At 41.8% G+C, this 132,780-nt stretch overlaps 4 protein-coding genes and 1 non-coding gene across 9 annotated transcripts; 1 reads left to right on the top strand and 4 right to left on the bottom strand.

Annotated features, from left to right (window-relative positions):
• Positions 1-20,221: 20,221 nt before the first annotated feature.
• LOC131226273 (S-adenosylmethionine synthase 5) lies at positions 20,222-23,073 on the top strand. The gene is made up of 2 exons (XM_058222072.1): positions 20,222-20,377; positions 21,649-23,073. The coding sequence occupies exon 2, from the start codon at positions 21,661-21,663 to the stop codon at positions 22,840-22,842; it is 1,182 nt and encodes a 393-aa protein (XP_058078055.1). The 5' UTR covers positions 20,222-20,377; positions 21,649-21,660; the 3' UTR covers positions 22,843-23,073.
• Positions 23,074-27,945: 4,872 nt separating this feature from the next.
• LOC131225957 (uncharacterized) lies at positions 27,946-28,464 on the bottom strand. Its single transcript, XM_058221582.1, has one exon. The coding sequence runs from the start codon at positions 28,462-28,464 to the stop codon at positions 27,946-27,948; it is 519 nt and encodes a 172-aa protein (XP_058077565.1).
• Positions 28,465-33,149: 4,685 nt separating this feature from the next.
• Positions 33,150-38,287, bottom strand: LOC131225303 (major pollen allergen Ole e 10-like). Of its 2 annotated transcripts, XM_058220816.1 has the most exons (4): positions 38,103-38,287; positions 35,489-35,517; positions 33,908-34,157; positions 33,150-33,309 (listed from the first exon to the last, which is right to left on the bottom strand). In XM_058220816.1, the coding sequence occupies exons 1-4, from the start codon at positions 38,176-38,178 to the stop codon at positions 33,284-33,286; spliced, it is 381 nt and encodes a 126-aa protein (XP_058076799.1). In that variant the 5' UTR covers positions 38,179-38,287; the 3' UTR covers positions 33,150-33,283. The 2 variants fall into 2 exon arrangements, with proteins under 2 accessions (XP_058076799.1, XP_058076798.1); XM_058220815.1 differs by lacking the exons at positions 35,489-35,517; positions 38,103-38,287 and adding an exon at positions 34,645-35,475.
• A 2,111-nt stretch (positions 38,288-40,398) lies between these two features.
• LOC131225302 (pleiotropic drug resistance protein 3-like) lies at positions 40,399-88,955 on the bottom strand. Of its 4 annotated transcripts, XM_058220810.1 has the most exons (24): positions 88,580-88,955; positions 53,961-54,084; positions 52,952-53,037; positions 52,566-52,650; positions 51,033-51,192; positions 50,857-50,933; positions 50,360-50,413; positions 49,910-50,000; positions 49,453-49,754; positions 48,875-49,156; positions 48,135-48,448; positions 47,868-48,028; positions 47,434-47,537; positions 46,691-46,844; positions 46,438-46,581; positions 45,910-45,983; positions 45,440-45,772; positions 44,805-45,095; positions 44,417-44,500; positions 43,726-43,859; positions 43,206-43,433; positions 42,454-42,625; positions 41,962-42,216; positions 40,399-40,793 (listed from the first exon to the last, which is right to left on the bottom strand). In XM_058220810.1, exons 1-24 carry the CDS (start codon positions 88,897-88,899, stop codon positions 40,527-40,529), a joined length of 4,296 nt encoding a protein of 1,431 aa, XP_058076793.1. In that variant the 5' UTR covers positions 88,900-88,955; the 3' UTR covers positions 40,399-40,526. The 4 variants fall into 4 exon arrangements, with proteins under 4 accessions (XP_058076793.1, XP_058076795.1, XP_058076797.1 ...); XM_058220812.1 differs by lacking the exons at positions 52,566-52,650; positions 52,952-53,037; XM_058220814.1 differs by lacking the exons at positions 52,952-53,037; positions 88,580-88,955 and having other exon boundaries at positions 53,961-54,082.
• On the bottom strand, positions 62,750-62,856 carry LOC131226367 (small nucleolar RNA R71). Its single transcript, XR_009161757.1, has one exon. It is a non-coding gene; the product is annotated as a small nucleolar RNA R71 (small nucleolar RNA).
• Positions 88,956-132,780: the final 43,825 nt, after the last annotated feature.

Raw genomic sequence — 132,780 nt, 5'->3', positions numbered from 1 at the left:
AATGGATCGGTGACACTTAAAACATTTCCCAGAATGTATGATTTTAGTTATTGGATTGGTGGATTATGAATGAGCGGCCTTGATGGCAATCCAACATGCTTAGCTACAAACTCTCTGCTCTTCCCTTGCTGGCAATCGTCCGTTATAGTCAGTAACTTTGTAATGTATTTTGGGCCGTCGATAGGCTGGTCTAGCCCATTGGGCTTTCTGGCATTGTTTCCTAAGGGCCGGGCTTGGACTGATTACATGCCTCAAGGCAGCACCTCAGCCTAAAATTGGTTGGGCTCGGGCTGCATTAAGAGCCTACAGCCCTGCCCGGTTTAAGGTTTCAAGAGCATTTTTGTTAATATCCCAGATCTTGCAGTAGAATGTAACTGGGCTTGGGCTCTCGTATGGGCCATGGTAATCATCATGTGTTGGGCTTGGTGCTGTTTGTTTTGGCCCATCACTAGCATGGGTTACTTTACGGGCCGTGGTTGGATGGACCTCACCACAGCCCGAGTCCGGCCCATTGACAACCCTACATGTACACGTGTGATACTGGAGCTACATGATTGTAGGGTCCGCTGACTTGATTACCACCATTGCTTGTGGAGTACGTGCGAGTGATCACGGCCTTTGGTCCAGTGAGCTGTCATAGTAATGGGCATGGATTAGGTGAGTCTGGGGTAACAACTTAGTGGGTGAGTCCCTGACTGTGGGCCCAACTCGATTTATGTGTTGTATATCCATGCCGTCCATATGTTTTGCCAGCTCATTTTAGGGAATGGGCTCAAAAATGAAGCAGATACAAATCTCAGGTAGACCACACTACAAGAAAAGATGGTGATCGATCATCACCCACTAAGCTGTTACCCTGGACTCACCTTAATGAGCCATGGTCCAAGAGTCATGCAACTAGGACTACAGCAGTGCAATGTGAATTGCAAAGGGAGGTTCTACGCAAGTGGGCTCAAAGGACAGGAGGATGGTTCCTTACAAGTCCCATTAAAATCAGCTTATTCCATAAGGGTTGTGAGTGGGGCCCACTGTGGCATGTGTATGGCATCCAATCTGTCCAGCAGGATTGCCCCATCAGAAAATGAATGCCCAAAAAAAATCAGGCCGATCAAACGATCATGTGAGCTACCATCTGAATTTGGTAGCTTTTAGGTGGTTGTCAATTATTTTCTATTGTGTGGTCCACTTAATGATTGGACAGCCGCTGTTTTTTAGGGCGTCTCATATTCACGATGGGGCTCACTTAATGCACGGATTAGATGGCATACACACAACATGTTGGTCCCACACAGGCACTTGTGTATTAGCAGGTGAATAACTTGGATATCCTTATTATGCAAGGACTGGTAGAGGAACCGGCCTCAAAGTGCCATGTTCCAATCGGCAAAAATCTCATGAATGGATGATTAAGGTTGTCTGATCGCTGCAATTTTCAAGCTATGGCCAGGGAACAAGCAGATGAACGGTCCTGATCAACCTTACACAGGCCACGTGCATGGTTGGAACAGTAACTTAAGTAAAATAGTATGTTTCCAATAAAATAATTAGAAATTTTGGTTGTCCAACACAGAACATCGTTATATATTTTGAAATCCAGTGCACACTCATATGTTTGTTCTGCAGAATTTAAAGAATGGTAGTTACACGTCCTCCCCACATCTAGCAGTGATGTACCGCTATCCAGGCCATCCAAATTGTGGATGTAGCATATCTGTAACATTACACTGATCAATAAATCTTAACCATCCAATTAATGAGTATCAAATGATGGTTGAAAGTGAAACGATGAGCGGTCCAAATTGAATGGAAAAAATCAGAAAGTTAATATTATTTGCAATTAGTCGGTTATGCTCCATTCAGAGTTGGATCGGTTGTTTCGGCAGTCTGGATTACCGTACAGCTATTGCATGTGTACGGTTTAAGATATGCACCATTTGTTTTTTGTTCCTTAAATTGTGGAAAACTAACATGCGAGTCTCGCGCTGCAATCCATCACACGAGGTTCATGCACTTCCATGCCTGCTGTATTTTTTGGACCCGGGTTCCGTGGATCCTGGAAACCACTGAGGCCGGTGGATCCGTGACTTTTCGGGCCACCATGATGTATCTGTTACATATCTACGCCGTCCATCAGTTTTTTGAGATCTTTTTAGACTATGAGACGAAAAATAAATTAGACACAAGTCTCAGGTGGACCACACCACAAGAAACAGTGAAGATTGAACGCCTACCACTAAAAACCTCTTGGGAGCCACGAAGATTTTAGATCAAGCCGATATTTATGTTTTCCCTTCATGCAGGTCCACGTGACCTTATTAATTGGATGGAAAATAAACATCATGGTGGGCCCTTGGAATGTTTCAATGGTGAGGGTCAATGCAACCATTACCACTGCCTGTGGTGTGTTCCACACCAGCCTTTGATCTGCCTTCATTTATGGCTCATGCCCTCTAGTAATATGTCAAAATGGATAGACGGCATGGATAAAACACTATACAACGGTGGGCCCCGCAGACACTAATAGAACTGTCCATCTCTATTTAGGACTTGGTGGGATTTTTAGAACAGGCTTTGTGTGGTCGGAAACGGATCGGCTAGTGACCCTGCCAGGCTAGTGATCGGTGCTCCGTGGGCCTCGCCATGATGTATGTGTTTCATCTCAACCATTTTTTCAGATTATTTGATAGTATAAATCTAAAAATGAGGTAGATGAAAATCTCAAGTGAACTACACACTATTGATTGAACTCCCACCATTAAAAACTTCCCGGAGGCCACGAAAGTTTTGAATATAGTTGATATTTATTTTTTCCCTTCATCCAGGTCTGTATGACCTAACCAACAGGTTGGATGTCAAATAAACACTACAATCGGCCCTAGGAGTTTTTAAATGGTGAACATTCAATCGATACTATTTTCCCATGGTGTGATCCACATGAGTTTAATATATGGCTCATTTTTGGGTTTAAGTCCTAAAATGATCTTTAGGAATGGATGGACGGTGTGGATAAAAAAACATAACTCACATCTGGGTCTACAGATCACCGACCATTAGCCGCTGGCTAGTGGCAGCGTCACTAGCCAAACCGCATCCCGTATGGTCTCCGTATCTCAGAGTCGTCTCTAGTCCAATCACAGTCCGTCATGTCTGACTACAGAGGAATCACGTGACTCGGTCACTAGGTGCGTTGGCCTTATCATTTTTTGTGGGCCTCGCCAGTATGTATTTGTTATATCCACACCATCCATCCATTTTATGGGATCGTTTTAAGATATGACGCAAAAAAATGAGGCATATCCAAAGTTCAAGTGACCACATCATAGAAAGTAGTTGGAATTGAACCTCTACCATTGAAAACTTCTTAGGGCTACAGGAATTTTTGATCAATCTGATATTTCTTTTCCCTTCATCCAGGTCCCTGTGACCTTATGAACAAGTTGGATTACAAGTAAATATGGTGGGCCCTAGGAAATCTTCAAGTAAATTGTAGGAATCTTTAGCCTACTGCTTTCTGTGGTGTGGTCCACTTGAAATTCAAATCTTCTTCATGTTTTAGCACATAACCTAAAATGCTCTCGAAAAATGAATGGACGGTGTGGATATAACACATGCATCAAAGTAGGGCCCAGAGAATTTAGTAACGAGCAAGTTCCCATTTCGACAGTTGCCTAGTCATAGCATTAAAATAATTACCGAACAAAATGGCTAGCTGTATCTTGAACGGTACAGATCATGAACATGTCAGTACATAGCACAAAGCAAGGAAGCTGACCTATTTCTTCATTATATCCGTACCTTTTTTAAATAAAGCTTTTGTCACTTGCATGGGCGGCTGAGATCTCACGTTAGGTCAGATGGACACGTGCAACGGCGCGTGGGAAAACATATGACTCGTTTCCCCACGTGAAATGTGTCCCTCCAACACGTGAACTGTTGTTGAATCCCACGAGACGCGTGTCATACTATTCTAATATATATTCTCATCTTTTTCTGACCATTGATTCCATGACGTAGTTATCATAATAACCGTTATTGTGGTGGGCCGCTACCACCATGACTTTATCATTGGGCCTGTAGATCAACGGTTATAAATTTAGCATTCCTAAAGCTAAATGATAGCTTGAATTAGTACAAAAAATAGAAATTCGTTTTGTTAGTTATACTGTACACATGCATATGAGGCTAGATAAACTACAAAGCTTTGTATGCAATGTGTAGGGCCATAGTGATATGTGCATGACATCCAATCCGTCCATCACGTTGGCCCCTTCATGTGCTCCAATTGATTCCTGAGATCACGTTGAGGGAAGGATTAGGTGGGCCACAGCATAGGGAACAATTGGAATAGGATGCTAGCATTAAAAACATTCAAGATTGTGTGTGGGGTGCATTGCACTTCATATATGCCATCCAATCCATTCAGAAGATGTGCCCCACCAAGATGAGTCAACCCAATAAAGATAATCCCATTCTGAAACTTATATGGGGCACAATGTAATTTTAGAGTTATTAGGCATGTTTTTACATGGTGTGGACCACCAAGTTTTGGATCATTGCGATTTTTGTGAACCAAGGAGATTATTAGGGTAATCATGTGATGGATGGATTGGATGTCAAGCACACATCAAAGCGGGCCCCACACATCACATTGTAGCTTAAGCTTAACCAACAAGCTGGTTTTGTAGTGGATCTGGCCCCATATTGCCCCTGTTCTTCTGTTATTTTTAGATAGACCGATGAAAATATCCGAACAGGAAATATTAGGATCATTTTCATTTGAACAGGGACCATTGGAATATATTCTCATCTTAATCTGACGGGTAAGATGGTCCGATCAAGGAGATTGGGGCTGAATCGGGTGAGTCGGCTGTTACCATGGTATCAAACCTCATTAAATCTAATTGAGTCTGAATCGACTAGGACAAGTTGCATCAGACACGTCCTAGTCTCAAAACCATGTTGAGATATTGTACATCCATATAAGGTGACATATCAACGGTCCTGATTTAAAGTGGGTCCACTTTTCACAGTATGGGCTATGCAAAGATGCATGCCATGTATAACATCAATTCCATGTGGAATGCAAGCGTGTGTGGACTTTTGTACTCCGTAATTAGTTTCCGTTGGGCGGAAAACGTCTTTTAAAAGAGTTTAAGAATATTTTGAAAAGTGAAAAATGTTGCTATTGTCCAAAGTGGTATAGAACTCACCTGTAATATCAAACAAACCACTTTGGATCTTTCCAAAGCAGAATTTGCTAAGGTATGGTGGTGCCTTTTTGGTGGCTGGTTTAGGGAGGCAGATTGCCTACAGACACTACCAATAGTGACAAAGGGAGTACGTGTTGAGGTTGAGCACCGTCTTCCGAATACACAAAACTCCTCATACGGATAGAAGATTGAAAAAAAATAGAATAATTTTTAGAAATTTATAATAAATTGATTGATAATTAAAAATGATCTTACAATCTCTTAAATAGTAGTATAAGCGAAGAAGTTTCATAATTATATTATAACTAAAACTCTTAGAAATCATTACTTTGGTGATTCCTACTACTCTTTGGCCAAAAATAGTAAGTATCCTATTTCGCCCAATCATGTGATTCTCCTAATTATTCTAAGCACTTTTCATGTTGGACGTAACTTCTAAAGCCCAACTAGTGACAATTGGTGAAGAATTATAATTTAAAAAAAATAGAATAACTTTTAGAAATTTATAATAAATTGATTGATAATTAAAAATGATCTTACAATCTCTTAAATAGTAGTATAAGCGAAGAAGTTTCATAATTATATTATAACTAAAACTCTTAGAAATCATTACTTTGGACGTAACTTCTAAAGCCCAACTGGTGAAGAATTATAATTAAAACTCTTTGGCCAAAAATAGTAAGTATCCTATTTCGCCCAATCATGTGATTCTCCTAATTATTCTAAGCACTTTTCATGTTGGACGTAACTTCTAAAGCCCAACTGGTGAAGAATTATAATTAAACTAAAACTTACTTTAAATGGTAAAAATAAAATTAAAACAAAAATTCAACCGTGGATCTAATGGCATTTCACAAAATCGGCAAGCGTAACCCAATATAGCAGGTTGGGTGGCTAAAGTAGCTCGTCCTCCCCCAAAATCATATATGGCATATCGGATAAATCATTTCAATTTGCAAGATATGTCCGTTTTAAGGTCCTAACAGTCTAAATCACTTTCAATTCTAATCAGGCCTTTTTTATCTATCTTGGCTATGAAACTGTCCATGACCCACTCTACATCAAATAGCAAGGTGGCTATAGACACAAATTGGCTACTGACACAGCCAATGGCAAGGTGGCCACTGAACAATGCTTTGTACGCCCCATCATAATGTGTGTTTTATCCACACAATTCATCTAATTTTCTTATCATTGAGATGGATCCAAATTTCTAGCAGGCTATTAATCTACAAAAAAATTAATGATGATTGAATGTTCACCACTAAAAACTTCCTATAATCAATTGTAATGTCCATTTGCCATTTAAATTGTTTATTAGGTTACAAGAGTTTGGATGAAGAGAAAATACAAATACCATCTTCATCTGGAACTTTTGTGGCTTTAAAAAAAATAATGGTGAGCATTCAATCACCATTTTTTTCCTATGGTGTGGTTTATAAGAGTTTTGGATCCGCCTCAATTTTGGGTCATAAAATGAAATGAAAAAAAAAATATGAATAGTATGAATTAAACACATACATCTGATTGGTCCACGGGGCATCATCCAACAGCTACTCGCAACCCACATTCCTAGTTTGTACCCTCATGTTGTTTTTCTTATACACACACACACACACTTTACTGAGTATCTTGACCATTCAATTTTGAATTTGAACATGAGCCATTGAATAGTCATTTTCATACACAATTACCTATGCACACATGGTTCTTACGTTTAACTTTGTATAGTAGAACGGTTCAGATCATCATTTAAAATGCAGTCTGGGGTTAAAATAAGCTACTCTGGTAGAGCCTATCCGACCGTTGCAAAACCCACCTGAAATCTCACACGTTGGAATAAAATAGCAAAGTGATCCAAAATATGCCAATTGTATGGTAATCTTGCCATAGACAGTAGAATTCAGATACGTTGTCATCTCCATCTCCTTCTGGACCGTCCATTAGGTCCAGCACACTATTCATAGGCTACTTTAAAGAAAATATTACTGTGCATCTGATTCAAACTGTCCAGTTAGTGTCACGCAAAAATATATTGTCCGTAGATGATAGATCTGGTAACAAATGTTTCAGACCATACAATGGCTACGATTTTTCCTTATTAAAGAAGAAGAGCAAGTAAAACTAATGGATGGTCCAGATAAGTGATATAAATGGCATAATATCCACAATCAAGTATGTGCTTGTAACACCTTCCGTGCGCTGAGTCCGCTGGATAATCTCATCGCTCCATGCATTGTCTCAAGTCACCAACCCACCTAAGATGCGCCTTTTCACCTAAGATGCTCCTTTTCAACGCTATTAGAAGGGATTAGGTGGGATGGAATTGCATTTTGTCCCTGTTAATTTCACTCAATGTTTGGGAAGAATGGAATTAGATTAGATGGAATTGCATAGGGTCTCGTGTCAATTCCACTCTTGTGTAGGTCCCACCATGATGTGTGGGCTATATCTACACCGTCCACCTATTTTTCGAGATCATTTTAGAGCATGGGCCAAAAAATTAGGTAGATCTAAAGCTCAAGTGGACCCCACTATAGAAAGCAGAGGGGATTAAATACCTACCATTGAAAACTTCTTTGGGGCCACATACGTTTTGGATATATCTTATTTTTAGGCCCATGCCATAAAATGATGTTACAAAACAGATGAACAGTTTGGATATAACATATATGTGTTATTCTCAATAGTTTCAAATGATGATGGGTATATCCATTCAATGTACTACTGTATTACAAACATATCATGGAATTAAGCTTATCCCATGGTAAAAGGGGACAATCCCTACCATATGTAATAATTACATTTTTTTTAATTTCATCTCACCTAATCCTTCCCAACACTGTGCGTTAAAAAAAATGTAATGATGGGCCTTGTCAGAAAATTGTCTTACAATACCATGGGTTTTGTAAGTCCATGGAATCATGTGCCATGGTATTAGGATAGCATGGGATGGAAAAGTTTCAACTACTCCTAGTCGGTGCTATGTGGGCCCCACCATGATGTATGTGTTTCATCCATGCCATCCACCCATTCTTCCATGTCATTTTATGGTATGAGCCCAAAAATGAGTTTGATCCAAATCTCAAGTGGATCGCACAATTGGCCTTAGGAGGTTTTTAATGGTGTAATTCAATCACTACTGTTTTCCCATGGTTTGGTCCACCTGAGATTTGTATTTACCTCATTTTTTGGATTAAGCCCTATAATTATATTTCAAAATGGATGGACGACATAGATAAAACACATATATTATAGTGGGGTTCACCTAGCATCGACCACTAGTCACAGGAAACCCAAAGTAGGCCGGCGCTGCTTCCAAGAAAACTCTGCAAACCCACTTCCTACATCAGTCCCAAACAGGCCCAATCTAAAATCCATGGGTTTCACAAAGCCACTCCTGCCTACTCTCATTTATTCTCACCGTCCAAACACCCCCCAAGGGAGCGGGATTAGGCGAGATTGGGTTTTAAGATCCAATGGAACATTGTAATGTCTTGTTGGGAACTCACATAAAGTATGAGTTGTGAAGCCCTTTTTTGGAATCAGTGGGAAAGGGTCTTTGCAATTCTACTTTGAGTTTTGGCTAGTGGTCGGTGTTATGTGGACCCCACCATGATGAACGTGTTTTATCCATGCCGTCTATCCATTTTGAAATATAATTTTAGGGCTTGATCCCAAAAATGAAGTAGATATAAATCTCAAGTGGACCACACTATGGGAAAACAGTAGTAATTGAATTACACCATTAAAAACCTCTTAAGGTCAACTGTGCAGTCCACTTGAGATTTGGTTGAAACTCATTTTTGGACTCATACCATAAAATGACATGGAAGAATGGGTGGACGGCATGGATGAAACACATACATCATGGTGGGGCCCACAGAGCACTGACTGTTAGTGGCAAGATGAGTAGCCAATCCGTTTCCCAAACATGAGTGGGATGGCCTCTAAGCCATGGGATTAGACGACAATCCCTGACACAGTGTAATCATTACATTTTGATATTTCCATCCTGCTTAAAACCATCTAATACCATGCTCCAAACACCCCCTAAGTGAGGTCCACCGAGATTTTGTGAGAAGTCCACCCCGTCCATCTTTTTTGCAGCTTCTAACAGGATTGACATATTAGAAAAAAATTAAGGCAGATTGAAGAATCAAGTGGGTCATACGGCAGGAAAGAGTGAGGATTGAATGCCCTCCATTAAAACATTCGTGGAGCCAAATTAATTTGAAGGCATATTGTGTCCTGCTGGCATATGTTAGAAGGGCCCACCATTATCTATCTGTTTATCCACGTCGTCAATCCCTTTTCTGGGATCATTTTAAGGTATGAGTCTTAGGATGAGATAGATCCAACGCTCAAGTGAGACAGATCCAATGCTCAAGTGTCCTATCTCATTTTAGGACTCATACCTTAAAATGATCCCAGAAAAGGTGTCCACTTGAGCGTTGGATCTGTCTCATTCTGGGACTAATACCTTAAAATGATCCAAAAAAAAAAGGGATGGATAGGGTGGATAAACAAATACATTACAGTGGGCCACTCTATAAATCTGCTCCATCCAAGTGAGGGCGGGATGCAATCGGCGTTCAAATAGTTTTGGATTAGGACGGTTTCAACGGTAAGATTTTTCTTTCTCACTTGTACACACCCCACTTTAAATGGGAATAGATTCCGCCGGTAAACTTTAGCTGGACTCCTAGCAATATATATGCATAGCTAAAATTGTAACTTAAAGATAGCTATCGAGACAACTTAACTATTACTGAGGAATAAGAGTGGTAGAATGGCAAGAGATCATGAATTTAAAATGATCAAGCATAAGGCACTTGAATTATACAGAAGTTGGCCATGTCTATTTATGGTTTAGGCAAATCCGTAATCTTAGAAACGGATTTCCTAAGACCTTATTTGCACACGGTCCTTGCAACATCGTATTTGTGCATAGACACCCTACGTGCCAATCAGGAGGGGAGAGAGAGAGACAGAGAGAGAGAGAGAGAGTCGTTGGAGGGTTCAACCGAATGGAGTTGGCTCTGTCTGAATCTACTCGAATGGAAATTAAATTTCATTACTTGGGAAATAGCATGTGCTTAACCCTCCTTCATTTTTAAACCATTTTTCTCTCTATGTTCCCCTGTTGACGTCAAAACCAAAGTTGTCATAGAAGTCAACGAATAAAGTTGAAATTTAGGACATCCAATTATCCATTTAATTTAACTAAAAATGGTATCTAATTTATTATTCCTCTCACATCTCACATCTCGATCTCAGAAATGAAGTATATCCAAAGCTTAAATGAACCACCCCACGGGAAACAATATGAATTAAACATCCACCATTGAAAATTTCTTAAGGCCACTCAAGTTTTACATCAAACTTATATTTGTATTTTTCCTTCATCCATGTTAACTTTTTTATCTCATGAACAGGTTGGATGACAAATAAACATAACGGTTGGGCCTAACGATCATTATTCCCACTGTTTCCTAAGGTATGGTCCACTTAAGTTTTGTATTTGCTTCAATTTTAGTCTAAACCTCTTAAATGAGCTGTAAAATTGAATAAACCATGTGGAAATACCACATGCATTCATGACTAATGAGAAGAGCCTACTGAGCAACCCAATTTCATGGATAATAAACATACGTCCCGCTGGGCCCCATGGAGAGGCAATTCATGTCCACGCAGAAATTACATACGCCCACCAAATCGTTTAAGTCCCACGTTTTCAAAATAAGTGGCATACTTAAACTACACCCACCAAATCGTCTGTCTCACTTTCTTGAATGGTTGACCAACACCAACCCACCGCATGTACTTTTTTTTTTTTAATTCGAAAAATGACCGTTCGATGTTCTGCCTTTTTTAATCAATTTAATAATACTCTGGCAGAGCGTGATGTTTGATACTCAGGCACTGGAAGGGGTAACGCGGCAGACCCATAACAAAAAATCTAGCTTTGTGGATCTCAAGCATCAATATACGGTTTCACTGATTCGATTTCAGAAATGCCGATTAAAGCATAGATAGAGGATGTTTGAAAAGAAAATATCAAACGGTCTACATTCAACGGACAAATGTCCACTGATCATTGGTTTAAGTTCAATCATTTTGATTTTTGTATGATGACCTAAAAGTAGTGGGCCCGGTATGATGACACAATGCTTGAAGGCTACAGTGTATTGACCGTCATCCTCTGTCTGTTATTGGATTATTCTCCATTGGCTAGTGTACCACACACCAGCTATATAGCTGCTGTAGGTACGTGTCGTGCGAAGACAAGCGCTGACGTTCCTCGAACTCCGAGTTGTACGAACGGTTCAAAGGAGATCAAAGTCATATGGGCCCCACAATGATGTATTTATTATATCCGCAACGTTCATCTATTTTTCTATATCATTTTAGAGTATTAACCAAAAATTGAATCATATCCAAAGCTCAACTGGACCACACCACAAATAGCATCGGAGATCATGATTTTCACCATTAAAAAAATTTGTAGGGCCCACGATAAAGTTTATTTTCCATCCAATCTATTCATAAGGTCACAAAGACCTGGGTGAAGAGGAAAAACAAATTTCATTTTGATCCAAAACTTCTGTGAACCCCGAGAGGTTCTCAATGGTAGAAGTTCAATCCCCTACTGCCTTTTGTAGTGTGGTCCATTTGATCGTTAGATTTGTCTTATTTTTAGTCTCAAGCCTTATGACGATCTCAAAAAATGGATGGACGGTTTGGATATAACACATATCTCATGATGGGACCCACAGAACTTGCTGACGTCAATATATCAGCTAAATAGCCGGTGTGTGGTACACCAGCCAATCCGCTTCCGTGGTGTCAGGACTGTGGAGCCCATCGTGATGTATGTGTTTCATGCACGCCGTTCATACGTTTCTGCGGGATCACTTTAAGGCATGACTATAAAATTGAAGCATATCCAAATCTCAATTGGACTACATCACAGGGAAAAGTTGGAGTTGAATGGTTACCGTTGAAAACTTCTTGGTGGCCACGGAACTTTTGGATGATACTGATATTTATGTTTTCCCTTCATCTAGATCTTTGTGACGTTATGAACAGGTTGGATGATAAATAAACATCGTTGCGGGCCCTAGGAAGGTTTCAACGGTGGATGTGACTGCCTTTTTTTTCTTCCTGTGGTGGGGTGCACTTGGGTTTTGGACATGCTTCGATTTTAGGATCTTGGCATAAAGTGAATTAGCGAAACGATTAGACGGAGTGGATGAAGCACATACATCACGGTGGGTCCCGCAAGAGTCCTGACACTGCGTAGAACGTGGTGTTGGGTCAACATTCAATCTGCGTCCTATTATACCACGTGCTCCACGTGAAAAGTAATCGCGTACGAAGAAGCGAAGGCGCGGCTTCGAATATATGGAGGTGGGTGGATCCCAGCTTGTGGGTCCATATTGATGTACGTGTATTACATCCACGCCTTCCATCCGTTTCTGCAGATTATTTTATAACATCAACCCAAAAATAAAGAAGATCCAATATCAGGTGGACCACGCCACAAGAAACAGTGGTTATTGAATGCTCACCATTAAAAACTAGCTGGGTTCACCAAAATGTTTATTTACCATCCAACCTGTTGAAGAGGTTTCAAAGACCTCGATGAAGGGACCACAAAATTATCAACTAGATCCAAAAATTATGTCACCCACAATAAGTTTTTAATAGCATTCACCACGGTTTCATGTGGTATGGTCCACCTAATATTTAGATCCATCTTCTTCATTTTAGGTCATACAACTAAAATGATCTGGTGAAACGGATGGACGGTGTGGATTTAATACACATACATCGAGATGGCCCCACATTCAGGGATCCACCCTCCTGTGTGGATTCTGGGATCCACCGAAGCCGCGCCCGCCAACAACTGCACCATTTCGCCGGACTGGAATCCCCTGCATCACCTATTCTACAACAGCCCGTGAAACGCTCTAGCCTTTTAGGACTCAAAATATTGTATATGTTAAATCCATTCCGTCCAAAATGTTTTCACATCGTTTCTAGAGTAAAGAGTAAAATTTATCCGGATCAAAAAACTCAGGTGGACCACACACAAAGAACAATGGGGTGGGACACCAACTGTAAATTTCTGTGTGTGTTCACCATGGTACATATCTTTAATCAAACCCGTTCATAAGGCATGAATCCTCTATATTAAGGGAATACATAAAAATAATCCTAATCCAAAAATCAATAAGGCTAAAACACGCAAGCTTAGACATTTCCCCCGTAATTTTATGTTGTATTGTGGCCCATATGAGTATATTATTGGAATTATATTGTATACCAACGTAGAATATAATGTTTATCACATGATGGACGGATTTGATTTCACAAATACAACATGTTGGACACCAAAGAGCTTGGTGTTTCACACGCGGTGTACAATGGTTGTTGTATACGATTCCGTTCCTACTTCCACTGCCAAGGAATAGAGCAGTAGTCCACATTCAATTAAATATTTTTAGGGCATGGTCCATAGGTGACTAGGCCCAACAAACTAACGGTCTGGATTACTAACTGCATCTGTACACGCTAAAAAACAGAGCATGTGATGCATGTACTCGGCTTGAGTATTGCATTTACCGGTGGGCCTTGCATCACGGCTTGAGCCGCAGCTATGTTAGTTGGCTTGAAGCTTCGGTTAGGATGCAGATTTCCCAAAATACCCCTTCCTACGAGACGCTTATTCAGGAGTCATAAATGAACTCAATTAATTAAGCCCACTAAATAATAGAAATGATTATATAGCTAACTAAAGGTCCCAAAATCAGACTTTTGGAACAATCCTAACCTTTAATTCGTGGACAGTTGTTTGTTGAAATATGACCGTTGGATATCTTAAGGTCCAATAAACGTCCATCAGTTCAGTAGTTAGCTGCTTAGTAATTTTTGTCTGATGATACATCTAAGCTGGAGCCCATAGAAATATTGGAATCTGAAGCACTTATTTTTGAGTAATTTATAAATGGGGAGGTCTCAAGTCCAACTAGTTGGACCACAAGTAACAATCCATCCATTGAATAACATCCAACTTTTCATATGCATGCAAAATCCAATCCGTTAAATAAATTTTCCACATCATGAGAATCAACCCTTGTAAAAATCACTTTTATCCACTTATCAAGTGAACCACATTTGTATTTTGTTATTTATCAATGGGTATAAATTGTTTTCGATATAACGGCCCACCTGATGAGTGGATGGGGTTGAATTTTGCATAAATTGGTTTCCATTGTGGGATCAACTCATTGAAATGGTTGGATATCACATGCATGTGATATATTGAAAGTTATCCCCTGTGTGGACTATAAATTGTGGTCCAATTGATTAGACTTGAGACCTTTTTATTAATACTCTGCCATATATATTATTAAAATTTTAAAATTGCATCGTAAATCTCACCTGGTATAAATAAATAAATAAACTCTTATTTCATCAATCAATTGACCAAATTCCAACGCATGTTTTTGACCGAGTTTGGACTTACCCATTTAGCCAGTGAAATTTGCTTGTACCTCAAATGCAGGGCCTCCTTAATTTTCGTGCAGATAAAATGGCTTCACATATGTCTTATATCCTACAAAAATATTATTTTAATTTTTAATTTATTTAGAATAAATTATTTTTTACTTATTAAATTATAATATTTTTTAATATTTATTTACATTGAAAATTTTCCATTGTTATCACAAGAAAATCATCCAAAGTTTTTAAAATCTCTTCGGGAAGTCCTGGGCGAGGAGATATTTAATTTTGAGGTTTTCTCATAATATTATCAGGAAAAACTTGCTAAAAGATTAAAAATATTTATTATAAATTAATGATTAAGTGTGAAATTTTAATATACATTTATACAATTATACAATTAAATAGTTAAATTTTAAGAACTTTTTAAAAAAAAAAAAAAAATTTGATAGTTGGGAGAACTACACCAAAACAATCACGAATATATAAAAATAATGTATTTCGAAAATCTCATATTATTGTCATAGTATCGTTAAGTGTATTTCTCATGAAAATACCAAGAAAATTTTTTAAATGTGGACCATTTTTCTCATATTAGTTATGACAACAAGCGCACATGACCATGTCGAATCATTTCCTATTCCTTCTGTGAAGAATGAAAAAGAATAGAAGAGAAGGAAAAATATCATTATCTTTCACAGAGAAGGGGCCTATTTTAGTAAGGACGAGATATAGATCCAATTTCACTGGCTTACGTCTCTACATGCCCCTGAGGTGCATCACCCACCAAAGAGACACACTCACGATTTTTGTTTCTTTTGTTTTGTTTTATTCATTTGATTGTGTTATTTTTCTTTTCTTTTTGTTAGTTTTTCGTTTTAACATGAATAACATTGAGACATTGCATGATGGGTGTTTATACCTATTTTTGGCATACTAACACAGGCAAAGGAAATATTGTCACATGTCGACATCGTGCGCTAAATGATGGACAAAACTCTACTTGTGGCCTTTATCATTATTTACATATGTTCTGGCGTACCTATATCAAACAATTCAGAAGACACCACGTGACAGTCGTGTTATGTGCAGTGTAGATCAATTTCAAGAAGATCTAGAGTCGTGCACATGAGAGAGAGTCTTAAATGTTAAATTCTATCAAAACGTATTTTTATATATATATATAAAAAATAGTCTTGTTAAAGCAATACTCCCTCCCTAAGCATGAAATACTAAAATTCCATTAAAATATATTTTTATCTAACATTAAATGTTAGAGCTTTTCCAAAAGCAACTCTCTATTAATGCCAAAGACAAGTAATATAAGGACTACAACAACTTTTTAATAGAGGAGTCTAGAGACGTAAAGACTCCGGCTAATACATGCGAGGGTATTTCTCTATAGTATTTGTGGCCACATGTAATAGGCCACATTAATGTGAAAGAATAAAAAAGATTTACATAGTCGAGTGTCTAGATCCTTTCCGATCCCAAAAGATGATGCAATGCGACCACCTCTCAGAAGTTTATAAAAGGAGCACATGATGAAGAGCTCCGGGCCTAATGCCATTACAACTAAGCCCAACTTTAATTTCTCATCTACCATGGATATCTACATTTTTTTATGTATTTTAATTTAACCTCATTACCGCTTATAAGATGGGGCCTGTAGTTAGTTTTAGTCCTTAGCTTATCCCTCCACACTTATTCATTCACAACATCTCGATGGATTGCAAGGAAGATTGCTCAGCTTTGAATGGAAGACTATAGGGCTTTCTTGTTTCGTGTTAAGTGATTATGTTGGCCATCTCGCCATGAAAGTTTGTTCCACACCAAATGATGAACGGATAGTCTAATTACAACCATCTCACGATGTGCTTGGTTTCGACCAAGATCACAAACAGGCTGTCACCTCATCAGCCATCCTGCCATAAAGTCGGGTTTTGATCGATATAACATTTCAACAATGCAATCTGTTTAGTTCGAACTTCTTATGCGATGGGTGCCATTTCTAAGTGCCTTCGTATCTAGGATCTTGAGCTACCAGAGTGTAGAGAACACCCTCTCTTCCCTATCCAACAAGTTGATACACGTGCCACATGTTCGTACACGCTCAAAAGTTGGATGCAAATTGCCATTTGGGATGTCCCTAGTGAGTCGATGTGGTGGGATTTGATTGGACCATGCATCATTAGAAATGGGTTCACGTGAAGCATGTTTGAAAGTTGTTTAGCCTATCTCCCACACGACTTATGACCAATCAAATCCCACCCAGGTTAGAGGGGATACCTTAGCGACACCACTTTCTTTGGCACACCGATATGTGTTTCATCTATGTTATTCATTTGTTTTGTTGGCTCATCTTGGGGCATGAGCCCACAAATAATGGAGATCTGAAGGTCAAGTGGACCACTCTTAGAGGAAATAGTATGGATAATGATTCCCACTGTTTAAACTTTTCGAGAGATCACCATGATGTTTATTTGCCATCCACGGACATGGATGAAGCGAAACACGAGTTTTAGCTTCATCTAAATCGTCTGTGGCCCACAATAGCGTTTATCTTTCATCAACTATTTTAATCAAGGGTAAATCATGAGGAGAAAGAAAAAAAAAAAAAAACCCTTGACCTATCCAAATGTCCAGGCAACCACACCTGTGAACTTAGGCCTATTCGGAACATTAGATTAGGTGGTATGGAATTGTATTTGGTCACATGCAAAATTCTTTTGTTGTTTGGAAACTGCATGAAGGATTGGATTAATTGAGGTATTATATCATCTAGTCCCAATGGTAGATGCCGATAGGATTTATGGTTGATTCCGAAATCCACTACATATGTGGGGTCCCACATTAATGCATGTGTTTTATTCATGCCATCCATCTATATATTTGCATGTGTACAGGCGGCTAATATCAATTGTGGATTGAAACTGTTGATTACAATTTCATGGTCCGCCAAACACAAAATTCCTTTGAAGTATAAAAGGTTTTGATCCCAAGCATGACATTGGACAACTAAAATATCATGATATTTCCAAACATGCAATTAGAGCTAGGCAAAATCTGACCCGATCTAGCGGATCCGACCTAATTCGAACTGAACCAAAGGCCTGGATTGGTGCGATTCGAGTAAGACCACTTAGATCCGATCGTACATTGGATCAAATTCGGATCGTGGTCAATTCGACCAATCCGATCTGAATAGATCCAATTCAATTCGGTCGAGTACTATATAAGTAATACTTTTTATTTTCATTTTTTTTATTACCCACCTCACCTGAATGAAGCCCTAATCCCTCCCTTCTCTTTCGCTACCCGAACGGCGCCGCACCCACCCATTTTTCCACCTTTCTCTCCCTCTGTCTCTCCCCTCCTTCTTTCCCACCTATCCTTCTTTCTCTCCCTCTTTCTCCCGATCTTGATTCATCTCGGTCCGAATCAACTGGACAGATTCAACTCGATCTGACTCGGTTTGGTTTCCCTGGTCGAATCGAACTCGATTCAGGTCAGGCCAGCAAGGATTCAGATCGGATCGAGTCAGCCCTATTGGACTCGGTCCCGGATCGAATCGAGTTCAGGTCAAATTATTGAAAAAATCAAATAAAGTTGAGTTGGACCCAATCCGGTCCAACTCGATACCCACCTCTACATGCAATCATTGGGTACTGATGGTGTTAATTTCGCCTCATACAATTCCATACCATTTAACATTGCTAGCCAACTAGGCTTTCATGAGACATTTTACATTTTCCTCGTGTACATGGCCTATAAAAACATTTTATTATCCTAATGCATTTACAGCTGAAAATAAGGTTTTCAAGTCATGTACATGGCCTATAAAAACATTTTATTATCTTAGTGCATTTACAGCTGAAAATAAGGTTTTCCACCCGAAATGGATTGGCTACTCCCCTGCCATCAGCACAGTGGCTTGTGGTCAGTGCTCTATGGGCCCACCATGATGTATGTGTTTCATCCATTTTTACAAATCATTTTGGGGCTTGATCCCAAAAAGGAGAGGATATTAATCTAAGTTGGACCACACCACAGGAAAACAATAGTGATTGGATATCCACCATTAAAATCCTCCTAAGGCCCACTGTACTGTTTATTTGACATCCAATCTGTTGATTAGGTCAATCAGATCCCATGAAGGGAAAAAACAAATATCAGCTTGATCCAAAACTTTTATGGCCCCAAAATATTTTTAATAGTCAAGTTCTTTCAACATTGTTTCCTGCAATGTGGTCCACTTGAGATTGGTATATACCTCATTTTTTGGTCTTAAATAAAATGATCTAGAAAAATAGATGGACGGAATGGATGAAACACGAACATCATTGTGGCGCCCACGTAGCACCGACCACCAGCCAACGAGTAGTCAATCCGTTTCCACCTGATGGAATGGCACATGGCGGGCCCCACAGAGCTCGGCTGTTGTACTGGCTGCTTGGAGAGGATTACGGGTCAAGATGGCTGCTGCGGGTAAGAACAATTCCGGGAACAAGGCCAAATTCATTCCCCTTCGTCAAACTAACCCTACGCGGCCACTCCAGCTGTGACATTTTCCTCGGGAAATCCATTGATCCTCTGGCAGAGTCCGACGCGTGATACGCGTCCACTCTGAAATTCGGTCTATTTACTCAAGACCGTTGATTTATGATAGCTACCCAAACGAAAATAACATAGGGCCCGTTTGGCCGGTCGGATTAGAAGGGATTGGATGGTATTGGAAGGGATTGGAAGGGATTGGAAGTTAAATCCCGGGATTGGCTGGACGTGCTAAACAGAGTCGGTGATCTGATCCCAATCCCACGGATCTTAAGACAATCCACTGACAATACCATCATTACCTTTAAATCCCATCTAAGCCACCCTAATCCGTTCAAATTTGCTTGGGACGTGTTAATCCCGGGATTGTTCAGGCGTGCCAAACGGACTGGATATAGCAATCCAGGGACAGAGCAATCTCATGGATCTCAAGACAAACCACTGACAACACCATCATTACCTAGAAATCCATGCCATCCACCCTAGTAACATTCAATCCCTTCCAATCTACCCGGCCAAACGGGCCCTTACGGACGCAGCGGGCTGTTCGTGGGGTGAACTGTTTGGATTGCATTGAAGGACGGCTTGGATTTTAGTCACACGAGACATATAGCACACGTGCCAGGGCACCGTGAGATCGGCGAAACATTAACCAAGATTACCAAATTGCCCTTGATTTTACTCGCGCGGTGGTGCATCCTACGCATCTGGTCAAATGAAACGAGTCCAGCTGATTACCGGCTGAGGGTTGGTGGATAACCGGCTCCTGCCAGCAAACTCTAGACCCAAACCCCGACCCGACTCCGCGGCTGTTCGGTGTCGCGTCTGCGTCGCTCTCGTCCATCGACTCCGAGAAATCCTGGCCGCAGGATATGCGGAATCCAACGGCTAATATCTGTCGGTGGATTAAACGCCAGCCGTCGGATCTGGATTTTTTAGCTGGGAATGATGAGTTCCCGTTCTGAGTACAATTAAGGCCGTCGTTCGTCTATAAATAGAGGAATTGAATGACAGGCGATAGTCGTAGAGTTTCGCCAAAGGAGAGGAGCTTGTAAGCTTCAATACCAGATCCACGGCAGCAAGCCTTTCTACTCTTCCAGGTCCCTCTCTCTCTCTCTCTCTCTCTCTCTCTCTGTTTTTCTTCTGTAGCTGGTCGGATTTTTTGTTGTTTTTCCGGCTTACTGATAGGGTTTTTTCCGCTGAATCCGGCTAGACAGGTCGGATTTCCCCCTCTTTTCGGGCCAGTTGGTAGAGTTTTTCTGCTTTAGATGGTCAGATCTGGTTTGTTGTTCACCAGGTAGCGTTATTTCTGCTCTAGCTGGCTGGATCTGGTCTGGTTTTCTGCTTTTTCCGGCCATTTGGAAATGATTTTCTGCTGGAGATGGCCGGATCTAGTTGAAGTTAGTGTTTCAGCTTGGTAGGATTGACTTTGGTTAAAATGGGGTTGAGATCTGTTTCATCTCTGGGAGGATGAGAGAAATGCTTCGAAGTGATTACAGATCTGGTTGATTTTCTGTTTTCTTTTTTTTCGTCATTATCTTTTTTGTCTTGATTCGAATTAGCTGTGTTTTCTATCGATTTTATAGCAGATCAGAAACTCGGTGTGTTGACGAAATCGAACTCTAGATCTGTTGAATGGAAGCTAATGCTTTGGAAATTTGAAAATTGGCTTTTCTAGGCTTTTCTTTTCCTAGACTCGGTCGAATATTTCAAAGTTGAAGTATAATGCTTTAGAAGCTCTAAGATCTACTTGTTTTGGTATTTTACTAATCTGTTGCTTGATTTGATTTGGAAGTTCTCTGTAAAAGATGATATCTAACTTTCTAGATCTGCTTCCTTTACTTCTCAGATCTATTCCCGTTTGTGTTTTTGTTAGAAATTAAATATATTGCAATAGATTTTGAAGCACTTGTTCTAGATCTGCTTTCAGAAATGTTTCATTGGAGAATTTCTGTTGTGAGGATTCAGATCTGATTTTCTGCCGGATTTTTCAATTAGCTTGGTTTGCCAAGGGGATTTTTCCGGTTTTAGCTAACATGCGCCATTGGTGATGGATAAGGGTCTTTATCCTAATGAAAAAAAGATAGATGACGTCTGCCCCACCACCTGATTTTCCGGATCGTTTATCTATATTTCACATGTTATGGGCTACATGGTTGAAAACCACCGATCAGAGGTCTTTATCCTATTGAAAAAAAGATAGATGGCGTCTGCCATACCACCTGATTTTCCGGATTGTTTGATTCTTTTTTTCTTTTGGGGGCTAGGTTTGTTATTGAATGACTAGAACTAGGCAGAGTCCTATCCAAACAGGAGCAGCTCCCCATTGTTGTGTGCTGACGGTGGTATCTTTTCCATTTGTTCTATGCAGCTCCCACTGAAAATGGAGACCTTCCTATTCACCTCCGAGTCAGTGAACGAAGGCCACCCCGACAAGCTCTGCGACCAGATCTCCGATGCAGTGCTCGACGCCTGCCTTGCCCAGGACTCCGACAGCAAGGTCGCTTGCGAGACCTGCACCAAGACCAACATGGTCATGGTCTTTGGTGAGATCACCACCAAGGCCAACGTAGACTATGAGAAGATAGTCCGCGACACCTGCCGTGCCATTGGTTTCGTCTCCGACGACGTTGGCCTCGATGCTGATAATTGCAAGGTCCTTGTCAACATTGAGCAGCAGAGCCCTGACATTGCCCAGGGTGTCCATGGTCATCTCACCAAGCGCCCTGAGGAGATTGGTGCTGGTGATCAGGGCCACATGTTCGGCTATGCCACCGATGAGACCCCTGAGCTGATGCCTCTCAGCCACGTCCTTGCCACCAAGCTCGGCGCCCGTCTCACTGAAGTCCGCAAGAACGGCACCTGCGCATGGCTGCGGCCCGATGGGAAGACCCAAGTCACTGTCGAGTACCACAACGAAAATGGTGCCATGATCCCCATCCGTGTCCACACCATCCTCATCTCCACCCAGCACGACGAGACTGTCACCAACGACGAGATTGCCGCTGACCTCAAGGAGCATGTCATCAAGCCCGTCGTCCCGGAGAAGTACCTTGATGAGAAGACCATCTTCCATCTCAACCCCTCAGGCCGGTTTGTCATTGGTGGCCCACACGGCGATGCTGGCCTCACTGGCCGCAAGATCATCATTGACACTTATGGTGGGTGGGGCGCACACGGAGGTGGTGCCTTCTCAGGCAAGGACCCCACCAAGGTGGACAGGAGCGGTGCCTACATTGTAAGGCAGGCGGCCAAGAGCATTGTAGCCAGTGGGCTTGCCCGCAGGTGCATTGTGCAGGTGTCCTATGCCATCGGAGTTCCGGAGCCATTGTCAGTGTTCGTGGACAGCTACGGCACTGGCAAGATCCCAGACAAGGAGATTTTGAAGATTGTGAAGGAGAACTTCGATTTCAGGCCTGGCATGATCGCCATCAACCTGGATCTGAAGAGGGGTAGCAATGGGAGGTTTCAGAAGACGGCTGCCTATGGCCACTTTGGAAGGGACGATGCAGATTTCACCTGGGAGGTTGTAAAGCCATTGAAGTGGGACAAGGCCACTGCTTAAATATGCTCTAATTCACAAGAATTCCAGCCCCCATAATAAGAGCCTGCTGCTGCTGCTGCTGCTCTCTCTCTCTAACCGGTCTGCAATCTGCAATACCATCTTCATATTGTGTCTCTTGTTTTGTTTTTCTTTTTAATTTTGTTATTGTGATGATGTCGTGTTAGTTGCGGCAAATGGAGAAGTTAATTTTTGTTGGAGTCTGGAAAAAGAGAAGAAAAAGTTCAAATTTGAGTTGAGTCCTCTGTTTGCGTGAATCTCTCTGCAGTGGTTATCTAATTGGAGTTGGAACATTTGTCTTTTTGTGCAGCGCTTTTACCGTTTATGTAGGGTGGAGAAAGCTCTCAAGTCCAACAGGTTAGACTAAAAATAACTGCCAAGCTTTTACGTGCGTGTGACACGCAATCCGTCCAATAGGTTAGCCCAGTTGTGTGGACCGACTTGTGCAAGAATCAGCCAGGTTCACTTACTTAGTGGACCACACTTGTATTTTGCTATGGGTCTGATGGTTAGACTAGGTGTTGGGAGAAACTCATGGGAAGGATTGGATGCGGCATGGCTCTTTTATGGGTTCCCAAGTTATCCCCAGGTGGGTGAGTGGACTGTGACATGTGGTACAAGTAGCTAGACTCAAGACCTTTTTCTGCCTGTTTGGATGTGGCCAGAGGTTGCGGAGACTTGCAATCCATAGCCAGTGTGGGTCATGGTTATGCTGTTGATGGCTAGTTATTCACTTCTTGTCTGTGAAACTCCTATGCACTGAGACGACTGACAGGCTATGGCACATGTGGTGGAATTTGATTGGGCTGCTGTTAGAAAAGCAAAGTAATTTGGTCTTTTGGTCTCGTACATATTTGGCTCACACGGGATTGGACCAATCAAATCATGCATGTTAGGGCTTCTGGATGATGTATGTGTTATATCCGCTCCATATATTTTTTCAATCATTTTAGGCATGAGCTTATAAATGAGGCAGGCACAAATTCCAAGTGTACCTAAGTAAAATGGCGGTGATTAAACGCCCACTATAAAAAAGTTACTAGGGCCCTCATTTTTTTAGCCCATGACCTAACATGCTCTGGAAAAAAAAATGAATGGATGGTGTGGATGATACATACAGATCATGGTGTCCTGGCAGCCTCATCCTCTAACGTCTTATCTGAATATCCTACTTAACCTGGCCAACAACTATGCCTATTGAATATTTAACCAGTTTTATTAATGAGGAAATATGAGGTTGGGAATTGGACGTCACCCATTTGTTGTCAGTTGATAAGAAAGTGGGGCCATGGTATTTTTATAGAAACTGTGGATATTATCGGACCGTTGGATGATTCTGGAGATTACAGGTGTACAGAAAATGACAAAGAAGGCTAAGATATATTGAGATGTAATCCGATGCATCTCATGGAGGTGCACGGTTTCTATTAATAACTTGAGAGGAGAACAATCAGCCACTGATTTGGAGGGCTGTTACAGGATATACATGGTAGCTGAATATTGTGAGGCTAATTATAACTATGTACAATTAGAGCAATATTATCTAAGGACACTAGGATATCTCATGGATCACGAGTTGCCTTACGGGGTGGATCCATGAGATATTTTCCAGACACCAGGATATCTCATGGATCACGAGTTGCCTTACAGGGTGGATCCATGAGATATTTTCCAGGCATGCCATCTACTCTAACACCCCCACCCCAAAGTGTAATGGTTCTGAAAGAATCGAGAGCTTCGACTTAAGAAGAGAGAAACAGGCGGAACTTAACGGTTTAGTGAGTACATCAACAAGTTGGTCTTCAGCGGAGATGAACTGGACATTAAAGGCTCCATTGGCCACATGATCACGGACAAAATGAACGTCGATCTCAACATGTTTCGACCGAGTGTGACATACCGGATTGACCGATAGATAAGTTGCTCCAAGGTTATCACAAAGCACTGTAGGAGTGGATAGGGGGAGTCCTAACTCACGAAGGAGAGACTGAAGCCACAGAACTTCGGCGGCTACGTTGGCAACTCCCCGGTATTCGGCCTCAGTGCTGGATCGTGCCACTATAGATTGTTTCTTTGAACTCCAGGAGATAAGATTTTTGCCAAGAAAAACACAATACTCATTAGTGGATTTTTATCATCAATAGATCCGACCCAATCTGCATCAGTATAGGCTGTAAGACCTAATGTGGACTGAGTGGAGAAATAGAGACCATGTGTAATAGTAGATTTGATATAACGGAGAATCCTCTTGACCGAGCACCAATGATCCTCTGTAGGAGATTTCATGAATTGGGCGACCTTATTGACGGAGAAGGCAATGTCTGGTCGAGTGAAACTGAGGTATTGGAGGGCCCCAACACTACTTTGAAGGAGGAAAGGATCGGACAAGGGAGTACCTCCAAACTTTGATAACTTGCAGGATGTGGCCATGGGAGAGTTGACAGGCTTCACACCATCCATCTTGAGTTTGAGTAAGAGATCGCGAATATACTTTTGCTGAGATAAGAACATACCATCCGGAGTACGGTGATACTTGACTCTTAAGAAATAGTGAAGTGGGCCCAAGTCTTTTAGGAAAAACTCCAGGCCAAGATCCCTAATAAGATGATCGACCAGGTCAGAGTTATCCCCTGTGATAATGATGTCGTCCACATAGATGAGAACCAGTTGGAGATTGGACCCAGACCGTCGGATAAATAGAGAAGTATCGGACTTGGATCCTACGAAGCCCATGCGAACCAAGTAACTACTGAGATGAGAGAACCAGGCCCGTGGGACCCATTTGAGGCCATAGATGCTGCGATGGAGTCGACAGACATGGTTGGGCCAAGCCGGGTCAATAAATCCTGAAGATTGTGCCATATAGACGGTCTCTGCAAGAAAGCCCTGTAGAAAAGCATTATTAATATCGAGTTGGCGCTATGTCCATCCTTTGGACACGGCAAGGCTGCAGATAGTTCGGATGGTGGTTGGTTTGATGACAAGGTTAAACGTTTCTCGATAGTCAAGTCTCGGTTTTTGGTGAAACCCCTTGGCCACAAGACGCGCCTTGTACCTGTCCACCGAACCATATTGTGTTTCAACTTGAAGACCCACTTGCAACCAACGAGGTTCATATAATGATAGTAGGGAACAAGAGACCAGGTACCATTCTGGAGTAGAGTATTAATCTCGGAGTCCATGGCCTGATGCCACCGAGGATCACAGTTTGCTTGTGTAAAACAGGTGGGTTCGACGGGCGAGGTGTGCAGATCAGTCATGAGACAAGTGGGCAGTGGGTACCGGGTGGTAAGCCAGACTTTAGGTTTTCTTGTGTTATCCTGAGTCCTGGTGACCATTGAATGATTTCGGATGAGAGGTGAATTAGTAGGAACCACAGGGGAGGGAGATACCGAGGAGGGAGTAGTATCGGAAGGGGGATCAGGAGATGAAGTGGATGAACTAGTGATAGAAGGATTAGGGAGGGACTGGTGTGAAGGTGGAGGAGAGACACAGGGATTTACTAGACCAATAGAGGTCGCCAGTGTAGCAGACAGAAAGGAGTCTGGGACAGGCAGGGGACCAATGGAAATTGGAATTGGTGATTGGGACGGGGACAGTGGAGAAGAGAGGTTAGGCGTGAGGCCAAGGAATGAGAATGTGCGTTCATCAAAGACAACATTCCGGGAGATGTACACACGCCCAGTGGGGATATGTAAGCACTGGTAACCTTTGTGGGATGCGGAGTACCCTAAGAAGACACATTGCACAGAGCGAAAGTCAAATTTATGTGGATTGTAGGGGCGAAGATGAGGGTAGTAAGCATAGCCAAACACCCTCAAGGAGAGGTAATCAAGTGATTTCTGAAATAATTTTTGGAAAGAGGAAAGGTTATGTAGGACCATGGTTGACATTTGGTTGATAAGGAAAGATGCAGTCTGAAAAGCATATGGCCAATAAGAGAAAGGTACATAGGACCGAGCGAGGAGGGTCAAGCCAGTCTCAACGAGATGGCGATGCCTCCTTCCTACAGTTCCATTTTGGGCATTAGTGTGTGGGCAAGAAACACGATAAACAATACCATGAGAAGAAAGAAATGATTTAAATTTTAGGAATTCACCACCACTATCGGTCTGCAGGACTTTTATTGAATGACCTAAGAATTTTTCAATATAATTTTTGAAAGTGACAAAAACTGAAAAAGTCTCGCTTTTATTCATTAATGAGTAAAGCCAAACATATTTGCTGTAGTGATCAACAAAGCTAACGTATTAGCGATGACCACTTACAGAAGGTATATGAGATGGACCCCAGAGATCTGAATGAATAAGTTTTAGAGGAGCAGCAGTAACCGAAGATGAAGAGGAAAAAGGTAAACGATGACTCTTCCCTTGCTGATAGACAGCACAAACCGAAGGACCCCCACGATCAGGAAGAGAGGGAAGCTTATGTTGAGAGAGTAGACTGGAGACAATGCGACTGGTGGGATGACCAAGGCGCTCGTGCCACACCGAGGAAGAGACACGTTCACCAAAAAGAGCCTAAGGAGAAGCAGCAAGACTCTTGTCCCCCAGAGAGAAGGCACACAGACCCGTTCTTAAGGTGTCCTCGCAGCAGAGTTTTCCGGGTAGAGAGATCCTTGAAAAGACAAAAGTCGGGATGACATTCAAGTGAGACTTTATTATCAGCAGCGAAACGACTAACAGAGAGAAGATTCTTAGTGATAGTGGGAACGAACAAGAGGTTATGTAACGCAAAAGAGGAAGATGGAGAACTCAGAATAGAATAACCAGTAGAATGGATAGGCAGACCTGTCCCGTTACTCATGCGAATCTTGTCAGGGCCATAATACTCAATCGGAATTGTCAGGTTCGCCATATCAGCAGCCAGGTGATGTGTAGCACAAGAGTCAACATACCAGTTAGGATCGGAGGAGCTACTGCTACCGACTGAGTGCATGAGAGCAGTCGGGTTAGAAGGCGGGGTGGCTTCATCATAGCGGTTGTAGCAGTGGTTGGCGTAATGGCCGAACCGGTTGCCAGCGGCTGTCTTATGTTGGGGGCCACCCGAGGTCGGATGTAGAGAGTAGTACCGACCACACACACGACCGTGTTCTCGACCCCGTCCTCAACCATGCCCACGGAAGGAAGACGAAGGCGGAGCGGAGAAGAACCTCGAAGTCCGTGAAGCATTGTGAACTGCAGGTGCAGGAGAGATGAGGTTGGTGGACTCAGGGTTGGGGAGGGTGCGCCCACGATGTATCTCCTGACTGAGCATGAGGCCGATCAGTTCTTCAGAGGAAATAGGGTCGACTTGTGTGTTGACAGAGGTGACGAACGAGTTATATTCAGGAGACAGGCCACTGAGGAGGGTGGACACGAGGTCGGAGTCGGTGACGGGATTTGCCACGGCAGCTAGGTTGTCCACAATAGACTTGACAGACTGGATGTATTCAGACATAGGTGTAGCACTTATTTTGACAGTGTGCAACTGATACTTGAGTTGCTGTACGTGAGCTTGGGAGGACGATTCAAAAATCCTCTCCAGAGCACACCACACATCACGAGATGTGGTGAAGTCGACAACATGGGCCATGACCGGTTCAGTGAGGGAGGAGATGAGCCAGCAGAGGAGTATTCGGTCCATTTTGATCCATCTGGTGTAGTTAGGATTGAGGATAGGCAAGGTATCCTTCTCTGTTGGAGCGAGGAAATGGTCTGGACATGGAGAGGTGCCATCGATAAGGCCTTCGAGATCATGGAGTTTTAGTATGGGAGGGAACTAGGAACGCCATACCAAAAAATTGCCTTTGTCAAGTTTGATGTTGAGGAAGTGAGTGATGTTAGAAATAAATGGCGACAAGGAGGAAGAAGAAGTGCTTGACATGGTGGATGCACTTGTAATAGCTCTGATACCAAGATAGATTGAGATGTAATCCGATGCATCTCATGGAGGTGCACGGTTTCTATTAATAACTTGAGAGGAGAACAATTAGCCACTGATTTGGAGGGCTGTTACAAGATATACATGGTAGCTAAATATTGTGAGGCTAATTATAACTATGTACAATTGGAGCAAGATTATCTAAGGACACCAGGATATCTCATGAATCACGAGTTGCCTTACGGGGAAGATCCATGAGATATTTTCCAGGCATGCCATCTACTCTAACAGGCTAAATATTCTATTGGGACATTACGATACAAGGATTTCGAAGAGAAAAAGGAGGTCAAAATATCCTATGGCATCTCACTCACAATTTATAGAAGTAACTGAATATATGGCCCTGTTCTTATCCATCTTACAACAGAAAATAGCTTCATTGATCTTCATGCATACCTTCTCGTGTGATTTAAGACTCCCATCCAATAAATGTCTTGAGTAACATTTCTTTCTCAAAAGGTTGGTAAGGCTGATCTGATCATCAGGTGTCCAGGTGTGAATATTGACCATTGTTCAGAATCACCTCTATACTGTCCCTTAAGGTTTTAAATGACAAATGGGATGGCCTATTGACGATTTGACCATTCATTCGATCATGTAATTTAGGAGTGAGCCATTGTAAAAATAACACCAATCGAATGATCTTAAAGGGTAGTGATCGATGGTAATTGGTGCATTTGGTACGAGGGTATTTGATGTGTCTTGGAATCCAATTCATATCAAATGCACAAAAGTCACCTTTTAGGCCCGTTTGTTTAAATAGGAATTATGATCGTAGATCCAGAGCCAAATACACCGGTGAAGGTAATAGTTAAAGTAAATTGTAATCATTACATTTTCAAGTTATGAAATGATGCTTTTCGGCTGGTGATCCCATACCTCTGTGGGTCCCACCATGATGTATGTGTTTTATCTACACAGTCCATCCATTTAGCCAGCTCATTTTAAGGCATGGCCCAAAAATAAGGCAGGCCCAAAGCTCAAGTGGACCACATTATAGGAAAAAGTGGGGATTGAAGGGAAGAAGGTTTCAACAGTGGATATCCTACTCCAAATGGTCCCTGTGGTGCAGTCTACTTGAGCTTGAGATCTACCTCATTTTTAGGTTCATGCCTTGAAATAAGCGGGCAAAATAGTTATACTTATGAAATGCACTAACTTCACCGATTCACACCAATTATCATGGAATACATGCTCCCAAACGACCATTGAAGGCACATGGTTTCTATCGCAGGAGTGCTCTCTCTCTCTCTCTCTCTCTCTCTCTCTCCGTGAAACACCCTTTTGATTAGTCCACCGGATTCCAGTTGGCTGAAGAGGTGGGAACCACGTGATGTGCCTGCCGACAGCCGTCCTTTTCCCCCCTCTTTAAGGAGGATCTCTTCCACTCATTTATGTTGTACTTAACACAACCAACAGCCAACCAGATGGGTCCTTGCTTTTACTCCGGTGGTAAACTCTGAGGAGTTTCAACACCTAGTTGAGGGTTCGAGTACCCATAGGTGGTGATATTCCACTACGGCGTGAGTGTGGTGGTGGTGTTTGTGCGTGTGTTAAAAAAAAAAAAACAGCTAACCACAAGCGGATTGGCTGGTGTACCACACACCACCATATAGCTGATGTATTGACATCAGCAAGTTCTGTAGGTCCCATCATGAGGTATATGTTATATCCAAACGGTCCATCCATTTGGCGATTTCTTCTTTAAGGCTTGAGATGAAAAATAAGACAGATCTAAATATCAAGTTGACCACACTGCAAAAAGAAGTGGGGGATTGAACGTCTACAATTGAAACCTTTTTGGGGTCACGCAAATTTTGGAATATGATATTTTTTTTTACTTTTCATACATGTATTTGTAACCTTATTAACAGATTGGATGGAAAATAAACGTTATGATGGGCCCTACAAATGTTTTAACAGTGAAAATCATTATCCCTACAGTTATTTGTGGTGTGGTCCAACTCAGCTTTGTATATGATTCATTTTTTGGTTCATGCTCTAAAATGATCTCGAAAAATGGATGAACGGTTTAGATATGATAAATACATCATTGTGGGGCTCATTTAACTTTGATGTCCTTTGAGCGGTTCGCACTATCCACACTAGCTATATAGCTGTGTGCGCTCCACCAGCCAACCATACTGTGGACAGGAATTATAGGTCTGCACTGTTTTCCTGGGTTTTCAGTTCCAACATGTGGAGCCCACGGTTCAGTGATTTGAGCCGGCTTGTCTGGCTCACACTATTGATACCAAAATTCCCGATGAGGAAAATCCAAGCGTCAATCTATGGCCTACAAATAAATAGTTTAAAGATGATGAATGATCAATGGTCCACATTCATCATAAATGGAGTACCCACTAATAATTTGATAGATAAGTATAATACCTTGGCTTTAAGTGAGGAGCATTTTTTTTACATGTCAGCCATATTTTGGAGAATGGATGAATAGATTAAAAATGAACGCTTGGTGCTCTATTGCCCACAAGACCAGATTAACCTGACTTATCCACTTAGTTCCATTTAATGAATTTATAAATCTAATGAATAGCATTTTGGAGCCTATTACAATGAGAAATCATTATTTTTGATTCAAAGATGTTGTATTGAATGTGTTACTTAAAACATTTGTTATAATAATTTGATTTATAAATTGTCGCAGTGAGTATTACCTTGGTTTTAAATGAAAAACATGGTTTAAGAGTAAAATTCTTCTTCCAAACTTAAAAGATTGTTTGGACGCAACTTTCATAAAAGGAGATTTATTTTTTGAAAAAGTGACTAAGAAAAGATTCCCTGATTACTTACCCAATGCACAAATCAGAGAGGAATACAAGCAAAAGAGAAGCAAGGCCATTGGAAGAAGGAGAAAAATCACCAACTTCCTTTTGCGTAAAAAGAGATTTAGTGCAACGAGTGGGTCTTTAGTCTCTATTTTGATGAGCTGTTGTTGAAAAGAGGTTCTTGATGTAGAGTTGGTTGCAGACACTTTTATAGCAAAGATGGATGAGAGAAGGCTTGATCGAAGGCGGAAATGATCAAGTGTCAAATCCTTAAAACAGATGTATCTTGCAAATTGAGATGAGCTTTTTGACATATCATATGTGATTTTGGGGTAGGAGAAGCTACTAAACCAACGAACTGGCTACATTAGGTTGATCATGCTGGATTTGCAAGATTCCATGAGATCGATAGTCAAAAGTCTCATTTAATTTTGTTTTTACTATAAATAAAAAATTTTAGTTGGAGTTTGACTTTTGATCCTTTGCGCCATAGAAGTCGTGCCCAACATGAAAAAGGCTTAGAAAAGTTAGTAGAATAACGTGGTTGGGCCAAATTGAACTCTTACTATTTTTGGTCAAAAAAATCAAAGTCTAATAGGAATGGAGGCGATCTTTTTTGGGTGTTTGAGTCTAAAACTCTATCCTAAGTTTGAGGTCATTATTTAAAGGGTTGTAATTTCTTTTTTTTTTTTTTTTTATAATTAATTAAGTTATTTTGAATTTATTAAAATTATTTGTACTTTTATTCCTTGTGGATTCGAGGAAGCTCTGTGAGGAGTCTAGAGAGCTCCATGGATTCGGAGTAAATATCCCCTAAGGAAGACGCTGATTGACCTTATCACGTCCTTCCCTGTGTCAGTTCTTTAACACCCATTTTAATGATTCGTGGACAAAACTAAGATTGTGAAATGGCACCTAAACCTGCAGACACAAAAAGGAATTTGGCTCATAACAGGGTTCTAACTTCTATGGGTGCATGCATGCCGGCCCTAAGGTATCTTAATACTTGGGAATGATAATTTTTATCTGCTTGTGAAGAGAAAATGTTAGATGATCTTAACTCCATCTTCCCAAAAAGTCAATACAAAGGGAATCTTTGAAGGGTCCGTTTTAAATTTCGTGCCCCTATGGTGGATAGACCTACCATTTTTGTGATGTAGTTATAAGAAGACAAACACATGAGTATTGTCTCTTTCTCTACTCATCTTTTTCATCTATATCCAAATCTATATTGAATAATGTTTCACATTTATCTTAATGGAATGAAATTTCACACATGGTTGATGCAATTCCATGAGTGGAGGAAGGTAGTCTTCTGTATTATGTGATGTGATCATACTCTCAATCAAAACATGACCACATCAATGGATCGATCTGGACTATGATAAATTAATGGGCAAATTGACACATTCCATCTATACTCCATCCACCATCGAGAAACACGTGTTTGATAGTTCTAAAGTTAGGATTGACCCGGTTTTCTGGGTCATGGGCCATCCAAAAGGTGCCCCATTGATTAGATGGTCCAGATCCAACAGCATGTGTCCAGTGATTTCTCTAACAAGGATTAAATACTCCATTTTTGGTTGTCACACAAGGATGGAGAGGAAAACATAACATTTTAGTACTTAGAAAACACTCAAAATCTTACAAAGATAAAGAAAGGAACATTACATGAGAACAAAGGCCAAAGAAAATGAAGAAAATGAGAAAAAAAACATACCATTGCAATGCTCTCATGTATACCTACATTTTCCAATGGCTGCACAACACAACAATGACATTAGAAACAATTCAGATGATTTTATAGGAGTGTTTTTTCAAATGAGTATTATACCTCCAAAAGTTCTCAAGACCAAAATATTCTAGCCATCCATCTTGGGCCATTTTTTAGTAAGATGGGAACCATTTTATTTTGGTGTATTTCTTAACTGTATGTTTATAAAGGGAAATGTCAGGAATGGGCCCACCTACAGTGGGGCCCACAGAAGATTATACTAGATCAATAAACCATGGGCCCCCTTACTTGGGTTTTGTGATCATGACCCTTGGATTGTTGGGCCTCTATGTAGCAACCATACCTCCAAAAGTTCTCAAGACTAGAATATTCTAGCCATTGATCTTGGGCCATTTTTAAGTAAGATGGGAACCATTTTATTTTGGTGCATATCTTAACTGTATGTTTATAGAGTGAACTGTCAGGAATGGGCCCACCCACAGTGGTGCCCGCAGAAGATTGTGCTATATCAATAAACCATTGCCCCGCTTGTACAAATTGAAAGCCCAATTCAAGCTAAGATTTCAAACCACTTAAACCAGTGATGATAGCTAATCTCTTAATGGGCCCAGGGCCCACTTACATGGGTCATCTCGCACAATCAGTGCCGTGCCGTTGAAGTAGCAATCCCATTCATGCATCCCGACCGCCTTGTAGTAGAGATTCATGGCCACTGATGCATGAGACACGACATTGTTTGGCATGAAACATGCACCCCCGCTCCCGATGCCGCGGCAGTCGACCCGTGGTTGCTTGCAACTGTACTCGATGTTGTCTTGCAGCTTCGTTTCGTCGGCCGACGGTTTCGCAATGCACCAGGTGCCATTGCCGGCCTGTGAACTCGTTAATCACATGTTTTAGAGTAATTACAGTCATTTAGTGGTGAAAATAACAAAACCCATAAGTAATTCACTTAATGGGCAGTACCTCATTGGTATGGGCTTTTCCAGGCCCAAGCCCATGTTGGATTTTATACATGGGTCGATGCACAGACGACCGTCTGATGCGTTTTCATTTTCTGCTGACATAGCATTTTTGTATAAAATCTTAGCCGTGGAAAATGTGTTCTGTATTATGAAGATCAGTTGGGCTGAAAACCAGAGTGGTAGATTAATAAAGCAACCTACGCTGTCGAAATATATGGACAACCAATGGTCTGATTCAATGAATGTGGCCCACATGATGAAGGGATTGTCTCGATTTTTGCATCAGGTTATCTTCTTGGTGTGGTCCAGCCTTTTCACGGTTGGGATTTTCCATTGACATGACACAGGCGGAAAATAGGGAGGTGGATTTTAAAGTTAATCTACAACATTGTACCCGAACGTTTCTCTTGCTTCCACCCCGAGCATTTACATACAACGCTGTCGTTTTAACTAAACATACGACATTTTTATTTTCAGCTGATATACTATCTGTGTATGAAATCTGAGCCGTGCAAAAGGTGGGCCGCATCTTAGAGATCAACATGGCCTAAAACCAGAATGGACCATTTATCAAGCGAGCTACGCAGTTGAAACATATGAACAGCTATCTGACTTAATCTTTTGCGTGTGGCCCACCTGATGAGTGGATATTTTCGATTTTCTCTCCAGCTTACTTCATGGTATGATCCATCATTTTCACGAGTGGGATGTTCCATCGTCATGATAGATCAGCGGAAAATAAAACGATTGAACAGAGGTCAATCTGGGCCATTCATCAGGTGTGATCCATGTCCAGATCTCGAACGCGCTCCAATGGGCAATGACTAGCCGAATTCCACCAGAGACCTTGCAGGGTATACTCCGGTTTTCAGATCAGACAAGTGGGGGCCATTTTTTTCTAATCCAGACCGTTGGTATATTTAGACCACTGTAATTGACCATGTGAAATAATCTCTCAGATTTCATCCTGGCCATTAATCTTAGGACCTTTCCAGTTGAACGTGCACCGGTGCTGTATTCCTCTCATTAACCGTATTCTTTTAGGCCACCAAAAAAAAAAAGAAAAGAAGAGAGGATCGTTCCATCTAGGGAATTTTGGAACATGGTCTATCTACTACAGGATGCAACAGATGAACGGCCAGGATTACTGAAATGTGAGCTCCACTACCCTAAAGTGAAACCAGAGTATAATATGCAAATATCTGGTCGAGGATCAGAGGATAAAACTGAAAAATTACCCGCTTCTGCACTCCAATCGCCCTTGACTCTGCATCAAAATAACCCAAGTTGAGAGCTCTGCAATGTTAAACTAGACTGGTAAGATTGCTAAATCCACACGCGGGCACACGTGAAAATATGATACATGTGTAAGATCTGAGCTTTCCATACGGTTGGAAATAATGAGCAGATCTTCCTTCTAAAAAATCGGATAATTTTACTCCCTAGGTGGGACACAACGACAAGTTAAACTGACGGTTAGATTTTTTTTTTCTAGACGTTCACTTTGTTTTTATATGATGTGGCCCACCTGGGTTGTGAATTAACTTGATTTTTATGGAAGAGACTCTAAACAGTATATATCACCTGATGGAAAGCTCAGATCTCATACTTGTCAGATTATGACACATGCACCCGCGTGTGGATTTTATGGTTCCACACGCGTGTGGAATTAGTAAAGCTCGTTGAAGAAATATGTATCATGCATATATGACAAATCCACCGTACACGTGGCATGCATGCATGATATCAGGTGTCCCACCGTTGATGGATCAGATTGACGTGAGCGCGTGTGGATGTGTTAGAAAATCAAGATATGGATCGTGTACATACCCACCATACACGTGGCATACATTCAAGACATTAAAATCAAGGGTCCCACTATTGATGAATCAGATGACGTGCCCGCGTGTGGAATTAGCAAAGCTCCTGGAAGGTAATCATGCATGTATCCACAAGACACGTGGCATGCACGCATGCAATCACGACCATTAAAATCAGGGACCCAGCAGTGATGGATCAGGTTGACGTGCCGAGTGTGGATGTGTACGGATCCCACAGAGCGTGAAGTGGCATGCATCATGCAATCAAGACCATTAAAATCAAGAGTCCCACTGTTGACAGATCCGATGGTTAGGATTATTCAGAAATGCCTTTATCATCATCATCGTCGTCGTCGTCGTCATCTAAGCCCCATCCAACCCCACAAATCAAACGGTCTAAATTGACCGTGCATTCATGTCGCGTGTGGATTTACATGTCTGCTTATGGTACATTTTCTCTGAAACATATCTCACGATATTTTCATGAACTTAACTTGAGATGAGAATAAACCTGATAAATTAACGAGAAACCGAGATAGTCTAAAAATAGGAGATTCACACCGAACTATTAGAAACGTAGAGTTACAGGAAAAGAGATTTCTCGCTTGCTGACACGCACCCTCACACTAGCAGTGGGTGTAAGACCCATGCCTCGCATTTTAGCGTAGACCCACATACATCAACGGTCGAGATCTCATCAAAATCCACCTCATACGTCCAAGGTGGACAAAACCCACAGCGAGATATGGAAAATCAAATAGCTCAAGAAGAGAATCCACCTCAAGGGTCCTAGTAAAAGCCATTGGAAATGTTATCAAAATATAAACAAAGACAACTAACATGCACCATGGGGGGGGGCATGAAACTTATCATGTGCACCTTCAATATATATATATATATATATATATATATATATATATATATATATATATATATATATATATCCATGAGGTTGAGCTGTGTGGGCCCACCGTTATGTGTGTTGAAAATCAACACCGTGCATTTGATGGGTCCCTTTAAGTTATGGGATATATCCCAAAAATCAGCCATATACGAGAACTCAGGTGGGCCATGCCATCTAAAACCATGTAAAGACATGCCTAAAATATATAAAATCACTTGGTGGGGGCCCACCTGAGTTTTGGATGCAGCTGAAACTTGGTCTGACCCCTCATCCAAGTGGGACACATGCAATGGATGAGCTGGATTTGTGAACCACATCTAGGTGAGCCCAGTAAATGATTATGAATGTTTTAATGGGAGGGTAACCCGTATCAATGTTGTATGTGGTGTGGCCTACCCAAGTTATAGATTGACTTGATTTTTAAGCCCGTGGCCCACCATGGAATAGTGCATCTGACTGATGGGGTAGATGTTCGACACACATTATGGTGGGTCCCACACAACTGACCTCATAGTACCATTTCCCACACGCACATGTACGTGTGTGTGTGTATATATATAGGCGTCCATTATACACACACACACACACAAACATGTACCTTTAAAAGTCGTTGGAAATGTTATCAAATATGATGAAGAAGAGTAACATGCGCCGTGGGGGCAACATGAAACTTATCATGTGCACCTCCATTTGAGAGAAAAAACAAAAAAAACAAAAGCACCCCGAAAGTCATTAGAAATAGCATCGAGTTTGATGAAGAAAACTAACATGCGCCATGGGGCACATGAAACTTATCATCTTTAGGAGATAAAAAATCATGCACGCCTAAAATCAGTGGAAATATTATCAACTATAATTCAGAGAACTAACACGTGCCATGGGGGCATGTGAAACGTATCATGCGCACATCTATTTGGGAGAAAGGAAAAAAAAATACCTCGAAAGTCATTGGAAATATTACCAAATATAAAGAAGAAGACTAACATGAGCCATAGGGGGCACATGAAATTTATCCTGTGCACCTCCATTTGGGAGAAAAATGAAAACATGTACCCATACCGCGCACGTTAGCAGGGTGCTTGATTAAAGGGCAAAAATGGGAAGAGTGCGAAGGTTAAGAGAGCGAACCTGTGCAAGCAGCGAAGCACAAGAGAAATGCGAAGGCAAGAGGGATGAAGGAAAATGACCGTTTTACCCTCGCCATTTCCTCAGTCCTCTCTGCTAAGATGCTTTTGGGGTTACGGACACTTCTCGAGTATATGAAGGGCAGCTCTCCCAACGGTCAGATGCATGAATGGGCGCGCAAAGGCAAACCCTAAGACGGTTTTCGTGTATTGTACCCAGATGTACTTTTCTAAGGACGATAATACCCTCGGCAGTAGGGCCTGTTTAGGAAGCGTGGAGGGCATATACACCATACGTGTACCAGAGGATTGTACACGTGGCATGTAATTACTCAAATCTAACCGATGAAATAGTGGGTCCCTCTGTAGATGGGCCATATCCCAAAAACCACATTGATTGATCACTATATCTATCCGACTGGTATCCAACAGATATATGCTAAAAATGTAAAAATGCCAACGGTCCACTTTCTAAAAACGAATATTCATTAGTAATCCTGTGTAATTTCCCACCTAAAAGTGGGTCCGACGAATTGGACGGTTTCGATTGTGGTACATGCATGCCACGTGTACATAAGCAGCGTGCAAGTGTATAAAAATGGCCAGAATCTGCGAGCGCACCGAATGGTCGATGCAGGGGCATTTTCGTCAAGTTGTCTTATCGGGAGGTATACGTAGGTAGGGTGGTTTTACAGAGATTCTCGTAACTGAGAGCGTCGAAAAGCGTACGGAATAATTTCTGAGCCGGGCTGACAGTTTCAAGGGTCCCGATGCTCATAGGTTGGCCTTTGCGCCTGTTGGTTTTCTTTCTTGCCGTGGCAACGAGTGGGGCCCACCACCTGGTTAACCAAACCCATCTTGGGTTAAGCTTATCTGGTCAGGTTGAGTTCAGGCTCATGGTCCATCTCAAGCCCAAATTCGACCAAGAGCCTTGAAAGCTTGGCCTGAGTCCGGGTTGGGTCAGGCATGGGACAGTGATGAATGGGTTACAGAAGTTTTGAATCAATATGATATTTGTTTTTACTATTCATCCAGCCTTATGAACAGATTGGATGGAAAATAAACATTATGGTGGGTCTTATGAGTGTTTAACGGTGAGAATCCTTGTCTCCGCTGTTATTTGTGGTGTGGTCCAGTTGAGATTTGGATATTATTCATTTTTAGGATAATGGTCTAAAATGATATGGCTAAATGGATGAACGGTGTGGATATAATAAATACATCATTGTAGGGGTCATGCAACTTTGATCTCCTGTGAACCGTTCGTACAACTCGGAGCGCTGACACTCCACTGTTTTCTACCATCGCTTTGAAGGCCACAGATCAGATGTCTTGGATTATCCGATCAATATGTATTTTGAACTATTTGCCCTCTACAGAACCGGTATCTAGATGAACGGTCTCAAATCATAATCAACCTGCCACGTGTGCTGTGGAAAGATGGCTGTACCATATCTCTATCTTGCGGCCTCCACCGTATGTCCTTTAAAAATTCACAATGTTACGGGATATGATGCAAGCACTGGCTATAAAAGTAGAAACAGAAATGGACCCCACTATCCTGTGACCCTCCGTGGGGCCCATCACAAGGTCTGTGTGACATCCGCTCCGTCCATCGGTTTCACTAACTCATTTTAGGACATGAACCCAAAATTGAGGCAGATCCAAAACTCAAGTGGGCCACACTACAAGAAACAGTGAGGGCCGAAATGCCCACCCTTGAAACTTTCCTGGGTCCATCACGATGTTAATGTGCCATCCAAACCATTGATAAGGTTATTCCCACTAGGATGAACGGAAAGCACAGATATTAGCCTGATCCAATACTTCTGTGACCACCACGAAGGTTTCAGCATTGGGCGTTCAATCCTCATTGTTTCCATTGTGCAGCTGGTGGGCCACCATCCCAAGATGGACTTGTAGCCATCCAGCCATTGACCACCATCAATCAGCAAAACTGACAGCAATTGGATGGTCAGATTCTTCCAGTCACAGGGAGAAAGATGGATGGCTAGGAAAAGTAGTCATCCATGGTCCATATCCAAATTACGCTTGTGGTAGCGCTATCCTGACTTCTGGGCCAGGCAATGTTCATAGCGTCCCCTCTTGATGAATGGCCCAGATCTCACATAGCCATACGACATTACACACGCAGCATGAAGAAAAGGCCTAAAGAAATAACAGAAAACTAACTCTTTCTTAACTACTCAAATCTTCAAAGGTCGCAATTGGATGCACCATCCAATTGGATTGCAAATTAAATCACAAGTGTAATACTTTCAATTTGGAGTTGAAAGAAATACTATCAGACAACACTAACATTTGCCATTTTCTCTTGATTGAGCTGAATGTTTTCGCAATTCAATTCACTTTTGCATCCAAACACAGCCTAAAATATAGAAACTAGAAGAACATTCATTCAACATTCTCACCTCCTTTGGAAATTCAATTTTGCTATACGATGAGCGAAAAGAAAAGCGAAGGCGACAGGCAAAGCAGCAAGAACAATGGCCATGATGCCTAAACTATCGTGGTAAAAACCCAAGTAACTTTCTAAGAAGGAATCAACAGCTTTGATTTCGTCGAATGCTGTGATCTCCTTGCTTATGTCGCCGTATTGTGAAGTGAAGAGGCATTTTAAGCTCCATGATGTGGGACTAATCCAATAGCACCAATACCACCACTTTGGAAATTGCTGCAAGGAATCACATAGCTATCAGTTTCATCTCAAGCCGTCTATTGTGTTTGATTATTATCTACGATATTCAGTACTTGCCCTTGCTATAATTCCATGATTCTGGACGTATTAGATAGGAGGAATGCTAATTCTAGACGCTCCATCTTCAAGCGCTAAACACGAATGCATCACAAGTGCGAGCATGGCACATGGATGTGGGATCTAGAGCGTTCATAGGATAGACCATGCGGTAAATGTTCCTAAGCCCAAAAATCTGATCGATCGATTTATATGGTTGGGGCCAACAGTCCACATTCAATGTGCATATGTCACTCGCTGGATGAGTGGGCCAGATTGATTTTTGGTATAGGACAGGTGCATTGAGATGACCATCTGATTGGTTATCTTGCATACAACACACTTGAAACTGTGGCACGTGTGGGGCGAATGTGATGGGCAGTTGAAGATATACAAGTCCAATCATAATGCTCTTATACGATCAAACACAGACGGTAATCAGGATGCGCTTTCATTATCTTGATGGATTTTGAAATCTTGATGTATTTGAAACAATCGTTATAAGCTGTTAGAACAGTCAGTGTTTGGCTCAACACACCTAAGATATGGTTTTTTTCCCCTTCCTATACTTGTTTTCCCATCTACAACTTTGCTATAGATTGTTGGTACTATGATCTAGTCCACTCCATTTATCCAATCTTGATGTGTCGAGCGGGGCCCATTTGGAATCTTCACTGGATGGACCACATCCCAAAATCTCCTTAACAGGACAATTCCAACACTGCATTTGTGATCTGCAACTAGACAGTCAAGGAGTGGGGCACGATCCATCCACGGTGGGACCCAACAGACTAATGCTCTAGATCATTGAAACACGGGTCCCACTTGTTCAAACTGAAAACCCATGTCAAAATCTCATAATTCCTCCCCATGGGATAGCCAAAACAGTATCCTGTAACCGTTTTTTAAAATACATCTTATAGGGCCTGTTTGGGTGCCATTTCAAAATGAGTTCATCTCATTTTAGTTAGTAGAAATTATGCATTGGACATCAATTTTCAGTAATGGTTAGAAACTGATAACTGATATTAACCAAAATGAGATGAACTTGTTTTTAATGGCACCTAAACATGCTCCAATTACTGAGGAAGTGAAAAGATTAGCTAACCGGTCCGGGTATCAGAAAGCCCGAGAACAGATTCAGCATGGTGTAGCCGGAAGACGCCAATATGGAAGCCACCTGAACGTTCGGGCTCAGTGCCATAATCAACATTCCGAGGTAGCTGAAGTAGAGAAGCGTGCAGAAGATGGCGTAGAAGTACCAAAGGATCTTAGAAGCTGACCAATAGTACCCAATCGCCGGGTAGGTGATGGACACCAACACAAGTGCTTGGACGAACACGTAAGGAATTTCAATGGCCACCTACAAAACCATAGACAACAGCCAAGACCCATGGAAGTTAATCTTCAAATGATTGGGAACATCAAGGCCGTGTTTGGATGCACTATTTAATTGAATTGCAATAGTTGATTCCATGAAGTGGAAATGACCCAATTGCAGTTACCTTCCCCAGTTTTGTCAATTGAACTAGTTATTGAAATTCAATCCAATAGTGCATCTAAAAACAGCCCAATACGTTCTCTATAAAGATGTCCAGACCTGCGCAAATGAATAGGCCCATGAAGAGTACATCCCGGCAAACCTTTCTCGGTATAAAACTGTTCGCTCGGTGCCAATGAATGGTAGAACTAACGAGCAGTTGCTTAACCCGACGAAGAACATGGCAGAGAACATTGCTCCAAGCATGTTGAGTAAGTCCTGCTGGTCATCTCTACAAGGCGGAAAACTAAAGTAAATTTCGTGAATTTGGAAAGTATATCCGTTTCATGAAGAACAGGAAAAAAATAAAAAAGAAAAAGAAGTCCAAGTCTCAAATTAAAAACCCAAAATCTTTGAGCTGCATTAATAAATAAATAAAAATAATCAACCCATTTATGTTCCGTTTGGGTGCCACTTAAAAATGAGTTCCTCTCATTTTATTTAATCGTAATACATAATCATGATTAATTAAAATGAGAGGAACTCATTTTTAAGTGGCACCTAAACCCTCCCTTTCCTTTTCTACTGATACTAACTTCATACCTTTGCTCTAGCACTCATGTTTACACTTAAGGCTGTGTTTGGACGTACTATCGAATCGAATTGCAATGAATAGTTCAGAAATAGGGAACTAACCAAATTTTAATTACTTTGGAAAGATATTGAGGATAAGGCTCCAAAATGCAATTAGCTACTTTAAAAATAACTATCATGTCTATCTCCAAAATAATAATAAATCATTTGTAGTTTTCGGCAACTGATTTCAGATCCCATGCTTGTGATGTAAGAATCCAATGAGTTAAATGACTCACATTTTCTTCCCATGCTGCCAAAACAGCAGTCCGAACAATGTAGATGCGCTGATTGTGAACATTAAGCGTATTAGGTTGTATGCAGGACTTCTCCAATAAGACAAGCTTTGTTTCCATAGGCAAGCTTTGAACTGTCCCCAACTGTTCTCCGAATAACGAGTAGGAAAATGCAAATCTGTTGAACCTGAAGGTGGTGAACTCAACTGCATAACCAGCTCTTTGTTGTCTCTATGATCAAATAAAATCAGTAACAGTAATCAGGTACCCAAATCACTGTATGGTCCAACTGATACTCAAATCCCTTTGACACCCTTCTATATTTCTACCATTATATTACCAAAAGTAGAAAATAGGTGTATCTGTTTAAAAGAGTGGGTAAAAAGATAATTTCTATAAAATTATAATTGAATTAATATCTGAAGCATTTTGATCTTATCGCAGTGTATCGGTGAAAATGACAACAATCAATAGTCTCATATCAGAGTAAGAGAAACAAATACCATCTAATAACTGCACTCACTTATACAGAGATGATGCTCTATAAATATGAGCAAAATCTACACCAAGTTGTGTTTCTATGGCTGTAGCGGTAACTTCTAACATCCATGTTGCCGGGTTGTAATTGTCTTTGATTTTTCGTACACCAGAAATTCCCTGCCAAAATGGAAGATGCAAGCAAAATCAAGATCTACTGTCCAATTAGTCAAAATCGTTATCGAGAAAAATGATGTGAAATCTAGCTGATGTTTGAATCCTGGTTAGCCGAAGGATTCTCTTGACATGACACAGTTGCTTGCTTAAGCTACATCCGTGCCGTGGACTATAAACTGGGACAAAGGCACACAAGCTATGGTGTGCTAATCATGGGGTATGAACTGTATTTGATGATGGTAGCATATGATGGAAATGGACATCTATAACCATGGAAACTAAGTCCAACCGTTATGATCATCGGATGGATGAGATTCTAGGGTTATCTCTCATCCACTATCGAGATTGTCACATGAACGATTCGGATCACATTAAGGTGGTCTCCGTATAGTTGCTCTTCTTAATAAGGTATCCTTCCCAAATTCAATTTGCCAAACGCATTTAAAGGATATTCTATATGAAAAAAAAATTGATAACCACACTATAAAAATAGCTTCAGCAGATGTCATGTGGATCAAATAACAAACATTGATTATAATGTTAGTACTGCACACACCCACCTCAAAATATTCAATAACTGTACTTGAATGCGGACCCAATGGTCCGGCATAGGTTATTTCCCCTCCCCTTTTCATTAGAATCAACTGCAACAAGACCAAAATGCACATCAAAATATCAAATCATGAACATTCGCATCTTTAAATTTTCTATGAGGTGTATCTATCTCAATCATTTTTAAAATGGTAGCTGAATTTGTGGGTGCCCGGTTGATAGGCACACCCTTTTGTTTCTACTTCTGGTAATACAGCAGTACCGCTTTGTACTGTTGTGTTACCACTTACCAGAAAAGAAAGGGCGTGTCCATCACTACGATATGTTTTGAAGAAGAAGTTCTTCACTTCTCTTTATTTCTGAAAAGTTCATTGCATATGCACATTTCTATTTTACCTCATCAAATGACTCAAATATATCTATACTAGGCTGGTGAATGGTGCAAACCACTGTCCTCCCTGTATCACCGATGTTCTTCACCGCACGCATGACTATTGCTGCTGCTCTTGCATCTAGACCTGATGTGGGTTCATCCATGAATATAATAGATGGGTTTGAAACAAGCTCCACTGCGATCGTCAGCCGTTTACGCTGCTCGGTGGATAGACCGCTTACTCCAGGAATTCCTACTAAGTTATCTTTTATTCCATCAAGCTCAATCATTTCAAGGACTTGAGCAACAAACTCCTGCCAAGCACATGTTACAGTGATATTAATACCAAATTATCCAACCAATGAAAGTGGGGCCCACTATGGATGAAGGGTCCCCCTTAATTTCTCTTAGAATGGAAGTTCCATTGGCCATTTTTTCTGGATTGTTGTTGAATTTTTTCTGAGCCGTCTATTTACAGCCCATTCACCAATGGTTTAGGATCTTCCAATCTGATGAGGTGTGAATGGTTGGACCATCAATTCAATATTTTAGATCACTAAGAAATGGCTCCAGCTTGTACTGAATGGGAGCATCAGAATGCCATTCACATCCCGGTGCATCAGGACCTGATAATTCCACGTATGTCTTGATATCTTACAGCTTTAGTGCTTGAGTCGATCTGACATGGTAGTCGCAGCCAAGCTGAGTAAATCACCGATTCTTTGATGGTGATTTGTGGGGAGTGTATGTCTGTCTGCTCACAATAACCTGATATCCTAGCAAATGTTTCTTGGACTTTAGGATACCCTCCAATTCTTATGTCCCCTTTGATCGTACCAGCTGTTTTTCTTCCAGAAAGAACATCCATCAGAGTTGTTTTCCCTGCTCCACTAACACCCATTAGTGCTGTAAGAACACCAGGCCTGAATGCACCCGTAATATCATGAAGAAGCCGGAGTTTCCTGTGCGGAAAGCCTCGTTCTCTCATTTCCTGTGACAGAGGGAATGAACTAAAAGTTTATTGCAATCTGATTTACATCCATCATGATAGTTGGTGCAACCAAATGCTCTCTTTGGTCAACAACTATATTGAGATTACAGTATCAATTACAATTTTAACATAATTACCAGAGGCGTATCAATACAATACCAGACATCTTGAAATGCCATCGTTAGGGGCACAAAGGGTAAGACCATCCTCCCTACAAAATCAACCACGACACTCGTTAGAACTGCAGTAGAATTCAATTCGGTTGTTTGTAACTTATATGCTCTTTATCTTCTTCTTTCTTTCTTTATTTTCTTTTCTTTTCTTCTTTTACTTATTTATTTATTTATTTATTTTATAGCTCTTCAAAAATATTTGTACATGCATACATATACATGTACATATGTAGTATTAGAGTACACAGCTCTACCCATACGTGTAGAGCACCATACTGATTGTGTACACAGACTTGTGTGTTCTTGACGAACACTTAGTTATCTTTTAAATATCTTTTAGTTATTTGATTTTTTGGGGTAATTCTCTCTTTGTAAAGAGAAGATTATCTTTATAATCAAGAGATTACAAATAAAGGATTCTAGAGGAGGAGAAAATATATATACTTTCTCTTCTCTTCTTTTCCTTATTTCTACATATAACTATTGACTTACCAACTCTTTTTGGCGCTTTAACAGTTTCTGGAGGAAGAGAAGAAGTGGAACTTCTTCCTAAATGGGTACTGCTCCTATGGTCTTCTCTTTCATGTAGTTGAGAGAGCTTTTCATGAGAAATAATTGCACGAGATATCCCAGGAGCTGAGTTTATATCATTTTTTTTAGTTGGCACAGATAAATGGGCAATATATTTTTACCAACTGAAAATATTCATCAAAACAGGCTTGTAAACAACTAAAAATGACCTTACATTGTAAGAAAGTCAAGGCCAAGGTAAATCCAATGTTGAAAAGTATGCTAAATCCAACCAACGCGCCAAGTGATATCCAATAAAAGTAGCCCCCAAAGTTCAGTCCACGGCTTATCAATACTTGATTCCCTATAGTTGTGTTTGCAAATGAATCCTGTATTTTAGAATGGCGAGCAAATACTTAATAGTGTATATTAGTGTGGTAAAAAAAAAATGGAATAGGGAGAAGAGATTTGGGGGGAAATGTTGTCTTAGGGAGCAAATGACTCCCTAAGCTATTTTACTAAGGGTCTGTTTGTTTCGCCAATTACCCTTGCAATGTAAATTAAATGCATCATCATTACGATTTTACCATAGCCAAACCAAACACCAGATTTTTTGGTCAGATGTACATGCATTTAGGAGACAGGAGACATGTAAAGGAATTTGTAATCATTACACTTTTTAATGGCATTATATAAAAAATCTCGATTCCAAACAGCGACATTAGTGTATTTTGGTGATGATTTGACATTCATGTAATGTAAAAATGCCATTATTATAATTTTACTACCGATAAACCAAACACGGGAATCGGCGGTCAAATGCAGATGTTGTCAGGAGATGGATAAAGTAATTTGTAATCATTATACATTTCCTTTACATTACCGTGGTAATTGGTTGTATGGCATCCGGAGGAAGCACCAAAGTGAACATACATATCAAACAGGAGAAACCAAAAATTTGGATGATTTCGAGCTCACCTTTTGCCATCTAGGGGCAAGGAACTCATTTACGGACATGCCTATCTCACCGTACGTCAATGGAGAAAGCCAGAATCCCCAATGCAACCAACTCGGTATAGAGGCTGTATCAGCCAAACCGCTTAGTGCATCTCTGTGAACAGTTTTAAGTCGCATTTGGATGCACTTTTGAATTTAATAGCAATAGTTAGTTCCATAGAGAGAATGATAAAACTGTAACTAAGCTTCATAAGTATTCACAATGAGGATGTAATCCTCAAAATGATGCCTCTCTTCTTTCCAAGTCCCTCAAAATGGATACTAAGGTAAGTGTAATTTGGTCATTCCATTCTATCGAGCTAATTCCGGCAAGTCAATTCAATATACATCCAAACACGCTCTTAATTGAAATTTGACAAAGAAATGAAAGAAAGAGAAGTTGAGGCCAGCCTTACATCGTGGAAGAATGTAGCCTCCGAATAATAGGAAAAATAACAAGAATAAATTTCCACCCATCAAAGCAGCGGACATAGTTTGGAAAATAGATGCAGTAAAGCGGAACATGGACATTGACATTTGATGCAGAGCGAAAAGTAGAAGGAAATGGCAGAAAAACCTAAGAAACATAGTTATTGGGACTTCAGATGGATTATGAAAAGAAAAAAGTCCAATGTTGTCCATTTAGTATATTTGAACCATTGGATTTTTCTGATTGAACTCACCTTCCGGCCTCAGGACTGTACCCAATAACATAGTAAGTAAGAACTGTCCAAACCAAGGATTGCACCAATGAAACTGGAATCTTTAGAATAGAAGCTGGGATAGCATATGCCCAGGCCGGATAGAAGTAAAAGTCTCTTTGTTTGTAGAAGACAGCGAGTCTGGAAACTGTCATGGACAGCTCTGGGATTCCATCAAGCATAAGTATCATAAGTGCGTAAAACAGAGAACCCATTCTGTAATTCGCATGGACCAGATCTATGTGCATCTGGGTACGCAGGAAAACCGTCATTGTGACTAATGCAATGATCAGAAGCTGCAAAAAGAACAAAGTCATGCTTTCGCATGGGCTGCATATAACCTTAAATCATTGGATAATAATAGCAAGAGGAATGCTTCATGCGACGTCTGAGATCCATGTCGTTCAAGAGGTGGGCCGCAAAGTGAATGTGACATAGCCGAAAAATCAGGTCAGGTCTTCTATTCGAGCAGGCAATTTATGTATGGAACAACCAAAAATTACAAAATGATAACCAATGGTCCTCAATTTACATTTGTGTCCCTCCTGATAATTGAGCTAGCCTGGTTTGTGGGCCAGGGCACACTCAATGTGCATCCCGCCGAATGAACAGCCTGGATCACAAGTGAACAGTGCTTGCAAATGGCCAGATGCAGGTATCTTTAGGAATATTAACAATTCTAAAAGTAACGTAAATGAACTAATTCTAAAAGTAGTAGCTACCCGAGTTGAGTTGAATATGTAAACAAATGCGTTCCGCTTCATGAGTAGCAGTTCTCTCGTCATGCAAGCTTTAAATAGTTCCCATTTAGGCAGTGAATAGACGCTGAAGGACAAAGCGCTTTTGTGATACTGGGTCATATCATATGGCTTCGAAAGCTCCTCATCTAGCTTCTGTCCGATACAAGATTCCCTGAATTTCTCAGAGAATTGATCGACAGAAATGAAACCATAAGGTTTGTCAATATGGTACCAGTACTGTGCTTGATCCTTCTTGGATATAACCTGGACAATTAAAACAGTTAGAGCGTGTTTGGATGCTCAATTGAACTGAATTGCAATTCACTCAATTTGGTACAGAGGAAATGAGCAAAGTGGAGGTTGTAACACTCAACAGCCAATCCTTAATTGCAATTCTGTGTGTTAATGATAGACTTGAAACAGTCGTGCTTGCAGTTTTGGGTCTGCCATTTTGCTGAATTGGGTTATTGTGATTCAACTTGATTGAACACCCAAACACAGATTTAAGCAATATGCTAGTTCGGAGTCCAAATGAATCAGAGAAGAGGGTCTATGCTTGCCTCCTGAAGAAAGTCAGCTACCCCTTTTCTCTCTGGGCACCGGAACCCGCAATCTTCAAAATACTTAAGAACATCACTTCGGGGACCATGGTATACGATCTTTCCATCTGCAATCAAGATGATATCATCGAACAGATCATATGTCTCAGGTGCAGGCTGAAGAAGTGAAATCAGTGCAGTTGCTTCTGTTATATGCACAAGTTGCTGAAGACAGGAAATGATCTGAAAGGTAGTGGAACTATCCAAGCCATTCGATATTCCATCCATGAAAAGAGCCCTCATTGGTCCGACAATCATCTCACCTGCACGATAAAGCACGAAAGAAAGCTTCACATAAAGGAAGAGAAATTGATTGGAGATAATACATCTAGCGTCGTATGCCTTCCCTTTCAATTAAAGCTATAAGCAATCTAAGAAATCAGATAAACACTCTAACAAAGGAATTTTCTCACATTACCAGTAGTGAGTCTTTTCTTCTGACCACCCGAAATGCCTCTTCTCATGGCATCACCAACCATTGTGTCGGCGCAGATATCCAATCCAAGGATCTGAGCATCCATGAGCACAATGAGTGAATCATCATCAAAAAAAGGGTGTGTTTGGATACATTCTCAGATTGAATTATAATAATTAGTATAATGAAGTTGAAATGTCCAAAATGCAATTACCTCCCTTAGATAATAAACACTCTAAAGTGGAAATACCGTTTAAGGGTTCATAATATTTGGTGCAACCAAACACATCCTAAACTAATGGAATTCAATTCACTTGTTCATCCAAACACAACCCAAATAATAAAATACTGTTATTCTTTACAGTCAGCGACTGCCGGGAACATACAAATTGTCCTACTAAAAACCTCTGATGCAGAAGCAACATGGATTTCGGTTATGCTAAAGAGAATTACCTTCAAAATGTAGTCTGTTTGAAGGGTTTTTTCCAATCCTTCTATAGAAGTGGCCTGTTAAAATAGAGGTCGCGTTCCTTAGAGAATGGCAAACATGTGAATGCACAAAACAACTACAAGAAACACAAGAGGTGAAACAACATTTCAACCCTTGGCTAACAGACATACATACATCCTCAAATTCTCAATTTGTACAAGCGGGGCCCATGGTTCAGTGATTCAGAATGTTGATTTGATGGGTCCCAACATGAATGGACAATGACCCAAGTATCACCCACAATGACGGATCTTATTCAATTAATAGATGGCCTTTTTCAATTGAATGAACACCATTGTCTTTTTTTTTTCCCCTCAACATCTATTCACAGACCACCAATCGAAGCGTTAGGATTATCAGATCAGAGAGATATCTGGGCCAGGGTCCACTTAGTATGTGACCATGTAAGCATTCCCTTAGCGCACCCTCTAGCATAACAAAGCCAAAATGATATGGTTACCTTCATGTATGTGTCAATGTCTGGTTCAGGGACAATTGCTTCTTGCTTCTCTCGTCTAATGACATCCATCATAATTTCTTCATAGACAGTTAAAACCACAGCAATGTAAATCAATTCCATTGGGTGTAGATTTCAATCACACTCACCTGGAAAGAAAGCAATGAACATAAACATACCTGCTCTGCTTCCAACACCCTGACAACGTGCCGAGAAGTCGAGCGTTTCCCTCACAGTCATCTCAGGAATGTGGAGATCATGTTGGCTTATGTAAGCTGATGTTTTCTGTGGAACAAATTCGCCAAGTTCATAATCGTTGTACGTGATTTCTCCTGTGGCCTATAATGAATTAAAACTTGTGATCAGGAGTGTAAAATGTATTATACAACACGAAAAACTGTCAAGTAAAACTCGATACAACTCAAAATTTCATAGCGCGTGTGATTAACTCGACTGTATTGATATATCATGGTGTTTTAGTCGTACATTTCAGACCCATTTTCAGGTGCATTGGGCTGCACTCTATAATTGCATTGCAACTGTTAGCCTAATGAAATAGAAATAACTTTCTGTATGTCTGTCTATATACATCTGTACATATAACATGATGAACATTTGGCCAATTTTACCCCTTCAGTTAGTCGTGGGAAGGATGTGAAAGAGTAGCTTTTGAGATGTGGCTGGCACTTCAGCTGAGGGCAGTTTTATCATTTCAATCTATTCATGGAAGTAGCCCACTCCCACCTTCTTCCTCTTTGCTTGTAGCCCGCACAGATGATGTCCTTTAAGGGAGTCTAGGCAACAAAGGCTCTATAGGCCAGACACAGATTGCTTGCCACCCCCAGCTAGAAGCTAGGTGGGGCCTGTCGTGATGTTTGTGAGAAATCCACCCCATTCATCCATTTTTGCCAACTTGCGTAGGACATGAGCCCAAAAATGAGGCAGATCCAAAATTCAAGTGGGCCACATGATATGAGATAGTGGGATTGAATGTCCACCGTTGAAACATTCATGGGGCCACAGAAGTTTTGGATTAGGCTAATATTTTTGTGTTTTCAGTTCATCCCAGTGGGAATGACCTTATGAATAGTTTGGATGGCATATAAACATCACGTGGACCCAGGGAAGGTTTCAATGGTAGGCATTTTCCTCCCCAACTTTTGTTGTCCTATGGCCCACTTGAGTTTTGGATCTGCCTCATTTGGGGCTCAGGCCCTAACATGAGCTAGAAAAATGGATGGATGGGGTGGATTTTTCACAAACATCATGGTAAGCCCTACCTAGCTTCCAACCATAGGAACTTCTTACGGTTGTGGGTCACAGGCAATCCATATCTTGGTGGGCACACCATGATGACTTTATGACATCCACTCTGTACATTTGTCATGCTAGCTTATGTTAGGACATCAGCCCAATAACAAAGCAAATCTAAAGCTAGAGTGGCCACAACACCGGAGAAAGTGGAGATGGGTCACCAACCGTTTAAACCATTTTGGACACACTCTCTCTCTCTCTCTCTCTCTCTCTCTGTGTGTGTGTGTGTGTGTGTGTGTGTGTGTGTGTGTAGCCACACCCTTTCCCTCCTCTCTCCCATACTCTCTTCATTCCCGTTTCGCATGCCATACCCCCTAGTACAATATAATATAACATATATCACAAAGTTCTATATTTTTTCTCCCTCCAGATTTTGATGAAAGAAGCTAAAACCCAACCTTGAGAGACTGGTTCAGTTTCCCGGCAAGTGCCAATAATAATGTGGTTTTCCCACACCCTGGTGTGCCAAGCAATAGAATCATCCTGCAATCAAAACAAACATACCATCACCCTAAATTCTTCTATCTACTTGTCATTTCTGAATACTAGAAGTTAGATATTAAGTAAAAATCCTTTCATGTGTCACACATTTGTGTGAGATCCAAGCCTTTCATCCATAAAGATGCACCGGTCCAGAAATCAGATGATCTAATCAGCAGGTGGGCCAGATGTATACATTGGATGTAGACTATTGGCATTTTTTTAACACACATGTGCGGCCAACCTGGTAAGTGGACTGCCCATAATTTTGGGCTTGTGCATCTTCACGGTGGGTCCACCCTACCTTGACGGCTTGATAATGCCACTGACATCCTTGATGATGCTTATCTTGGCTTCTTGAGACTTTGTACATGAGAGCCTTCCAAAAACCTATCCAGTAAAAGATCCAATGCTGAAAGAAATGTTAAGAGTCTTGAAATAAAAGAGAAGGATGAAAACTCCAACATGTAAAATGCCCAAGAAGCAAATGAAATTCCACTGACTGTTGGGATTCCAAAATTGGATTTATTTACAAGTTTCAATTGGGGTTTTTGGGTTTATTTGTGTTGGAGTTCTTTGTACTTTTTCTTGGATTTCTTTAGGCTGCATTTGGATGCTCAAGTGAAATGAATTGCAAAAAATTACTGATGTTTAGTACTACTCACAACATGAAGTAGACTTCAAATTTTCAAGTGCAGCTTGAGAACAGCGTAATTGCAATTTGGAGGAAAACCCACTCAATACAAATGCTAAGGAAATAACAAATTGTGGATTTCAGCTTTTTCCGGACTAGATATTGTAATTTAAATCAATAGTGCATCCAAACTCATCCTCATGAAACAAAATCTGATGCAATCAACCAAGGCAATGTTTGGATGCTCAAGTGAATCAAATCACGAACATTCAATTCAATTGAGAGGATATGAAAAGGATTAATGATGGTTCCTAGTATCAATGACCAAGAAGTAGCCCTCAAATTTCAGTAGCATTTCTTTCAAGCAACCAACCCAATTGCAATTTGCACCTTAGACCCTCAATATGAATTCTAAGGAACAAAACCAGGGGCCTGTTTGGCATTTAAAAAAGCAAATTTGGGTGTTTGGGCCATTCTAATTCACTTTATTACGCTAATAATTGTGATTTCAGTTTGATGGTGCATCCAAACGTGGCCAAGTAGAAAATTCATAAATACTAATAATGGGAACCCAGATCGATTGCCATGATTAAGGAGGCTTCGAAAAGAGCAAATGTAACATTTCATACATGGCTGAGTAGAAAGAATGTGATATGTACAAACAAAGAAGGCCACTTACAGAGAAGGTGCTCTTGGCAGAGTTCCATAGAGTAGGGAGGGGCTTCCCTTCAACAACTTCACACTCTGCTTCCACACATAGGTTCTTGCATCTCACCTCCACAGTAGGCACTCTCACATTAACTCTACAAAAGCCGGTAACATATCACATTCATGCATGCAAGCATACATACATACATACGTACATATGTACATATATACATATACATATACTATTAAACCCTTTTAAGAAATGGTTGGGGTCATCAACTAAATAATACAAATAATAATAATAATAATAAATAAATAAATAATGATAGAAACCATGATCATACATCTGTTGGTCGAGTACTTCATATTGAGTTTAAACTCAATCTATGTAGTCATGTGGAGTAGGATAGACATAGTAAAACTTAGGGTTATTAAGTGATAGTTAGGTAGTTAATTAGAACCTGTTAGGATCTCACGATTAAATGATATAGAATTGACATTAGATGGTATGAACACCATTATTGCACAATGATAACATGTCTTGGAAATACCATGGTATTTTGACCTTCAAATCCCACATTTGGATTGTTGTAAAACAGATGTCTTAAATCTTGGTTCATCGCGCTGCTCGACCAGTCGAGGGACTGGCTCGACTAGTTGAAGGTCCCTTCAACTGGTCGAAGCCTATTCAACTCGAAGTTCAGTGCTGATGTATTTGAGATTTCTGGGTCCTTCGACCAGTCAAGGGATAGGCTCAACCAATCAAAGTCTAGGCTCGACCAGTCGAAGGTTACGTAGATGGTGTGCGGGTTCTGCGCGGACTACGTAAATTTGAGGCAGTTTCAGAGAGGTGCGTAAGTGGAGTTTCTTAAACTATAAATAGGGGTCCCTAGGGTCTGTCTAAGTAATGTTAAGGCTTCCTAAAGGTATTTCAAGGGTTCCTAAAAGGGTTTTAGGGTTTCTAAAGGGTGTAGCAAGGGTGAGATTCGAGGTTGCTCGAATCAGGTAAGTCATTTCTCTTTGTAATATCTATTTTCATAGTGGATTTCTGTCGCTTTGTGCTGTGGTTTTTTCCCGAAAGGGTTTTCCATGTTAAATCTTTGTGTTCTCTTGTGATTGCTTGGTGCTATTGGATTGATATCCTAGATCCATATCTGTGTGATTCCGCAGCACAAATCCCCAACAAGTGGTATCAGAGCAATCGTTGGGGCACAGATCTGAATCTAAGGGATAAACAATAATGGTAAGCACTAAGTATGATATTGAGAAGTACTCAGGGAAAAATAACTTTGAGTTATGGAAGATCAAGGAGATTAGTTCCTTAATCAAGCAAGGCGAATATGGTACTTTTGAGGAGCGAAAGTCTACTATGACTGATGATGATTGGAATACTCTTGATAAGAAGGCTTTATCATCGATCCGTTTATGTCTCACGGATGAGGTTCTCTATAATGTCATAAGGAAAAAAACTGCGGCTAAGTTATGGGCGAAGTTAGAGGATGTCTATGCAAAAAATCCCTTTAAAAATCGCCTACACTTGAAGCGACAGAGGTATAACTTCAAGATGGCAGAGGGTGGAGATCTGGAGGCTCACATCAGCAACTTTAATAAATTGGTTTGCAAATTGTTGGATATGGAGGAAGTAATGAAAGATGAAGAACAAGCATGTATGTTGCTGAATTCTCTTCCGGCGTCATATGAGTCATTCAAGGACACAATGTGCACCATCAATAAAATCCTGAGTGTGGATACCGTTATCTCAGCCCTTCAAGGGAAGGCCATGAGAAAGCTTAATGGTGACATGGGGATATCTTCTGATACACTATTTACAAGAGGTAGGAATTCTGAACAAGGTACTGGATCGAACAAGGTACTGGATCTTCAAGTTCTAGATCCAAATCCAAGGGCAAGGGCAAAGGTAAGTTAAAGTGCTGGAACTGTGGGATGGAAGGACACATGAAGAAGGATTGTAGAAATCCTAAATCTAAGAGAGAAGAATCTAAGGCTTTGTACAGGGAGGCCAATGCTGTCACGTCAGATGGATCGAGTGGATGTGATGGTAATGTTTTGTCTGTGTCTACGATCAGACGGCCATAAAGGACGAGTGGATGCTAGACACAGGGGCATCTTTTTACATGACTCCTCATTGGAGTTGGTTCACTAGTTACAGGGAGTGCGATAGTGGACAGGTGTTTATGGACAATGACATTGCCTGTAATGTTGTGGCTATTGGTACGGTGCGTATCAAGATGTTTGATGGGGCGGTGTGTACCTTGACAATGTCTGGCACGCTCCTGATTTGAAGAAGAATCTGATTTCTCTTGGTGTACTTAAAGAATTGGGCTGCAAGTTCACAGGTATTGGTGGTGCTCTTAAGGTATCTAAGGGGGCACAGGTAATCATGAAAGCGCAATGACTCGGTTGATGGGATTTCCTCCCAGGCTCGACCGGTCGTGAGCCTCACTCGATCGGTCGAGAGTGGTGCTCAACCAATCGAGCTTTAGCTCGACTCAAAGTCCAACGACTTTGGGTTTATTTTTTCCATGGTACTCAACCAGTCGAGGGAGGTGTTCGACCGGTCGAGTGGGCCACTCGACCGGTCAAGGGCACTGCTCGACTAGTCGAGTTTACACAAATTTGAGTCTGGATCTTATGCGAACTGCGGAAATTTGAGGCAATTTCGTAAGAGGTGTAAAAGGGAGTTGCTTAAACTATAAACAGGGGTTCCTAGGGCTTTTCTAGGTAATGTAAAAGGGTTTCCTAAAAATTTTCAAGGGTTTGCCAAAGGGTTTAGGGCTATCAAAGGCGAGAGAGAGAGAGAGAAAAGAGAGAGGAAGCTCGTGGAAGGGAGTCGACGTCTCAACGCTTCTACGTCCTCGTGATCAGTGAGATCTCTCCATTTTCTTTTTATTCTCTTATTGTTTATCCACTCCTGCATGAGTGAAGAAGGTTTGATCCAAGCGGTGTATGCTTGTGATCGGTTGTAACGTTCTACTTCATAGTGGATTGTTGATCTAGACGAGGTCCTGTGGTTTTTACAACTTTGAGGGTTTCCACGTAAAAATCTCTTGTGTTGTGTGGTTTGTGCTTTGATTTATTTCATTACTTTTATTATCCCATAATTCTGGTGTTTTGGAGAGGCTAGATCCTAAGGTTTTGTGCAACGACCCCCAACAAAGTGGTATTAGAGCAAAGTTCATTGAACGGAGTGGGATTAGTTCTGAATTATGGAAGACTTGCTTTATTACAAGGACTTGTATTCTCCAATTCAAGGCATATCAGCAAAGTCAAAGGATATGATAGATGATGATTGGAAGAAATTGGACCGGAAGGCAGTGGGGTTTATTAGACAATGGTTGGACGATTCTATATTCCATCATGTGTCTACGGAGACCTCAGCCGCTAGCATATGGCTGAAACTGCAAAGGCTATATGAGAGGAAGACAGCGGCAATAAGATTTTCCTGATACGATGACTTGTGAATCTCAAGTTCAAAGATGGTGGTTCTGTGGCTGAGCACATGAATGAGGTCAACAATATTTTGAACCAACTCTCCACTATGAAGATGGTCCTGGATGATGAATTACAGGCTTTACTATTGCTTAGCTCATTGCCTGATAGTTGGGAGACATTGGTGGTGTCTTTAAGTAACTCCACGTCAGACGGAAAGGTATCCATGGAACAGGTAACTAGCTGTCTCTTCAATGAGGAGACAAGGAGGAAGTCTCAGGAGTCCACACAGCAAGAGGCCCTTGTGACACAAGAACGGGAGAGAGGAAAGAACAGAAAAGGTGGGAAGGCCCGAGATAAATCAAGAGGCAAGTCAAGTACCAGGAAGGATGTTAAATGCTGGAATTGTGGCAAGAAAGGCCACTATAAGCATGAATGTCGTAAGGATAAGAACGATAAGAAAGGAAAAGGAAAGGATAAGGAAGATGAATCAGACCCCATTGCGGTCGCTTCAGATGGCGACGATGTAGTTATTCTTTCAGCAGATCACGATGTATGTCTCACGGCTACGAGTCAGGACACCAACTAGGTAATAGACTCAGGAGCCTCGTTTCATGCTACTCCACGCAGGGACTTCTTCACAAGCTATAAGTCAAGTGACTTTGGGACCGTGAAAATAGGAAATTCTGGCGTATTAAAGATCATAGGGGTCGGTGATATTTATGTGAAGACCGATGTGGGCTGCACATTGGTTCTTAAGGATGTGAGGTACATTCCAGACCTTTGCCTCAACTTAATGTCGACAGGAAGGTTGGATGATGATGGCTATGAAAGCCGATTTGTTGGTGGGCACCGGAAGCTCATCAAGGGTTCGTTGATCACGGCCAGAGAAAAGAAGTGTTGCACCCTTTACAAGGTAAGTGTCAGTATGTGCAAGGGTAGGTTGAACGCAGTAGAAGATTCAACTATTGGCATGTGGCACAGGCGTCTAGGCCACACGAGTGAAAAGGGGCTTCAGGTACTAGCGAGGAAGCAGCTCCTTCCAAACGTGACAGGTATACTTCTCAAAACCTATATTGGTTGTTTATTAGGGAAACAACATAGAGTTTCATTTGTTAAATCTGCTTCTCATGTTAATAAAGTGCATGCATTAGATTTGGTTTATTCTGATGTTTGTGGTCCTATGAGGACAAAATCCTTGGGTGGGGCATTGTATTTTGTCACTTTTATATATGATGCATCTAGGAGGGTTTGGGTTTATTCTTTGAAATACAAGGATGAGGTCTTTGGTGTGTTTAAATTGTTTCATGCTATGGTCGAGAGAGAGACAGGTAGATTATTGAAGTGCATCTGCACTAACAATGGTGGTGAATACATCGGTGACTTTCATGAGTATTGTAAGTCCCTGGGTATATGGTATGAACAGACGGTTCCCAAGGCCCCCCAGCATAATGGTGTGGCTGAGCGAATGAATCGCACCATTGTTGAGAGAATCAGATGCATGTTATCCCATGCGAAGTTGCCCAAGACGTTTCAGGGAGAAGCAATGCACACGGTAGTGTATTTGATAAACAAGTCTCCATCAGCCCCGTTAAATGGAGAAGTACCTGAGAAGGTGTGGACTGGACAAGATCCATCATACAGTCACCTCAGAGTGTTTAGATGCAGGGCATCCGTTCACGTACCAAAGGACGAGAGGTCCAAGCTTGATATGAAGATCAGGCAGTGTGTGTTCTTAGGGTGTAGTGATGAAAAGTTCGGTTACAGATTGTGAGATCCGACCGAGAAGAAGCTCGTTAGGAGCAGAGATGTGGTATTTGTTAAGGGTCAAATACTGCATATTAGACCCCAATTATTTCCTGGATTTACAAGCATAATGCCGGTTAATGACCTGATTTAATCGTATTTGTGATGCAGAGTATGTTTACGAGCATGGGCTGGAAAAGATGTTAAAAGCATGGATTTAAAGCTCAGGCATTACCGAGGGCAAGGGACGGACCCCAGGAGACCAAGATCGACGGATGTGCATGCCAGGGATTCAAGAAAATCAAGAAATTGGAGCTTAAGTGGCCCAAAAGACGTCCAAAATGCAAGATCACAGGGTTCTCGCCATCCGATCAGCTCAAAACTTTATACATGGCCTGAGGGTCATAAATTAACCGTACACGTAAATTTTCATCCATTGGATCGCTGTGGAAGGGGCCCAACGGACAGATCAGCCCATAAATCAGTGATTTGGGGCCCGCCTGGTGTCTGAAAATGCTTCAATCTTGGGCTCAACTCATTAAATGATCTGACAAAACAAATGGACGGAGCGGATTTATTATATACAGCAAGGTGGGACCCAGTTGTGTAAGAGAGAGTACACACCGGATGTGCACTCGGGCCACACACGCGGTTTGACTGCGTTTGACCCACATCCATTCGAGTCCTAAACAGAGACGGAACGTCTCTGTTTTCGTTCACGCATAGCCGACCACGTGATGGAGCAGTGGGCCACCATCATCACGGATAATTTCGATCCGGACCGTCCATTCATTCTAAAAGGCTAAACCGACCGTACAGAAGGAGTTTCTCCAAATCCATGCACGTATATATGCGTAGGACTCGGGTTAAATACAGGATGGACGGCTGAGTTAAAATCCAATGGACCACGCCTAACTTGATCCAAAATCATCCATCTCTGATTGATTTTTTCTTGTGATTCTAATGGACGACGTGGATTCATCGAACAAGCAGTGAAGTGGGCCCCACCATCAGTACAGCGTTCGAACCGCGCAAGCCCTGTTGCGCGCAACCGGGACTTCTGGGCGGTTCCTTGATTAAGACGGTGGTCGGATCAGCAATCCAAATCGTTCATTTTCATCAGCAGGGAGCCGTGACCACCTCCAAGAAGTCTGATTCTGATTTTGGACAATCAGCCGTCCAAAATCTCGATCCAAACACAAGATGTCTGCGTTCCACTGCACATACGAACGCGTTTTGCGTTCCTAGCTGCATAAGGATTGTCTCCGCAACCTATTTCTGGTAGGACTCTGCAGCAGCTCTCGAGGACAGCTCTATAAAGAGAGGAGGCTGGAACGTGGGGAGGGGTATTCAATTGGGAAGGCCGAGACGTGAAGTTTTAGGAGAAAAAACGTAAAGAAAGGAGGGGAGTTTGGCTGCTACTGCACGTCAGGGAGTAAGCACTGGAGCAGGGCTTTTTGCTGAGATCGTGTGGAGTTTGGCTCGTTTTCTTCAGGCGTGAGCTGAGCTTGGTGATAGGGAGCTCAGTTAAGGCACGGCTGGAACGTGAAAGAGAGGGAAAAGACTAAGTTCTCTTCTTTTCTTTTCTTTTTCATGTTCTTTTCCTTTGTATTTGCTTTGAGTTCAGGCTAATAATGTTGGGCTAAACCTCTTAACCGGGGCTAAGAGGTGAAGCTTGTAGCCTGATGGGAGAGATGTTGCTTGTGCCTTTTGATTAGATTGAAGAGATTTTTTATTTAATTTTATGGGAATATTTTTAGTTTTAATGGCATGTTGTGACTGAAATTACAATGGGCTTGCAATGGTTTTGAGTATTCCTCTTCTCTTATTTTGATTATAATGTCAGGAAGCCCTGATGTTCGCCATCGTCTCCTGGGCATGGTTGGATGTCGGTACCCTTCCTAACCTTCATAATCATCTAATTGGTTGGTAATTAGTTTAATTCTGTTATTTACTTTGTCTCCTGAGCATGGTTTGATGATGGAATCCATTCTGATTCAAATACCTTTCATCCCTTTAAAGTTATATCAGAGGAAATTCAATTTAATTTCCATGATTTTTGAAGCAGGCATAAAGATCTCCCTGATCCCTACAAGTGGATCCTCTGAATCCCTAGTTTCCTTCCTCAGAATTCCTTAAAAGTTTTAGATAATTTTTCTACAATTGTTTCTTAAATTACATTTGATTTTGATTACATCTTAGGCTAGTTCTATTTCTACCTAGTTTCAGATAACGTACAGGTATCAGTCCCTGTGGATTCGACCTCGGTCTTACCGAGTTTATTACTACATCACAACCCTATACTTGGGGAGTGAACAAGTTTTTGGCGCCGTTGCCGGGGACTGACGGTTACGATTCTCTGAAATTAATTAGTTTTAGAATTAGTTTAATATTAGGATTTAACTAACTTTAGTTTTAGGTTTTTAATTGATTTTTAGAACTAACTTGTTTCTGTGTTTTGTAGGTTACTGACATAAGTCCATAAATTGGTAATTCCTTCCTAATTTCTCTATTTCTTTTTCCTATTTTTAGAATTAGGGTTTAAATTTTAGAAATTTTCTAATTCTAGTATCCTCCCTTCTGTAGGAAATAGTTTATTTTTAGAAATTAGATTATTTCTTTCCCTTTTTAGAAATTAACTTTCTATTTCTATTTTAGTAACTTTCTAACTCTTTTAAAATCTAATTTGTTTTCTAATTTATTTTTAGAATTTTTTTTAGAAACTAACCTTTCTATTTTGTAGGCCTTTAAGATAGAAATTTCTGATTCGGTAAGCTCCTTCCCTACTTTCTATTTTTCAATTCTCTTTTAGTAATTTACTTTCTAGTTTAGGACTTTCCTAATTTATTTTAGAAGTTTCCACTTTCTTTTAGAAATTAGTTTACTGCTACCTTTATTTTAAAGGATTGTTCCTCTTGTTTTATAATCTAACTTATTCTTGTTTTATTTTGCAGGTTTTAACTCAGGACTCCAATTTGGTAATTTCTTTCCAACTCTCTCTTTCTCTCTAGATTTTCTTTTCCTTTCTTAGGATTAGGTTTTTAATTGAGGGCTGCGAGTGTTTTCATGCCCAAGTGGGCCCATGACAACACTCGACGTCTCTTGACTGAAGGAGGATTGGTTGAGGGGTTGATTATCCATCGCAGGACTAAACACTACTCGAAATCCCCTGAGTTAAGTGAAGTTATGGCTGAAGACCAACCTCCTCTACTTCCACCTAGGGTGGAGGATACCCAAGATGAGAATGAGGTGCAACAAGCACCCCCGCCTCGTACTTTACGAGATTTTCTACAACCGGCGGGAGTGAGTACGCCCTCATACATGATTTTTCCTGAAAACACAGGACAAATGGATATCAAGCCAGGAGTTATCCAGCTCCTTCCCAAATTCCATGGACTTGAATCAGAGAGTCCATATTTACATTTGAAAGAGTTCGATGAGATTATAGCTACATTATGTTTTCCTAATGTATCTGAGGATACAATTAGGCTGAAACTCTTTCCTTTTTCCTTAAAAGAAAAAGCTAAGATGTGGTTACATTCACTGCGTCCTAGATCCATTGGCACGTGGAACGACATGCAGAGGGAATTCATAAAAAAATTCTTCCCACATCATAAAACGATTACCCTCAGAAAAGCGATCATGAACTTTGCCCAAAAGGAAGATGAAACATTCTTCCAATGTTGGGAAAGGTTCAAAGATTTGGTCAGTTCATGCCCATAACACGGATTTGAAACGTGGCGCATTACAAATTTTTTCTATGATGGACTGACATTTTCCATGCGCCAAATGGTCCATACAATGTGTAATGGAGAGTTCATTAATAAAGATGTTGACGAGGTATGAGATTACCTCGATAGTCTCGCTGAAAAAACACAATCATGGGACTATTACCCAATGGCGAACACCACGTCTAGGCCGACTCAATTAAAGGAGAAAGGTAGATTATATCTCTTGAAAGAAGAGGATGATCTCAATTGTAAAGTGACTACGCTCATAAGGAAAGTTGAGGCCATGGAAGGAAAGAAGGATAAGGTCAATGAAATTGTTTGCGGCATCTGTGATTGCAACATTCACACAACTAAAAACTGTCCTACAATACCCGCCTTTCGAGGAGTGTTGAATGAACAAGCCAATACCGTAAACAACTATCAAAGACCTTTTACTGGACCTAACTCCAACACATACAATCCTGGCTGGAAAAATCATCCAAACTTTAGTTGGAGGAATGGACAAACGGCGACTCCTCCAGGTTTCTTCAATCAAAATCCAAATCAAGTGAAACCTCAAGAGGAACCGGTTCAAAATCCCATACAAGAGCTGGCTCAAGCAATGCGGGGAATTACAGATTTTATGCAAAAGATAGATTCTCGTATGACGGTTATAGAAAAGGGAATGCTTCCTCCACAACCTCTCCCCAATCCTAAACCGCAGTACGAGATCAATGATCCCAGCTCTTCAAATCAAATGGGGCATGCTAAATCCATCACCACTCTTAGGAATGGGAAGATCATTGATAAAACTCTTCCGGTTAGGCCCGCAAAGCCTCAAGAACCAGAAGAGGACAACAATGATGGATCCAGTGATGCCCCACAAAAAGTAGAACCGGAACTTCTAGAAAAGCCAGTTGCTCCATTCCCCCAATGGTTGGTTTCACCAAAACCTCTCTCTAACTCTCAGGATATCCTAGAGGTATTGAAACAGGTGAAAGTCAACATTCCTCTACTTGATGTCGTTAAACAGATACCTTCATATGCCAAATTCCTGAAAGACTTATGCACGACCAAAAGACGAAAAATTATTCAAAAGAAAATCTTCTTGACTAAGAAAGTGAGTGCGATCCTGAAGCAAGACGTGCCGCAGAAATTCAAGGATCCCGGTAGCCCAACCATATCATGTGCAATCGGGAACCATCGAATTGATTACGCACTTCTTGACTTAGGAGCGAGCGTCAATCTGATTCCCTACTCGGTATACAAACAATTAGGTTTGGGTGAATTAAAACCCACCCTAACCACACTACAACTTGCTGATCGCTCTGTTCGTGTACCAAGAGGGATAATTGAGGATGTGTTAGTCCAGGTCGATAGATTTTACTACCCTGTAGATTTTATCATCCTGGACACCAAACCCATCAATAACATGAGCACTCAGATTCCGGTCATTCTTGGTCGCCCATTCCTTGGCACGTGAAATGCAATTATCAATTGCAGGAATGGTATCATGACTATGTCTTTTGGAAATTTGACATTGGAGTCAAACATTTTTTTCAATAACGGCAGCAACTTAGAGGATGATGACGATTTCCACGACATTAACATGATTGACTCTTTCGTGGAAGATACGACACCGCTGACCTTATCCTCCGACCATCTGGAGACGTGCCTGGCCCACTCCCATGATTTTGATGATGACATGATTAGGGAGACGTGTGCCTTGCTTGATACTGCACCGGTACTTGAAGTTAACTGGTGGAGGCCACAATTTGAAGAATTGCCACAAACCGATGTAGTGCATCTACCATCTAACCTCAAGCCGCCGAAGCTTGACCTAAAACCTTTGCCCTCTGATTTGAAATATGCCTATTTAGGTCAAGATGAGACATACCCGGTGGTGATCTCTGCCCACCTGGAGAAAGAACAGGAGAGTATGCTCATATCTACTCTCATTGAGCATAAAGGAGCCCTGGGATGGATGATAGCGGACCTCAAGGGAATCGATCCCTCGATTTGTACTCACCACATATATCTTGAGGATAATGCAAAAATCGCTCGGCAACCACAACGTAGACTAAATCCAAACATGAAGGAAGTAGTTAAGGCCGAGGTTCTTAAACTATTGGATGTGGGTATTATATACCCTATATCTGATAGTCAATGGGTGAGTCCAACTCAAGTGGTCCCTAAGAAGTCCGGAATCACCATCGTAGCCAATGCTAATAATGAACTCGTGCCAACTAGAGTCACTACTGGTTGGAGAATGTGCATTAACTACAGGAAGTTGAATACCGTCACGAGGAAAGACCACTTTCCTTTACCATTCATTGATCAGATCCTGGAAAGGTTAGCTGGTCATTCCTATTACAATTTCCTTGACGGGTATTCGGGCTACAACCAGATAGAGATAGCCCCTGAAGACCAAGAAAAGACCACATTTACATGTCTCTACGGCACCTCTGCCTATCGAAGGATGCCATTCGGACTATGTAATGCCCCTGCCACCTTTCAGCGATGTATGCTTAGTATCTTTTCTGATATGGTAGGGCAATATCTGGAGGTCTTCATGGACGATTTCTCTGTTTACGGTCCATCTTTCAGCAAGTGCTTGAAAAGTCTTAAATGTGTGCTAAAAAGATGTGAAGAAAAGAACTTGGTACTTAATTGGGAGAAGTGTCATTTCATGGTTCAGAAGGGAATTGTCCTTAGGCATATCATCTCGTCCAAAGGAATCGAGGTAGATAAGGCAAAAATCGATCTTATCTCTAACCTACCGCCACCCAAGAACATCAGAGACGTGCGATCCTTCTTAGGACACGCAGGATTTTACAGGCGATTCATAAAGGACTTTAGTCTCCTCTCTCGTCCTTTATGTAATCTTCTTCAAAAGGATGCTCCGTACGAGTGGACTGAGCAATGCCAGGAAGCTTTCACCAAGCTTAAGGGCATGTTAACCACTGCACCTATCATGCAGCCACCTGACTGGAGCCTTCCTTTTGAGCTTATGTGCGACGCTTCTGATTATGCTCTTGGAGCGGTCTTAGGCCAGAGAAAAGATAAGCGGCCCTACGTCATTCATTACACAAGTAGAACTTTAAATTCTGCCCAGGTAAACTACTCGACTACGGAAAAGGAACTCTTAGCTGTAGTGTTTGCCTTGGACAAATTTAGGTCCTACCTGATCGAATCCAAGATCATTATCTATACAGATCATGCGGCACTGAAGTATATTCTTTTTAAGAATGATTCTAAGCCCCGCTTGATACGATGGATCCTTCTACTCCAAGAATTCGATTTGGAAATTAAAGATAAAAAGGGAGTAGAAAACGTTGTGGCCGATCACCTTTCTCGCCTTAATACCTCTGATTCCCTTGAGACGCCCCATATCAACGACATGTTCCCTGATGAACAACTGTTCAGAGTCTCCCATTCACCTTGGTTTGCTGATATTGCTAATTATCTTGCTACAGGTGCCATACCGACACAGTGGACTGCGCAAGATAAGAAGAAATTTTTCACCGAGGTCCTCAACTTTTTCTGGGATGATCCTTATTTATTTAAATATTGCCCAGACCAAATCCTAAGGAGATGTGTACCAGACGATGAGCATCAGAGTGTCATCTCCTTCTGTCACTCACAGGCCTGTGGTGGTCACTTTTCTGCTAAAAAGACCACGGCCAAGATTCTGCAGTGTGGCTTTTACTGGCCCACTATGTTTAGGGACACTCATGAGTTTTGCAAAGCTTGTGAGCGTTGTCAGAAATTGGGAGCATTGTCCCGTCGAAATATGATGCCTTTGAATCCCATCCTTATCATTGAAGCATTTGATTGCTGGGGCATCGATTTCATGGGACCATTCCCCCAATCGTTTGGAAATCTGTATATTTTGTTCGCCGTGGATTATGTCACTAAATGGGTCGAAGCGATTCCGTGTCGAAAGAATGACCATCGCACGGTCATTAATTTCCTAAAAGAAAACATCCTTTCTCGATTCGGAACGCCTCGAGCCATTATTAGTGATGGGGGCTCACACTTTTGTAATAGACCATTCGAGAGCTTAATGAAGAAATACGGTATCTCTCATAAGGTGAGCACCCCATACCATCCACAGATAAGTGGACAAGCTGAGATTTTCAATAAGGAGATTAAACACATTTTGGAGAAAACGGTTAACCCTGATCGTAAGGATTGGTCAATCCGATTGACCGATGCCTTATGGGCATACCGTACTGCCTTTAAAACCCCTATTGGAATGTCTCCCTTTAGACTTGTCTATGGGAAAGCTTGTCACTTGCCTGTGGAGCTGGAACATAAAGCGTACTGGGCGATCAAAAATCTTAATTTCAATCTGGACAACGCTGGCTCGCTACGCAAACTTCAATTGAATGAACTGGAGGAAATCCGGAATGATGCGTACGATAATTCGAGAATTTACAAGGACAAGATGAAAGCATTTCATGACCAACACATTTTGCGAAAATCATTCATGCCTGGTCAGAAGGTCCTTTTGTACAATTCTCGATTACATCTCTTTCCGGGTAAGCTTCGATCTCGTTGGACCGGCCCTTACATTGTTGTCACTGTTTTTCCATATGGGGCTGTTGAGATAAGAGATCCCGACAATGGCAAAGAGTTTAAAGTCAATGGACATCGATTGAAACCATTTATCGAGAAATTTGATTCAGAGGACATGTCCATGCCTCTGACTGATCCTGTTTACCAGGATTGATCTCCTAGTCTGATGGAGGTATAGGTAGGTTTCCTGTTTTCTTAAGACTATGGTAGTTGCTTTATTTGTCTGGCTGAAGACGATAAACTTAGCGCTCCTGGGAGGCAACCCAGTTCTTCATTTCATGTCATTTTTATCATTAGTCAGTTCAATGTTTGTGGGTAACATTACTGCAAACCCTCACGAGACTACAACTCGTCCACTAGGGGTAACATAGGGGTTTAAAGGCTTGTTGCATACGCTAAATGCAATCGAGAGCACCTACGAAAGTGGTATAGGTAGGATTTTATTTTTTATTTTAGCTTGCTTTTGTTGGTTTCTCTCTTGTGCTGACCCGCTCTTACATAGATATCTTTGGAAAGCCTCTTGATTCTTTCGTCCAGGTACTATCTTTCCATCACTCCTCTTATATTTCCGTTGTCCTATGTGCATCGCATTTTTATTTCTTTTACATTGAGGACAATGTAGACTTTTGGTTGGGGGTGGGAGATTAGGTCTCCTAATCAGTGTTTTCTTGGTCTTGAGCAAAAGTTGTGAAAATTTTTAAATTTTTCTAGAATTTCGTATGAATTCGAAGCGATTTTGATGGCCATCTTGGATTTAGAATTACAAGATAAGTGATGTTGGAATTGATGACTCTTGGATTCAACTATTTGTTAGATCTCACAGTTAAGTTAGAACTATTAATCCATGATTAGAAGTCTTAAACATTGAGTGAATCATAATTTTACATGTCACATCTCGCTTACACGTTAAGATTTCATTCGATATTGAAGGATTAATTTGGTAATCACTAAGCTTGAAAGGAACCAACTTGAGAAATTGAGCGAATGGTTTTCACCATAGGTTTGCTCACTACAGGTGAAGGTTTGATTCCCCAAGGTTGACATTCATAAACTTTTTGGCGACCGGTCTTTACCATAGGTTTGCTCCCCATAGGTGTAGATTCGATTCTCCTCCTTGGCTGTACTTTTAAACAAGTTGACATAGTGTGAAAAAAATTAAAAGCTGAAGGAATAAAAAGATGATCTGTGAGGCAAGTTTTGGTTATCATGAATCTTCTTATTGGTTACCAATGATATCCTGAATTAGAGAAGTGAATTTTAATAATGTTAAGCCGAGATTACACGATACACCCATGGAATTTAATATTTAGAATTGTTCTAATTAATGGATTAATATCTGAGCTTGATTATGAAGTTTACCGTGAGCTTGATTTCAGGAGAAAGTAATGCCAACATTCATGAATCTTAGAATTCGAGTATCTGAATTGTTTTTCATAAATCTCTTGAGTTTGTAGAAATTGTCCTGTAATTCTCAATTTATTTTTCGCATACCTTGCTCGGGACTAGCAAGATGCTGCTTGGGGGTTGTGTTAAGGGTCAAATACTGCATATTAGACCCCAATTATTTCCTGGATTTACAAGCATAATGCCGGTTAATGACCTGATTTAATCGTATTTGTGATGCAGAGTATGTTTACGAGCATGGGCTGGAAAAGATGTTAAAAGCATGGATTTAAAGCTCAGGCATTACCGAGGGCAAGGGATGGACCCCAGGAGACCAAGATCGACGGATGTGCATGCCAGGGATTCAAGAAAATCAAGAAATTGGAGCTTAAGTGGCCCAAAAGACGTTCAAAATGCAAGATCACAGGGTTCTCCCCATCCGATCAGCTCAAAACTTTATACATGGCCTGAGGGTCATAAATTAACCGTACACGTAAATTTTCATCCATTGGATCGCTGTGGAAGGGGCCCAACGGATAGATCAGCCCATAAATCAGTGATTTGGGGCCTGCCTGGTGTCTGAAAATGCTTCAATCTTGGGCTCAACTCACTAAATGATCTGACAAAACAAATGGACGGAGCGGATTTATTATATACAGCAAGGTGGGACCCAGTTGTGTAAGAGAGAGTACACACTGGATGTGCACTCGGGCCACACTCGCGATTTGACTGCGTTTGACCCACATCCATTCGAGTCCTAAACGGAGACGGAACGTCTCTGTTTTCGTTCACGCATAGCCGACCACGTGATGGAGGAATGGGCCACCATCATCACGGATAATTCCGATCCAGACCGTCCATTCATTCTAAAAGGCTAAACCGACCGTAAAGGAGTTTCTCCAAATCCATGCACGTATATATGCGTAGGACTCGGGTTAAATACAGGATGGACGGCTGAGTTAAAATCCAATGGACCACGCCTAACTTGATCCAAAATCATCCATCTCTGATTGATTTTTTCTTGTGATTCTAATGGACGACGTGGATTCATCGAACAAGCAGTGAAGTGGGCCCCACCATCAGTACAGCGTTCGAACCGCGCAAGCCCTGTTGCGCGCAGCCGGGACTTCCGGGCGGTTCCTTGATCAAGACGGTGGTCGGATCAGCAATCCAAATCGTTCATTTTCATCAGCAGGGAGCCGTGACCACCTCCAAGAAGTCCGATTCTGATTTTGGACGATCAGTCGTCCAAAATCTCGATCCAAACACAAGATGTCTGCGTTCCACTGCGCATACGAACGCGGTTTGCGTTCCTGGCTGCATAAGGATTGTCTCCGCAACCTATTTCTGGTAGGACTCTGCAACAGCTCTCGAGGACAGCTCTATAAAGAGAGAAGGCTGGAACGTGGGGAGGGGTATTCAATTGGGAAGGCCGAGACGTGAAGTTTTAAGAGAAAAAACGTAAAGGAAGGAGGGGAGTTTGGCTGCTGCTGCACGTCAGGGAGCAAGCGCTGGAGCGGGGCTTTTTGCTGAGATCGTGTGGAGTTTGGCTCATTTTCTTCAGGCGTGAGTTGAGCTTGGTGATAGGGAGCTCAGTTAAGGCACGGCTGGAACGTGAGAGAGAGGGAAAAGACTAAGTTCTCTTCTTTTCTTTTCTTTTTCATGTTCTTTTCCTTTGTATTTGCTTTGAGTTCAGGCTAATAATGTTGGGCTAAACCTCTTAGCCGGGGCTAAGAGGTGAAGCTTGTAGCCTGATGGGAGAGATGTTGCTTGTGCCTTTTGATTAGATTGAAGAGATTTTTGATTTAATTTTATGGGAATATTTTTAGTTTTTAATGGCATGTTGTGACTGAAATTACAATGGGCTTGCAATGGCTTTGAGTATTCCTCTTCTCTTATTTTGATTATAATGTCAGGAAGCCCTGATGTTCGCCATCGTCTCCTGGGCATGGTTGGATGTCGGTACCCTTCCTAACCTTCATAATCATCTGATTGGTTGGTAATTAGTTTAATTCTGTTATTTGCTCTGTCTCCTGAGCATGGTTTGATGATGGAATCCATTCTGATTCAAATACCTTTCATCCCTTTAAAGTTATATCAGAGGAAATTCAATTTAATTTCCATGATTTTTGAAGCAGGCATAAGGATCTCCCTGATCCCTACAAGTGGATCCTCTGAATCCCTAGTTTCCTTCCTCAGAATTCCTTAAAGTTTTAGATAATTTTTCCACAATTGTTTCTTAAATTACATTTGATTTTGATTACATCTTAGGCTAGTTCTATTTCTACCTAGTTTCAGATAACGTACAGGTATCAGTCCCTGTGGATTCGACCTCGGTCTTACCGAGTTTATTACTACATCACAACCCTATACTTGGGGAGTGAACAGTATTCTTTGAAGATCAGTGCATAGAAGACATTGGTAAGCCAGAGAAGAATCAGCCTAGTTCAGGTGAGCTAGATGACATGGATCCAGTTATTCCTCCCATGGTGCCTAATGACGGGGGAGTACAGCAAGGTGCAGAAGACGAGGGAGTTCCTACAGAAGATGGACCGGGAGAGCAGCCCCTAATAGATCCAGCTATTGAGCCACAGGTGAGGAGGTCATTTAGGGACAGACAACCGTCCAAGAGGCACTCGCCGCATGAGTACATTATGCTTACTGATGGGGGAGAGCTAGAAGATTATTCTGAGGCCCTAGCTGACGAGCATAAGGGGGAGTGGTTGAAAGTTATGCAAAAGGATATGGAATCCTTGCATAAGAACCACAACATGATATGGTGAAACTGCCTAAGGGCAAGAAAGCTCTGAGCAATAAGTGGGTGTTCAGAAAGAATATTGCGCAGAAGAATTCACAGACGAGGTTCAAGGCCAGACTTGTGGTGCGAGAAAATATTCTCAATAGTGGTAAAGATGACATCCATACAGGTATTGCTTGGGTTGGCGGCTAGTATGGATCTAAAGATAGAGCAGTTAGATGTTAAAACTGTCTTTCTCCATGGTGACCTGGAAGAAGAGATTTACATACACCAACCAGAGGGGTTCAGAGTCAAAGGCAAAAAGCATATGGTGTTTAGGCTGAGGAAGAGCTTGTATGGGCTGAAACAAGCCCCAAGGCAATGGTACAAGAAGTTCGACTCGTTCATGTTACAGCATGGGTATGACAGAACGGAGTTGGACCACTATGTGTTCACGCAAGTTCTTAGATAGTGATTTCTTAGTTCTGTACGTTGATGGCATACTAGTCATGGAAAAAGACATCAAAAAGATCGACAGGCTGAAATAGGAATTGGGCAAGTCTTTTGCGATGAAAGACTTGGGCCCAGCTAAGCAGATCCTAGGAATGGAGATAACACGTGACAGAAGCAGCAGGAAGCTTGATAAAGTCCTATAGTGGTTCAATATGAATGCAGCGAAGCCGGTCAGTACTCCACTGGATGGTCATTTCAGATTGAGCGACAGGTAGTATCTCAAGACGAAGGCAGAGGTTGATGAGATGCAGAAGATACCCTACGCATCAGCAGTAGGAAGTTTGATGTATGCTATGGTGTGTACACGCCCAGACATAGCATATGCGGTTGGTGTTGTCAGCCGGTATCTTACCAATCCTAGCAAAGAGCATTAGGCAGCAGTGAAGTAGATATTGCGGTATCTAAGAGGCTCATCCAGGTTGAGCTTATACTATGGTGACGGAAAACCTGTGTTAGAGGGCTACACAGATGTAGATATGGCAGGTGACATAGACTCCAAAAAGTCTACATTGGGGTTCATGTTCACGTTTGCAGGGGGAGCGGTTTCTTGGCAGAGCAAGCTATAGAAGGTCGTAGCATTGTCGACAACAGAGGCCGAGTACATTGCAGTCATAGAGGCATATAAAGAGATGCTTTGGATGAAGAGGTTTCTATAGGAACTTAGCCTGGAGTAGCACGTAGTCTATTGCGATAGTCAAAGTGTTATACACTTGAGCAAGAATCCAAGTCAGCATTCCAAGTCAAAGCACATAGAGATTCGGTATCACTGAATCGGGGATACTTTGGAACAGAAGGTGTTACAACTTGAGAAGGTCCACATAGACAATAATGGGTCAGACATGATGACCAAGGCATTGCTCAAGGGTAAGTTTGAGGTTTGTAAAAACGTAGCTGGCTTGAAGAATGTGAATCCCTCCTGGGTCGGAAAGTGGGAGATTTGATGGGATTTCCTCCCAAGCTCGACCGGTTGTGAGCCTCACTAGACCGGTTGAGAGTGGTGCTCGATCAGTCGAGGGAGGTGCTCGACCAGAATCCAAGTCCCGCGACTTTGTGTTTATTTTTTCTGTAGTACTCGACCAGTCGAGGGAGGTGCTCGACCAGTCGAGGGCACTACTCGACCAGTCGAGGTTACGCAGATTTGAGTCCAGATCTTGTGCGGATTGTGAAAATCTGAGGCGGTTTCGCAAGAGGTGCGAAAGGGAGTTGCCTAGACTATAAATAGGGGTTCCTAGGGCTTTTCTAGGTAATGCAAGAGGGTTTCCTAAAGCTTTGCAAGGGTTTGCCAAAGGGTTTAGGGCTATCAAAGGTGAGAGAGAGAGAGAAAAAAGAGAGAGAGAGAGAGAGGAAGCTTGTGGAAGGGAGTCGACGTCTCAGTGCTTCTACGTCCTCATGATCGGTGAGATCTCTACATTTTCTTTTTATCCTCTTATTGTTTATCCACTCCTGCGTGAGTGAAGAAGGTTGGGTCCAAGCGGTGTGTGCTTGTGATCGGTTATAACGTTCTACTTCATAGTGGATTGTTGATCTGGACGAGGTCCCGTGGTTTTTACCTCTTTGAGGGTTTTCCATGTAAAAACTCTTATATCATGTGATTTGTGCTTTGATTTATTTCATCGCTTTATTATCCCATAATTCTGGTGTTTTTGAGAGGCTAGATCCTAAGGTTTTGTGCAACGGCCCCCAACATCGGTAACATGTACAGGTTGATTGGGAGCACTTCAAAAGGTGGAACTACAATGGCTATAGCGAATTCCACCTCTGCATGTGTGTGGTATGCTGGGCATGGGCACATGAGTGGGCAGGGCATGAAGGCTGAGACACGCGGACTGGGATACAAAGCAGGTGGAGCAGCTACCTGTGAGAAGAATCACACAACATAATTGCAAGATATTGGCGAGGTACATGAACGACTCCAATATCGTAAGAGATCCATCTTCTATTCAGATGGCTCTAGGTGAGCCTGGTGCTGAGAAGTGGAAAGTGACTATGAGCGATGTGATGGACTCATTGTACCAGATCAACACATGGGAGCTGATGGAGCTTCCATTGGACCGGGAAGCAGTTGGATGTAGGTGGATCTTCAGGAGGATACAACATAAATACAGAGCGAGGTTGGTAGCGATAGGTTATACTCAGAGAGAATGGATCAGCTTCTCAAAGATATTCGCGCTGGCGGTATAGCAGGTGTCTATTAGATCCATGATTGGCGCTGGTTGGCCAATGCGATCTCGAGCTGGAAATGATGGATGTGGAGTCTGCACTTCTGCATAGGAAATTGGAAGAGCAGATCTACATGAAGCAAACAGAGCGGTTCGAAGTTTAAAGGGGCTGAGAAAGAGTTTGCAGGAGGTCGTGGTATGACCTGTCGCCTAGACAGTGGTTTGATTCCTTCATGGTGAGTCAGGAATTGTATACTGATGACATGTAGATCGTCAATTATGACATGTCTGAAATCAATGTACTGAAGACTTGATTAAGTGGGACATTTAGGATGAAAGATCGGGGGGCTGCAAAGATGGTTTTCAGCATTAAGACTGAAAGAGGAGCAGATTTTAGTAATCATAGGTAGAATATCTTGGGTAGGTATTGATCAAGCATGTGATGGACCAGGCAAAGCCGGAGAGCGTTCCCTACGCATCTCTCTTCAAGTTTTCCTCAGAACATGTCCCAAAACAGATGAGGAAAAGCAGGATATATCTCATGAGCCTTATCCGAATGCGGTTGGCAGTGCATGCCATGGTCTGTATTAGACCGGTTATTTCACAGGCTATGAGTGTTGTAAGAAAATACCTCGGCAAGTAATAGTGGGCAGTGGTGAGATGGTAAGAAGACTACGTCTTTCCTTTGGAGAAGACAGGGGCAAAGGTGGTTGGGCACGTGGATTCTGATACGGCAGACATGCTCATGTAAAACGTTCCTGCAGAGAAGTTCAAGTTCTGTGCAACTTCTCTGGGCTTGGCGATGGCGAAAAATAAGGACGGAGTGTGCACGAGAAGCTATGATGTGATGAAAAGATAAGAGAAGAGGTCGAGAAGCTACATGGTTGAAGATTGAAGAGATGGTGGAGATTGTTGTAAAACAAATGTCTTAAATCTTGGTTCACCGCACTGCTCGACCAGTTGAGGGACTGACTTGACTAGTCGAAGGTCCCTTTGACTGGTCAAAGCCTGTTTGGCTCGAAGTCCAGCGATGATGTATTTGAAATTTTTAGGTCTTTCGACCAGTTGAAGGACAGGCTCGACCAGTCGAAGGTTACACAAATGGTGCGCGGATTCTATGCAGACTGCATAAATTTGAGGCGGTTTCAGAGAGGTGCGTAAGTGGAGTTTCTTAAACTATAAATAGGGGTCCCTAGGGTCTTTCTAAGTAATGTTAAGGCTTCCTAAAGGTATTCCAAGGGTTCCTAAAAGGGTTTTAGGGTTTCTAAAGGGTGTAGCAAGGGTGAGATTCAAGATTGTTCGAATCGGATAAGTCCTTTCTCTTTGTGATATCTATTTTCATAGTGGATTTCCGTCCCTTTGTGCCGTAGTTTTTTCCTGAAAGAGTTTTCCGCGTTAAATCTTTGTGTTCTCTTGTGATTGCTTGGTGCTCTTGGATTGCTATCCTAGATCCATATCTGTGTGATTCCGCAACACAAATCCCCAACAAGGATCATATTCTTCCCTCGCGGAATCCACTTTATCAAGTGAAGTCATCCAATCCCACGTTTAGACCATATTCTTCCTTTGCAAAATACATTCTATCAAGCGAAGTCTACGTTTGGTGAACTATGTAATTGTAATCAACGGACCACATTTCACAACTGATGCTGGTTAGTACACATATGCAACTTGAATGTCACATGTAAAGGGCACAAATGGATAAAACACATATATCAATGTGGGGCCCACAAATGTAGTAGATTTCAAAATCCACCAAAAATGCTGCAGTACGTAGTATTTGCTCTAGATTAATCCAATCCTTCCCGTCATTCTCAAACATCAAATGGAATTTGTTTTGGATCAAATGCAATTTCATACGAGATAATACCACGTATTAATTAGGCCCTTATTATTACTCAAACACATGAAAAGACAACAATGTATTAGGTGAATAGGATAGTCAGCACTTCATCAAGTGTGAATAGGATAGCCACCACCACTTTTTAAATTGTGCAAAAAATAACATAGGGTCTAGCCAAACTATCCCTTTGCACGGCTTTGATCTACCGTCCATCACAAAAATAGCTTAATTTTATCATTAGTTGCACATTCAAAGTACTCGAAAAATGATGATCGTGAGTGAATACCTTTCTCACGAGCATGACCATGGGACCCACTAGTGTCTATCGTATGAAGACATGCTCTAGTGCTCTCAGAGCACTGTACTAGTTGCATTTGGACACTTAGAAAGTCCAATCCACTGATCTGGACCGGCCATTAGGTCTAACATCCATTTCATGAGCAACCATGCAAAAATCACAGCAATCTTACAAATATTAACCATTTAATCAATGGCCTTTGATATGGATAGCCATGATCATTTACATAAAAAAGGTCCAATCTACAATTTGAGCCATCTATTTGTTAGGGCTCAAGTAGATGAATAACATAGATGTATGTATGTTAGTATATAAACGTAATTGCATATGATAATGAATACTCACGCACACATGTCACATACACCTCGATGGATGATAAGTTACTATCCTCCAATATTAGACAGCATGTCAGCATCTCAGGCGGGCCACACATCGAAGATCGCATTGCTAAAAAAAAGAAGGTGGATCCACTTATCAGGTGGGCCACACGGTATGGAAATAATGGATGATCAATGGTCTCATTCAATGAATGCCCATTGGTGAGTGGATCGTTGTGATCTTTGCGCCATGTAATCTTCATGGTGGGCCCATCTTTTGGACGGCTCAGATCAAATGTCATATGTTATGGGTAAAACTGGATTGATTGACTGACTGGATTGACCAAACTACTCTAAACAGTTGAAAGCAATGAAGGCAAACAACTCGGACGAGAGATTGGGAAAGAGCTTGCCCCGGATGTCTCAAGTACAATCTCCGTGACTAATCCAAGCACTACTTATGAGTGGTAGATTTGGTCTTTCTTGACATTTCACTATTGCGAGGGATAGCTATGGGCGCCGACCTGATCATAGAATTCGATCTTGACCCCGATCTCCAACTAAGCCCGGTCTGCAAGATCCCGACCCCAATCACCAACTAAGCTCAGTCTGCGTGACCCAACCAAAGTGACTTAAAGATTGACTTTGACTATCGACCACAACCTCCTCGGATGCCGACCACCAAGAGATGTCTCATTCGTATACGGAAATGATTATCTTCTCGAGATCTTTGCTGAGAATCATGCCGAGATAGGCACCATATACCCAGGAGAAGATTCCTTGTGTGATATGTATCTACATGGCAGACTCATTACCATATACGGAAGAGGTCTCGAAAGATTATAAATAAGAGCTCTACTTACGGTAGAAGGTATGCACTATTACCCTAATTGGACTAGACTTAGGCTGAGACTGTGCTTAATCTGACTTAGGCATAGAAGAATCCCCTCCATTGTCACCTGATTTTGCAAGTACACGACAGTCTAATAGGGATGACCAGATCTCAGCATCAACATCATACATACATGAGAATGGCACGTGTGCCCAATTTGGTCCATCCCAATATCACTCACATAGACTTTGAAAATGGTAGCGATTCATTCTCCTCACAAGTGGCACTGAAATATGCTTATCCAAACCATTTAAATCGTGGGGCATCTCTCTAAAATCAAACCAAGCAATCATAACCAAGTGATTAAAAGTAAAATAATTAGCGGTCTAAATTCTAAGAGAGAAAATAATAAGATGGTTACTGTTGATGCAAAAACCTGGTCGTCCCTCTTGACTTTCGAATACCTGCACAAGAAGAAGACAAAGGAGACCTTGGCTAGTGCAGGGGACCCTCCGATGCCAAAGTCAGGGCTAGGAATCTGGGTCTTTTAGTATTAAGGGGGTCTGGGAGAGAGTTTTTGCGTACCTTTCACCCTTGGAGTCTCTCCTATTTATAGGAGAGGGAGGATCCCGCCGTACGAGGATTCTTTCCTGATATTTTAGATATTTGATTTAGGTGTAATTTTATTTATGGGTACTTCCCGATCGGGAATCCTTTTACAAAATTCTTAGGATGGTGTTTAAGATTACATCGTCTTTCCTTTACTCGGCTCGACCTCGATAGATTTGTAATCTCGGCTGACTTACAGAGGAGGCTTTTTGCCTACTTCGGATGAAACCGAGTCGGTTCAGGACTGATGTTTTTCTTCTATCCGATAGCCAATATCACAACCAACCCTGCATAGGTCGGTCCCAGAATCAGTCAGGTGGCTTTCCGATTTTGGGTCTTTAATAGGTCCTTTTAGACATTGCTGCCTCGTTAACCGAGTCAACTTGATGTGTCTCATACTTGCCTAAAGCTCTCGACTATCTCGGTGCCTTTGGTCGGGATTCATTCCCTACAAATCCGAACAAGTCTCTCTTTTGGCTTTATCTTGCTCAGTCCAAGCTATTGGCTCGGATCCCTCGGACAATTTCAATAGAGTTGGTTCATTCCATAACCAAGTCTCCGAACTTGTCATATTTTTCCCTAACATTAAGCCCCTACTTCTTGTGTCGGTTGTATCGGCACTAAGGAGTAATGCATTGCAGACCGAGGTTATGATGGGGCATTTATTGCTTCTTGTGTCGTTCTTGATGTGCGACGGATCGTTACTCGAGGTCGCACGAGCGGACAGCCGTCAAGTCGTTTCATCCGCTTATGAGCGTCAGACACGTGGCGAAGACGTTACTTGCGTCAGTCGGCGTGCGCCACGCGTCAGGCAGGAGAGTCGAAATAGGCATCGATTTGACTCCTCCTTAAATGCTGATGCCACGTGGCTCGGCTATAAAAGGAAGAGCGGGATTGACTTTTGCATTTTCGTCTGCCGGTTAATCTCCTTCTTTCGTTCTCTCTTCTTCCTTCTTTACTGCACTTGCATTCTACCATTCTTCTTCGTCCTCGCTTTCTTCCTCCCTCCTCAACTATGTGCTTTTCGTCTTTCTGGTGAGTCTTATCTTCCTCCCTTTTTTTTTCATCGTTCAATGACAATGCATCCTTCAAGTCCCCAAGAGGGGATTTCCGGTGATGAGGGCAAAATGGAGTATTTTTGAAATGTTTCGAAATCGCCTTCCTTACTAGGGGAGATGGCGATGAGCGCTAATGAGGCTTTCCAGCTCACCGCTAGGATGTCTAGCGCGACTCCAGCAGAACGCCCTGCTCCAAAGGACCCTTCTGTTTTGAGGCATGCCCTGGGCAGCCCACCCCTTTTTTCCCTGGGGATGACTTAGAGGAAGAGGAAGAAGAATTAGGAACCTCTGAGTCGGCTCTTCCCAGGGGACCGATGAGGACCGAGTTTGGAGGAACCACTGAGTCGGTTCCCCTATGGAGATCAGCTCGATTTATTGATTCGACAGCTGAAGAAGGAGAGGCTGCCGAGAATGGGAAGGTCGGAGATGAATAGAAGGGACTTGTTCCCTCAGTTTTGACTGAGGCGGATTTGGATAGGATCCGAGTAGGGTATCATATTCCCGACTCAGTAATTCTTCAACTTCCGCTTTCGATTGAATTGCCTGACCATCCCCTCCTGGGATGGTCGCAATTTTTCAAGTCGCCATGCAATGTGGCTTGCGTCTGCCGTTACAACCCATTGTTCAAGATTTTCTTTCCCGGCTCAGAATTGCTCCCGGGCAGATAGTCCCGAAAGGGTAGAGGAACTTATTTGGATGTGCAGTGTTGTGGGCTGAGACAGAGCAGCCCCCACTGACTGTGGACGAGTTCCTCTATCTATACCAAGTTCGGTCGAACACTTCGCAGCCCGGCTGGTATTTTTTGAGTGCTTGGCGGAACAAGGGTGGTTCTTTGATAATTAACTCTCCTACCTCTAACAAGCATTGGAGAGAGAGGTGGTTCTGGGCATACGGTCACTGGAAAACTGTCGAGCCTGGTCTATTCGAATCTCTCGTTCCCCTAGTGTTCTCTAAAGCAGGTGACTCGGCATGCCTTTTCCCTCGTTTTGCCTTGATAACATCCTTTTGAGTCTGAATGACCATATTCTGCAGATATTTTTAAGAAAAAGCCGAAGCTAGCAGCCAACGCCTTAGCTCGGATCAGAGACTTGTGGACATTAAGCCCAGAAGATAGGTCTTGGAAGTCTCTTTTACAACCGGAGCGTCTTCTTCTTTCAGGCCTGGATTCATCCATGACAGGTATCTTTGAATTATTCAGACACATCCTTCTTGAATTTTCCTGACTCTGCATTTTGTCTGACACAGAAATGGCTGAAGCTCAACCCCTTATGAGGTCATCGTCGAAGTTAAAGGATCCTCCTAGGTCAGTCCTTCTGTCGGAGCCTCGACCTCCAAAGAAGGCGAAAACTGCTCCCTCAGTCATGGACCCTTCCGCCCTAGTCGCTACTACTTTGGCTGTCCGACCATGGTCGTTCTTTCTGACCCTGAAGAGAGGGCGGAGGACGTTCCGGTCGAGTCTCGGGCGACTCTTGAGCCAGGACCTATTGCAGAGCGGGTCTCGGGGCGAAGAGAGGAGAGAGTTCAAGGGAGGAGTCGGCTCCACAGGAGCAATCATCCTTTCGTCGGGCCGTAGCAGACATGGTTCCTTGGGCTGTTTCTGCCGGGATCGAAAAGGAATTCGCTTCCATCTTCGAAGCTCCCGGGAGTCAGATACTCTCCCATGCTACGAAGGTCTTGCTTCAGGTAGGATTTTAAATTTATCCTTTAACTCTCTGTTTCTTTCGGCTTTTAATCGAACTTCATTTTTTTAAAGGCAGCTCGCTCCTTGCCTGCTGAGAGCCAGCGTGGACTTGACCGAGGCTGAGAAGGCCCAGAAACACGTGGCGAACGTCGAAGCGGCCCGAAAATGGGTAGCAGAGGCAGAGGCTCAACTTGAGATTACCTCAACTCGGGTCAGGCGTTTAACTAGCGAGTTGGCTCGGAAGGCGACTAAAGATGCTAGAGCTGAATGTGCTCGAATGGCTCAGCTGCTGAACGGGGCCATTGATGAGAGTCGGCAACTTCGCCTGGCTCGTGACGCCTCCGAGGAGAAGCTGGCTCGGCTGAAAGCTGATAGAAAAGCAGCGCTCGAGGTGGCCAGGAAAGAGGCAAGAGAGAAGGCTATAAAAGACTTCCTTGAATCTCCGGAGTTTGAAGATGAGAGAGATCGCCTATACGCGAGTGCGTACGAATCTTGCATCCAAGTGGTGAAGCAGTTTTTTCCTGACCTTGATCTCTCGAAACTCGAGGAAGGGCCCCCCGAGGATCCGGCGACTGAAGCGGCTGAGTCTGATGATGTTACGGGTGGTGCCGAGGCCAAGTCTGAAGCGGCTCAGGCTCCAGAGGTCATTTCGAATGACCCTTGATAGCCTTGGAGCTCAGTTTTTGGTACCATCATCGGCTCCATTTTTGGCACTAACACCAGCTCCGCTTGGAGCTCGATTTTTAGTACCATCATCGGCTCACTTTTGGTACCATCATCGGCTCTATTTTCGGCACCAACACCAGCTCCGGGCAAACTCGAGAAATAGCGTTAACCGAAGAAGGAATTCACACGTTGTGGCCGATCTTTCTTTTGCTCCTTTCTAGTTTAACAATGTATTGCTGAAGCAAGATGTAACTCGATATAACATATTGATAAATGAATATGCTCAGTTTCATTTTATTCATTTTTTACTTAGTTTACATGCCTTTTTTTTCGAGCCTTCTTCATTGCTTGGCCGTGCTGACTTTAAGGGTAATAGATTTTCAGATGCTCGGCATTTCACTGATGAGGTAGTAGTTGTCCGGTTAGGTCTTCTATTTGATACGTCCCTGGTCGAATGGTGGCCGAAACGATATAAGGCCCTTCCCAGTTGGGTCTCAGTGATGCTGAGCCAACTTCCTTAGTATTGAAAAACGTCTTTCGGAGAACCATGTCTCCCACTCGAAAACGTCTGACCTTGACTCAGGCGTTATAGAACCGAGTTACATGTTGTTGCCAAGCTCCCATACGTAGCTGAGCTCTTTCTCTTTGTTCATCCACAAGATCGAGTCTGAGAATTAAGAGTTGTTTATTATCCTCTTCGTTAAACGAACTGACTCAGGTTGAAGGCAGCCCGATCTCGACCGGAGTGATGGCTTCTGAGTCATAAGTAAGGGAGAAAGGAGTTGCACCTGTGGCGGTTCGAGCTGTAGTTTGATATGCCCACAATATTATCGGGAGTTCTTCAGCCCATACTCTTTTGGCTCGGTCGAGCTTGGTTTGGAGATGCTATTTGATGATCTTATTGACTGCCTCAACCTATCCGTTCATGTGAGGATGGTGGGGCGACGAGTACACATTTCTGATTCTGAGGTTGCCACACATTTCACAAAAGCTACTATTGTCGAACTGCTTTCCATTGTCAGTAACAATGGTTCGGGGTACTCCGAACCGACAAACAATATTTTTCCATATAAAGTCAATGATCTTCTGTTCGGTTATTTTTGTCAGTGGCTCAGCCTCGGCCCATTTCGTGAAGTAATCCACGGCTACGACAACGAACTTGGTCTCGCCCCTTCCCACAGGGAGTGGGCCTATGATGTCGATTTCCCATTGTGCGAAGGGCCAAGGACCAGTCATAGTGTCAGCGCTTCTGGAGGTTGTTTCGGGATAACCTCGAATCTCTGACATTTGTCGCATTTCTGAACGAACTTACGAGCGTCGTATTGGTAGTCAGCCTGTAATATCCCTGATGTAACACCTTATGCGCGAGTGACCGTCCTCCTGAATGGTTTCCCTAGATCCCTTCGTGAATTTTCCATAGTACATAGTCCGCTTCACTGGGGTTTAGGCATCTCAGCAGTGGAGCATAATAACCTTTCTTGTATAAAGTCCCGTTGAGTATGGTGTAACGGGAGGCTCGGATCTTTAACCGTTGGGCCTTGGCACGGTCTTCAGGAAGCTCACCCTTATTGAGATATCAGACGATCGGATCAATCCAAGAAGGTTCCGAGTCAATTATATGTATGACCGAGCTAAATGGTTCATTAATACTTGGCTTAGCGATGTACTCGACTGGAACAGACATGAGTATATCATTTTCGTCGGCGGAGGTAAGTTTTGCTAATAGATCGGCTTTGGCATTCTCTGTCCGAGGGATCCGAGTGACAACACAACACCGAAAGCCACTGATCAGTTCTTTAGCTTTCTTCATGTATGCTTTTAATTGCTCTTTCCGTGTTTGATATACATCTGTAATTTGGTTAACAACCAGCTAAGAATCATTGAAAACATTTAGATGCGTAGCACCCAAGTTGGCCGCGAGTTGAAGGCTGAGTAACAACGTTTCATATTCTGCTGTATTGTTCGACGCTTGAAATCCAAGTCTTAAGGCATACTGTATGTAGGTTTGATCTGGAGTTTCCAGAACTACTCCTGCCCCGCTTGCCTTAGAGTTGGAAGAACCGTTGACATACAACTTCCAGGGTATTGGGTCGGTGATGACGCAGGGGAAGCAATAGTCGATTCTTCAACAGGCTCAGTCGTAGGCTCAATCATCAGGTTGGTTTGTGGTGTTACTTCAGCAATGAAGTCGGCCACGGCTTGCCCTTTGATCGCTACTCTCGGCTTATACTGAATGTCGAATTCACTGAGTTTAATTGCCCACTTTGTAAGTCGGCTGGATGCATTCGGTTTCTGTAAAATCTGCCGTAGTGGGAGATCGGTTATAACGACAATGGTATGGGCTTGGAAGTATGGCCGAAGTCGGCGGAAGGAGACTACTAGAAGTAGGGCCACTTTTTCCAAGAGTGGATATCTTATCTCTGCAGGTAATAGTGCTTTACTGACGTAGTAAACCAGCAGCTGCTTATCTTCATGCTCACGTATTAGGGCCAAACTAATTGCTGCTTCAGACACCGCTAGGTACAGTAGCAGAGCTTCTCCTGGCTCGAGTTTCGATAAGAGTAGTGAAGATCCGAGATAAGACTTTAATTGCTGGAAAGCTGCTTCGCACTCTTTCGTCCAATTTACCGTTTATCGTCTCTTCAATTGTTTGAAGAACGGGAGACATTTATCTGTGGCTTTGGACAGGGAACGATTAAATGCCTCTACCCATCCAGTCAGTGTTTGTATATCTTTAATCATTTTCGGAGATTCCATGTCGAGCAGGGCTTTTATTTTTTTCGAGTTTGCCTCTATTCCACGCTGACTGACCAGGAAACCGAGGAATTTTCCCGAGCTTACGTCAAAAGCACATTTGCTCGAGTTCAGCTTCATTTGGAACTTGCGTAAGATAAGGAACATTTCTTCTAGGTTGGCTATATAGTCGGCTACGTGTACACTTTTGACGAGCATGTCGTCAATATACACTTCCATGGTTCGGCCGATCAGCCGAGCAAAGATTTTTTTCACCAATCTTTGATAAGTTGCACCAGCATTTTTCAAACCAAACGGCATCACATGATAACAATAAAGGCCTTTATCAGTAACAAAGGTAGTTTTAGATTTATCGGACTGATGCATTACAATCTGATTATACCCTGAATACGCATCCATAAAGCTAAGAAGTTCATGCCCCGCAGTACTATCTACCAACTGGTCTATCCTTGAAAGATGAAAGCTATCCTTCGGGCAGGCTTTATTTAGGTTGGTATAGTCAATACAAACTCACCACTTTCCATTAGCTTTCTCCACAAGTACGACATTAGCTACCCATTTCGTGTAGTATATCTCTTCTATGAATTTTTCCTTGAGGAGTTTACTAACCTCTTCCCCAATGAAAGCGTACCTTTCGAAGCCGAGTGGTCGTCACTTCTGTCGGATTGGTCGGTAGGTCGAATCGATATTGAGTCGGTGAGTGATCACTGATGGGTCAATTCCCCGCATATCTTCATGGCTCCATATAAATACATCAGCATATCGTCGAAGCAGGGCTATTAAATTATCTTTCAAGGTTGATCGCAAAGACGAGCCAACTTGCACTGTTTTAGACCCATCTGTCTCGACCAAAGGCACCGAGATAAGGTCTTCAACTGGTTGCCCTCATTCATGTGTCTCGACCTGGGGGTCCAGCGATTCGATCATCGATACTTCGGTTGGAGCTCTCTCGGTGGGTATTTTTACAGCTGTCATGTAGCAACGTCTCGCGTCCTGCTGATCTCCTTTGATGACTTCGACTCCCAACTCAGTCGAGAATTTCATTGAGAGGTGGTATGTAGATACCACGGCCTGGAGGAGACTCAGAGAGGGTTGGCCGAGTATAGTGTTGTACACGGACGATTGGTTGACTATCAGAAAATCAACAATTATCGTTGCTTGGTGCGGAGGGTTCCCAGCTGTGAGTGGCAGTGAGATGATCCCTTCCGAGAGTATCTATCCCCCCGAGAATCTAACCAATGGGGTACGAATCGGTCGTAATGCCGATCGTTCAACACCCATCCTGTCGAACGCCTGAGTGAATAATACGTCAGCCGATGACCTGGTGTCGACGAGTATGCGGAACACCCTTCGGTTTGCAATGGTCAGAGTAACGACCAATGCATCGTCATGTGGATGATGGATACCTCGGGCATCTTCATTAGTGAACGAGATACAGTACTTTTCCTTCTTTTTTTCCTTTAAAGGCCGAGCTATGATCAGAATTTCAGATTCAGATCGGCTGAGGCTTCTAGCGTGTTTTTTCGGGTATTATTTGAGTCGCCTCCGCACAGGGGTCCTCCGATTATTGTCCGAATTTTCTCTGTGGATCGGTTGTCGCTCGGTCATTCTTTCATTGCTCATGTTCTCTCGACATGTTCTTTGAGGCAGCCTTCTCGGATAAGCTTTTCGATATCCTCCTTCAAGTGATAGCAATCACTTGTACTATGGACATGATCGCGATGGTAGTGACAGTACTTGTCCTTATTTCATCAGTTTAGATTACTCCGCGGCTTATTCGGCCAACTTACAAATCCTTCACTTTTGATTTCCATCAACACCTGTTCTCGAGGTTTGTTAAGCAGGGTGTATGTCGAAAACATTCGATCGGGTCACTTACCTGACTTTCGTTCGTCGCGCGTTTGGTCGTCCTTATGCTTTTTTCCTCTGGCGGAGTCAACTTCTTTCTTGGCTGACTCTTTGGCCGTGGTTTTTGCGTTCTGGACGGCTTCACGCAAATTCCGCGTTTCTTTGGTTTTTGCGTATTTGTCCGACTGAGTCATGAACTCTGCCAAAGTTTCGAGCGGATTCTTGTCTAGGGATGCCAGAAATGGCTTGTCCCTCACACCTTGCATGATGGAGTTGAGTGTTGTCTCCTCCGAATATTTCTAAACTTGGAGCGACTCGAAGTTGAATCGTTTGATGTAATCTTTCAACAACTATCCCTCCTTCTGAACTATATTGTTTAGATGTGCTGGGGGATTCAATTTCTTCTTCCCGCCAATAAATTGGTAAGGAAAGCGTCACTAAGTTCTGAGAAGGTTTGGATGGACTTTGGTTTCAACTGTTTGAACCAAAGTCGGACTACGTTGGCTAAGGTAAGGGAGAAAGCCCGACACATTATGGCGTCCGAGGCATCATGTAATTCCATGTACGTCTAGAAGCATTCGATGTGCTCAGTTGGGTTGGTTTTACTAGTGAAAGGTGTAATTTGCAGAAGACGGAACCGTTCTGGTAATCGAGCCTGCATTACTTCCTCCACAAAAGGGGACGCTTTTGTTTTGGGTCAATTCTGACGCAAATCCCGACCCTGTTTCATGTCCTCGATCTCTTCCCGCACCTCCCTCCTGAAATCTTGAAGATCGGCTTTCCACGGTTCGTCACTTTCGGCCATTCCTTCGACCGGAAGCCGGCTGCACCTCCGTCGATCGATTCCATGTTAGAGGTCAGTGGGGGGTGGCACGGTAGTAGCGGAATGAGCGGGTGCTGGTTTAGACGGACCTTGGGGCCGACTTCACTGAGGGAATGTTGGTTGCGGGGCGACAGGCTCGGGATCAGCAACTTGCTGCGGGACGTTAGTCGTCTGAACACTCGACGGAACTTGCTGCTGGTATATCTGTTCCAACAACTGTTTCATGACATTGATGTCGGATCTGAGTTCCTGAACTTCTTTATCCAGTCACCCATTACCTCGGTTCCGCTGAGTGTTTCTCGTCCCAGCAAAGGTCGCTGGTCGAGCAGCGAAATTCTGACCTTGATTCCCTCAGACAGTATTTGCATCCGTTTGCTCAACGGCAGCAACCTCATTCAGATCTTCTTGGATAATTCTTCTAATAACCACCATTAAAGCACGTTTTACAGCCTCTGGATAGAGCGTAGGAAACGACTTTTTGTATCGATTCCCATAGACGGCGCCAAACTGTTGATGCAAAAACCTGGTCGTCCCTCTTGACTTTCGAGTACTTGCACAAGAAGAAGACAAAGGAGACCTTGGCTAGTGCAGGGGACCCTCCAATGCCAAAGTCAAGGCTAGGAATCTGGGTCTTTTAGTATTGAGGGGGTCTGGGAGAGAGTTTTTACGCACCTTTCACCCTTGGAGTCTCTCCTATTTATAAGAGAGGGAGGATCCCGCTGTACGAGGATTCTTTCCCGATATTTTAGAGATTTGATTTAGGTGTAATTTTGTTTATGGATACTTCCTGATCCCCAGATTTTCGGAATCGGGAATCCTTTTACAAAATTCTTGGGACGGTGTTTAAGATTACACCATCTCTCCTTTACTCGGCTCGGCCTCGATAGATTCGTAATCTCGGGTGGCTTACGGAGGAGGCTTTTTGCTTACTGTCGGACGAAACTGAGTCTGTTCAGGACCGATATTTTTCTTCTATCTGATAGTCGATATCACAACCAACCCTGCATAGGTCGGACCCAGAATCGGTCAGGTGGCTTTCCGATTTTTGGGCTTTAATAGGTCATTTTAGATATTACTGCCTCGTTAACCGAGTCAACTTGATGTGTCTTATACTTGCCTAATGCTCTCGACTATTTCGGTGCCTTTGGTCGGGATTCATTCCCTACAAATCCGAACAAGTCTCTCTTTTAGCTTTATCTTGCTCGGTCCGAGCTATTGGCTCAGATCCCTCGGACAATTTCAATAGAGTTGATTCATTCCATAACCGAGTCTCCAGACTTGTCATATTTTTCCCCAACGGTTACTATTATCTTATAGGGGTCATTCTATGACTATGCTCCATCCACAATGAGGTCAGCAATTTGAAGAGCGACCACCATTTTCAAAATGGTGGTGGTGAACTATCAAAGGAGTCTAGCGCATGTATGTACCGTAGTTCCAAAACTCGGAGACTTGACTCAAAACTCGGCCGAGTCACTAGGAAAATCGCTTGTCAACATGACCTGTCGAGTTAGCACGCTGAGTCAACTCACTCAAAGACTCGATCTAATTGAGTCAGCATTTCGAGTTTTGAAACTATGGTATGTATGGTACTTATGTTATGGCATGTATGCATGTATGTATATGAGAAGGGATGACATACCTATCTATTCTTTCTTTCAGTTTCTGCAATAACTGGCGATTATCGTTCTCTATGTGCTTGATAAGCTTCTCTATCAACTCATGCCTTTCAAGTGCCCCAAGCTTCGTAACATCGACCATTCTCGTTCGTTGATTGTTGGACAGAGAAAATCTCAACCGTTCGAAGGTGGGCAATCTCTCGATCGCCGCCCATTGTAATTCGACTTCGTCCGCGTCATTCTCTCTCGTAGAATTCTCACTCGAACTATTCAGAGAACGGTGGCGATCAATCAATGAAACAGACTCGAGTATCAGCTCATCTCTACCTTCGAAATGTGACATCCTTGATAGCTTGAAGAATTTCAAAAGTCAGAGAGAGAGAGAGAACAGATTTCTTAGCTATATTATCAGTGGAGTTCGATTTACTTCTGTCGCGACTCAGAACTCAGCATCTTTCTCCGAATCACTGAGGCCCACATGCTGAGTGATCCGATGATCGTAACCGTCCACGCTTTTTGAATCAATGATATACAGATACCCATAGAAAATTAGGCTGAATGGATGATTGTGACTATCACCATCTATAGATGAATTTTGATCGATGAAAAGAAAATAGCAAATTTTCAATGGCTCACATTCAACTCTAAAATCGAGGGTTCGGATCATCAACGAAGCATGATTACAGGATAATAAGTGGCGATAATATGGACAGTTCAAATCATACGAGTATCTCAGCATGTGGACCCCATTGGCTAGCGACACACGCTGGCCGTCAGCCGCGGCAGAGGCAAAACGAACAGATGCAAGTTGAAATCCATGACTGATTTTTTTCAAAAGAAGGCGTGACAAATCTAGGAAGCGGATTGGCTGGTGTACCACACATCAGCTATATGGCTGCTGTAGGTACGTGTCGCGCGAAGACGAGCACCGACAACTCCTCGAGCTCCGAGTTGTACGAACGGTCAAAGGAGATCAAAGTTACATGGCCCCACGGTGATGTATTTATTATATCTTCACCGTTCATATATTTTCAGAGATCGTTTTAGAGCATTATCTAAAAAATTAATCATATTCAAATTTGGACCACACCACAAATAGCAGCGGAGATGATGATTTTCACTGTTAAACAATTCGTGGGGCCCACTGTAACGTTTATTTTCCATCCAATCAATTAATAAGGTCACAAAGACCTGAATGAAGAGGAAAAACAAATTTCATATTGATCCAAAACTACTGTGACCCCAAAAAGGGTTTCAATGGTAGACGTTCAATCTCTAGCTGCTTTTTGTAGTGTGGTCTAATTGATAGTTGGATCTATCTTATTTCTGATCTCAAGACTTAAGATGAATCCACCGAATGAATAGACGGTTTGGATATAACACATACCTTATGATCAGACCCACAAAACTTACCAACGTTGATACAACATCTACTAACGTTAGGTACACCAGCCAATCCGCTTCCGACAAATCCCACTAGTGATCACTAGGAGGATGGAAGCAGATTCGCTGGTGTACCACACACCAACTATACAGCTGCTGTAGGCACGTGTCATAGAAAGATGAGCACTGCTCCGGGTTGTACGAAAAGGTGCAAAGGAATCAAAGTTACATGGCCCCACAGTGATGTATTTATTATATCTACAACGTTCACCTATTTTTAGAGCATTATCCAAAATATGAATCATATCCAAAGATCATATGGACCACACCACAAATAGTAATAGCGATAATGATTTTCACCGTTAAAAATTTCGTACATGTATGGCCCAGATGATGCGGATTTTCAGGGCATGAATCATTCAAGATGATAGGGGGCCCACCTTTAGGGGCATGATTGCTTATCACTCTCAATTATTTCCATCTCTTTTGTCAACATGTCGTCATCACATTTTCCAATCTTTCCGCGATTAGGTTCAAAAGATGGACGCGGATTCCGTCCTACCCTGCCCGGATGGTAATCCGTCCGGGCAGGGCTCTGCGGGGCCTACTGTGATGTAAGTGTTTTATCTATCCCGTTCATCGATTTTATCAGATCATTTTAAGTTATCATCTTAAATATGAAGTAGGCCCACAGCTCCAGTGGACCACACCAAAGGAAGCTGCAGTGATAATGACACCAACCGTTGGAACCTTTCTAAGGGCCACCGTGATGTTTTTTCTCCCATCCAACATATTCATAACGTCATGTAGACGTGGATGAAGTGAAAACACAAATATGGGGTTGATCAGAAATTTCTCCAGCTCCCAAGAAGTTTTTAATGGTGGACGTTCAATCCCCACTTTGTGGTCCAATTAAGCCCTAGACCTGCCTCACTTTTTAAATCATTCCTTAAAATGATATAAGAAAAACGATTAACGGATTGGATAAAACACTTACATCACAGTGGGCCCCACGGATCCCTGCCCGGACCGATTACCGACCGGGAGGGGGTAGGACGCAATCCGCGTCCCCAAAAGATAATGCTAGCAGTGGGCCCCATATCACCCACCGTTGATTTTTTTTTTTTCGCTCCTGTGCAGATTTTGCTACACAATAAGAGAGTATTATACATATGGGCCAATGGATTGGATTGGTGATCTAAACCGTTGATCTAGTCATACAGGCGGCTGAAGATTAAGCATCTGATCAATGGTCCACAAAAGACCCCTCTCTCTTTCACACACACACACGTTTGTACACATGCAAAGGTGTGGCTAACATGGCACACGCTGACATGGCCCACCTATGTTGGATCTAAGCCAGTTATTAAATGGGCCCACTGATTAAATAGACAGGGCATGATCGTAGGTTCACCTATCATCATCATCTGGCCTTGGGCTAGCTGTCTGGAAGCAACGGTCAACTTTCAATTAAAAAAAGAAAAAGGAAACGGATGGACGTGATATTTCAGTCCAGGGATTTTTATTGCATGGTCCATCCACAGTGGGGACCATGAGATCAACGGTCTAGATAAATGAATAGCATCCTCAGATAGGGCTACGGTTCACTTATTCAGCCCAAGAATCTTATCCGTTCAATCTTTGCCATTTATTTCAAGTTGGAAAGCAAACTTAGACCGTCTATTTCCAAGCCACCCATAGAAGGGCTGAGATCGTCCCATCAGGAAATCTTTTCTTGATGATCAAATTGCGGCTCAGATCAACTAGCTGGATCTCCAAAATGGGCCCCACTTCATCAAACATGGCCACCGTCAATCAATCTTAGATGGCCCAGTAGGTCCAGAAATGTAAATTCGCACCTTAATAAGAGAAAATGGCTCATTACACAGAATTCAAAGATACTCTTCTTAAATTAAAAACCAAAGATATAAGATTTAAGAGTTCCTTGGTTCTTTATTCAAAACATGTTCTTCCTCATCCTTCAATCCAAGCCGTTCATGGGAAAGAACAGGATTCAGTGGCTGCAAATAAATAAAATAAACAAAAAAACAAAGAATAATTAGTGATGGGAAGAGAAATTGATCCTTACCGTCCAATTTTAAGTTTCACAAGTGGGGCGCATGATTCAATGATCTAAACCATTGATATGATAATCTCAACCCTTCAATGACCAGGGCAAGCAAATTAACGGTTAAAAAGATACTTCCAGTCCTATATCTACGCCTGATAATTAATTGGGCTGGACCATGATTTTAAGTTGGGCGTACTTGTAGTGATCCGGCCTATGACTCGGGTGCGGGTCCAGCCCAAAACTACATGGGCCAGCCGGGTCCATTTGCAAATATAGAGATCATCTAAGCCATTGAATCTTATAAAATTCTCTTGAGGTGATTTGTAACACTTACATGGGTCTTTAGTGGTGACGATGCCGGTGCTGTCATCTGGATTGCAAGACCAGTCGGTGCAATCATGGGTTTTGTAGAAGAGATTCATGACCACAGACGCATGAAAATGAACGGTGTTTGGCTCGAAGCAGGAATAGCCTGGTTGGATTATAATGCAGTCGTTGATCTGGCTGCAGATAAACCGGATTACTTCCACCAAGGCCGCGTCGCTCGCTTGAGGGTTTGAAATGCACCATTTACCGCTGCAAGGATCGTTTGGCTGCGACCAGATTATGATTTCTGTTTTTCAGTAGGCATGAAAATAGGAATCAACGAGGAAATGTTCTTTACATGCATGCAGGTTCTAATGTCTTGGAATATCCTTTTCACTGTATGGGTCGGGTCCAGACCCGGCCCAAATAGAATCAATTCTGGAAGAGGCCCAGTAGTTCAAAATCAAGGCCCGCCTGTTGGCACTCCTTGAACATGGGCCACCTGTATGATGAGCTTGATTCCATACACGTGGGCTCATGGTTTGGTGATCAAAACGGTTGATGTGAGGAGATACACAGATTAAATGGTCGTCCTCAAGCATATTCAAGCTTAGAAGATCCTAACCGTATGATCCAGGGCCATAAAAAAGGGTACTATGAGATCTAACAAATTTCCCATGAGGTCGAGCTGTGTGGGCCCCACAGTGATGTGTGTCGAAAATCTACCCCTTTAGTCAGATGAAACATTCCATGATGGGCCATAAGATATAAAATCAAGTCAATCCATGACTTGGGTGGGCCACACCACATACAATAGTAGAGAGGGGTTACCTCTCATTAAAACATTCACAATCATTTTTTGGGCCCACCGAGATGTGGTTCTAAAATCCAGACCATCCATGGTGTGTGTCCCACTTGGATGAGTGGTCAGAGAAAGTTTCAACAGTATCCAAGACTCAGTTAGGTCCCACCAAATACTTTTATATATTTTAGGCATGTCTTTGCATGCTTTTAGATGGTATGGCCCTCCTGAGTTCCATATAAGGATGAGTTTTGGGATATCCCATAAACTAAAGGGAACCCATCAAATGCACGGTGCTGATGTTCGGCACACATCACGGTGGGGCCCACACAGCTCGACCTCGTGGGAAGTTTAGATGAGGTTGACCACATAGCACCATTTCCCATGCATACATACATACACACATGTGTGTGGAAATGGTTCTATGCTGTCGAGCTGTGTGGGCTCCACCATGATGTTTGTCAAACATCAACACCGTGCATTTGATGGGTCCCTTTTGGCTTATGAGAAATACCAAAAATTATCCGTATATAAATCTCAGGTGGACCATACCATCTAAAATCATGTGAAGACATGCTGAAATCAAATAAAATCACATGGGGCCCACCTGAGTTTTGGATGTGGGTGAAACATGGTCTGACGCCTTATCCAAGTAGGAAACACACAATGGATAGGCTGGATTTGTGAAGCAAATTTCAGTGGGTGCAATAAATAATTATGAAGGTTTTAATGGGCAGATAACCCCTTTCAACTGTTTATGTGGTGTGGCCCACCTAAGTAATGGATTGACCTGATTTTTAATCCCGTGTCGGTGTTGATCTTCGACAGACATCATGGTGAGGCCCACACAGCTAGACTTTATGGGAAGTTCCCATGAGGTCGACTTTCGACAAACATCATGGTGAGGCCCACACAGCTAGACTTTATGGGAAGTTCCCATGAGGTCGACTGCATAGTAGCATTTCCTGGAGAGAGAGAGAGAGAGAGAGAGAGAGAGAGAGAGAGAGAGAGAGAGAGAGAGAGAGAGGGTTCTTAACAAAGGGAAATGATTCAATGATGAGAAGGTTGAAATATGGGATTTGGGTTATTTTTCGTCTGCAGCCCAATCACGAGGAGTTTGATCACATGTGCTAAAAGCCCTCTCATCTTTGATACTCTGGTAGAGTGCGATGGACTGACCGTTCATACACATGCACTTGAAATTACACGTGCCATGCATGTCCCACAAGATTAAACCACCAAATCATGGCCCAGTTACAGTGAAGACCATTCATCTATTCAGCAAGAGATTTGATGGCCAGGATCGTCCAATGTCATAATATGGACCCTACTTGAATGAAATGGATGCATCACATAATTCCTCATAATTAAATTGAAATGCAAAGAGAAACATACGTCGGTGACGTTCGCCTTTGTATCAGCCATTGATTCTGTATGGGCATGGCATGAGAAAATCATTAGAACAGATTCGTAAAAGTGAACGGACGAGATTGTACTGTACTGTGCGCACTTGTCAGACACCCTCAATAAAAGTTGAGATTTATATATGCACACGGAGTTTATCATTGGTGTGCCCTGCGCGTATTGAAATCGTGAAGAAATAAAGAATATATTAACTGGCGGCCATGACTGTGGGGCCCACATTGATCTATCTGTTGTATATCGATGCCTTTTATCTGTTTTGATAGATCATGAGACAAAAACAATGAAGGAGATTCAAATCTCAGGTGGACCGCATTACAGGAAACAATGGTGATTGAATGGCCACCATTAAAATTTCCTAGGGCCCACTAAAATGTTCATTTTCCATCCAATCTGTTGATAAGGTCACATAGATCTGGATGAAGTGAAAATAAAAATATAAGCTTAATCCAAAACTTATATTCTTTAGCTGGACCAGCATGTAAGGAACGCACCCCAAAATTCTCCCAGACAGGAACAATTCTAGCCGTTTGATCAGTGCCCTGAAAATAGAAACAGCAATCGCAGACACTCAGCGAGAAAAAAGCGATGGCTGAGTCACGTGATGGGGGGATTTCTAGGACATGGGGCCATGGAGATCAACGGCCAGGATTATTGAACTCGCAGCATCATCACTATCAAATTGGGTAGCACTGAAGCCCGTGAACTCACCTGAGTAAGTAGAAAAGCACAATAAGAGAGAGAGGACAAGCCCAAGGGAGGCCAATGCACGGTTAGCCATTGAACTTCTGGGGTATTGAAATGCTTGGGAGATACAGGAGATATGCATCAAAGCAATGGAAGTGGAACTATATATATAAAGAGATGTATGAATTTTTTATACATGCAATGGTTTTTAATGAAAGATGAAAGTAAGAAAAATATTAAATAAGATGAGATTTTTTCAAGATTTTGATGAGGCTGGCAATTGCATGCATTTATGGACGCAAAGGGGTCTGTAGGCCCCACCATGATAGAACTCAAGTGGGTCTTATCACAGGGAAAGGTGGGGTCTATGGAGAAGCTGGCCATTAAAACCTGCTTGGTGTGGCTTTTGTAGTTTTACATTGGATGATAAATTATTTTTTTTCCAGTCAGTTTGGTAGGACTCACCTTATGAACGAGTCGGATAGCTTATAAATGTCACAGTGGGCCCAGTAAGGTTTGAATGGTGTGCATTTCTGTCCCCACATTTCCATGTGGTGGGTCCATATGATTTATTTGATTTTTGGGTTCAGGTCTTAACACAAGCTGCTTAAAATAATAGACGGAGTGGATTTCACCGTTGAATCTAGATTCTTTGCTTGTTACAATTAGTAAATTTCTGATAGCCACAGCGAAGTGATTCATCATCACACATTGCATAACGGTGGCAACCTCAATAGTGCTCCATTAGCCCCGGCCCGCATTTTATATATACACACACACAAGTCATGAGGTTCCTATGAGGTCGAGTTGTGTGGGCCCTACCGCGACGTGTGTAGAACATCAACAACGTGCATTTTATGGGATATCCCAGAAATCAGTCGTGTATGAAACTCAGGTGGGCCATACCATGGGGCACAGACCACCACCTCGCTACTGACGCTGTCAGCATGCATTCTGCGTCCGACTCTTTACGTCTCACAGCTCTTTTGCTTCTGGAGCCAAGAAAGACTGTGATACGCAGGCAGAGTGTGATAGATGATACTCAGGCATGGTGGAATTGTAAACTGACTATGCAAGTAGCATAAATTAAACCCTCCAAATTATGTATCGAAATATCAATGTCTCGTAAACCAAAAATTACTTCATAAGGCCATGTAACTATAAGATTGGTAGACATTTATTCAACGGTTGAGATGAAAATGATCCAATAGCCTTAATTCAGCAAGTAAGTATCCATGTATATAAGGTTAGGATTGCTCAACCAAATTTATTTCGTGATGGTGGGTCCCACGGTTTTGATAGTTTAATTCGGAGGAATTACCGTTCTGAGTGTGCACACGTGGCACAGTGGTTGATTGATCCAAACCATTGATATGACAGGCCTTACCATGGATGGCACTTACACCAGAAATGGCCCAGATTGGAGGATCTTAGATTGTTAGTCTTTATCCTCTTTCTTGGTTGAATATGAATGGTTGCTGTATTTCATCTCCTAGCCATCTATTTATAGACCACCTATTCAAAGGTTAGGATTCTTTGAATCCTGGGAAATTCTCGTGTATTGGCTATCCACAGTGGGGCCCACCATATCGAATGTTTGGATGTCTGAACAATGGGCCCCACTTGTCCTACTAGCTCAAACTGAAAGCCCAAACAGGTGTAAACGGAGTTGAACAACCAGCCATATCCTCGAGTTCTCAGTTTGGCCATGTGGGGCCATAGTTCAGTATCCAGACCGTTGGTACGATGGGCCCACTTCCAAAGGACCATTGCCCTTTCTATGATAGTGATAACACCCTCTAGTTGGTGCCTGCAACGTGAAGGAAGAAATACAGCAACGGTCCACATTTAACGAGAAAAAGCCAAAGATTGGACCAATCTTCTTGATGGTCCATTCAACGTGAAGCCCACCATGCCAACGGTCCAGATTTCTAAAATCATGAATCCCAATGTAGCCAAGTCCCAAGATCAGATTTGTCCAAAAATCCTAATTCTTAAGATATGATTCATGAACACTCTATTGCTGAAATAGGACACTTGGATATTTTTATTTTAACCGTCCAATAAATGCCCACCAATCTAACATTCAAAAACCCACATAATCTTAATTTTTGGTTCATAGTACATCTAAACTGGGGCCCATAATTTGGACGGTTTAGTTTGAAATTTCTAAGTAATTCCTAAGTGCCTGCATATCATTCATGACGGGACGAACTTAATGAACGGCTGGGCCTCAAATAAGTCAGGGTTGGAGTACAGGCCAGAGGGTCGAGCCAAGGCCTAAAATAAATCTGTTAATAATCATGCTCGGCTGCCTGGCTCGGTCCATTTAGGATTTCAGGTCCTTTTTGTCACATATCATGCATGATGGGACAAACTTAATGAACGGCTCAGATCTTGCACGAAAGCAGGTTTCTGATCTCAGACTCAGCTCCGGCTATACATAATCACCACGGCCAGGCTCGGACCTGTTTATTTCAGCCGGTCATGGACCTAGACCGGCTTGGGCTTAGCTTTAACTTTGTGGGCCTCACAGTCCCACTCATGTTTTGATAGTTGTTATAACCGTTCATTACTACTTGGTTTCCTCTTATTCTTTTTCTGCCATTTGTCCTCTAACCGCTTCTTCACGACTCTCTTCAACCGTTCGCTTAAACAATGATATGACATTGTATACAGATTCATATAAGTCACATAACTTATTCCGATTGGTTCTCATAAAGAATAGCGATGATGGAGATATGATTTTACATGAGCCAAGTTAGCTCGAAAAGCTCACTCAGTTTGGTTCGATTTAGTTCAACTTGACTTGATTCGAATGACGACTCGAGGTGAGCCAAGCTTCATATGACCTAGCTCGTTTTTAAAACAAGGTGAATTCGAACATAATAGAGCTTGACTCGACTCGACTCGAACCTAGCTCAGCTCGAGTTGAATATATATTATATTATATATTATTATATTTAAAAATTAAAAAAATAAAAATAAAACTTAAACCATACTCTACCTATCCATCCATTTCTTACAATTTCCCTTCCTTACCTAACTTGCCTCTCTCTCTCTCTCTCTCTCTCTCTCTCAGCACCAATAACAAAGTACCCTCTATAGCTCTATCTTTTATATATATATATATATATATATAGGAAAATGTACTATGCACTCGACCTCACGATAAGCTCCAGTGAGGTTGAGTTGTGTGGGCCCCACCGTGATGCGTGTCGACCATCAACACTGTGCATTTGATGGGTCCCCTCTAAATTATGGGATATCCCAAAAATCAACCGTATATGGAACTCAGGTGGGCCATACCATCTAAAATCATGTGAAGACACCGTTAAAACATATAAAAGCACTTGGTGGGGCCCACCTGAGTTTTGAATGCTGCTGAAACTTGGTCTGAACCGTCATCCAAGTGGGACACACATAATGGATGGGCTGGATTTGCAAACCACATCTCAGTGGGCCCAAAAAATGATTATGAAGGTTTTAATGGTGCACGGCCCCTCCCCACTTTTGTATGTGGTGTGGCCCACACAAGTCACGAATTGACTTGATTTTTGAGACCTAGGCCCACGATGGAATGGTGCATCTGACTGATGGGGTAGATGTTCGAAACACATCACGGTGGGGCCCACACAGCTCGACCTCATGGGACGGACTTATGAGGTCGAGCGCATAGTACCTTTTTGTTGAGGGTCAAATATTGTATATTAGACCCCAGTTATTGTTTAGATTTACGAACATGATACCGTTTAATGGCCCGCTTTAATCATGTTTGTAATGCAAAGTGTATTTACGAGCATGGACTGAAAAGGAAGCTTAAAGCATGGATTTAACACTCTGATGACACTAAAGGCAAGGGACGGATTCCAGGGGACTAAGATCGACGGAATTACACGCCAGGGATCCGCGAAAATATAGAAACTGAAGCTCAAGCGGCCTGAAAGTCAGCCAGAATGCAAGATCACTGGGTTTTCATCATCTGTTCGGCTTAAAACTTTATACATGGCTCGAAGACCAAAAACTAACTGTACACGTCAAATTTCAGCCATTGGATCCCTCTGGAAGTGGCCCAACGGACAGATCAGCTCATAAATCAGTGATTTGGGACCCGCCTGGTATCTGGAAATGCTTCAATTTTGTTCTCAACGCCTTAAATGGAGTGACACATCAAATGGACGGAGCAGTGGACCCTACATGTACAGTGCGTGTACATAGTGTACACGCACCAGCCGTACACCAGACGGTCAGCCTGGTCAAAGACGGGCTGACCCGTCTTCTTCTTACGCAAGGACAGCGGACGGATGCTGTCCGTCCGTTTTTGGCTAGTGGGTCCCACCTATCTCATATTTTGATGATTAGAGCCGTACATGGTGTCTCTGGGGTAGGGAATACCCTCACCTAGGTGGAATTTTGGACCCATACACGTGTATGCACGTGGATCGTCAAAAGAAGTAAGATGAACGGTGAATTGAGTTAGTACAGTGGACCACACAAGAACCTACCAAAACTACTCATTCATGACTGGATTTTCGCCAGGATTTCAGTGGACGGTATGGATTTCCTAACTGAATTTAATCATGGGCCCCGCCAGCAGCACAGCGGAAGAAATCCGTTTTTATTTTTTCTTCTCTATTTACGCAAGAACAGAGCCTGCGGACGATCTCTGTGGGCCACCATCATGGTCCAGATGACTGATCTGGACCGTCCATGAGAATCAAAGGGCCATATCACTCATGCCTAAGTGGCAAATTTTCAAAAGGTCCCGGAGATCCATTTTTGATCGTCCAAAAGCAAGATGGACGGTGAATGGTTCTGGTACAATGGGTCATGCAGAATTTGAAGAAAATCCACCCTTCCTAACCAGTTTTTCGTCAGAAATCCAATGAACGAAGTGGATTTCTCTGAAGACATCATTATGGGGCCCACCGAACACATCAGTGCAACTTGCGTAAGGTTTACGCGCGTCCGGAAAATCCAAATTTTTCGTGGAGTTACGTGACCCAGAACGTGATCGGATCAGCGATCCGAACCGTCCAATGAAAGCCTCAGCCAGGTTTAACCTTATCCATGATGGAGGATGCAAAAATCGAGACGATCAACGTCCTGATTTTCAGTCCAAATGCAGCCTTTTTGTGCGTTGCTTGCTGCGAGAACAGAGTTGGCGCCGGAACCCTTTGCTGCGTAAAGAGGAGTGCGGAACTAACTCCTCCAGGGCGCTTGACAGCTATAAGAAAGAGAGAAAGAACGGGAAGAAGTGGGAGAAAAGAAGAAACGGAAGATCCATGGCTAGTTGTGAACGTGCAAGCAAGAGACAGGGAGTAGAGTTTTCTTTGTTGTTTTTCAATTTTTATGAGGTATAGTGCAATCATGTCCATGGGTTGCTAAACCTCTTAGCTAGGGCTAAGAGGTGAAGCTTGTAGTCTGATAGGAGAGACTTTGCTTGTGCCTCTTGTTTAGACTGACTGATGTTGATTTTAGTTCAATTAAAAGGAATACTTTCCGTTTTTTTTAATGGTTTGTTGTGACTGAAATTACAATAGATCCGTGATGGTTTTGAGTATTTCTTCCTTCTTTTGATGTTTATGACTTCAAGAAGCCCTGTTGTTCACCATCGTCTCATGGGCATGGTCGGATGACGGTACCCTTCCTAACTTTCATGCATTGTTGATTGGTTGGTAATTAGTTTAATTCTGTTGTTTGCTTTGTCTCCTGGGCATGGTTTGGTGATGGAATCCATTCTAATTCATATACCTTTCATCGCGTGAAAACTAGATCAAGTAAGTTCAGTTTAATCTCCATGATTCTTGATGCAGGCATAAGATCTCCCTGATCTCTACAAGTGGATCCTGTGAATCCCTAGTTTCCTTCTTCTGAATTCCTTAAGTTTTAGAGTAATATTTCACTATTATTCCTCAAAAATCATTCGATTTAGATTTCATCTTAATATAGTTTTCGTTCTACTTAGTTTCCGATAACGTACAGGTATCAGTCCCTTGGGATTCGATCTCGGTCTCACCGAGTTTATTACTACATCACAACCCTATGCTTGGGGAGTGAACACTTTTCCCTATATATATATATATATATATATATATATATATATATGTTATTAATTGAATATTTAATTTGGGGGTTGGGTCAGATGGGTCGTGTTGTTGGGTTGATTCAGGTGCGGGTTGAGTGCTGGGTTGGGAGTAGACTCAACTCAACTCGAGATAAACTCGCCTCGAACTCTACTCGAAAGGTTTTACAAATAAGCCAAGCTCCAATGGTAAGCTCGAGCTTAAACTTGAGGAGAGCACGGATGAGCCAAGCCAAGTTTGACCCACCTTGACTCGGCTCGACTCGGCTCGATGTACAACCCTAGATGGGGATGAATAAATCTGACGGTCAATTTCACATGCCCACAACGGAATGGTTATGATCATTCTTTTTTTTTTTTGTCACGTTGGATCTTTATGCATTCCTCTTATCTGTCTTCGCAGATCACATTCGATCTAGCCTATTTTTCAAATCACTTATTTTTACCGTTGCTTTGAAAGCCACTGATCAGATGGCTATGAAGATCCAATCTAAATGTATTTGGACCATCTACCATCCACACTAGCGGTAAACAGATGGACGATCTTGATTGCTACATCACCAGGCATGTCCACTGCAAAGAGATAGCTCTACCATATTCGGGTTCTTTTAAGTCCCTAACATAACATCTTTACCACGTGAACATGGTTTCTTGACCCCGCTACTCGGTCCGACACGTTCATAGTTTGCCCACATACGCACATACACTCGAGACTATGTGACTCGTGTGAGAGATCTAAGCTTTTAATCAGGTGGGCTATATTATTTAGATCTTCTTGCCAAGAAAACAGGCCATTTCACACATCAGGTGGTCCACAGCATGTAAATGGACAGAACTGATCACCTACAGGCAAGATATCATAACTTGAGATACCTTAACCATCTTTCCTACTAACATAGCACTTGTGTACGACATCAGTATCACGAAATCAATAGGCCTACGGTGAAGATCACATGGCATAAAAAAGCATGTCAGATTCCTTATTAGGTGGGCCACACTGCTGGAATTGATGGAAAACTGATAATCTGACTCATCAAACAGGTATGGCCCACCTAGGTAGCATGTAAGGGAAATGGATGACAGCTCACGTTTCATTGTTGGATGATTAAGAGAGTCTAGTGGTGCATTCATTCTGCGTTGTGCCATCCCTGGTGGACCATTTTGGTTTCCACATCATGTATGCTGGAGATGGGCCACCAATTCAAGTGGTGCTGAATGTAAGCAAGCGTCAGGACTAAATGAATCAACAGTTTTAGAAAAAAGTACATGCTCGGATTGTGTGAACGCGATTTGGCTAGTGGCGCTGCCACTAGCCAGGTGGCTAGTGGTCGGTGCTATGTGGGCCCCTCCATGATGTATGTGTTTTATCCACACCGTCCATCCATTTTTACAGATCATTTTAGGGATTTTTCCAAAAATGAGACAGATATAAAACTCAGGTGGACCACACTACGGGAAAACAATAGTGATTGAATTTCCACCGTTAAAAACCTCCTAAGGCCCACTGTAATGTTTATTTGACATCCAATCTGTTTATTACTTCGTACGGACCTGGATGAAGGGCAAAAGAGAAACATCAACTTGAGTTTTTTATGGCATACAAAAAGTCCGATTAGTACAAGCGCACGCTAAATTAATCGACATGGAGTGCATACGCACTCCTCGTGGCCTAACCACTGTCGATAATCACTGTACGACTCGGATTCATCGAACGTATCTGTTGTGGCGAAACTAATTCGGCCACTAGATCGGAAACTGTTACCGATTGCCTGGATTACGTAGTAGTCTCAATCATACTCAAAAGCAGTTGATATTCACATGTGAAAATCATAACAACAATTTAACAACAAATACACGTACAATAATCATTTGAACATTTTATCAAACACATAGAACATGTTAATATACATATGCATCTTCTACAAAAATCACGTAATAGCAATATAGATTGCATGAAGGGAACTATAGATATTCGTAAGGTAGTTGAGAATCCTATCTCAATACCCTTATTAAATACAATTTGTCAAACAATTTATCATTCAAACATTTTGTGAAACACTTAGATTACACTTTACTTCATACATGACTAAGTTACTTATAGCATATATTATGACAAATTCTTTCACAAGGGAGTTGTCATACCTACAACAAACATGTATTTTCAGTTAATAGTCATAGCAAACATAAATCATAATTTCATATTCATTCAAACATTTCAACAAACACATAGAATGCATTATATAAACACAGTTCATACACATATAACCTATCGAATACATCATAACTAAGATCATATGGCAGCAATCAAGTCAGAAATAAATCATTGCTGACATTGAAAGCCTTGAAAACCATAACTTAAACGTTTATAGTCCGCACCTTCCGTCGGTAAACTCGTATCGAACTTAGTTTGAACAGTATGTCTTTGTCCACGGCACAACGGCTACCTGAATTACGGAATAGATTAGCTATTTTGTCGATTCCTCTATTTGGACTTCTAAAACGATATTAGAGTTAAGATTCCTTACCCAAATCATAGTTGAAAAGAATTGAGTAGCGTAGCAAAGAGGCAATCTTGTGCGTGTAGTCGCATGAAAGAAACACTGCCTCGATCTCCCCAACTTTCACTCTTCTCCTCACACTTTTCTCTTCTTTTCTTTCTTCTCTCTCCTAGGGTTTAGGAAATTCTTATGGAATGAGAGAGGGATGGGTTAAGGCCCTTCTATAGGCCCAGAACTGATGTCAATGACCATAGGGTCATGATATACTTAAGTTATAGCCAAAACTCATCTGTTTCGAGCTAACGGAGCTCATCTGAAGGTCAATACCTCGCATACGGTCTGGAGAAAGTTTCCAGACAATGAATCTATGTCAGGTTAAGATTTCGATCCGATTGGATTTGTGGATCGACCATGGAGGACCAGTTTCAGTTCAACGACTATCATCACTCAATCAGAGCCACAAGTACACTGACATGTGTAGGAAAATTTCCTTGATCCAAGAGTCTAGTTGGGTCAGAATCTGACGGTCTGAAATCTTAAATTTGGCCTGCAAACGAATGGCTCAATTCACTTAAGTTTAAGTTTACTCTCTAAAGATATTCGTGTTTTCTCACACGCTTCGCTCTAGGCTCAAGTTGTACGTTTCTAGATACTATTTGGACTTGATTCCCGAGATGGTTGTCGAACCCAGTAAGGCGGTCATAATCGTATAGTTTCGCGGTAGTCGGACTTTCGTCGCGTGGTCCAGGTCCGATACGGAGTTTCAGTATGCTCCTGAGAGCAACTGGGTTTTGAGATTTCTCATAGGTTTTTAGGTGATGTAGAGTTAGCAAGTCTACTAATTTTGGGTCTTGCAGTTCGTACAGAAAGTGGTTCAAGCTAATCTACTAATTAATTCAGTTTAGTACTTAATTAATTTTTATTTAATTTCTACATAATTTGATCCTTAGAGGTTTCTGCCTGAGGTGGTACTCGGATCTTTGTATGGATTTTTTCGAGATGTTACCAATGAACTTGCCTATTAAAAGTGGAACATGGACAGTTTCTGGTTCAAGTTAATGGGTTTGCTGCATGGGAACGGATCGTTTAACTGATCCCTCTCTTCCAATCACTTAGAAAAAGTAATAATTACTTATTTACATTAAAGACTTGTTTGGTGCCATGGGAAAATTGAGTTTTATTTTCATGTATCATAATTATTTTTTGTAAGTACTAAATTCTCTAATACATAATTATTATTAATTAAAATGGTTTGAGTTTGGTTCTATTAAAGTTGGATGCCTTTAATCTATTTGAACATAAATTTTCAATAGGATTGCAGCCCACACAATCTTTTATCCTTTCTATGTCAAAATAAAAAGGGTCATTTTCATCATTTTAAATTTTACCTTTCTTCGCTGTCGGTGGAGAAGTACGGAAAATATTCCAATCAACATTGGAGCGATACTTTCTTAAAAGTTCATCAAAACTAGAAATTATTAAAAAGGTGAAAAAATTAGCATTGTAGACGAGTCCATACCATGGCTTTTTATTTTTTCCGCCGCTCGAAAAGTATCTCACCGATTTGAATTTTTAAGATATGGAGCTTTGTCTTTTTGATGAAAATACCTCTGCTTGTCAAGATAAAATAGCTGAAAAAGGTAAGGGTACTTTCATCTTTTTGGATTCATCCGTACAAGTAGTAGCCTAGTTTGGTAATTAAGATTTTTTCAAGCCGATTGAGAAAACGAAAGTTGTCCCTCGGGTCTATACTAAAAAAAGTACCTAAACAAAGTGCTGGTGCACCAGATCTTGAACAGTTTACTCGTACACCTACTGGGGACAACAGGAGCCCATGATCATGTGATCATAACCGTAAATTTGATGCGTCCCACCATGGATGATTGGGAATCTTAAAATTTTCCAGATTTGATTATTCATCCATCTGATATATGGCCATTTTTCTGTGTACCGTAGATGTAATAATCCATATACTAAAAGGGTTAGAACCTTCTCAGTTGTGTATTTTTGTAGCATCCGTAATCGAAGACGTTAGCCATTACTTCAACGGTTAGATCACCTGATCATGGCACAGGTTGCAGATACTGGACCATCAGAACTTTACTCACGTCAGCATGTTATAATTTCTCTGATCAAATTCATGCACGTATAAAACCATTCTTCTTATTTCATGAGTTGTCTACTTCACGAATACATGAGGAGATACGGAATGTCGGCAATCCATCAAAAGAGGGCATTGTAGGGCTGGATAATGGTTACTCATCCATCTTACGCGTGGCACGATGTACAGCAATCCAGGCCATCCAAATTATGAAAATCACAATTTGAATGGAGCATATATCTCCCATGACACTGATCAACCAATCCTAACCGTCCAATTGATAGAGATTAAATGGATGGTTATAAGGAAAATAATGAACGGTCCAAATTTGAAGGGAAAATCAGATAGCTGCTATTATCTTTGAAGTGTGAGTTATGCGTTAGGACAGTTGACTGAGTGAGGTACGGGAATTGTAAGAGGAAGTAACTTTGATACTCTGAGGGAGTGTGGTAGTTGCTACACAGGCACCAAGAAATTGTTAATTAGAAAATAATTAATACAAATTAAACTGTCGAAAAAATCAAATTAAACCGTCCAAAAAATCAAGGGTCTTAATTTTGTTGGATTATATACCATGAATTACACTAATCAAGTTTTTTAACTGGGTTGAAATGGAAACTATTGAATGGTTGGAATTCAATAAGAGTATCCATCAATCAAAGCTTAGATTGATCATTCCAGCTTATTTTGAGATGATAACCTATCCATATTATGCTAAGAAATATGAACGGTTTAGATTGAGTTAATGTATGTCACATGTAATATTTCATGATGCTTGTGTGTCTTTATAGCGAGTAAGGGCAAGTATCTAACAGAAGCCAGGACATCACGGTTTACATAGACACCTAGTCCTTGGGACTTGTGAGATAGGATAATTCATTGAACAAGGATGTTCATCCATTACCATTTTAGGTAGGCATGGATGAAAGAATCCTATCCATCCATTTAAAATAGCTTATAGATGTGGGGCCCAACTAGGCCCACCTATGATCATAGTGAAGTGATAGGGGAAGGATCCACTGTGGATTGTACATGGCCCAAAATATCATCTCAGTCTGACAATTACAGCCATTCAAATAGGGACCTTCAAAATAGACAGCTGTGATTACGGGATGATGGTTCTTTTTGGGTCACATGTAAAATTAAGATGGATTGTTTGTATACAACCGTCTTTGTGAATAGCCTGTGTTGATAACAATAGCATGTGTCGATGAAAATAATAATAATATTATTATTGTTATTATAAAAAGAAGGTAGAGCAAGGATAGAGTGTGCGTTTGTTACGATCTACTGAATTCTTGCAACCTATCATATATTGTCAATCCAAGCTGTGTGCTCTATCCTAGATAGATCAGGACATGGATTCCGTACTGACCCTACCAGTAGCGACCTTGCTACCAGCTGCTCTGTGAGCTTCACCATGATGTTTGTGTTTTATCTACCCCCATTCATCTTCTCCCGTTAATTTTAGGACATGAGCCCAAAAATGAAACAAATCGAGGGGTGTACACTGAGTTCAACCGAGTCGAGTTGGCCTTAGCTCGATTTGGATCGGCCACTAGCTGACCCCAACTCGAACTCAGCTCGGCTCGGTCGTCAAGCCTAATTGGCCAACTCAGCTCGATTCGGTCAGCAACTTGGGCCAGTTCAAGCGGAGTTTAAGCCAAAATCGAGCCTCTGCAGCATTTTCACAAGCATATATAGTGCACTTTCAATTTCTCACTGTATGTAAAACAACAATAGTTATTTACAAATATTTCATCAAACACCTTATAGTTAACATCAAAATCAAGGATAGATGTTATTTATTTCATATACATACCTTCCTTGTCACTAGCTAACGCTTCGTTGAGTCATTTCACCAAATATTTGGTGAGCAACATCAATACCAGGGTTACTAAGCTGTTGAACTAATTTGATTCGAGTTGGGGTTCGATCCGAGCCGAGTTGGGCTCGGGCAAGGTCGAACTCGGTTTGAAATTTTATCGAGCTCAAAAAAATCAGCTCAACTGGCTCGAACTCAGCTTCGAGCCGAGTCGAATCAAGCTTTTTCGAGTCGAGTCGAGTCGAGTGAGCTAACCGAGCTAACTCGGTTCGTGTACGCCCTTAAACAAATCCTAATATCAGGTGGACCACATCACAGAAAACAATTGTGATTAAATACCTATAATTACCCGAGTACATTGTACTTTTTCTTTGCCATTTAACTTGTTGATTAGAGTTAGATAGACATGGATGAAAGAAAAACACAATAAATGAACCATGTGATAAAACAAATACATCATGGTGGTCCACCTATAGAAAAATGGTGCATTGTACTTTTTCTTTGCCATTAAACTTGTTGATAGACATGGATGAAGGAAAAACACAATGGAAAAACACACTGTAATTTTCAATTACCACTGTTTGTTATGGTGTTGTCCACCTAATATTTTGAACTGCCTCATTTTTTCTAGCAAAATGGATGAACCATGTGATAAAACACATACATCATGGTGAATACCGGTGAATAGGAGATCCATATCATCTTGTATCTCCTTCATCCCATCTCTCTTCCTCGCTTACATGGACTGGCAGAAGGCAAGCGCTCCACAAGCGTGCGAGTGACACACGTGAGAGATCCGTGACACTCTTCAGGTGGGCCCCGTGGTCAATGCTCCCATGCCCGAATAAACCTGCAGGCCAATTCCTTATGGACGCGGATTCCGAGGACGGTGGATACGTGACTGTGGAGCCTACAGTGATGTATGGGCGTCTATCCGTTTTTCCAGCTCATTTTATGGTAGATCCAAAATATGAGTTAGATCCAAATCTCAGGTGGACCACACCACAGGAAACAGATAGCGTGGTCCCCCTGAGATTTGGATCTGTTTTATTTTTGGGCTCCAATCCCAAAATGAGCAGGAAAAACGGATAGACAGCGTGGATATAAAACACGTATATCACGGTGGGCCAACAGTCATAGATCCATCGAGCGGTCCATTATATAGGTCATGAAAATTGTATTAAAATGGACGGTCAGGGAAAGGGTACTCAACGGTCCACATTCAACATACATGTGTGGCCCAGATGATGCGGATTTTCAAGGCATGAATCATTCAAGATGATAGGGGCCCCACCTTCAGGGCATGATTGCTTACCAATCTCAATTATTTCCAACTCTTTCGTCCAGCTGTCATCATCACATTTTCTAACCTTTACCCGATTAGGTCCAGGGATATTTCTGTCCAGGGATTTTTGTTGCATGGTACATCCACAGTGAGGACCATGAGATCAACGGTCTAGATAAATTAATAGCATCCTCAGATAGGGCTACGGTTCACTTATTCAGCCCAAGAATCTTATCCGTTCAATCTTTGCCATTTATTTCAAGTTGGAAAGCAAACTTAGACCGTCTATTTCCAAGCCACGCATAGAAGGGCTGAGATCGTCCCATCAGGAAATCTTTTCTTGATGATCAAATTGTGGCTCAGATCAACTAGCTGGATCTCCAAAATGGGCCCCACTTCATCAAACATGGCCACCGTCAATCAATCTTAGATGGCCCAGTAGGTCCAGAAATGTAAATTCGCACCTTAATAAGGAAAAATGGTTCATTAGACAGAATTCAAAGATACTCTTCTTAAATTACAAACCAAACATATACGATTTGAGAGTTCTTTGGTTCTTTATTCAAAACATGTTCTTCCTCATCCTTCAATCCAAGCCGTTCATGGGAAAAAACAGGATTTAGTGGCTGCAAATAAATAAAATAAACAAAAAAACAAAGAACAATTAGTGATGGGAAGAGAAATTGATCCTTACCATCCAATTTTAAGTTTCACAAGTGGGGCGCATGATTCAATGATCTAAACCATTGATATGATAATCTCAACCCTTCAATGGCCAGGGCAAGCAAATTAACGGTTAAAAAGATACTTCCAGTCCTATATCTAGGCCTGATAATTAATTGGGCTGGACCATGATTTTAAGTTGGGCCTACTTGTAGTGATCCGGCCTATAACTCGGGTGCGGGTCCAGCCCAAAACTACATGGGCCAGCGGGGTCCATTTGCAAATATAGAGATCATCTAAGCCATTGATTCTTATAAAATTCTCTTGAGGCGATTTGTAACACTTACATGGGTCTTTAGTGGTGACGATGCCGGTGCCGTCATCTGGATTGCAAGACCAGTCGGTGCAATCATGGGTTTTGTAGAAGAGATTCATGACCACAGACGCATGAAAATGAACGGTGTTTGGCTCGAAGCAGGGATAGCCTGGTTGGATTATAATGCAGTCGTCGATCCGGCTGCAGATAAACTGGATTACTCCCACCAAGGTCGCGTCGCTCGCTTGAGGATTTGAAATGCACCATTTACCGCTGCAAGGATCGTTTGGCTGCGACCAGATTATGATTTTTTATTTTTTTATAGTAGGCATGAAAATAGGAATCTACGGAGGAAATGTTCTTTACATGCATGCAGGTTCTAATGTCTTGGAATATCCTTTTCACTATATGGGTCGGGTCCAGACCCGGCCCAAATAGAATCAATTCTGGAAAAGGCCCAGTAGTTCAAAATCAAGGCCCGCCTGTTGGCACTCCTTGAACATGGGCCACCTGTATGATGAGCTTGATTCCATACACGTGGGCTCATGGTTTGGTGATCAAAACGGTTGATGTGAGGAGATACACAGATTAAAAGGCCGTCCTCAAGCATATTCAAGCTTAGAAGATCCTAACCGTATGATCCAGGGCCATAAAAAAGGGTACTATGAGATCTAACAAATTTCCCATGAGGTCGAGCTGTGTGGGCCCCACAGTGATGTGTGTCGAAAATCTACCCCTTTAGTCAGATGAAACATTCCATGATGGGCCATAAGATATAAAATCAAGTCAATCCATGACTTGGGTGGGCCACACCACATACAATAGTAGAGAGGGGTTACCTCTCATTAAAACATTCACAATCATTTTTTGGGCCCACCGAGATGTGGTTCTAAAATCCAGACCATCCATGGTGTGTGTCCCACTTGGATGAGTGGTCAGAGAAAGTTTCAACAGTATCCAAGACTCAGTTAGGTCCCACCAAATACTTTTATATATTTTAGGCATGTCTTTGCATGCTTTTAGATGGTATGGCCCTCCTGAGTTCCATATAAGGATGAGTTTTGGGATATCCCATAAACTAAAGGGAACCCATCAAATGCACGGTGCTGATGTTCGGCACACATCACGGTGGGGCCCACACAGCTCGACCTTGTGGGAAGTTTAGATGAGGTTGACCACATAGCACCATTTCCCATGCATACATACATATACACACATGTGTGTGGAAATGGTTCTATGCTGTCGAGCTGTGTGGGCTCCACCATGATGTTTGTCAAACATTAACACAGTGCATTTGATGGGTCCCTTTTGGCTTATGAGAAATACCAAAAATTATCCGTATATAAATCTCAGGTGGACCATACCATCTAAAATCATGTGAAGACATGCTGAAATCAAATAAAATCACATGAGGCCCGCCTAAGTTTTGGATGTGGGTGAAACATGGTCTGACGCCTTATCCAAGTAGGAAACACACAATGGATAGGCTGGATTTGTGAAGCAAATTTCAGTGGGTGCAATAAATAATTATGAAGGTTTTAATGGGCAGATAACCCCTTTCAACTGTTTATGTGGTGTGGCCCACCTAAGTCATGGATTGACCTGATTTTTAATCCCGTGTCGGTGTTGATTTTCGACAGACATCATGGTGAGGCCCACACAGCTAGACTTTATGGGAAGTTCCCATGAGGTCGACTGCATAGTAGCATTTCCTAGAGAGAGGGAGAGAGAGGGCTCTTAACAAAGGGAAATGATTCAATGATGAGAAGGTTGAAATATGGGATTTGGGTTATTTTTCGTCTGCAGCCCAATCACGAGGAGTTTGATCACATGTGCTAAAAGCCCTCTCATCTTTGATACTCTGGTAGAGTGCGATGGACTGACCGTTCATACACGTGCACTTGAAATTACACGTGCCATGCATGTCCCACAAGATTAAACCACCAAATCATGGCCCAGTTACAGTGAAGACCATTCATCTATTCAGCAAGAGATTTGATGGCCTAATATGGACCCTACTTGAATGAAATGGATGCATCACATAATTCCTCATAATTAAATTGAAATGCAAAGAGAAACATACGTCGGTGACGTTCGCCTTTGTATCAGCCATTGATTCTGTATGGGCATGGCATGAGAAAATCATTAGAACAGATTCGTAAAAATGAACGGACGAGATTGTACTGTACTGTGCGCACTTATCAGACACCCTCCGTAAAAGTTGAGATTTATATATGCACACGGAGTTTATCATTGGTGTGCCCTGCGCGTATTGAAATCGTGAAGAAATAAAGAATATATTAACTGGCGGCCATGACTGTGGGGCCCACATTGATCTATCTGTTGTATATCGGTGCCGTTTATCTGTTTTGATAGATCATGAGACAAAAACAATGAAGGAGATTCAAATCTCAGGTGGACCGCACTACAGGAAACAATGGTGATTGAATGGCCACCATTAAAATTTCCTAGGGCCCACTAAAATGTTCATTTTCCATCCAATCTGTTGATAAGGTCACATATACCTGGATGAAGTGAAAATAAAAATATAAGCTTAATCCAAAACTTATATTCTTTAGCTGGACCAGCATGTAAGGAACGCGCCCCAAAATTCTCCCAAATAGGAACAATTCTAGCCGTTTGATCAGTGCCCTGAAAATAGAAACAGCAATCGCAGACACTCAGCGAGAAAAAAGCGATGGCTGAGTCACGTGATGGGGGGATTTCTAGGACATGGGGCCATGGAGATCAACGGCCAGGATTATTGAACTCGCCGCATCATCACTATCAAATGGGGTAGCACTGAAGCCCGTGAACTCACCTGAGTAAGTAGAAAAGCACAATAAGAGAGAGAGGACAAGCCCAAGGGAGGCCAATGCACGGTTAGCCATTGAACTTCTGGGGTATTGAAATGCTTGGGAGATACAGGAGATATGCATCAAAGCAATGGAAGTGGAACTATATATATAAAGAAATGTATGAATTTTTTATACATGCAATGGTTTTTAATGAAAGATGAAAGTAAGAAAAATATTAAATAAGATGAGATTTTTTCAAGATTTTGATGAGGCTGGCAATTGCATGCATTTATGGACGCAAAGGGGTCTGTAGGCCCCACCATGATAGAACTCAAGTGGGTCTTATCACAGGGAAAGGTGGGGTCCATGGAGAAGCTGGCCATTAAAACCTGCTTGGTGTGGCTTTTGTAGTTTTCCATTGGACGATAAATTATTTTTTTTTCCAGTCAGTTTGGTAGGACTCACCTTATGAACGAGTTGGATAGCTTATAAATGTCACAGTGGGCCCAGTAAGATTTGAATGGTGTGCATTTCTGTCCCCACATTTCCATATGGTAGGTCCATATGATTTATTTGATTTTTGGGTTCAGGTCTTAACACAAGCTGCTTAAAATAATAGACGGAGTGGATTTCACCGTTGAATCTAGATTCTTTGCTTGTTACAATTAGTAAATTTCTGATAGTCACAACGAAGTGATTCATCATCACACATTGCATAACGGTGGCAACCTCAATAGTGCTCCATTAGCCCCGGCCCGCATTTTATATATACACACACAAGTCATGAGGTTCCCATGAGGTCGAGTTGTGTGGGCCCTACCGCGATGTGTGTAGAACATCAACAACGTGCATTTTATGGGATATCCCAAAAATCAGTCGTGTATGAAACTCAGGTGGGCCATACCATGGGGCACTGACCACCACCTTGCTACTGACGCTGTCAGCATGCAATCTGCGTCCGACTCTTTACGTCTCACAGCTCTTTTGCTTCTGGAGCCAAGAAAGACTGTGATACGCAGGTAGACTGTGATAGATGATACTCAGGCATGGTGGAATTGTAAACTGACTATGCAAGTAGAATAAATTAAACCCTCCAAATTATGTATCGAAATATCAATGTCTCGTAAACCGAAAATTACTTCATAAGGCCATGTAACTATAAGATTGGTAGACATTTATTCAACGGTTGAGATGAAAATGATCCAATAGCCTTAATTCAGCAAGTAAGTAACCATGAATATAAGGTTAGGATTGCTCAACCAAATTTATTTTGTGATGGTGGGTCCCATGGTTTTAATAGTTTAAATCGGAGGAATTACCGTTCTGAGTGTGCACACGTGGCACAGTGGCTGATTGATCCAAACCATTGATATGACAGGCCTTACCATGGATGGCACTTACACCAGAAATGGCCCAGATTGGAGGATCTTAGATTGTTAGTCTTTATCCTCTTTCTTGGTTGAATATGAATGGTTGCTGTATTTCATCTCCTAGCCATCTATTTATAGACCAGCTATTCAAAGGTTAGGATTCTTTGAATCCTAGGAAATTCTCGTGTATTGGCTATCCACAGTAGAGCCCACCATATCGAATGTTTGGATGTCTGAACAATGGGCCCCACTTGTCCTACTAGCTCAAACTGAAAACCCAAACAGGTGTAAACGGAGTTGAACAACCAGCCATATCCTCGAGTTCTCAGGTTGGCCATGTGGGCCATAGTTCAGTATCCAGACCGTTAGTACGATGGGCCCACTTCCAAAGGACCATTGCCCTTTCTATGATAGTGATAACACCCTCTAGTTGGTGCCTGCAACGTGAAGGAAGAAATACAGCAACGGTCTACATTTAACGAGAAAAAGCCAAAGATTGGACCAATCTTCCTCATGTTCTATTCAACGTGAAGCCCACCATGCCAACGGTCCAGATTTCTAAAATCATGAATCCCAATGTAGCCAAGTCCCAAGATCAGATTTGTCCAAAAATCCTAATTCCTAAGATATGATTCATGAACACTCTATTGCTGAAATAGGACACTTGGATATTTTTATTTTAACCGTCCAATAAATGGCCACCAATCTAACATTCAAAAACCCACATCATTTTAATTTTTGGTTCATAGTACATCTAAACTGGGGCCCATAATTTGGACGGTTCAGTTTGAAATTTCTAAGTAATTCCTAAGTGCCTGCATATCATTCATGATGGGACAAACTTAATGAACGGCTGGGCCTAAAATAAGTCAAGGTTGCAGAACAGGCCAGAGGGTCGAGCCTAGGCCTAAAATAAATCTGTTAATAATCATGCTTGGCTGCCTCGCTCGGTCCATTTAGGATTTCAGGTCCTTTTTGTCACATATCATGCATGATGGGACAAACTTAATGAACGGCTCAGATCTTGCACGAAAGCAGGTTTCTGATCTCAGACTCAGCTCCGGCTATACATAATCACCACGGCCAGGCTCGGACCTGTTTATTTCAGCCGGTCATGGACCTAGACCGGCTTGGGCTTAGCTTTAACTTTGAGGGCCTCACAGTCCCACTCATGTTTTGATAGTTGTTATAACCGTTCATTACTACTTAGCTTCCTCTTATTCTTTTGCTACCATTTGTCCTGTAACCGCTTCTTCATGACTCTCTTCAAATCGTTCGCTTAAACAATTGTAACGCCCTGGAAATCGGGGGTCGTACATATACTCGACTCCCAAGTTCCCGAGGTCACTTATAGCCATTTTTCATTAATGTGCGATCCAATCTAAATGCGCAGCTTGGAATCTCCTGGTACATGAAGTACATCCACACAAGTCCACTGAAATGAAAGAGACTGAATACAAATATATATATATATATATATATATATATATATATATATATATATATATATATATATATATATATATACATGTCCAAAAGAATACATGGGTCGCATAAGATGCTACCCAACAAAATCACAAAAGAATAGTAACTCCAAAAAGGAATAAAACTGAGCCCTTGCTCAGCGATCCAATCCCTCCTCTCAAGCTGGCGGAGAACCGTCCATCATCTGGAAGTAGGTCGGCTTGTCCTCCTCCTCGAAGCTCGTCTCACCAGGCTCCTCAAGCCTCGAGTCACCTGCATCTATGAATGGGTCTGGTTGGTGTTTTAAAACACCGTCCCAGAGTGGGAGTGAGTGATCAACTCAGTGGGTGCTATTAGTCTTAAGTTATCACAGGCATCAATTTTGATATGATCTTAATGAAAAGCAAACAATCACACACATCTAAGTAATCTTATTAATGCGCATGCATGTAGCATGACATGATGCATGCCCTCACCACAACGCTCCCTCGTGCGACAACATCTAACGATCGCCAATGCCAACACTCCCTCAGTGCGACCTCGACTGCCAAGTCGCCACCCTAACTAATGCGATGCAATGATCGTGTTAGCCGTGTGATTAGTTAGGTCCATTCATCCAGCAGATTTGAGAATCTGGTACACCGCACGTATCAATGCCCTAAACGGGTTGCGAGGCCAAGACCCCCCAATGCGTGAGGCCGAAACCCCGCGGTCCGTGATCCCGTCGGGTTCCTCATCCCCGACTTCAAGCACATGAGGAGTGCCATGAGAAAGGGATCGCTCGCGGTCACTATGGGGAGGCATGGTACCCCAGCATAGGCCGATAGCTCGGACACAGTGTCCCATTCCACCATGCCCGGCTCACGAGGCTGTGGACTAAATTTCAAGTAGGTTATTGATGGGCTACAACGGTTGTAGGGTGTTCCAGGTTCCATACAAGTGTGAACAAGCAAGGTTAACAATCAAGGTTGGTCAGACAGTAGGCTAGACCACACGAGTCAGGCGAGCATGAGGCGTGTGACATCGGGCACGAGGGTCCCATGTAGTCGAACTACAGCCACCCGAACACACCCGCCCAAACCCACAAGTCCAACCATAGCGTAGTCCTACCGATGGGACTACCGTCTCTCCTCAAGTTCTTGACCAACCCAAGGGTAGGAATAGGGACTCATAGCATGCCAACTACCAAAGTAACATCAAGCATATTCAACACCATGTTCTCATGTTGCTCAACATACAATTCAAATTTCTCTAACAAGCAATTATTAATATCATGAATAAAGTGTATGTGTGTGGTGTGGGTTGGTGAGGAAGTTAACACTTCCTCCATGTTGAGAAATCATATGTACAAGAGCAATAAATCATACATCCAATGAAGCAACATCACATGAGAAAATTAAACAAGGCATGAACATGTAATCATCAATACACCAAATCATGTGAGAGGCAAGAACAATCATCACAAGAGTCAATCCAACAATTCCATATTATTTCAACAAACATACAATTCCTAGGGTTCCTCTAGTTCTCCTAATATGGCATCCAAGTAATCAAAATCATTAATCTCATACTAGAATTGGTGCTAGGCCACCTAAGATCAATAGTCCGCACCTATGGATCGTTGGAGACTTGGAAAACGATCTAGGAATGAGGCTTTTGGGGTTGAACGGCCGGAATCCCTAAAGCAAAGCATTGCATGTTAGAATCCCATGTAAATCCCTCCTCAATACATGGATTTCAAGAAAAAAGGGTGAGGGATTTTACCTAGATGATCAACGGATGATTCTTGTGGTTGTAGTGTAGGGATTTCCTTGGAGAAGTGGTGGAGAGTTGCAAGGTTGAGCTCCCTTTGGCCCCACCATCAACAACACCCTCCTTCACTCTCTTCTTCCTCTCTCTTTCTCCTCCTTTCTCCTCTTTCTCTTCTCTCTTTCCTTCTCTAGGGCAAAATCGTATGGGGAGAGAGAGAGCCCAAATGAGGCCCTTTTATAATGCCAGATTTGGTGGAAATGGCCCCAAGTGTTGGGTTTTTACTATTCTAGACCTATGGGAGGGTCTTTTCAAGATCTAGGGCCCACTATAGGGTATATATATTGATATACACCATAGGATAGTTAGCCCTAATGATGATCTACGTATGAACATGATCGGCCCGCCATTTGGATGCGCCGATCGACAGATATGATTAGAAATCTATTCAACGGTCACCGATGGTCAATCGGGGCCACGACTATACGGATATGAGCAGGGAAATATCTTTACTCCATGTGTGAAGTTTAGTCACAAACCGACGGTCCAAAATCCTCAACTTTGCATAAAAGTGGATGACTTAATTCACTTAAGTTCCAATTCCTTTCTTTAGGGTATTTGCGTTTCTCATGCACTCGTCCTTCGGCTTAAGTTGAGTGGTTCTGGACACTACCCAGGTCTGATTCCCGCGATGGACGTCAAGCCCAATGAGACAGACATTATTCTATAGTTTTGAAACTAGTGGCCCACCAACAAGCGGTCTAGATCTTGTTTAGAAAATTGGGGCATTTTTGGTGGCCCTCTGGCCATGAAACTTATATGATAGGTGCTCCATGGCCCGTTGAAGGGCCATGCAAAATTTGGGGTCGATCGGATATGGGGTTTGGTCGCACGGGTCTGATTCGCGATCAACGGTCACCACGCCACGATCGGGACCCAGAGTTTGTGGACGGATGTAGGAAAATTCATTAGACCTCTCCTGAAAATGTAGAAGAGATCCGACGGCTGGATAGCCTTGTATCTCAATTTCATTTGCAAGCACCAGATTTCGGTCCTGGCATTGGTGAGGTGCATTCAGTCAATGCCAGATCCCACTTCTGGGTGTCCGCTAGGTCCGTGGTCCGCGATGGTCCACAAGCCCAGTGAGATTTATGGTTCCCTTTATTTTTAGAATTTTCTAACCTTCCTATGTCACGGTATAGCCCATACGGACTGTCGCTAGGTGTAAACAGCCATCTGACTTGGAGGCTCGCATCAGGTTCTATCAGGACCCGTCTGGCCTAATCAATTGGGCAAATCTTGGTCTAATTTATTTGTGATACCTCACTACGAGTAGCTTAAATAAACGGTCTTGTGGCAAATCCTACGCGGATGCCCCAGGACACTGTTCTGGTTGGGCGGGACGTTACACTACACCTGATGTTCAAGTGATCGGGGGGATTCATTGGCTTCCTACAGCTGATTAATCGAACTGGTGCGGTTCTTTACTGGTACCACCCCTGTATACACTAACATTGAGTGTTAATTGTTAATAAGTAATATTATAAGTTAATTAAATAAAAAAAATTAAGGAATTTTGGATTTCCAAAACAGTGAAAATTCAGGATGTTACAACAATGATATGACATTGTATACAAATTCATATAAATCACATAACTTATTCCTTATTCTGGTTGGTTCTCATAAAGAATAGCGATGATGGAGATATAATTTTACATGAGCCAAGTTAGCTTGAAAAGCTCACTCGGCTTGGCTCGATTTAGCTCAACTTGACTTGATTCGAATGACGACTCGAGGCGAGCCTAGCTTCATATGACTCAGCTCGTTTTTAAAACAAGGTGAATTTGAACATAATAGAGCTTGACTCGCCTCGACTCGAACCTAGCTCAGCTCGAGTTGAATATATATTATATTATATATTATTATATTTAAAAATTAAAAAAATAAAAATAAAACTTAAACCATACCCCACCTGTCCATCCATTTCTTACAATTTCCCTTCCTTACCTAACTTGCCTCTCTCTCTCTCTCTCTCTCTCTCTCTCTCTCTCTCTCTCTCTCTCTCTCTCTCTCTCTCTCTATATATATATATATATATATATATATATATATATATATATATATATATATATGGGAAAAGGTACTATGCGCTCGACCTCGCGATAAGCTCTCGTGAGGTCAAGCTGTGTGGGCCCCACCGTGATGCGTGTCGACCATCAACACCGTGCATTTGATGGGTCACCTCTAAATTATGGGATATCCCAAAATCAGCTGTATATGGAACTCAGGTGGGCCATACCATCTAAAATCATGTGAAGACACCGTTAAAACATATAAAAGCACTTGTTGGGCCCACCTGAGTTTTGAATGCTGCTGAAACTTGGTCTAAATCTTCATCCAAGTGGGACACACATAATGGATGGGATGGATTTGCAAACCACATCTCGGTGGGCCCAAAAAATGATTATGAAAGTTTTAATGGTGCACGGCCCCTCCCCACTTCTGTATGTGGTGTGGCCCACACAAGTCACGGATTGACTTGATTTTTGAGACCTAGGCCCACGATGGAATGGTGCATCTGACTGATGGGGTAGATGTTCGAAACGCATCACGGTGGGGCCCACACATCTCGACCTCATGGGACGGACTCGTGAGGTCGAGCGCATAGTACATTTTCCCTATATATATATATATATTATTAATTAAATATTTAATTTGGGGGTTGGGTCAGATGGGTCGTGTTGTTGGGTTGAGTCAGGTGCGGGTTGAGTGCTGGGTTGGGAGTAGACTCAACTCAACTCGAGATAAGCTCGCCTCGAACTCTACTCGAAAGGTTTTACAAATAAGCCAAGCTCCAATGGTAAGCTCGAGCTCAAACTCGAGGAGAGCACAGATGAGCCAAGCCAAGTTTGACCCACCTTGACTCGACTCCACTCGGCTCGATGTACAACCCTAGATGGGGATGAATAAATCTGACAATCAATTTCACATGCCCACAACGGAATGGTTATGATCATTCTTTTTTCTTTTTCTTTTTCTTTTTTATCACGTTGGATCTTTATGCATTCCTCTTATCTGTCTTCGCAGATCACATTCAATCTGGCCTATTTTTCAAATCACTTATTTTTACCGTTGCTTTGAAGGCCACTGATCAGATGGCTACAAAGATCCAATCTAAATGTGTTTGGACCATCTACCATCCACACTAACGGTAAACAAATGGACGGTCTTGATTGCTACATCACCAGGCATGTCCACTGCAAAGAGATAGCTCTACCATATTCGGGTTCTTTTAAGTCCCTAACATAACATCTTTACCACGTGAACATGGTTTCTTGACCCCGCTACTTGGTCCGACACGTCCATAGTTTGCCCACATACACACGTACACTCGAGACTATGTGACTCGTGTGAGAGATCTGAGCTTTTAATTAGGTGGGCTATATTATTTAGATCTTCTTGCCAAGAAAACAGGCCATTTCACACATCAGGTGGGCCACAACATGTAAATGGACAGAACTGATCACCTACAGGCAAGATATCATAACTTGAGATACCTTAACCATCTTTCCTACTAACATAGCACTTGTGTATGACATTAGTATCATGAAATCAATAGGCCTACGGTGAAGATCACATGGCACAAAAAAGCATGTCAGATTCCTTATTAGGTGGGCCACACTATTGGAATTGATGGAAAACTGATAATCTGACTCAGCAAACAGGTATGGCCCACCTAGGTAGCATGTAAGGGAAATGGATGAAAGCTCACGTTTCATTGTTGGATGATTAAAAGAGTCTAGTGGTGCATTCATTCTGCGTTGGGCCATCCCTGGTGGACCATTTTGGTTTCCACATCATGTATGTTGGAGATGGGCCACCAATTCAAGTGGTGTTGAATGTACGTAAGCATCAGGACTAAATGAATCAATAGTATTAGAAAAAAGGACATGCTTGACGGTCCACGTTGAAAGTAGACGGGGATTGCATGAACGCGGTTTGGCTAGTGACACTGCCACTAGCCAGGTGGCTAGTGGTCGGTGCTATGTGGGCCCCTCCATGATGTATGTGTTTTATCCACACCGTCCATCCATTTTTACAGATCATTTTAGGGATTTTTTCTAAAACTGAGACAGATATAAAACTTAGGTGGACCACACCACAGGAAAACAATAGTGATTGAATTTCCACCGTTAAAAACCTCCTAAGGCCCACTGTAATGTTTATTTGACATCCAATCTGTTTATTACATCGTACGGACCTGGATGAAGGGCAAAAAAGAAACATCAACTTGAGTTTTTTATGGCCTACAAAAAGTCCGATTAGTACAAGCGTACGCTAAATTAATCGATATGGAGCGCATACACACTCCTCGTGGCCTAACCACTGTTGATAATCACCGTATGACTCGGATTCATCGAACGTATCCGTTGTAGTGAAACTAATTCGACCACTAGATCAGAAACTGTTACCGATTGCCTGGACTACGTAGTAGTCTCAATCACACTCAAAAGCAGTTGATATTCACATGTGACAATCATAACAACAATTTAACAACAAATACAAGTACAATAATCATTTGAGCATTTTATCAAACACATAGAACATGTTAATATACATATACATTTTCTACAAAAATTACATAATAGCAATATAGGTTACATGAAGGGAACTATAGATATTCGTAAGGTAGTTGAGAATCCTATCTCAATACCCTTATTAAATACAATTTGTCAAACAATTTCTCATTCAAACATTTTGTCAAACACTTATACTACACTTTACTTCATACATGACTAAGTTAGTTATAGCATATATTATGGCAAATTCTTTCACAAGGGAGTTGTCATACCTACAACAAACATGTATTTTCAGTTAATAATCATAGCAAACACAAATCATAATTTCATATTCATTCAAACATTTCAACAAACACATAAAATGCATTATATAAATACATAGTTCATACACATATATAATCTATCGAATATATCGTAACTAAGATCATATGACAGCAATCAAGTCAGACATAAATCATTGCTGACATTGAAAGCCTTGAAAATCATAACTTAAACGTTTATAGTCCGCACCTTCCGTCGGTAAAGTCGTATCGAACTTAGTTTGAATACTACGTCTTTGTCCACGGTATAACAGCTACATGAATCACGGAATAGGTTAGCTATTTCATCGATTCCTCTATTTGGACGGCCTAATTCACTTAAGTTTGAGTTTACTTTCTAAAGATATTCGTATTTCACACACACTTCGTTCCAGGCTCAAGTTATGCGTTTCTGGATACTATTTGGATTTGATTCCCGAGATGGTTGTCGAACCCAGTCAGGCGGTCATAATCGTATAGTTTCGCCGTAGTCAGACTTTCGACGTGCGGTCCAGGTCTGATACGGAATTTCAGTATGCTCTTGAGAGCAACTGGGTTTTGAGATTTCTCCTAGGTTTTTAGGTGATGTAGAGTTAGCGTTTCTACGAGTTTTGGGTCTTACAGTTCGTATAGAAAGTGGTTCAAGCTAATTTACTAATTAATTCGGTTTAGTACTTAATTAATTTTTGTCTAATTTCTATATAATTTGATCTTTAGCGGTTTCTGCCTGAGGTGGTACTCGGGTCTTTGTATAGATTTTTCTGAGATGTTACAAATGAACTTGCCTGTTAAAAGTGGAACATGGACAGTTTTTCGCGCAAGTTAATGGGTTCGTTGCATGAGAACGGATTGTTTAACTGATCCCTCTCTTCCAATCACTTATAAAAAGTAATAATTACTTATTTACATTAAAGACTTGTTTGGTGCCATGGGAAAAATGAGTTTTATTTTCATGTATCATAATTATTTTTTGTAAGTACTAAATTCTCTAATACATAATTATTATTAATTAAAATGATTTGAGTTTAGTTCTATTGAAATTAGATGCCTTTAATCTATGTTGATCATAAATTTTCAATAGGATCGTGGCCGACACAATCTTTTATCCTTTCTGTGTCAAAATAAAAAGGGTCATTTTCATCATTTTAAATTTTACCTTTCTTCACTGTCCGTGGAGAAGTACGAGAAATATTCCAATCAGCATTGGAGCGATGCTTTTGCAAAAGTTCATCAAAATCAGAATTTCATTAAAAAGGTGAAAAAATTAGCATTGTAGATGAGTCCATGCCATCCATTTTTATTTTTTTCACCACTCGATAAGTATCTCACCGATTTGAATTTTTAAGATACAGAGCCTTGTTTTTTTAATGAAAATATCTCTGACGGTCAGGGTAAGACAGCTAAAAAGGCAAAGGTATTTTCATCCTTTTGGGTTCATCCGTACAAATAGTAGCCTAGTTTGGTAATTAAGATTTTTCAAGCCGAATGAAAAAACAAAAGCAGTCCGTCGGGTCTATACTAAAAAAACGTACCCAAACAAAGTGCTGGTGCACCAGATCTTGAACAGTTTACTCATACACCTACTGGGGACAACAGGTGCCCATGATCATGTGATCATAACCGTAAATTGGATGCGTCCCACCATGGATGATTGGGAATCTTAAAATTTTCCAAATTTGATTATTCATCCATCTGATATATGGCCATTTTTCTGTGTACCGTAGGTGTAATAATCCATATATTAAAAGGGTTAGAATCTTCTCAGTTGTGTATTTTTGTAGCATCCGTAATCGATGACGTTAGCCACTACTTCAACGGTTAGATCACCTGATCATGGCACATGTTGCAGATACTGGACCATCAGATCTTTACTCACGTCAGCATGTTATAATTTCTCTGATCAAATTCATGCACGTATAAAACCGTTCTTCTTATTTCATGAGTTGTCCACTTCACGAATACATGAGGAGACAATCCATCAAAAAGGGCATTGTAGGGCTGGATAATGGTGACTCATCCATCTTACACGTAGCACAATGTACAGCAATCCAGGCCATCCAAATTATGAAAATCACAATTTAGATGGAGCATATATCTCCCATGACACTGATCAACCAATCCTAACCGTCCAATTGATAGAGATTAAATGGATGGTTATAAGGAAAATAATGAACGGTCCAAATTTGAAGGGAAAATCAGAGAGTTGCATTTATCTTTGAAGTGTGAGTTCTGCGTTAGGACAGTTGAGTCAGTGAGGTACGGGAATTGTAAGTGGAAGTAACTTTGATACACTGAGGGAGTGTTGTAGTTGCTACACAGGCACCAAGAAATTGTTAATTAAAAAATAATTAATACAAGTTAAACCGTCCAAAAAATCAAGGATTTTAATTTTGTTGGATTATATATGATGAATTACACTAATCAAGTTTTTTAGCTGGGTTGAAATGGAAACTATTGAATGGTTGGAATTCAATAAGAGTATCCATCAATCAAAGTTTAGATTGATCATTCCATCTGATTTCGAGAGGATAACCTATCCATGTTATGCTAAGAAATATGGACGGTTTAGATTGAGTTAATGTATGTCATATGTAAAATTTCACGATGCTTGTGTATCTTTATAGCGAGTTAGGGCAAGTATCTAAGGGAAGCCAGGACATCACGGTTTCCATAGTACAGCTAGTCCTTGGGACTTGTGAGACAGGATAAATCATTGAACAAGGATGTCCATCCATTACCATTTTAGGTAGGCATGGATGAAAGAATCCTATCCATCCATTTAAAATAGCTTATGGATGTGGGACACAACTAGGCCCACCTATGATCATAGTGAAGTGATAGGGGAAGGATCCACTGTGGATTGTACATGGCCCAAGATATCATCTCAGTCTGACAATTACAGCCATTCAAATAGGGTCCTTTAAAATAGACAGTTGTGATTACAGGATCATGGTTCTTTTTGGTCACATGTGCTTTAAGATGGATTGTTCCTGTGCAGCCGTCTTTGTTAATAGCCTGTGTTGATAACAGTAGCATGTGTTACAAAAAGAAGGTAGAGCAAGGATAGAGTGTGCGTTTGTTACAATCTATTGAATTCTTGCAACCTATCCTATATTGTCAATCTAAGCTCAGTGCTCCATTCTAGATAGATCAGGACATGGATTCCATGCTGACCCTGCCAATAGCGACCTTGCTACCGCGTGCTCCGGGAGCTTCACCATGATGTATGTGTTTTATCTACCCCATCCATCTTCTCCTCCTAATTTTAGGACATAGTCAAAAAATAAACAAATGGAGGGGTGTACACTGAGTTCAACTGAGTTGAGTTGGCTTCGGCTCGACTTGGATCAGCCACTAGCTGATCTCAACTTGAACTTAGCTCGGCTCAGTCCTCGAGCTTGATTGGCCAACTCAGCTTGGTTCGGTCAACAACTCGGGTCAATTCAAGCCGAATTCGAGCCAAAATCAAGTCTCTGCAGCATTTCACAAACACATCTAGTGCACTTTCAATTTTTCACTGTATGTATAACAAGAGTAGTTGTTTACAAGTATTTCATCAAACACCTCATAGGTAACATCAAAATCAAGGAAAGATGTTATTTATTTCATATACATACCTTCCTTGTCACTAGCTGATGCTTCGTTGAGTCATTTCACCAAACATTTGGTGAGCAACATGAATATTACAGTAACCGAGTTATTGAACTAATTCGATTCGAGTTGGGGTTTGATCCAAGCAAAGTCAAACTTGGGCAAGGTCGAACTCGGTTTGAAATTTTATCGAGCTCAAAAGAATCAGCTCAACTAGGCTTGAACTCAACTTCGAGCCGAGTCAAATCAAGCCTTATTGAGTTGAGTCGGGCGAGCTAACCGAGCTAACTCGGTTCATGTACACCCCTAAACAAATCCTAATATCAGGTGGACCATATCAAAGAAAACAATTGTAATTAAATACCTATAATTAATATTTACTACAGTACATTGTACTTTTTCTTTGCCATTTAACTTGTTGATTAAAATTAGATAAACATGGATAAAGGAAAAACACAATAAATGAACCATGTGATAAAACACATACATCATCGTGGTCCACCGATGGAAAAATGGTGCATTGAACTTTTTCTTTGCCATTAAACTTGTTGATAGACATGGATGAAGGAAAAACACATTGTAATTTTCAATTATCACTGTTTGTTATGGTGTGGTCCACCTAATATTTTGAACTGCCTCATTTTTTTCTAGCAAAATGGATGAACCATGTGATAAAACACATACATCATGGTGAATACCGGTGAATAGGAGGTCCACATCATCCTGTATCTCCTTGATCCCATCTCTCTTCCTCGCTTACATGGACCGGCAGAACGCAAGCGCTCCACAAGCGTGCGAGTGACACACGTGAGAGATCCGTGACACTCTTCGTGTGGGCCCCGTGGTCAATGTTCCTATGCCCGAATAAACCTGCAGGCCAATTCCTTATGGACGCGGATTCCGAGGACGGTTGATACGTGACTGTGGAGCCCACCGTGACGTATGGGTTTTACATCCACGCCATCTATCCATTTTTTCAGCTCATTTTATGGCAGATCCAAATTATGAATTAGATCCAAATCTCAGGTGAACCACACCACATTTAAAAAGATAGCGTGGTCCACCTGAGATTTGGATCTGTTTTATTTTTGGGCTCAAATCCCAAAATGAGCAGGAAAAACAGATAGACAGCGTAGATATAAAGCACGTATATCACGGTGGGCCAACAGTCATAGATCCATCGAGCGGTCCTTTATATAGGTCACGAAAATTATATTAAAATGGACGGTCAGGGAAAGGGTACTCAACGGGCCACATTCATCATACATGTGTGGCCCAGATGATGCGGATTTTCAGGGCATAAAACATTCAAGATGATAGGGGGCCCACCTTCAGGGCCATGATTGCTTATCACTCTCAATTATCTCCATCTCTTTCGTCCAGCTGTCATCGTAACATTTTCCAACTTTTACCCGATTAGGTCCAAAAGATGATGCTGGCAGTGGGCCTCATATCACCCACCGTTGATTTTTTTTTCGCTCCTGTGCAGATTTCGCTGCACAATAAGAGAGTATTATACATATGGGCCAATGGATTGGATTGGTGATCTAAACCGTTGATCTAGTCATACAGGCGGCTGAAGATTAAGCATCTGATCAATGGTCCACAAAAGACCCCTCTCTCTTTCACACACACACACGTTTGTACACATGCAAAGGTGTGGCTAACATGGCACACGCTGACATGGCCCACCTATGTTGGATCTAAGCCAGTGATTAAATGGGCCCACTGATTAAATAGACAGGGCATGATCGTAGGTTCACCTATCATGATCATCTGGCCTTGGGCCAGCTGTTTGGAAGCAACGGTCAACTTTCAATTAAAAAAAGAAAAAGGAAACGGATGGACGTGATATTTCAGTCCAGGGATTTTTATTGCATGGTCCATCCACAGTGGGGACCATGAGATCAACGGTCTAGATAAATGAATAGCATCCTCAGATAGGGCTACGGTTCACTTATTCAACCCAAGAATCTTATCCGTTCAATCTTTGCCATTTATTTCAAGTTGGAAAGCAAACTTAGACCGTCTATTTCCAAGCCACCCATAGAAGGGCTGAGATCGTCCCATCAGGAAATCCTTTCTTGATGATCAAATTGCTGCTCAGATCAACTAGCTGGATCTCCAAAATGGCCACCGTCAATCAATCTTAGATGGCCCAGTAGGTCCAGAAATGTAAATTCGCACCTTAATAAGAAAAAATGTTTCATTAGACAGAATTCAAAGATACTCTTCTGAAATTACAAACCAAACATATAAGATTTAAGAGTTCTTTGGTTCGTTATTCAAAACATGTTCTTCCTCATCCTCCAATCCCAGCCGTTCATGGGAAATAACATGATTTAGTGGCTGCAAATAAATAAAATAAACAAAAAAAAAAAAAAAACAAAGAATAATTAGTGATGGGAAGAGAAATTGATTTGTACCGTCCAATTTTAAGTTTCACAAGTGGGCCTCATGATTCAATGATCTAAACCATTGATATGATAATCTCAACCCTTCAATGACCAGGGCAAGCAAATTAACGGTTAAAAAGATACTTCCAGTTCTATATCTAGGCCTGATAATTAATTGGGCTGGACCATGATTTTATGTTGGGCCTACTTGTAGTGATCTGGCCTATAACTCGGGTGCGGGTCCAGCCCAAAACTACATGGGCCAGCCGGGTCCATTTGCAAATATAGAGATCATCTAAGCCATTGATTCTTATAAAATTCTCTTGAGGTGATTTGTAATACTTACATGGGTCTTTAGTGGTGACGATGCCGGTGCCGTCATCTGGATTGCAAGACCAGTCGGTGCAATCATGGGTTTTGTAGAAGAGATTCATGACCACAGACGCATGAAAATGAATGGTGTTTGGCTCGAAGCAGGGATAGCCTGGTTGGATTATATTGCAGTCGTTGATCCGGCTGCAGATAAACCGGATTACTCCCACCAACGTCGCGTCGTTCGCTTGAGGATTTGAAATGCACCATTTACCGCTGCAAGGATCGTTTGGCTGCGACCGGATTATGATTTTTTTTTTTTTTTTTTAGTAGGCATGAAAATACGAATCAACGGAGGAAATGTTCTTTACATGCATGCAGGTTCTAATGTCTTGGAATATCCTTTTCACTATATGGGTCGGGTCCAGACCCGGCCCAAATAGAATCAATTCTGGAAGAGGCCCAGTAGTTCAAAATCAAGGCCCGCCTGTTGGGAACCCTTCTTGTGCCGTTTTGTAACGTCTGGATCATTGAACATGGGCCCACCTGTATGATGAGCTTGATTCCGTACACGTGGGCTCATGGTTTGGTGATCAAAACGGTTGATGTGAGGAGATACACAGATTAAAAGGCCGTCCACAAGCATGTTCAAGCTTAGAAGATTCTAACCGTATGATCTAGGGCCATAAAAAATGGTACTATGAGATCTAACGAATTTACCCCTTTAGTCAGATGAAACATTCCATGATGGGCCATAAGATATAAAATCAAGTCAATCCATGACTCGGGTGGGCCACACCACATACAATAGTAGAGAGGGGTTACCTCTCATTAAAACATTCACAATCATTTTTTGGGCCCACTGAGATGTGGTTCTAAAATCCAGACCATCCATGGTGTGTGTCCCACTTGGATGAGTGGTCAGAGAAAGGTTCAGCAGTATCCAAAACTCAGTTAGGTCCCACCAAATACTTTTATATATTTTAGGCATGTCTTTGCATGCTTTTAGATGGTATGGCCCTCCTGAGTTCCATATAAAGATGATTTTTGGGATATCCCATAAACTAAAGGGAACCCATCAAATGCACGGTGCTGATGTTCGGCACACATCACAGTGGGGCCCACACAGCTCGACCTCGTGGGAAGTTTAGATGAGGTTGACCGCATATCACCATTTCCCACGCATACATACACATCGTGTGTGTGGAAATGGTTCTATGCGGTCAAGCTGTGTGGGCTCCACCATGATGTTTGTCAAACATCAACACCCTGCATTTGATGGGTCCCTTTTGGCGTATGAGATATACCAAAAATTATCCGTATATAGATCTCAGGTGGACCATACCATCTAAAATCATGTGAAGACATGCTGAAATCAAATAAAATCACTTGGGGCCCACCTGAGTATTGGATGCGGGTGAAACATGGTCTGACCCCTTATCCAAGTAGGAAACACACAATGGATGGGCTGGATTTGTGAAGCAAATCTCAGTGGCTGCAATAAATGATTATGAAGGTTTTAATGGGCAGATAACCCCTTTCAACTGTTTATGTGGTGTGGCCCACCTAAGTCATGGATTGACCTGATTTTTAATCCCATGTCCCATCATCGAATGTTGCATCTGACTGACGGTGTTGATTTTCGACAAACATCATGGTGGGGCCCACACATCTAGACCTTATGGGAAGTTCCCATGAGGTAGACCGCATAGTAGCATTTCCTAGAGAGAGAGAGGGCTCTTAACAATGGGAAATGATTCAAAAGTTGAAATATGGGATTTGGGTTATTTTTCGTCTGCAGCCCATTCACGGGGAGTTTGATCACATGCTAAAAGCTCTCGCATCTTTCATACTCTGGTAGAGTGCGATGGACTGACCGTTCATACACGTGCACTTGAAATTACACGTGCCATGCATGTCCCACAAGATTAAACCACCAAATCATGGCCCAGTTACAGTGAAGACCATTCATCTATTCAGCAAGAGATTTGATGGCTAGGATCGTCCAATGTCATAATATAGACCCTACTTGAATGAAATGGATGCATCACATAATTCCTCATAATTAAATTGAAATGCAAAGAGAAACATACGTCGGTGACGTTCGCCTTTGTATCAGCCATTGATTCTGTATGGGCATGGCATGAGAAAATCATTAGAACAGATTCGTAAAAATGAATGGACGAGATTGTACTGTACTGTGCGCACTTATCAGGCACCCTCCGTAAAAGTTGAGATTTATATATGCACACAGAGTTTATCATTGGTGTGCCCTGCCTGTATTGAAATCGTGAAGAAATAAAGAATATAATAACTGGCAGCCATGACCGTGGGGCCCACATTGATCTATCTGTTGTATATTGACGCCGTTTATCTGTTTTGATAGATCATGAGACAAAAAAAAATGAAGGAGATTCAAATCTCAGGTGGACCGCACTACAGGAAACAATGGTGATTGAATGGACAACATTAAAATTTCTTAGGGCCCACCAAAATGTTCATTTTCATCCAATCTGTTGATAAGGTCACATAGACCTGGATGAAGTGAAAATAAAAATATAAGCTTAATCCAAAACTTATATTCTTTAGCTGGACCAGCATGTAAGGAACACGCCCCAAAAATCTCCTAGACCGGAACAATTCTAGCCCTTTGATCAGTGCCCTGAAAATAGAAACAGCAATCGCGGACACCCAGCGAGAAAAAAGCGATGGCTGAGTCACTTGATGGGGGGATTTCTAGGACATGGGGCCATGGAGATCAACGGCCAGGATTATTGAACTCGCCGCATCATCATTATCAAATGGGGTAGCACTGAAGCCCGTGAACTCACCTGAGTAAGTAGAAAAGCACAATAAGAGAGAGAGGCCAAGCCCAAGGGAGGCCAATGCACGGTTAGCCATTGAACTTCTGGGGTATTGAAATGCTTGGGAGATGCATCAAAGCAATGGAAGTGGAACTATATATATAAAGAAATGCATGAATTTTTTATACATGCAATGGTTTTTAATGAAAGATGAAATTAAGAAAAATATTAAATAAGATGAGATTTTTTCAAGATTTTGATAAGGCTGGCAATTGCATGGATTTATGGACGCAAAGGGGTCTGTAGGCCCCAACATGATAGAACTCAAGTGGGCCTAATCACAGGAAAAGGTGGGGTCCATGGAGAAGCTGGCCATTAAAAACTGCTTGGTGTGGCCTTTGTAGTTTAGCATTGGACGATAATTTTTTTTTCCAGTCAGTTCGGTAGGACTCACCTTATGAACGAGTCGGATAGCTTATAAATGTCCCAGTGGACCCAGTAAGGTTTGAATGGTGTGCATTTCTGTCCCCACATTTCCATGTGGTGTGTCCATATGATTTATTTGATTTTTGGGTTCAGGTCTTAACACAAGCTGCTTAAAATGATAGACGGAGTGGATTTCACCGTTGAATCCAGATTCTTTGCTTGTTACAATTAGTAAATTTCTGCTAGTCACAACACAGTGATTCATCATCACACGTTGCATTTAATGCAGCAAGGGTGGGAATATATATATAGACACTAATACACACACATTATAAGGTTCCCATGAGGTCGAGTTGTGTGGGCCTCACCGTGATGTGTGTCGAGCATCAATGACGTGCATTTTATGGGTCACTTTTAGGTTATGGGATATCCAAAAAATCAGCCTTGTATGAAACTCAGGTGGGCCATACCATTTAAAACCATGTGAAGACAGGCCTAAAACTTAAAAAAATACTTGGTGGGGCTCACCTGAGTTTTGGATATGGCTGAAATTGGTCTGACCCCTCATCCAAGTTGGACACACATAATGGATTGCCTAGATTTGTCAAACACATCTTGGTGGACCCAATAAATGATTATGAATGTTTTAATGGGAGGATAATCCCTCTCAACTATCATATGTGGTGTGGCCCACCCAAGCCATAGATTTAGTTGATTTTTAAGTGTGTGACCACCATGAAATAGTGCATCTGACTAATGAGGTAGATGTTCAACACACATCACGATGGGCCCACACAGCTCGACCTCATTAGAAAGTTTCCATGAGGTGTACCTCATAGTATTATTTCCCATACGTGTGTGTTTTATCAGACCTATTTATTATGTATTTTCAAATTAATATAAAGCACAAGGCTTAAATCTCAAGTGGACCAAAGCATAAGAAAACAGTGGCAATTGAATACCATTATTAAAAATTTCCTAAGACCCACGA

Source organism: Magnolia sinica, chromosome 14 (genome assembly GCF_029962835.1).
Source record: "Magnolia sinica isolate HGM2019 chromosome 14, MsV1, whole genome shotgun sequence".
Taxonomy (NCBI): Eukaryota; Viridiplantae; Streptophyta; class Magnoliopsida; order Magnoliales; family Magnoliaceae; genus Magnolia; species Magnolia sinica.
The sequence above is the reverse complement of the archived record's forward strand: the minus strand, read 5'-3'. Positions and strand labels throughout refer to the sequence as shown.

Bases quoted from the DNA above. Each gene is read 5' to 3' on its own strand.
- LOC131226273 (XM_058222072.1), top strand. From the start codon at position 21,661: ATGGAGACCTTCCTATTCACCTCCGAGTCAGTGAACGAAGGCCACCCC.
- LOC131225957 (XM_058221582.1), bottom strand. From the start codon at position 28,464: ATGGACCGAATACTCCTCTGCTGGCTCATCTCCTCCCTCACTGAACCG.
- LOC131225303 (XM_058220815.1), bottom strand. From the start codon at position 34,794: ATGTTGATCTCTAAGATGCGGCCCACCTTTTGCACGGCTCAGATTTCA. The intron at 34,158-34,644 runs GTACAATGTTGT...ACGAGTTCACAG, and splicing joins GAAGCAAGAGAAACGTTCGG to GCCGGCAATGGCACCTGGTG. The intron at 33,310-33,907 runs GTAAGTGGGCCC...TGTGTTGTGCAG, and splicing joins GATTGTGCGAGATGACCCAT to CCATTGGAAAATGTAGGTAT.
- LOC131225302 (XM_058220810.1), bottom strand. From the start codon at position 88,899: ATGTCACATTTCGAAGGTAGAGATGAGCTGATACTCGAGTCTGTTTCA. The intron at 48,029-48,134 runs GTGAGTTCAATC...TATGTTTCTTAG, and splicing joins TACAGTCCTGAGGCCGGAAG to GTTTTTCTGCCATTTCCTTC. The intron at 46,582-46,690 runs GTAAGGTCATTT...ATATAAACTCAG, and splicing joins GGCCTTGACTTTCTTACAAT to CTCCTGGGATATCTCGTGCA.